Below are 109,225 nucleotides of genomic sequence, written 5' to 3'. Positions count from 1 at the left end.
CCTACCCCAGCTCTCCAGCCTCAACGGGGGCCATCATTTTCTTTCTGATGTCTGACTGGAGATGCTGTCGGGATACTTTCCCTGCGTGGGTTATGAGGTTTCGCAGCCCATGGCAGGCCGTGCCGGCAGCCCCTCGCTGCCTGGTCCAGGGCAGCCAAACCGCTGGGGTCTGTTGTCTGCCTCCCGCAGCCTCCCGCGCCCGCAGACGCTCCCGCCGCCGCGGAAGATTGTTTGGACCTACCCAAGGCAGGGCGGCAGTGCTCTCGGGAGGGTGCAGGACGCTGTTAGGGTGGGTGTGTGGAGAGCTGTGTGTGCTGGCCCCTTTAGGGTGGCAACCCCCGGCCGTGCTTGTGCCGTTTGCACGCAGAAAGTTAAACGCAAAACAATAATCGGGTGCTTCTATTTCCCCTGAGAAAGACTCGCCTTTCAGGTCGCTTTAATGGCTTGTGAGTGATCGCTTGAATTTATTAAAAGGCGAGTCTGGCATTCATAAGCCAAAGTTAGCTTCTTTAGAGCAGACACTGTTTGAAAGAGGGACACCCGCTCCGCGCTGGCCTCGCCTGGTTATTGCCCTTGTTTCAGCGGCGAGGAAGCAGCAGATACTGGACTTTGTACAGAACATCGGCATTTTTATTTGCTGCTTCTCTGGCCACGCTGGTGAACGGCGAAGACTTTGTAAGTTTTCCTACGTCCAGAGCGTTTGCTCCTCTTTCCAGCAACTTTTAAAGGGAGCGAGCGGCGAGCGGGGCCGGGGGGCCCGCAGAGAGCCCCGCAGCACGCCCGCGGCCTCAGGAGCCCCGGCGCGGCCGGCGTGGAGCCAGAGCCCCGCTGCAAAGCCCATTTCCAGCAGGCAGGACGCAGAAGGAGATCCCCTCTAGAAAGGGCAGAGTATGTCAAGTGACCTACCGCTAACAGAACCAGTGTGCATTTTGCCGTTGCAGCTCAGATGGAGAGAGGAATTCGTGAGCGATAAGCCCACGAAGGAGGCTGTACAGGTACCAGGCACACTATACATCACCATTATGAAGTTTCCATATGCTTTTGCACACAGACGCCCCGCGCTCACACGAGCCCGCACACGGGTGTTCCTGTCGGTGCGGGGAACGCGCCCGCCGCCCCGCGGGGCACCTTCAATGCGGGCTTGGTCCCCGCGGCTCAGGGCGGCGTTTCCGAGGCAGATCATCACGCTTTCCTCCAAAGGTGGCTATTCCCTCCTGAGCGGGGGTTTGCTGCCCGGAAGAGGCCGGAGAACGCTGAGAGGCCCGGCCGGGGCCCGGCGCGGCCGCGCAGCCCGGCCTGCGGTGCGGCTCCGCCGTCCCCGTCCAGCACGGCTCCGCGGGCACGGGGAGGTCCCGTGGAGGGCACCGGCACTACCTGTGCTGAGGATGTAACTCATAGGACACACGGTCACTGCTGCAGATGCGCACAAGCTCACCGGAATCACCATTCGCGTTGTTGGTTTTATTACTAATATGTCCGCATCTGTATATACACACCTCTGTCTACATTTGTGCATAAAGGAGCGGTGTTTCTAGAGAGACTCGTATTCATGTGTTTAAGTGGAAGTATATTTTCGAAGGCTCACAGAACCTCTATTATTTAATGCGAATGTTTCTGTACAATGGATCGCGTTTGTAACAAAATGGGTGTAATTTCCAAGTTCAACAAGAAACATTAATAATTGAGATTCGTATTTTGAACGATGGGCAGGACTGATTTCTTGAACTTGCTGAACGTAAGAAGGTGGGTTCCGTTTCACTGCAAAGATGCTGTGTTTTAGGGCGCATTGTTTATTAAAAATGGCCAAGCTTTTTATTTTGTACCAATTTTTTTCCCCTGCTGCGAACATCTATGGGTCAGATTTGGTTCATCTTCGATAACATGAAACACGATCCTGTGAAGCGAAGGGGCTATTTTTATCATGCAGCTGGAAGCTGTCATCAATTCATAACATTTATTTCGGCTTTAGAACGATAGTATAAAATAGCATGAAGTTTCCAGATGACGCCGGTACTGCAGACAGGATTTTTCAAGTATAATAAATCAAATTAATTACCTTTTAGATATATATGATCATACTACCTCTCTATGAAACTGCTATTAAAAAAATGCTCGATGTGTGCATCTGTGATTGTGCATGTGTTTACATCTGGGAACTCAAATAGAATTAGCTGTCTGGGGTAGCTGCATCCAGGCAGCGGGGCACACTCAAGCCCACGTCCACACATGCTTCTTTGCGAGACGTGGGCACCGTATTGCTTAGCAAAAAAAAAAAAAAAAACCCCCCCCCCCACACACACACACAAAAAAACCCACAAAAAACACACACACACACACAAAACCAACAAAACACAAAACCCCAAAAACTTGTGTTTTGGCACGGGTCAGGACTGCAAGATCCTTTTGGATCTTTCCCACTTCCAAAAATCCCGTGAAAAAATGTGGCCAAAGAGTGAAAAAACCCCCAACTGGAAAATACCCCCACATCAGCCAGCTTCTCCTCGCCGGGACACATGTGTTTTGTGCTTGATACTGCCCCTTTCAGATGGCTGGGGGGGTAGGGGGCAGCGGGGAGGTGCGGGGCTGTCCGTCTGGGGAAGGTTCCTAGAAATCACGCGGAAGTGCGCGGGGGAGGTGTGGGGGGTGTGAATGAACATGTGTGTCGTGTGTGTGAGCGAGTGAGTGGCGTGTGCCAGTGTTCTGTGTATGTGCGTGTGACCGGCCGTGTGTTCTGTGTGTGTGTGTTCTGAGATGTGTGTTCTGTGTGTGTGTGGTGTGTTCTGTGTGTGTTCTGTGTGCTCTGTGTGTTCTGTGTGTGTGTGATGTGTGTGTGTTCTGTGTGTGTGTGTCTGTGTGTTCTGTGTGTGTGATATGTGTGTGTTCTGTGTGTGTTCTGTGTGCTCTGTGTGTGTGTGATGTGTGTTCTCTGTGTGTGTGTGATGTCTGTGTGTTCTGTGTGCTCTGTGTGTGATGTGTGTGTGCTCTGTGTGTGTTCTGTGTGTGATATGTGTGCTCTGTGTGTGATGTGTGTGTGCTCTGTGTGTGTTCTGTGTGCTCTGTGTGTTCTCTGTGTGTGATGTGTGTGTACTCTGTGTGCTCTGTGTGTTCTCTGTGTGTGTGATGTGTGTACTCTGTGTGCTCTGTGTGTTCTCTGTGTGTGATGTGTGTGCTCTGTGTGTTCTCTGTGTGTGTGTGTGAGCGCCCGCCGTGCGCCCCGGTGGCGCATGCGCTCCCTCGGCCCGTGTTCCACGTGCTGTTGAATATTTATGCCGCGCCGCCGCCCGCGGTCGGTGCCGGTGTCGGTGTCGGTGTCGGTGCCGGTGTTCGTGCCGGTGCCGGTGCCGGTGTCGGTGTCGGTGCCGGTGCCGGTGCCGGTGTCGGTGTCGGTGCCGGTGTCGGTGCCGGTGTCGGTGTTCGGTGCCGGTGCCGGTGCCGGTGCCGGTGCCCGCGCCCGCCCCTGAGCAGCGCCCCGGGGCCGCCCGGCACGGCCCGGCCCGGTCGGGGTCGCTCCCGCCGCACCGTCCCCCGCGGCTGCCCATCAGTGCGCCCGGGCGGGCGCTTCCAGCCTTCCCCGGCTCGCTGGGCGAACGCCACCTTCCTCCTTTACCGGGCGCTTTAGCGAACCCCCGCCCCCCTCCTCGCCTGGCCGAGTGGTTTTTCGTGGGGTTATGTGGCAAAAAATGCGACGGGTGCAGTCGCCACAAAAGTACCATCTCCGGGGATGGGAGAAAGGTTCTTGTAATGGATTCCTTTCTGCCTCGCTCCTGTTAGGGAAAAACCTCATCATACTGTATGGCCCTTCATATTTTATTGCTGATATATCGACATGGCATGATAGATCCGAGGAAGAAACGCAGGCTCTTGGTGTTTATTCTGTTTGTAAGCTGCAGGGTTTGTTGTTATTTTGGTTTGTGTGTTGTTTTTTTTTTTTTTTTTTTAACAAACAGTAATAATTCCCAGTACTCATTGTTCAATGGCACAAAGTGATTTTAAAACCTTTTGTACGGTGGCAAAATAACATCCCATGGTATCATATGTATCATAAATGTGCTTCTGCATCTCGCTAATGAGATGGGTTTTTCTTTTCCCCCAGAGCCCGATGGGGAGCGGGTAGGAAGGAGCAAGGAACCCTTCGGAGCCCGTGCGGGCTCCCGGACACACCTGGGCACTTGCCCTGGCTCGGGCATGGCCGCGGCCCCACGGCCCGGCCCGGCATCCCCAAAGTTACCAGAAAGGCCCTTCCGGCTGGAGCCAGGCTGGCTGGAAGTCTCCCAGTGACAATTCTCTCTCGGCAACCTCTGCGTCCCTCTGCCCCTCCGCCATAGCCCACCTCTCTCATCGCCCCCTCTGCCCTCCCTGCCCGGCGCTGCAGACGGACGCGCGCCCATCGATGTGTTTGCCGGGGCTGCCTTGTGGAAGCCGCTCCAACACCTGGAGTTCCCGGGTCACCCTCCCCGCATGGCTGAGGCTCCCTGCACGCCCCAGCCGACTACAAGAGGCGACAATAAAGCCGGTGTCCATCATGTCGTCTGTTCATTTCAGAAAGGGCAGATCCTGACCTCGGTTCCCCAAGTGGAAGCTCGTCTTGTGCACACAACGTAGTCACCGTTTGCTCCAACATTTACACAGAAGTATATTCATACATATTTTTGCCCTCCTTTCCATCCAGCCTATTTTCTTTCTTCCATTTTCCCCTTTATCCGAAGGAGAAGCTCCCCAGTGATTGTAGGAGCACGGAGGGCGTTCAGGGGGACATTGGCACCCGGGCACACACCTGAGCCACATGCCCCTGCCTTCACGTGGGAACTCGCTCCCATCATTTAGCTCCCAAGAAAACTGTTGATCTCCAAGTGTGAGGCTGAACCTTTGCATTTAGTGCTCATGGCTGCATCGCCTCCTCTCTCCTCCCCAGCCCTTTCCCCCCCGGGTTCGTCTCTGTTGTGTTTCCAGAGATAACCAGGTCCCCCCGGTGGGCTGGGGCAGGCGCAGGGCTCGGGCTTCTGCGCTGGGACGGGACCGCGCAGCGCTCGCTGCGGGGGCAGAGGAGGTGGACGTGCCCTCCCTTCTCAGCCAACTGGACAAGAATGGGCTCTATTATTATTGTTGTTGCTGCTGTTGCTGTTATTAATATTATTATTGTTGTTATATTAATTTTAAAATTATCCCTTTGCAATTTGCAAAGCGCCTGTAAATTTACCTTAAACCTGCTTTCTTTTCTAGCCAATGGTGTCAAGGGCCGGCTAGCCTGTCCCTCCGGAGCATTAACCCTTGTCGCTAGCTGGAGTGAGTGAGGAGCTGAGGTTTGGCCCTAAGGAGCTGTGTGTGTAGATCTGGCACAGCTTTGCTCCCTTAACTCCTGGATCTTTGTTTTGGTGGCGACCAGGGAGAGCAGGGAGCGCTGTGCTCGCATTTCCCTCTGGCTTTTACACGCGCACACACACACACAAATCCCCCTGTCCAACTTTCTGCTTTTTGCGCTTCCCTTCCAGTTTTTTCACTTCTCAGACCTACTGGCAGCATTTGCCGAGATCTAGATCCCCGTCGTGGTAAGTGATGCTTTTCTCCATTGCAAAACTCGCTCAGCTCTCGGCTTGCTGTCCCAGGGATGGGTGTAGAAGTTGTATTTGTTTGGAACAGAATTGCCCAACCCCAGTGGTTTCACGTCAAGCAGCACAGAGTAAAACTATTGTCGTGTATTAACTCTGAATGGGAGCAAACAGACCAAATAATCACTGCTGGCTCCGACAGTAGCACGGCACTAATGTCATTCTCTTTAAGTTTGCAAAGCAACTTTTTTTTTTCTTTTCCTTTTTTTTTTTTTTTTTTTTGGTTGTTACTGGGAAAGTGAGCTTGTGTTTTGGGTAGGAACTTAGATATTTACATTACACACCAGACCATAACAAAGTATACAAAGAATGCAGCTTCCATATGTGCTTTGTGAACATACAATTATGATTGGGGGGGTCATGGATTCAGCTTAAATATTGCAGACACACTGATACCACTCCGTAAGGTTCGTGCACTACCTGAAAACTCACTCTATCTTTGGGGGGAGGGGCTGGAGAGACGTTGCATTTTTAAAACCTATTTTTAAAAAAATAAATCAACTTCAGTAAATGCCTCCTGGACGTTTATTTTTAATGTACAGTCTGCAGCTCTGACTGGATCAAATTCACGATTATTCAGATGAGGCTGAATTTGAATAACTTGCTGGTTTCTCTCCCCCGCCCTCCCCCATCCCACTCCCCCTCCTTCTTTTTTTTTTTTCCCTTTTTTTTTTTTTTTGTTTGTTTTAAAAATTAAGAAAATGAAGAAAACCGCTGAGTCCGGCTGACCTTTGGTTGACATAATTTAGCAGGAGACCGGTCGCAAATGAGGACTGGATAAATTAGGCGCTCTAGTTCTCCGGGTAGAACGATAGCGCCGGGAGCCGGGGCAGGGCTGCCCCGCGGCCCGGGAACCCCCGGGCGGCTGCGGGAGGACGGTCCCGGCGGAGCGGGGCGGGGGAGCCGCCGGGCCCCGCCAAGCTCAGGGCGCGCCGCTGAGCAGCGAGCCCGGTAATCGCACGGCAGTGGCCCCCGCACGGCAGTGGCCCCCGCCCGCGGGTCCCCGCGCAGAGGCCGCGGTGCGGGGTGGCTGCGGGGCCCGGCGCTCAGCGCTGCCGCCGCCCGCGGGCCCCGCCCGGCAGCGCCGCTGCCCTCGGGGCCGGCCCAGGGCCCGCGGCCCCGCTGCCTCCCCGCCGGCTCGCTCAGCCATCCGCGGAGGGCTCCGGGGACGCGGAGCGGCCGCCGGCCCCGGGACGCGGTGCCAACCCCCGCCCGGCCTGATTAGCTTGTCAGGGTTTATCTCGTTAAGTTGTGCAGGATGTTACTCCCGTGACAAGGCACGGGCAAACTCTGGAGAGGGATTAATCGCCCAGAAGTTCAGAAGTTGATGTCAAAAAAAAAAAAAAAAAAAAAGATTAAAAAAGAGAAGGAGCCCGCGTTTCGTATTTTAACCGATCATTTGTTGAGCATCTGCGGGTACTGCTGCTCTGCTCAGGCAGGCTGGCCAAGGAATCACTGTTTTAGAGACAACGGAACGGTCTCCTAGCGCAGACTGATGTCCTCCTGTCCCCGCGGGAAGAGGTGAGAGCCGCTCCCGCACTGCAGCGGGCGGCAGGGCACGGGTAGGGGCACGGGCACGGCAAGCTCCTCAAGCAAAACTTCCAGCTGAAGCGGGACCGAGCTCCTAGCCGACAGCAATTTCCCCCTCTCTAATGAGTCGCCTCTGCTAATAAATGGTGCCTTTGCTCAGGATCCTCAGTGGGTTGCAGCTGAGTCCGAGAGAATCTGATCCTTTATTCCAAGATGTGTTTTAATAAAACTGCTGTAACGCTGGCATTTTATTAGGAGCCTATTCTTTCCAAATTAATACCTTATCTATGAAAAACTCTATCCTACCAAACTACATTCACCTCTGTGCACGCCTTCCTTCATTTACATGCATTTTACAGCTAAGAACCTAGCTCTACATTTCCCTGAATTATCAGACCATTGATTTGGTGGGTAGCTAGCTGTTTCACCCAGATGGATATAATTCTGAATAAACTCAGAAGAAATGCAAAACCATGTGTTTTTCTGTCATATTCCTCTTCCCTCCCCCCCCTCTTTCCCCCCTTTCCTCTGTAGTCGGTTTGTGTTGAGCAACGCCTTCAGAAACTTCATTATCTAAAAGGCAGACCTAGAGGGCAGGGACTTTGGGAATAGTTCCTTTTTATTCTGAAACTGTCTAAACTTAGAGCAGGGTTGAACATGTCCTCAAATCTGCACCTTCCAGTCAGAAATGAATGATGTGCCAGACACTTCACTTGTAGTCAAAAAAATATAAACCAAATGCTGTGAGATTCAGAATTCTTTCTCAGGCCCATTTACTGTGCACATCTTACAGTCTGAATGTAAAATGGTCACCTCAGAAGTTGACAAAAAATCCTCTGCAGATGTTACTGTATATCTTTTCCCTCATTATATTTCAAGTAGATTTTACTAACAATTCATAGAAAAAAGTGGACAGCACATCTGACAGGATATCTTTGCAGGTTGCAGGCCAAGCAAGCTCAAACAGCTCACATTAGAAACAAACTTGGATTAGGTGCACTATTTCTGAAAGAACATTGCCTCTCTGCCCCCATGCAAACAGATTTTTTTTTTTTTCATTTAAAATTTCACCTTTCTTTGATTTTCTTGAAGGGTGGCAGTTTACACCTAGGTCAGCATGAAGCACTGTAACGGAGGGTGGTTTGCAGTGGAATTTTAGGTTTTAAGGTATTGTACATTAAAAAAAAAAAATACTAACAGAGCAAGTGTAGTTTCTGTTTGGCATCTAAAAGAACTATCATCTAGAAAATATCCTGAAAATACTCATCTGCTAAATAACACGCGTGCTGAATAGATGTGTATTTCCACTAGCTCATCAATACAAATCAATAAACATTGTAAACATAAAGATATAAATCAAGAATTTGTAAATGCAATGCCAGCATCACAGCATTCTAGATATTTTTTCTTATTTATAAAAAGAAGTGTTCAATTATTCAAGTTTGGATTTTCTTTGCCTTATCTCTATGCTTTATTGACACGTTTGGTTTAGGAAGTGGGGTTATAATACAGGCAGTTACATACCTAATGTGAGTATCTATATTTAAATCAAAATCATTATCTTTCACACAGGTGAGTGAAGCAGGTTATTTGCTTACAGCACTTTTAGTGTCAGTCATACTTTTGATCCGTTTAGATTTTGTTATTTATCTTTATTTATCACTACTGCTTGCAGCAGGACTTTCACTGAAATGGTGTACCTAATATGAGTATTTATAATTTAAAATACTCAGGATATTTTTGTAAAGCTAAAATAAAAATATATTCTTGGTCCTTGATTAGTTTTCTGCTGTGATATTTGCAGGAGTTCTCTAGCCTCTGTGTATGTCTGGTCAATACACAGCGAGGTCCATGCTTCCACAGACATTTTTAATCGTACAGCAAATTGTTGAATGCTCCTATTAGGAGCAATGGACAAAGGCTACCAGGAAGGGTGACTACATTAAACTGGTGAAACACATGAGGGCTGAAATAAGGGACTGACCAAACCACACTGAAATCAATGGGAGACTCCTATTGAGTTGGAACAGGCTTCAGACAGAGTATAAATTACTGTACAGGTACGGCACTTTTTGTCTCTTTTCAATTTTGCTTTGGTTTATAGCACATTATTTACTGGTAACATTCTTGAGCTAGATTAAAATTTATTGATTCATTTCTGACATAAAAATGTCTGTTTGGATGCAAGCACTGATAGGAAAGCTGGACTGATGTTGTAGAGCTGATGGAAATGACATGCAAGTCACCTTATCCAAGCAATGATTGCTTTCAGGATATTTCTTAAACTATTGTTCTTTTGCCCAAAGGTGTATTTTTGTATGAATTCAGCAACTACCCAAGAGACTTGGTCAGGTTCTTTCCAGTAAACTGTTTTTTTTCAGGCACATGGCTGACTAAAAGTTGAAAATTGACCAGATTACCAAATCCATACTCTTTGCCAAGGAATAACAGCAATGAGGGACCCCGACCCCCCCCCCTCGCTGTTCCCTCAACCTCAGCATGGCCCCACAAATAAAACTTAATAATTAATTCACTGCTAATATTGGAACTCGACTGTGAAAATGCTGCTTTCTGCTAGGAGAATTCAGATGCAGTAAACACTGCTACAGCAAATGGAGTGTTTCTGTTGGGATATGCTATAAATGGGGTTTAGTCAGTTCCCACTGGAGCCATAAGTTTAGGATCAGATCCTGCTTAATATCATATTTCTCCTTCTCATGATACTTATTGACTGAGGCAAAAAGTACAGCTATTTAAAAACCCCCACCCCTTAAAAATATATGGACTTGCTTATCCAGAAAATCTCGGTATCGCTGGAATTTTTAATTTTCTGCCCACATTTGTAAAGGACTTAGAGACTCCTTTACAAACTTAGTTTCATACTTAGATACTCTCTCCTTTTTAGTTCTATTGTGTACTGAAGAATAGGACATTTAATTAAAAAATCCTAGCAGCATAAAATTGTGGAGTGTTGTCAGTAGCTGCAGAGAAAGGGCCAAATTCTTCCTTTCTTACCGTGGCAAAATTCCCGTCAGTGCTAAGTTCTTTATGAAGCTTGAACATGTATTTTAAGACCCCACCAATAATAAAGAAATTGCTTTACTCTTGCTTAAGTGTTTTCCTGCTGGCTGACAACAGCAATCAGAAAGCTGCATGCTCCTAGTTTTTCTGGTCATAAAATAAGAAATATTAAGAGAAAATCCTAAATGTTTCAAAAAGCTGTAAACAACTCACTTCTGATATGAAAGCGGTTCAGGAACAATCTCTCCTCTTCCAAGCAGGACTTTGAGTTAGACTATAGGAAAAGTTCTTCAGCCTTTTAATTTTTCCCCAGCAAAAGCTGTCAAGAGTTAAAATATTTTTACCTGTAGAAGTACAATGAAAGGGATTTACAATCCAGATCTGTTTATACTCTGTAGGTCTAGTAAAGAAACAAAGTTTTTCCTCTGACATGCCCAAATAAACAATGACCCTCTTTCAAATTCTGCTCAAGGAGTGTGTTAAATGCATAAAGTATTTTGAGTAAATGCCATGCAGCTGTTTAGTGGCTTGCAATTGCTGTGGTATCTCATCTGCCTGCGTCCTGTGTACTGCTACAGATCCTGCCAGTGGACACTGCTATTTCTGACACATCGTGTCAGATTTTCTAGAAGTCTGCATGTTTTTTCCAAGTAGATGAAAATAGCGAAACATTATAAATATTAGATAGTCTTGCTCCAGTGTGTGGTGCTGTAAATCTCTGGAGATTTGCAAAGAGACAGTGATAACATGAACGCAATTACACACGATACTACTTTATGAGCTAATTCTATAAAGCAGCATCTCAGCTGTGCACTGACAATAATTTTTCACGGCAACTTTTGGAATGTCCCATGGAACCTTTTAATAGATTAATTATTTGCTCATCCCAAAATAAGTTTGCACATGGCTAGAATTAGACAAAATGCCCACCACTGTTTCAGGAGGAGTTTTGCCTGAGAAGGAACTCAGGGTAGAAGCTGTTGTTTTAGGGCTCAGATTAAAATGTTGAAATACAGTGATAATCTGCCAGGACACTCTGCTCTGGCTGTGCAACGCAACCATATGTGCCCTGTGAAACTTTTGAACTGTCCACTGGTCTGTAAAGGTTCTAGGCTGGTGAACATGAAATATTTCTTCTGTGTTAGTTCAACAGGTGACTTTGAAATGACCTAGGAATTCTTCCACTTTTGTCAAGCTGAGATCAATAGCTAGTGTGGTTCTAGGAAAATACATGTAGGTATTTTCTCAAGGCATGCTAATTTGAAAAATAAGATCTAGAAAAACACGTGTAGTGTTAGAGGATTCAAAGACTACTCAGAAAAAAAACAACTTTGGAATTGTTGTAGCAGCTGCTATAATCTATTATGTAAATCATCTGGGAATTAAAACAAAACATTTTGTAAGATAGTTTTTTGTCAAATAATAAATATGCTATCATTTAGACTTAATGTTTTCCCGTAGGTGTTATTGTTAACCGACGAAAGCGAAACCTCAGAGTACTCTTTATTTTGACTAACGAGGATTTAATATTTATTTTTAGCTGTGCCAATGATAACACCCGTATATCTGTTCAAGAGAACATACGTTTCTCAAAATTGGGTGTTGGAACTTACGCTGGTATCTGCACCGAGTTATATTGGTCTTCTAGGTGTCACCTAGATACTCTCACCAAATTTAATCAGAGATACTAAATTATAAAATATGTGGAAAGAAACCCCAAAAGGCATAAGCTCTTTGCTCAGGTTATTATTTACTTTAGTGTTCTTTTGTATCACCATAAACCTCTCTGCAGAAACTTGGTGGTTACTCTTCATTGCCTGAGTGTTGTAAACTGGCTTTTATAAAAACAAGAATCAGGCCCTTTAATTCATTTTGCCCTTCTATACAGGGCTGCTGGTGCAACATGTCAGATCATCAGCCTGTTGACTAAAGTACAGTATGATTTCACTAATGACTGGGATGCATACTGCAGATTACCACATTTTGCAAATTAGTGAGTAATCAAACAAACACCATAAAAATCAAGGATACTGCATAATGAAATATACTTTATTCATTTATTTTTACAACCATATATTAGCTTTAATTATTTGTGTTAGTAATTCACTGGATGCTAGCACATGGAGCTATGGAATGTGGGCTTTTATAAAAAAAAAGTATTTTAGTATCCAAAGCCCCCATTGTAGCACTCTGATATGCAATCCTTTGTGAGAAGGTGGGTGAGCACTTCTTCCTGGAGTGGGGAACCTTGTTTCAGAGATAATCCCTGTGAAGGCCCTAGAGCCCTCAGGGCCAGCCCGATCCATCCTGGTGGAGATCCATCCTGGGGAGCACTGGCTGTCACCTTGGGAAGGCTGCTGTTCACCTGTTTTTGCTTCCAAACAGCCAATGAAGACGGAAAAACTCACGTTGGGCAGGTTAGGGAAGGATCATGACTTGACTTGGCCACTCACTGGAAATCTCTCTTTCTTGCTCTTTTACTCCCCTCCTTCCTTCTCCTTTCCTGGTCCACACTCAAGCCTAGACCACGGATAACATGAAATTATATCTTTTACCCGCCTTGTTTCTGGTCGTGGGTCAGGGAGTGAAAGCTTTTCTACCAAGTGACTGTTGCCTGCAAGGAGGATTTGTCTCTGGGTTCCCCTCTGAGATGTCCACCTCCAGCACTGGCTGCTGCCCAGTTGGGCAGACATCATTCCTTTAAGTCTGTGGAATGAACTTCTGCATCTCCTGAGCTCAGTTTGGGCCTCTGATGTGGAGGAAAACATCCCTTCAGGGCCCTAATTTCTGCCCATTCCTTCAAGAAAAGTACTGATTTTTAAAAGCATAAAGGTAAATATTGTGTGTATGCATAAAACCTTTGTGCTATATGCACAGTCTTTGTTGTTTGTTTTTTTTTTTCTCACTGTACATTTAACTTTCTCTTCCATATACTAGCTTGTCATCTGGCATTTCCATAAACTCTCAGTTGTTAAAACCATTTCTCTTTTTTCCTTATATTTTTAGTTTGATCCATGAATGGCCTGTCAAGAGTTTAATATTATTGTAAGCTGAAGTTTGGATGGTAGCAGCGACAGGCCACTAACCATAATTGTGTTGCTGTTACCACTGTAACAAATTTGTGTCATTTAGCTATTTTGAAGCTTGGGAAGTACATAAAGGCAAATGTAGTACTGATGAATATTTATTATACTGCTGTGGGATCTTAGGTTTAACCATGTTTGCCTCTGTTCTGCAAAACTGTCCCTAAAGTTTAGCAGAGTGGATTATATCTCAAAATGGGGGACAACTGTGAAAAATCTTGCTGGAAAAATTATTTATGCCTGTGGAACTTACTTGTGACTGTGGACTTATTTATGACTGTGGAACTGTGGAATACTCATTTATATAATTTTAATAATAACAGTGTTAGGGATGGTTTTCTTGCAAAGCCTGGAGTAGGAGACAGATACTTGGCCTGACCTTAATTCAGCACATCAGTGTTTGACAAGATACAAAGTACCATGAGAGGTACACAGATTTTCCTCATTTGACAGTATTCAACTGAATGCAGGTTTATGCCCCAAATATCTATGTTTCTTGGTGACCTTTCCAGAGAAAAGAAAGTTTTAGCCCCCTTGTATTCTCAGCAGGAGCAAGCCTTTTCTTGTATCACAGTCAGGGCAAATGAAGGTTGTGTTCTTCACTGCTTCTGAGGCTCGTGGGGTATTATTAACCTACTTGAAACATGATTTTAATGTGTATAAAACATGCTAACAGTTTCAATTTATTGGCAGGTCATTGATTTTTTCCTTTTCCCTTTTCTTTTTTTTTTCAGATAGAAATGAATATAGGTAATAGAAAATTGATAGGTGTGAGTCATAATGTTTCCCTCCTTTATTTCATGAAATAGTCTTTTTGAAATAGTCACGATCCAGAAATAATTTTTTTTACTCCTTTTGATAATATAGTGTGCATTGGAGACTTGACATAATGAATTGTATTTTAGATAATTATAGTCTTCTTAGAAGCATAGCAGCCAGTATTTTTCACATATGGAGGACCTCTGTTAGAATGGATCTCGATTTTTTTTTTATTTTCAGGTTAGTGAGAACTGCAGTTATCTAACAGCTAGTGAGTCACTCCTAATGTCTGAGTGTGAACCATAAAGAAATTGTGAAGCATTGCAATAAAAAGAGCACTGTTTTCATGTGCTGAGTCTGACTGTCCATCGGTGTAGCTGTAACAAACTGGTGTGGGCAGCTTTAACCCTTCAGAATCAACGCACTCAGGTCCAGAATGACTAAAGCTGAGCCGTTTTGGAGGTTTAAGGAGAGGCTAACGAGACCCCAGATCATCTCATGACTCCTGCAAACAAACAACTGACTTTCACCCATTCAAACCTAGCTAATGGTTGTTCTCTTTTCCTTGGCCAGTGAGTGTGTGTAAAATATGGCTATTTCTGAATAAGAAAACCTCAGACATTTACATGAGAACATCTCTCAAGGTCATAAAGTATGTGTGCTAAAGACAAAAGGATATTAATTTGACCATAATTTGTGTGAGGGCTTTCAACAAGGCAGGGGAATGCATATTTTTAAGACTTTTTTCTCTAGTAATTTAATTTCTCAGGAAATGCTGCCATTAATATTTTATTTTGAGCACTGGGGCGCTGATGGTATTACCCGTGTTTCTCTTTACTCTTGACAGTACACTCAACACCAAACACTTGTTCCAGTAGCATATTTATCCCCTGGTATACATAAAGTCTTCTTTTTCTTTCTCTCTTTCTTTTTTTTTTTTTTTTTTTTTCCCTGTGTCCCTCACTTATAAAAAGCACCAATGTTTAGAAAGGCTGGAAAAATAACGAGTTGGGGGACATATGAAAAACTGTGATTTTTCCAAGTGAAATTAGAAACAGAGTCTCTTTAACATGGAAATTTGATTTCTCTACAATATGAGGACTCATTTCTGCAACTGTCACATATGTAAAATTTCCAGTGAAGTCAAAGAGGCCTTTGAATACAAAGAAACAGCACAATCAAGCTCTGAATATATATATATATTCCATATGCTTTTCTCTCTTCTATTGATATACATGTTATAATAATTTCATTCAGATAAAACTGCTATCATTTTAATTTATACAGTCCTTAAACTGTTAAAAAAATGAAATTAATAAAAACCATTTCAGAGGAGAAGGACTCATCTTTGTGAGAGCATTTAATTAGCATCTCCATTTTTTATTTTAAACTGTAATGGGAAATATTGCATTGTCAGGACATCCTCAAATGGTATCCTAGATTTTTGTTTGTTTGGAATGTCTTGAAATCATACAACTTTACTGAATTATAACCAGACAAATATATCTAAGCCTGAGGGCAGGAAGTCCTGGCAGCTGAGATGTAGGGAACATGCCGTTTGTCCATACTAGATTCTTCTGTTCCCTTTTACTAATAAATCCAGTAGAAAGCTTTGTTTTCACTCTCTGTATGATAAATAAAGTCTCTGTCTATGGTACCACACTTGTACTTGGTGCTGGTGCTTGTAATTCCACCTATTCTCATGGAGAGATGAGACCTCTGTGAACCAAACCTCATCAGGTCAGGTTTTGTTTGGGTTAGTGCCTGTTCCAAAGCAGGGAAAATATTGCATATTGCAAGTATTATGGGATTGATGAATCGCACTTTGGCTTCATAAGGTCATCTGCAACAGTCATTGGAGCTTCCAGACCACCCACCTCAATTTTTGGTTTTTACACAGTATCCAGTTTTGTTTTCTATTTACCCATTTTAAAAATCTGCTCTCCCCCCACTCCCACCCCAATCTCATTTGTAAAAATCAGTCGGGAGGAGACTGTAAAAAGTCAGGGTAGTACCCTGTGCATGTTCATACAACTCTGTTTGTCTGAGGCCTTTTGTAAACAATTTTTCTTGCATGATAGAGCATGTGCTGTGTGGCAGACATTTTTATGAAGTAGCCTAGGACAGGACTAATCACATCACCCTGTCTCAGGTTTTGACCTTATCACTGTTGTGCACTGAGCCTAAAAATTGGACACTGGCAACCACGTTGCAGGAAAATAAATGGGAGATGACATTTTAGTTAAAAAGAATAAGTAGATTTTATTTTATTGAAACAAAAGGTCATAGGACTTTTATTTATTGTTCTCCTATGAGTGTAATTAAATAGCTGCCATGTTGCCACGTCAGGCAAGTTAAAAAAAAAAAAAAGGGAGGGCGTCAATTTCACTTGCCAAGACCCAATTCCTGGTTCTGCAGCTGTTTTACATTCAGGCCTTTTAATGAAGCCAGTGGAAACTCTACCTGGAAAGCAATAAGGGAATAATATTCTTATGTGAAACATCATTTATAACATCTGTAATAAAGCGGGCTAAATCATACCTCTGCCATTTGAAATCATAAATAGTATGTTAGCTTTTAAAAGCAGCCTTTGTCCTCTTGAAATCTTTTGATGTCAGGCTGCTTTAAGAAAAGCCCAAGTAGATTCTTCTGTACAGTGGTTTGATTAAGAAAAAAATCATTACAGTCTTCAATGCCTTTCTAATGAAAGGTAGTATATAAATGTGAGCCTGGTAATTCACTATTGGTATCAGAAACAGAAGAATTTGTTGATACAACCATCCTTATTTATATATAATATAAATAAGGATATAATAAAATAAGCTATTCTAAATTGATTACTTGCATTTTTTCAACACATAGATATGTATGTGCATGCATGCAGATCGGTGACATAATCTTCAATAAACTGTGATTCAGAATTTAATTTTTCACAGATGCACTAAACCTCTTATTTCATAGATACATTGGCACTTTTTACAGTGATAACCTGACTGTACAAAATGAGAGACAAACTCTGGCAGTACTAGTAAGGATCTTAACACAAAGTAGAAATAGTTCCTGCAAATTCAGAAACAACAACAGGTATTGCTGCAAATTGGAAACCAACAGTTACTTGTAAAATGCCAGGCTGCAGAGAGTGATTTGGTTTGGAGGGCAAATTGGCTGCAGCTTCCAATACAAAACGATTTAAACCCAGTGTAATGCCAGGCAGCCAAACCTGAGCCACACGTGTGTGACCTGCAGTGCCCTGGGAATCCTGCACGCCACGGCCAGCTCAGCAGCGTCTCTGGGGTGCTGGTGCTGAGGTGCTGAGGCAGGACCTGGAAAAAAACCTCAGGTTCAGAAGAAATGCCTGCACTGTAGGGTGTTTCCTGAGTAAACTCTGACTCCAGTGAAAAATTCTCAACCCTTTCATATCCTTGTATTTTTTTCACACCACTCATTTCTGGCCCAGCGCTCCCCACAGCCCAGGCAGTTGGCACCCAGGCTCACCCAGGTGTGTTCTGCCCATCCTTGCTCCAGCAGTCACCTAGAGACCCACTGATGAGAAGGGGCTTGGAAGGGGAGCTCTGGATAAAGACAGGGCCTTTTTCTGGCTGGGAAAAATGAGCAGCAAAGGATTGTCCCGGCACCTGCCAATCAATCAGATTGAACACACAGACCAGTGAGCAGCCCTTGAAGCCCTTGACCATCATTTACACTAACACAGTTATCTTTCCCTGATGTTGTCTGAAAGAAGCAGGTCCCAGATGCTACCTGCTTAATAATTTTCCCATTTCCCAAGGACAAAGCTCCCCGCAGCTCCTGCACTGAGGGCTGGGCGGACACCTATGGAGGGTCCTCAGAGCTTCGCTGTGCCCCGACAGCTGACAGAGCACATTGAAAAGGCTGTGCCTCCTGTCCCCACCTCAAAGAAGGACAATTGTATTAAGGGTTGATCTTATTTTTTTTCCATTTTTTCATTAGAGGAAATAAAATAGGAAAGCCACCGTGCTCTAAACCAAGTATAAATGTAAATTTTGCTACCCTTCTTTTTTTGTTGTGCTGATGTCACCTGCCAAAAAGCAGAGATAAATTATTTGCTCTGACTTTGTATCCCATGAGACATGGAGATCTCGGAAGTTTGGTACAGAGCCTGCTGTGTCTGCTCTGTTGGTGTGTGATGAGTGTGGCTCATCAGGGCCATCAGTTGTCGTGATACAAGGATGCACATCATAACCTGGGGGCAATGTTAAGGTTTCCTCTTAGCTTTCAGTTTATTGTGTACAAGGTAGCAAAGGGATTGATGACTTCTAGAGCCTAATCCTCATCTCAAAAGTTAAAGTGGATATTAAATACACTGGAATTGACCTCTCATGATTTATAGCAGAGTAAGTGGGCTCAGATTCATTCTGAAGTGGGCAGGCTTATCCACAACTTCCAGATGTTGACAATGCAATTGGCCCCTACATGGAAAGAAAGAGAAGTGTTTCTTCAAACCCATTATAAATTTCCATGTTCCAATCCCTCTTTGTTTTAACTTTGCCCACATGCTGGTATGTCATGGTGGTAAATGGACATTTTGTTTTTTGAGTTACGTGGAGAATATGCACCCAACTCATTGACATATAGATGGACAAGGTGCTGTAAAAAGACGGTACCTCCATTAAGAGTGTTGTAAATAATTGGTCTTAAATAAAAATATACAGAGAAAACAAAAACACTGCTATTAAATAAAACTTTGCTGTCTGCAGTAGAATACAAGACAGATTTGCAACATTCATTATTTCCACCAGCTTTGAGCCTGAAATATGGATATGTCAGGTATTTAAATACCAATTGATTTAAAAAAAAGCTCTACTTTATTAAAATATCATTATGCATATTGGAAAGTTAAAAGTCAAAGCTATGTAGCTGCTGAGGTAAAATTCACATTTATTGTCCACTGAATGTGATGGAAATTGAATTTGTCAGGAAGCTGATTGATATCTAGAAGTGTTTTGTTTTCAGTGACTGGCACTGCCGAGTTACAACCATCTATCATCTAACAGGTAATTAGTCAGATTTCTCATCATGAGCCTTCAATCCTGCTGTTTTATTATTGAAATACCACAAACCAGTAGGCATCTGAATGCAGATAAAGTTCTCTGTCATGGTCTTAAGGACAAAGACAACATTTTGCAGCTCAGCTGTAGTAAGTTTGAATAAAAGTCGCTGAAATGTGAGGCATGATGTTAATATATATGGGAAAATGTGATCCTGAAAAACATCATCAGTGTTGACTTCTTTTTTTTTCTGCAAAACAACATTTAATGTAAAAAACTTTAGTCTTGCAATGCAGAAAAATATTTCCCAGTATAGAAGGAAATTGGTTGAGGCAAAAGACTTCTTGGACCTTGGGAGGATAAGGTGGAAATCAGGGTTTATGTCTCCAAAGTGACACATCCCTGTCCCTCCTTGCTGGCACAGACATCATCTTCTCCCATGCAGGAGCCCCAGGTTCTTCTTGGAGGTTCCCAGAGAAGTCACTCCTGCTCCTGGGTACATCTGTGGGAGCTCTCATTTGCCTCCAAGGAGAGCAGCGACACAAACTCACTCAGTTTGGCCCCATTTAAAAGTGGACAGGAGAAGAGTTTGGGACTCAGGCCACAGCTGACCCCAAAAGTTTATGTTTATACAAAAATAGCTTTGTTGGAGCGTTTTTATAAACTCTTCACATATGGTTGAGTGCATGCTTGAACCATTAGCAAACTTTATTAAAAAAGGATAAAATATAGAATTTGATAACACAGTTGTTACCCTCATGACTGTTACAAACCTGCTTTTTTCACATACTCGCTTTTTCTCCTCTCATCTCTTTGAAGTGTTCAGTGTAGATGATATAACAGCAGTTGAAAAAGGATTATTAGATAACCATATAAAAAAGTAAAAATAAACTTTTACTAGAGCTTCAGGAAAATAAGCACAATGAGCTGATTACAGTACTAAATGTATTGTACTCAGTGCCTACAATGAAACTGAAAACGTGTTCCTGTTCACCCTTAAAATATTGCTTTTGTAACAGAATGCAATTGTATGAACTAAGATTAGCAAAAGCTTATTTAATGTTTGGTTTGGGGACTAATGGATCTACTCCAGCTGCACAACTCACTCACAGCACTGGGTTGCCAGCAACCTCTGTGGCTTCAGTTAAATATTAATTTTTTTTAAGCTTAATTCTAACGTAAAAAAAAATTAATTATTGGTGGAAGTCCGTGTTCATAATATCCCAGCTCTCCATAATGTCAAGACACAACAGCCTTTAGTTCTTAATGAGTTATAAATGTTGTTATTTTCTAGAGAACTTCCATTATTGAATATTCAAATTTTGCATACTTCTGTAATCCTGAGCTAGAAATGATAATTCACCATAGCTGATAAAGTGTTCTTGGTTTATGCAACACCCCAGAAAACAATTGCTAAGCAAGTTAGCTAATCATGCTAAAAAATGTTTTGATCCAAAATGTCAAAACGTGTCTAGAATGAATAAACTGTCCACTGGGTTTCCTGTGTTTAATGATTCAAAGAATTTGACAGTAGCAGGATTGAAATCACAGTGTACATTATTGGATAACATATATGTAAATATTGTATTACAGTATTTAATTTGCAGTTGTTCTTTAAGATCATCTTGTGTTGCAGAGCCAAGTAATTTTGAATTATGAGTTTGTTGCATATGCTTGAGCTGACATTGTCACATGTGAGCAAGAGGCTGAGACATGATTAACAGTGAAAGACAAGAGCGTATATTAAAGAGACAGATGAAATGTGAAGGAAGGTAGCTCTTGTTCCACAGACTAAGTTTGTCATGGAGGAGGACCAAGACTTGAAAGTTCTGAATAACACCAGACTTTTTGGGGAGAGGAAAATGGAATTTACACTTTGTGGCTGAGACCCAACTTTCAAGTAAATGCTCCCTGCAGAGAGGATCAAATAACCCCTTGATGGAAAATGCAAATATAAACCTTACCATGAGCCACAGCTTTTCTGTACTCTCCTTCAGTACAAGAGGTCTGTTTTACATGAAATTTTGATAGCTTGTGTGCTTGGGCACACCAGCCCTGTCAAGCTGTTTGTAAACAAATCCGTTATTTTTTGTGCAGTTACTCTACAGTCCAGCCCTTACAATCCATCTGGCAACAAGGACGAGCTCCTATCTTGAGAGGATGCAGTGAAAAGAATGTGTAGATAAAGACAAGGAGTCACACATGAAATCAGTGTAATTGACAAAAAATCCAAACTGGCAGAACATAAGGTGACTGTCAAAGCAGGGTGGAACATATTAGCAGTAACAAATAACCCAGAAATCTCACTTTATGGAAGCAAACCAATGTAAACACTGAAGACAGCCAATGCTAAACACTAATTAGATATAATTGCATTTTCAAAACGATTTAATGGATTGGAGAACTGTTCCCTGGCACTGCCCTCTTGGACACCTGGGCAGAGGCAGTCAGCTCCCCCTCCCAGGTCCCCAGGCTTTGCAAAACACCAGCGAGGAACCAGGGGCCAGATCAGGGAAACTGGAAGAAAGAAAAACTCTTCTCAGGCGTGACCAGCCTTGGAGAATCACATCTGACTCCAAACGTTTTTCCTGTAGCTTCATTCTTGGCTCCCTTTCTTGCACAGAGCCAACAGAACTCATGGTCCATTCAACTATACCTGGAAAAGCTGGCTGCTCCTGGAACGTGTCAGGGGATGCTGGTCCTCAGAGCAATAGCAGAAGTTGGGATTTCTCTATGTTACTAGAGATTAATAAGGTTTTCACAGGAACATTTCTAAGTGATAGGTTACAGGATTGCTGAATATTTGCAGATGTGAGTTATAGTCCCTGTCAATGCAGTGAGCTAGTCACAAGGGATGGGAAGTCTTGTGCTTCAACACATACTTTGAAGTAGCTTGGACAAGTGGCTGATGTGTTTGCTGACTCTGGCATTGTATGTTATAATTTAAACTGATTGATTCTGGTTCTGGTTGTGCCTGTTCCTTTCATGAGCAGTTAGTGGTTTAAATTTAAGAAGATCCACTGTACTAGCATTTTGTTTCTTGCTTTACTTTTCTGCCTCCCATCAAGCAAGTACCTAGCTGAGGACAGGAGACCAGGGCTCGCCTCCAGTGAAATATCAAGATGTCATATTCTTAAGCAATCAGCTGTTACATGAACACAGCCTGGTCTCTCCTAATTGGCTGTTCACCATCATCTGCATCAATAGCAGCTCTACTGGTCTCTAAATGGAGCAGCCCTGGGCAGTCTAAAACCCCTGCTCTCTCCTCCCATCTCCTCTGTGTCTGTGGTCTGTCTCCAGGCACCAGGAGTGTTGGTTATTCCCACAGGGCCATCTTCTCTCTGAGCCCCATCGCTCAGGGGACTTTGGCCAGTTACTTTCCCATATCTCAGCCAGGCAGCCTGGTGTCGTTGGCACAGCATGGGCCATGGTGGAATGCAAAAAGAGGCTACCCTGACTTTCTGCCCTCCCTTCATAGTCTGCTGCCACAATCTGACACTGCAGTGGCCTCCAGACAAACCCCTGTATAGTCCTAATCTAATAGAATAAACCATAACAGCCAATACCCTCAAACCTCCTCCCTTCTGGTGCCTTGTGGCTTTTCTCTCTCAGTGTGGATGAATAACACTCAGCCTTATTTTGATGCAAGTGCAGAACAAATGGGAGTGTGAATAAAGTGCAGTGATCAAATGGGAGGTGACACATTGCAGAGGTCTGCTGGAACAAAAGTGGCAGTGGTGGAGAGTCACAGGAAAGGATTCTTCTCGTCTCTGAGTTTTACACTACATTTTGATAGAGGCAAGATCGATTTTGAAATGAAGTTTCAAAGCACCAAGTCTTTAGAAGGAATGCTCGGAACAGCTTATTTTCCTTTTGATGTTAGTAGATTAATTAAGCCGCGGAAATCTAAAGTGAAGGGTAAAGTCAAGCCTACCATCAGGAGTAAGCATGAGCTGGCAAGTATGTAATGTGTATTTCACCTTTCAGCTACAGTTTTGGTTTCCTGTTTAGAGTGATGATGTGCAGGCTACTGTTTCAGAAAATCCAGCAGCCACGTGCCGGTGCCAGAGCAGGACACATCTCCTAGTGCTTTGCCAGGTAAAAGCCCCATGAGTTCATCCTGCACCATCAGAGATGTGTCAAGGTGGTCAACCAGCATCACCTGCTGGTACAGCTCTCCTTCCCCTCACTGGGAGAAAAGAGTTTCCCCATTGCAAAGGGACATAAGGAGGCTCGAGGCACTGATTTTCTCTTCTGTGGGTTCAAGAAGCCCCCACTTCCATCCTTGCACATCCCCCACCTCCGGGCACCTGAACCAAATCCTGTAAAAAGGGCAAGGTTGCAAGGTGCTAAATAGCTGGGGCTTAGCTAATGCTCTTGGGGATAATGATAACTGACGTATTCACAGAAAGGAATTCTTTAAAGTTCAGTGGCTGTAAAGTGGATAATATATTAATGTTTCAGTATGTTTATTAAATACTTAACAATATAATTTTTTTGAAGACTATTCTAGCATTGCTATCTTTTTGCATGTGCTTAGTTACGATTTTAAACAACTACAAAACAGTGACATGTGGTACTGAAGATTTTCTAAGCATCCCAAAGCAATATATGTGTGTGATATATGACATCCTTCCATAAATCCTAAATTTACACAGTATGCTAATGCTTGATTCCATAATTTCTTTTAAAAATGATTATACCCTGCTGCTAAGAGCAAAGGCATACTAAAATCAGTTTTCTATGCTTTTCCAACAATGAAATGCAAGCCAGCACACCACATAACCAATACTTACCATATGTTAGAAGATAATCCAGTAGGCTTCAGACACTGACATGATTTGCTTAAATAAAAATCCCGTTTTTTAAGGCAGTAACAACAGCCTACCATTTTTATTATTCCTTTAGTGACCTACTATAGAAACACTAATATTAAATATAAATATTTTCCCTGTAAATCAGTCTAGTCTATTTTCATTGCCTTTAATGTGGGATGGCAGTGGCTTAGTCAATAGGCTAGAGGAGAAAGAGCTGCAATTAAATCATTGGGTTGTTCGAAGAAATTCTCAAAACCAGAAAATATTCATCAGATCAAAAGGAGCCTAAAGAGCAGCTTCAAGATTTCCCTGGTATACTGGAGATGAGATGAAACAGTTCAATTTCATATTAAAATAATTAAATCTAGTCTAGAAAAACAGCTATAAAATATTTTTGTAGAGCACTGATGTCTCTTAAGTGCAGTTCATTGCTTTCTCATTCTGTGCTAAATGAGACAATATTAAGCACATGCTTAAGTGTTTGAAAATTTGGGGTCTAAGGAAAGAAAGTGTGAAATGCAATTTTTTATAGTGAAAGGAATGAATGTGCCTGACAGGTTAAGATTAAGGCTCTATGCACTAATGTGGCATCTTTCATTGTTACAGAATGATAAGAAAATAGAAAAATTGCATGTAGAAAGTAGAAGGTAGCAAATACATGCATTCCTTTTTTTTTTTTTTTTTTTTTTCCAAACTCACCAGGGAAAACATACTTGATTTCAAGTACTACTTATAGGTGAAAAATAAAAAAAATTAAAGCTGAGATACTTCCAATTTTCCCCAAATCATTAGTACATCAGAGTCGCACTCTTGGCCCACTGAAGAGAGTGAGAGATGAAAGTACAGGTCTAAAAGAAATTTATAACTATTATCATCAGACCATTTCTCTCACATTGTACTTTTAAATACTGCTATCATTTCAAGTCATGTCATTACATGATCTGTAGTAAAATATATTTGTATCTGTGAGGCAGTGCTTTATATTTCCTTGTAATGCAAAAATTACGTAATAAATCTCAGCATACTAGATTTATTAACAGTCCAGTTTCTTCAGCTAGATGTGTCTGATTTCCTGGTGCCCTTTTTCTTGGACCAGATTATTCCAGCTGGAGTAGTGGCTAGTTTTATTCAGTAATGGGCTGAGCAAAACCAGTAGTTATGGGGATGCAAGGAGTAGTCCCGATGGGAGTATTTGGCAGTACATAGAAATATTTGTAATAGGAGGATCTGGCATGTTTCCAGCATCTGCAAAAAATGTAGACTCCTCCTTTACTCCCAAAATATGCAAAGGGTTTAGAGCCGAGAACAGAGAAATGTGGGAACTCCACAGCTTGACATGTTGATCTGATCCCAAATTGCCCACAACTGCTTTGGAATACCCTCTGCAAACCCCAGCATTTGGATTAAGTGTTCATTAGTTCTTTTTCTAATTAATAGCAGAGTGGATTATTTTGCTCATTATGTAGTTAGCTATTTATTGGGCCAGATCCTCAGCTGGGGTTAAGCATCATAACTATTGATCTTGATGGAACTTTACAAATTATATCAGTCACAGTTTTGGATATTTGATTTTATATCATTTTACAGTAACACAGAGGAAATTACAAATAGAAATATATGTTTAAATATTTATAGGTATGTATTTAAATTCCAAATTTTGATAAGTACAATAAATTATGCACACAAATCAATTTTGGACTAGATTTTGTAGGAAAAAAATATGATTCATTCTTTTAGCTGCTGAGGTAATTTTTTTGCAATCATACTTAAAATTACTGAAATGATTCTGTTATGGCATAATCTCATTGAAATTAATAGCTACATTATGCAACACTAGCTAGCCAACGAATTTTTTTTTTTTTTAACATTCAGAAAATATCACAGGTTATCTCAACCTTCTGTTCAGTCAAAGCTCACGTTCATTTTGTTGTAACCTACTTAAGAGATAAATCAAGCATATCCTTCTCCTTAGTACTGGAAATTAGATTGTACTAATTGTTCATAACCTCGGGTTATAAATGTACACCCTGGGAAAAAGGGCCAACAGAGGACACAGAAAATGATATGACTGTCCAGTGGTAGGATTATTACATTTAGACAAATACAATGGTGTCAGAATCTCAACAAAATTTATGATATGAAGACCTGGATGCCACTTTCAGAACATTCGAACATGTTTCAGTCAATCCCAAATCCTGCCCTGGCAAAATGTGGATGAACTCACACATGGTGATGTACTTGAATTCAGGGAGGATTTTAAAGTGTACTCAGATTCCTAACTCTCATACTAAACCAAACCACCTAAATACCTTTAAACATTGTCTGTTTGCACTGTTCACTGAAGGAGTTGTGCAATTGTAGCCCAAAACTTCACTTAGTTATCCAAAGATGTATGTATCTCTTAAACTTTGAAAGTGTTAGGAAATTCTTGCTTGACTAGTAATTTCCAATAATTGTTGTATTTCTTTTTGCTGTTGTTCATTCTCTGAGTGTAGGAAGAGCCTTGGGATGGTGCCGGGGGAGTACCCTCCACACACTGTGCAAAATAGGGTTGTAGTGTGGCTTCTAGGGGGCATCTGAGGTAGCATAGTTATATGCCAATGGGATAGTCTCACTTTCCAAAAAGGTGATTGATTTACAGCTTAATGAACCATAGTAAAATAAAAGCATGTTCCCCATAGTTACCTGTCTCCTGCTGTCACAGATGAGACTGATCAGTCACACAGACTGAGAGACATATTACTGGCGAACTCCTGTCCCTGCATTTCAGTCACATGAGGATTTACTCTCCCAGCTGCTTTTAATGAGAGTTGCATGGCTAAAGCCTAGTCTGCTCTCAAAGATCTTTGTGTGGAAACAAGAAGTATTCTAGCAATGAGAGAACTGGCTCAGAAAGTTGTAAATTAAAGGTGACCAGAAAAATACTGTGCATTTCCCAACCCATAGGCAAGATGTAGTACTCTAATATGGACAGTATAAAGTTGATTTTAAAGTACGATGTAGAGACAGTGGTGAAGAATATATAATTACAACAATAAGATGTCATAGGAGGTTTGAATAATCTTGCAAATGTTTCTTATGCCACATTCCTCTTATTTTCCTGTTTGTACCATGACATTTACACTTGTTTTACAAACAGATTATCACTGATTTACCTAGCAGTAGCTACAAAACACACTGTATAGATGCAGGCTCCTCCTGCTAGTTTTGGGCTGTGATCCTGCAGTTCATTGCATGGTCAGCTGCTGGAAAAGTGGCTCCTGGAGAATTTCAGCAAGCCTCTCTGTGTGCAAAAATGGCAACTTCTGAGATTTACTATGTACTTGGAAATAGATTATGGTTTGTACAGGGGCACCACCCAACCCAGAAATACAGTACTTTAGTATCAATGTGGAAACACCTTGTATTCACCTATGCATATGAGGCTTCTGTTCTGCTTCTTGATTTCTGGCTGTTCTATAAGGAAGTTGAAATACACTCACTGGATAGATCTTCAGTCATCAGTCCAAATGGAGAGTTCAGTTACACTCATTTTAATCTCTGGAAAGAAGTTGTATCCAGAGCAACTCCTGAGGAGCAACAGAAGTATCTACTCGCAGAAGAAATTCTTTTTTGCAGAAGACAGAAGTGTCTTGAGAATCAGCTCAAGGATTTGTCTGCCTGTACAATGTTTGTTGGCTTTATTAGCAGAACTTCCTCAAGTAGATTCACTGTATACTGGCAAAAAGAATTTTGTCAGCACAGTTTCTGTTAGTTCCCCAAGTGGAAAAACTATACTGGCAAATGGATATTTATTGACAGAATGAATTGTTGACCTTATAATATCACCAAAATTACAACTCTTGTCTGATAGAGATACAGCAACTAAAAAGTCAGCTTTTCTGTGAACTTCTACTGGAAGTACACAGCATCTCAGGAATTATCTTTCATTCCAAGAACAAGGTAATGCCACAGATAACCAGAAAAATAACTTTTCTGGCTGAGGTATCTGTGGTCAAACTGATACAGGTGTGCTTACATCTTAAGCACAGAGTCATCTAATTTCTTAAATTTATATTTTCTTAATACACCACTTAAAAGGTACGTGACCCTTGTAGGCTGGGGCTGTTACGCAGCAACCCTGGAACCATTTAGTTTAACAGCTCCTTATTCAATAACAAACTTACTTATAGAAGCAAACAGCTTGCTTTGTTTCCTCCAGAAAACCTTGGCCTCTCCTGTTTCTTAGTTTACCTGTCACTGCATGAAAGATCCATGTTCGCTGTAAGCTCTGACACAGCTTCCTCAGTGAGCACCACAGATGACTGTGCAGCCACGGAAAGGCTCTGTGCTGTATTTCACTCTACTGTCACATGAGAAACTAAACTGCTAAGTATGGTAGCCACACTTCAGTTGGCATACTTTGAACATGTGATTGCCATCATTTCACATAAAGCCAGGCAATCAGCAGGAGTTCTAATCATTACTACATAGTTTATTTTCACACTATTTTTCATATAGTACGTTATTTTGGAATTCGTATCGCTGAATGGGTTAGCAAAGATTAAATTAGACAATGTAATGATAATCAGGACATTGTGCTGACTGTAGAAGAAGTAATTTGATTCTTTGAGAATTTGACAAGGGGGAGGGAATAAGAACCAGAAGTTTAAAGTAACTCTGAGATTTGAGGAGGATGGAATTAAACAGCAGAAGCAGAAGACTGAAAGAGGTATAACTATCTGAGAAGGAATTAATTGAAAAATAAAAGAATGGTTTGAAAATTAAAATTGAAAATAGTGATTTTGTATTTTAAATTAAAAAGAAAATGTTACATTAGGCAGTCTTAATTACGTATGAAAACAGAGACAGTTTGGGTGGATTTAAAAGTATAGATAAAGGGTAAAACTGAAAGCAGCAAAAAGTAAAGAAACCCAAATAGAATTAATAAAATAGAAAGGGAAAAAGCCCTAGAGGAGGAATTAATACACCCCTGTTTCGGCATTAGCACTTTCAAGGAAGCTCTAGCTGCCTGTCAGAGCCCCACTGGAATCAATGGGTTACTGTATGGGTGTGGATATCAACCAGTTCTGTGCAGTTTGCAGGCTCTTGGCTAAGATGTGAAGCTATCATCACCTTAACCACTGTGCTTGTATGTTATATCACATTTCCCCATCTGGATTCTGTTTTTTTTGTCTCTTAAACCAGCAGCCTCCTTGGAGCAGGGACTGTCTCTTCTGAATATTCAGCACTTAGCACAATGAAACCTTAATCCTGACTGCAATTTAGAAGACTAATAACTATTTCTAATGATATTGGGCGTAAAGATTTTCAAAGCCAAGCAGAATTCAATTGCCAAAACCACTGAACTGGCCCAATATAGTTTGGGAGTTACTTTAATCATTCTGCTCCAATATTTAAAGTTTCTGCATATGTCTCTTAACACTTATGTGAAATCCAAATGTTTTGAAAATGGTATTGATGGTGTTTGAAAATACATATGAAAATTCTGATATAATTACTTACTAAGTATAGGTAACGGATCTCTTCCTCTTCAAAAGATTTTAGTCAGTTATGGGGTAGAGATGATGCTGTTTAAATTAGATCTCTTCTTACAGAAAGCTGGCAATGCATTGTAAGCCCTCCGTGTGCACTCATCCTACACACAAAACTGCTGTCACTGGTGCTTATGATGCAAAGAGTGAGTGTGTTTCAAAAAGTCAGAAATTGGTTACAACTGTGTCCCTTTTCCTAAGACTGCAAAGAGGGGTTGGTTTCAGGCTCCTGAAGTTCTGAGGTGACCAAGACAACATAAATTTGAAGAATTCGAGAACAGGCATCTTTTGAGCCCTCTCTGTTGGCACAAACCCACACACAAGTATTAGTCCCTTTTGAAAACTTTGGCCTAAGCTTACCACAGATGTTGACAGAATGTGACAGATATCCAGCTCATTGCAGGAATTTAGATACATCTGTAGAAACTTTTTTGTCTTATTGTGTAACCAATATATTTGATATTGAAAGCACCTTCTTATGCCTGGACAATGACATTGTTCTTTAACAGTGGAGGTTATCTATCAATGTATGTCAGAGAGTTAAGGTCCTTTTTGGAAACTAATGGAGATATTTAGTTAAGAGCCGTGATGGGTAAAAGAGAGAGCAGCCCTGTGACTTTTAAATATGGACCAGTGTGCTTATACAAGTCCTGAAAGGCATATTAATTTCACATTTATGACTACATCTTTTTCATTTGGAAGTCAACAAGAAAAGGTTGACTGAACTGAGGAAAAAAGTTAAATGTTGTCTCAAAGCTATCTGTGCTGCTTTTAAGGTTTTACTGAATCTGTAAATTTAAGTGCGGTTACAATATCCAGCAGTTCCTAAGAAAAAGGCCATGGAAACTCCATTCTGAATGTGCCTCCAAGCACATCTAAGACACCATGTGCTTCGAGGCATGCAGAGTAACCTGGCAGTAGCTGAGTCTAGGAGGTACAATTGTGGCTTTCTCTGCCCAGCAGCCTTGCTGTTTTGACATACAACTGTACTAATACTGCCATCTCCCTTCAGATCCCTACATCTGGAGAAAGGCATAAGCTAGATCTGCTTTGACTTAATGCATAAATATCAATTTTTAAGGTGCTTCATTCACATGGGCACAATACATAATGACTCAACAATGTAAAAATTATGAGATCATGATTTGTGTCATTCAAGACACGGTATACAGGTAATCCTAGAAAGCTGAAGACTGACAAAAAACATATGGGTAACTCTTAAAACTGTTTGTTATTAGCAATAGAAACATGGTAAGCCACTGGGGAGACCTGACTGAATTTACATTTTTGCAGAGTTGTTGAAGATGTGTATCTGGACATGCTGAAGCAAAACCTTACACATACAGCTAGTATATTCACATATGTTGACTAAAATTTTCAAGTGCCTAGGATTGAAATTTAGTCTTAAACTGCTATTAAGTTTCCTAATAATGCATGGCTATCTACCCCACCCTCAAAATTCCTTGCTGAAGTCAGAGCATCCAGTTGGGTACTGCCTGTGAATAATCAAGCAATTTTATTTAGAAACTTAAATTTGGATGTAATAGTCTTAATGCTGTAGACATGTATCACTGTGTTTGTTTTATTTGCATGTTTCTTTGTTTGAAATTTTAAGTGTTCTAATTTATGTCGCAATAAAATTGGTTTTGCATTTAAAAAGCTTTCTTATTTGGAGAGATCAGTATAAGTAATAGGTCTAGAAAAGGTGATCTGAAAGCTCTGGCCAACCTGGTGTCTTCTTACAGGCAGCTGTATTTTTTTCGGACTAGTTTTATATGAAATAATACAAGTGGTGATCTACAGTATATCCTGTACTTCAATTAGTAAAAAAAAAAAATTATCTGATTTGTTTAATGGCACAATAATAGGGACAAAATCTTAATGAGTCTGCCTACTGCTTTACACATTGAATTCACAAGGGATTTTCATGGTTAAGGCACAGGAGCTGTGGGCCACACAGGTCAAACTGTATCTCGTTGCATATGGGAACACAAAGCACCTCTCTTTATATTTTGCTGGAGTTGATTCAAATTCACTGTGGTCCACATATGAAGAGCAGAACTTGATAATAGCTGAGCTGTGACAGGAAACACCATCAGTTCTGTGAGTGCTAATAGGCACGAGGCAATGGGGCAGGCCAAAGCATCTGTGTCATCAGCTCTGTGGGAGCAGGCTGGCCCCCAGTGAGAGTCCCCAGCCACTCACTGCCTGCACAGTTACCAAACCACTGTGATCATTGCTGAGGGATCTTTGCACGTAGGGGATGCTGACAAATGAAGCCTTTTATATGTTGAAAAAACAAAGGACTGACACCAGGTTTATAGAAAGTTGTATTATCACTCTATTAGACAGAACATCAGGAAAAGCATGGACAGTTTGGTTCTTCTGCAGGAACTGTAGAAGTCTTTGTGCCTGGGACTCGTCTGCCTTAATCCACTGCTGTGTTGGGATGACAAAAAGGTAACTTTTGCCCCTATTCATCCTTGTTTGTATCATTTAACCATCATGCAAACCCAGAGTGCTGCTGCAGCATTGTAGAGCAGAAAGGTGGGTCACTGTCACATGGATGGCAAGGAGAAGGGCACAAATGGCTTCTGTGGACACCTGCATTTCTGGAATCAAGGATACCAGTCTCTGCCCAGAACAAGCTCTGCTTTCTCTGGGATTTACAGAGGTGCACAGGGATCTAAAAGGGTGAAAAGCAGTCATGACAGTGGCTTCAACTGATGTTGCTTAGTAGGAGACCTGACCTGTGCATTGCAGAGAGGAGCATGAGCCAAGGTTTGTCCAAATGTTGGAGAAGCCTTGTCCTCTCAGCAATCCATCACCTTCCCTCCTCTAGGTGTTTCAGCCAGAGTGAACATCTTTCAGGGTACAGAGTGCACTAATGTGAGTATTTTTTGTGTGAGAGAGCTGACAGGACTGTCCTACTTCTGAAAGATCTGAACCCATGATAAGAAAATAAATCCATTTCTTGCAAAACCTAATAGAGCCCTTATACTTTTTTATATTGGATTCTGATGAAGCTTCATAAAATGGAGTTCTAAATTTAATAGTCCAACCCTCCATATTAAGACACATCTTTTTGCCTAATATGCAAACATTCAGGTAGATTTATATTAGATCCATTGCAAAAAGTGGGGATAGGTAGTAAAGATTATACTGATGTACATAAGATAGAAGACAACAACACATGGAGAAAAGAGATATATGACTGGCTGCAAGCACTGCAAGCTATCACTTTGCTAACTTGCCACATGTGTACATCACATAAGCAGCTGAAAATATTTAATAGTGAAGGCTCACACATCTACAGTGCATTCAGTTTAGGGGGAAGTGTATGCAGCTGTTACAGATTTAAATAGTATTTTCTTTTCCTGTTGGTGACACTGAAGCAAAAGACTACCTATAACTGAAAGGTTATATATTAAAGACAGAATGAGATATGACATGGAAGTTAAAATGAGTATGAGGAAAACCACCACATTGTCTGAAAGTGCAGACATGGATTTTAACTGCAGATAAGCTTCTCCTTTCTTTCTCTCTATGACTTCCTTTATTTAAGGACTTGCTTTAAATGATTTTCTAAAATGAGCTACCTAACACAAAATTTAATTTACACTAACTATTACAAGAACACACAAATTACAGTTTGTGTATCAAAAATTTTAAATGTGCTATGTCTGTGTTAATTTATTTATTTTTAAAAATAATGATGATTAAAGAATAAATATTATTACTCATAATTCTTCCAGTGTCCTCCGAGCTTGCTTACTACAGCCTTTTTATTTCCCATACAATCAGAATCTAATTTATTGATATAAAAGCACCCTCCATAAAAAGTAGTACAAAATGCTTTACAGAGAGAGATAAAGACAAGAAGGAATGTTTTACACAGATTGCCACAACGACTTTCAAGGAGACAAAAATGGAAAACTACCTCTGAGGAGAGAGTACCATGTACATAAGAAAATTGGAAATAAAGCAGAAACAGCAGCAGAATTAATTTTGAAACATAGATCGAGTTTGAGAGCCAGAAAAGAAGGAAAAAGGGAAGGGAAAAGAATGGAAAGGAAATGAGTTGCGTAACAATGAAAAAAGAAAAGGAAATTGGAAAATTTTCAGATGAGAATTAAGAACAAAGACATTTCCGGGAGAGGGAGATAAGACAGAAGTACAAAAAAGGGGAAGAACATCCATGCGGTGTAGGAAATCACAAAGGAGAGAAGAGTGGCTTAATTTACAGTCAACCAACCAAGGATTTGGAAAACCTGGGTACAGCTGTCTGGGTGCTTTTTGTCTGTCTCGACTTTCCTACCTGTAAAATGGAACAAGGTTTAGCTGATGAAGCATGAGGGTCTGGATGCAAAAGACTTCTGGGAGAGAAGCCTTGAAGGGACTATGGAACAGTTCAATAGAGGTCAATAAAAGTAAGATATGCCGATTTTCCCTGGTGATTTACGAATGTGCTTGTGTCCTTTCTAGTCAATCGGTAAATTATTTGTAGCAAATCAACAAGTAGTAGGCAGGGCCTTCAACTAAGCCAACAGAGGACAGAGGGGAGGACAAACAGAACTGTGATATTTAGAGTAGATACAGCGATAACAAAGATAGAATTGACAATAAGAAGCCCTGGAGGGAGGATAGGGAACAACGAATTTTAATGAAGATGAAAACTTCCTTCAAGGGAGCTGGATAGATAACTTTTGTTGTAACAAAAGCATACTAGGAGGAAAAGCATACAGGAAACACTGAGCCAAATGTATCCTTGTGTTATGCCAGCTTTTATCATCTACCTCCTCAGTGTGTATTCTGAAGAGAAAGAAAATCCTCCCCTGGAGAAGCTTTGAGAGGGAGGTGCCCCACAGATCGGTCAGCAATGGATGAACTCGGAAGGGTAAAGATGTGGAAGCACCTATCTGAAACAGGCAAAAGTTTTGTTCCTCCTGTCAGGAGAAGTGAACGAGGAGGAACAAAACTGGAACAATGATTTGTCCTTTTGCAATTCTTCCTTGAGGTTATTTTCTCCTGCTCTGCCCCTGGACTGTCTCACAGGACCCTGCGAGCTGCCTCGGCTATAATGACATGTGATTTACCTTTGTGGTGTAATAAACAGTGATGTAATCTATACCATGTATTTAGTAAGATGAACCAAATGAAATGGCTTTCTGATGCAAGATCTTAAAATGTACTGAGAAGATATTGAAACTTGCCAGAAGAACAACTAGAGCAGAAGAGTTAAAGCAGGGTGAAGCTGTATGACTCAAGAAGTAAACTTCAACAACCATTCAGGGAAGTGAAGTCCACTTAAGATCACTCTTTAAGCTGTATTAGTACTGTGTCCATTTGGAATAAATGCCCAGATGCTATGAAGTACCATAAAATCTGCTGTGCTCAGATAACAGAATTCATAATAAGCATGGTGGATCTTTTCTGAGGACTTTTTACTCTACACTTTGTGAGCTTTTACACCCACCTTATTTCTCTTAAAATGTTTCTTTCCTCTTATCTTCTACTTTGTATTTTATTTTACCTGAAGACTTGAAGGGGATCACATTTAATGGTGGAGTCCATTAAACTGGTGATGAGAGAACGAGAAATGGGGCAGTTACCTCTCTGCCATACTCCTTGAATAAGTCTGCACAATGACACTTGAATGAAAGCCTAAGTAAATTCTAGTTGATAACTGCATGGAAAAAATGTGGAACAAAGAAGCTATGTTCTACTCTTTATATGTTGGAAGAATGAACTTGTTGCTGCTTGATCAATTCCTTGTCCTTCACTGGTCCTTGAGTTCTTCTCTTTGCTGAGAGAGTGTGCAACTTTGTAGTGCAGGGTTGTGTTATATTTCCTGACCTTTGTCACTTTTTTTTCCCAGAGGTTTAAATGAGTTAATATGGGAAGCAGTTTTTGTCTCACTTTGGCTTTTAAATAGCAGAGCCTATTTATTTCTCATTCAGTGAGCCTCAATTATTTGTTTGTAAAAAATCATTTGGTAACAGGATTAATTCATCCTTCATGTAACTACACTGGAAGACAATAATGTTACACAAGAGATGAATTTGACAAACATATAACTCTTGTAGGGACAAAAGGAATTCTTTCTAGAGCTGTGTGAAATGTTTATGATACTTGCCTGATTTAGTATATTGTTGCAAATCTGAATGTTAGAGCCTATTTGGCTTTCTTCAAAAGTATTTAATGTGTAACCAGGCCCAAGTGTTGAACCATCAAGCCTAATTTTAAGAAAAAGTCTTTTGATTATGCTTGTGCTGAGGTTGTATACAGCTTTCTTGCTCCTGGCAAGTACTTCTTTCAATATTTTCAATGTAACATGGAGTTGGGTAAATTCATGGAGCCAAGATGAGTACTCATGTGAAGCTGCCTGACTCTGTGGGTTCTCAAGGACTAGGTAAAGTGGTGGTACTGATGGGGAGGTGGAGACCAAGGCTGTCTGGCCTCTGTACCTGTTCTGATATTATGTCTGACAAGACAATCCCTTAATATGTTAAACAATGTCAGTCACATCTGTAGCATGCTGTTCTTTCTCTCCTCTTCCCCAGGAGTGAAGCACACATAAAGAAATGTCTTACTTTTGGGCAGGTTTTTGTTCATTTTAACTGTGTGCACCCATACACACCTATGATAATATATATACAATGTAGTGTCTCCCTAAATTCATGTCCTGTCCATAACCAACCCTTGCTGTGAATGTGGTATGTTTGTTTTGTGGGTGGAGGAGGTAATGTCACGCCCTGGAGAGAGCAATAACCTGTGATTCAGGACCCAGGATTCCTAATCCTGGCTGTGCTGCCAACCTGCTGCATGGACCTGGGCAAATCACTTGACCCAGATTCCCAAAGACAGATAAGCACCTAAGATCTTTAAATAGTGACGTCCAGGACAGATTTATTTGGAGTGCTGAATGCAACTTATAAGCAGTCCTGTGATGGGGTTGCAGCTGGGTGACTGGGTAGCTTTCTCTCCTACTTTTAAAGCTGGATCTGTTCTTCACCTACATTCACTATTTCAGCTCCATCCGAGATAATACATTTTGCAAAGGGCATCAACCTTTGCACTATTGTACCTATGGAAAAATATGGAAAAAATAATCTGTGATTGGTGGTCTGGAAGCCCTGAAGTGGGAGTTTTAAATTAGGTGCCCCACTGCCATGACAACCTGGGTCCGAGGATGTGGCTGTATTCAGAGTATGTGTAAGACATAGATCTAGGGAATGTGTGAGGAACCATCACAGAAGTGAGGGTTATCTGGGTCATTTGGTGGTTAGAGAGCCAGCCTGGGATGGTGAAAATGTAAGTTCAAGCCCATAATCCAAGCCAGGTGTGCGAGGAATGATTTGGTCACAGATACTGAGTGTCCAACCCAGTAAGCTACTAGACACTCTGTGAACTGCCATTTTATTTTTTGGGCAATTATAGGGAAGAAGGAAAATCAAGCATATTAACCAAGTCACAGATGAGTATTTATGGCCTAGAGTCCTTCTAGCTCCCAGGTTTTTGTTGTCTCATAAAGACAAGGACACTCTCCAAGGCCTTATTTGTATGTGTGGAGGTGACCCCAGACACAGCAGAGCACAGCCCAGGACCTCATTGCCAGAATGTCAGCAGCAGCTAAACCATTTGTATGGGAAGCTTCAGGAGAGGCATGGGCACAAGGGTGCCAAGCTCTTTGGAAAGTCACAGTGAGAGTTTATAGCTGATGTACAAAATAACCACTGGTGTCATTCAGCTCTGGCTGCATTCTGTGTAACTGTGTCAGAACAGTCAGGGGCCTCTGCTTCCCACGATGTTCACAGTGGTGGAACTATTCAGAACTCCTCCACGGCCTGGAGAAGCCTGGTACTGTGCAAGATGGAGTCCAGGTTAAAAAAATCCAGGTATTTTATGAGTAGGTCTGGAAGTGAAACAGCTGACTGCCTCTTTTAGCCAGGCTTTTATACATGGTCGTAGGGTATCTGGGAATCCATGAATCCACACTGACATCTGCACACTTAGAACCATGGTGCTGCAGGCCCTAAGTATATATTTAGACTGCATCTACAAACCTTGCAGAAAAACATTAAATCAGCAAAATGAAAAAAAAAAACCAAACAAAAATGAGACATAAAAATGAGCTGGCTACTCTAGAACACAGATACAGTAATTATTTCAGTCTTTTGCTTAGGGGTGTACCAACTGTTTACAATTTACTGTTTGGCAAGCTGGGTGTTCTCATTTCCCTCATGGTTCAGGAGTCAAAAACATATGCTACCTTTAGTAATGAACTCTTCTAAGATTTGAAACTATCCATATTCATGTCACAAGAAATGTTTACACAAGAGCAAAATGCTCCAACATCAAAATAAATCAGTAACATCTCAGAGTTTTTATTTCCATATGCTTCTTTGGCATAATAAAGCAGGGGAAAGGCTGCTGTTGTAAAATGCAGTTTAATTAAAAACAAAAGAAAAAAAACTTTATCAGAAATCATGGCCACCCAAAAATGATGCAGACTAATGCATGGTTTCAACATATTCTAAAGATTTATCATCTATCAATAGAAACAAGAAAATGCAATATAATCATATCCTCTACACACCTTGCATATTTTCCATATTCTGTGCATAAATTATGCATTCATTTTCATAATTATGGTAACATTCTAGTTTTCACATAAACCGCTATTACTCCTGGGTACCAGTAAGTTTACATCTACCAAGGCTACACGCTAATTACATTTTCTTTTTAGAATGTTATCTATTTATCAAATTTAGTTTCTTAATGGAAATTAATAGACTAGGTCTCTGCAGTAAAAAAAAAAATAATCAGAGCTAATGTAGTAGTTTGGGTATTTTTCAGCTTTTATTTTATTCAAGCTTAAAGGGCTTTGAGTGCTTGATTGGTGATTATGGTGTATGAAGTAAGTTATAAAACCAGTGTCCAGGAGGTGGTTGGTAAGGAGTTAATGATTTCCCTTTTGCTAGAGGAGGTCCACAGCTGCCTGAACTGAGTGCAGGGATTTTCAGGGTAGCCAGCTGTGGGGATTTAATTGATTCACCCACCAGTCTATAAAGGGGGGGTACCCCAGGGTGACTCTAAATCCTGCTGTGATTCAGGGAGGAGGAGGTAATTTGGGGTGGGTATTGTAGCCGTGAGAAGACAGAAACAGGAATGACTAGATGGGTAAACACTTAATGGTTTTTTCTCCTGTCAAGGGAGAAAAAGAGATGTGTTTTTTTTTTTTTCTTTTTTAATGTTTCTGTGAGAAAAAACATACTTTTTCTATTTTTCTAATGCTTTACTTTTCTAGCTTTTAATGGAGCTTTACAATGCTCTTGCTTGGTCTAAAGTCAACGCAACAAGAAGACTGGACTGAAGGGACATCAGTGGATGGAAGATGTGCCTCAGCCAATTGCAGCAGATGATGTGGTGTGGGCAGGAGACAAGAATAATCCCACAGTGTGTGGGATGCCAGAGGAAATCTCCTTGTCTATATATACACTAGGGTGAGATCTTAAGCAGCCTTGGCTTTCAGATCTGCAATGTACCTCTGTTTGCTTTTCAGTTGAGTGAGGTAGAAGGATTGTTTACTTTCCCTGGACACTGTTTTTAACAACAGGGTTTATCAATACCTGGCTTACCCTCTGGGTGGGTTTCTCTTCTCTTTCTCTACCTCTGAATAAGAGTATTGTTAGAAATCTGCAACTTCTTCCACAGGGACAGTAGTGGTATTACAGCACCTTCTCTAAGAACAAGCTTTGACTGCATTGATTAGATCTTTAACATGTTTTATTCCTTCCTCACCTGTAGTGGATTGGTTCCATCTGTCTCAAGGTTTTCCAGGTCTAAGCATGGCAATTTATCTGAGAAAACAGGATTTGCTCAGGCTGAGAAGTTCTACATAAATGTAAGACATTAACACCGAGCAGCACTTTGTTTTGAATATTACAGTGTGTTTAATTTTGATATATTCTATTTCTACTCTATTTTAGAAATGATCTGCATGTTTCAGCCACTATTTACATCCACTTGTTCCTCATCTGGCAGTAACTCTGCTATAGTTGAAATGTGAATCCAGAGAGAGAATATCACAGGCTTCATCAAGCAGTGTTTCTGTAAATATCATGTTGTGTCTGAAGAAGGATGGTTCACATTTATGTCTAGCACCTCATTCTAGCAGTTATACACTGCTTATATAAGTAATAAGGGTCTATGGGATGCTTTGCAGAGGTCTAGGAAAGAGGCATAAGCCTCACCTGTGTGTTCTGCAAGACATTCAGAGGTTGCTGCAATGTGTCATACTTGAACAGCTTCCAGTTAGCACCTCCTTTAACATGCTCCCAAAGCATACTCCAGGCAAGCTCCCCAAACTTAGTGAAGGCCTGGATGTGTTCATCTTCCCATGTGCAACATGCACACTTTAAGACTTTTTAAAGTATTGGTATATAAAAGTTGGCTTTTATTGGTATTTTGAAACCTTTTACAAGGAACTTTTGTAGATTCCTGCTTCTGCAGACACAATGTGTTGACTCAGGATATCGTCATGGTTGAAAGATTCTCAGACCATTCTTCCTCCCAAGATTTGAAAAGCTCACTTATCTTTTGCCCTCATTAAGGTCAGCTATTGCCTATGAAATACCCTATGCATTCAGAATGCTCAGCGAAGTGTTAATCATTGACACAGGAGATGTTCCAAGTGTCGTGAGTGCTGCATGTTAGCCAAAGTCTCATCAGCCCATGAAATCTGTTCCAGATTCTCTGGCTATAATTTATTGCTGGATTATTCTTTAGTAATCCCTGACAGGGTGCTCTGTTGATGTACACAACAAGAAAGGAGACGGTATTTGTTTACTTAAGTGGCAAACAGAACACTGAGAAGTGATGTGGCTGTTGATGGCAGCCTACGTTTGTTTATTGCCCCAGTGTTTTCTAAAAGTCTTTGGCAGCACCTTCTTACACTGCAGTCTCCTGGGAGGGTTTGATGACACAGGGGAAGCAGAGACTCAGAACCTCCCTCACAGCTCTTCAGCTTCCCCTCAAAGCCAAGGGATTGCTCACCTCCATTCAGTGTGTTTCTGAATGATCCCAGGCATAATCCATTATAAAACTGAGAGAGCGCCAGGCAGCCTTAAACTGTGTAAAGCCCAAACTGGATCTAACATACAGGAATGGTTTAGATAAGCAGTCTTGTACACGTGAGACTATTCTAAAATGACTTATATTCAGAGTTTGCCTCCTGCTATCAAACTCTTAGTCACTCTTGGATCATACCACAGCCTAATGAAGCATCACCCTCTTTCTTCTCTCCTTTTGTGACAAAACTTCTCCAAGCTGTAGCATTGTTCAGACACATAAGTGTGTCATGAGCATTTTTCTTATAATGTTTAGAAATAAGTTCATCAGAGCAACTGTAGTAGTTCAGGCGAGGGCTTGTCTAGCATTACTCTTTTTGCAGCAGTGGCCAAAATTGGATGTCAAGGGGAGATTATACAGTATGATCAAGGCAAACATGTAAAATCTGTCCACTGAGTATTTTTCTGGCTTCTAACTGTTCTGGCTCAGGGACTTTAGGAGCACTGTGGCTTGTCTGTTTACTAAACCTCTCCAGATCTCTTTTCAAGTACTTATTAAGCCTGCCCTTGAAGCCAGTAAAGTTTTGTTTCTGCCACATCGTTGGGCAAGGATTTACATAATTCTGCTACATATGAATGAAGAACTGCTTGTTTGTTTTGAGTTGGGATCAGCCAGCTTCCTTTGGCCACCGTGTCCTATGCTGAAAGAGGCAAGGAGCAACCTGTCTCTACCTCGTGGTTTTGTGGACCTCCATCCCTTTTGCCCTAAGTCATCTCTTTTCCAGGATGAGAAGCCTTAGTTGACTGAGTCACCCCTTGTATAGAAACTGTTCACCTTCATTGCCCTTCTCTGAGTATCTTCTAGCTCTAAGACATTTTTCCAGGTGAAGGGCTTATAATTAAACACAGTTTACAAAGTGTATGAGAAGCATGGATTTGTACAATGAAAGTAAAGATGCCTTTGTTTTTATTTTCTGTTCCATTCTTTATTAATTCTAAAATGTGAATGACCTTTCTAACTGTTACCAAGCACTTGCATGATATTCTCATGGCACTGTCACAACCCCAAGACATCATGTCTGAATGATAATGATTAGCTCAAAACAAATGATATCTTATATATATAGGAAGCATTTTTTGCCCTAACAAACATTATTTTACATTAATCTGCATATTAGTAATGCAGTACCCTCAATTATTGGTTACTTTTTCCTGAAATATTATCTTGACATTCAGTCTTTGGCTTTCATTTTCAGCATAGTTTATAAATCCAGTAGTTTTCATGATTGTTTTAAACTGTACATCAAACCCAATTTTCATAAACAGACAACCCCCCCCAATGCCGTTCTGCAGTATGCATTTAATCCTTTCTTATAAGCTTTGAAAAGAAATATTTTAGAGAAATAATTCAGTGGAAAAGAGTAGTCGATGCTCAAGAGCTGGAAGAGATTTTCTGTGTAAAAGTGGCAGCATTTAAGAAAAATCATGAGAGAAGGTTATGAAGAAACATTAGGAAGAGTGGTGTGAGAAGAGCACAGCCAGCAGGAGGTTTACTATGGGGAAAGGAGGGCTGACACACAGGAAGGACTGGTAGAGTGTGGTGCCTTGAAGTAAAGATGAAATACTAGAATGTGATACAAAAGGTGAAGGGGAAGCCATTGAAGGAACTTGAAAGGGAATTTATATGCTAAGAACTGGGGAAAGATGATGTCATACCTCTTGGTTTCATCAGGAAGGAAGTAGATTCAGGATAATTTTTTTAGGTATTTTCCAAGTGTTCCAAAACACAGATGAGTATAAAAATGCAGCACACTAAAATAGTGTTCATTGTGTGGGGTCCTTAAGAGGTACTGTGATGATATTACTGCTGAAAGGTCTGATGCTTAGGTTCAGCTGTGGAAATTTGAAGAGACCTTCAAAATGTCATCTACTAGAAAACACAGAGGTTTTAGAATGTCCTTCCAATGAGCTGGACATTATTGGAGAGGGCAGAAAAGATCTGTCTGTTTTTGAAGGAACTGTAGCAAGCTGTCATCTGTATTCCTCATGCTGAGGGTAGATCAGAACCAGTCTTCATCTTCATCACTCACAAAAAGAGTCCCATGGAAGATGCTCTCTCTTCCTGTCTTTGCATTCCCCAGGAGAGGCTTCCCTGACTCCAATCATTTTCTTTGTGATACTTGGCTCAAATCCTGTATACGTGGACATTGTCTTAGCACTCATTCTCATTTGATGATTCCTACTTATGCTTTTAGTTAGGAAAGTTACAGAGTATCTGAGCTCCCTAACCAGCGTACGCTGATGCAGACCTGCAAGCATGTCATCTTTAGCATATCCGCATCTTGGTTCCTCTGCTAGAGGAAGTGGGAATGATGGAACCACCTGTAAAACGCTTTGATGAAAAACGCTTGCAAGAAGTGAGTATTTTATTATTATGACAACTTTTTCCAGCTGATAATATCCATGAGCATTCCAGTATGTTCCACTTCACCTATTGAAACTGGGCAGAGATCTGGTGTATAAGGAAGGAAGAACCGATTTATTACTAAGTCTGGTCATTTTTCCTTAATAAGGATGTACAAAGGCCTGGACATTTTGACAGAGTATAACTGGAGAAAAGACATGTTTCCACCAGATGCACAGAACATAAACCAAGGTATTGTCGAGATACTCGTGAAAAGATAATTTGGGACACTAAGTGTATATTTAAGGCTCTTACTTCTTGTTTGAGGATTTTTTTTTCCCTAAGAGAAGATTAAAATATATGTAAAGTCATCTAAGTATTTTTAAAAGGATTTCAGAGTACTAAAACTCTATCTGAATTATCAAGTGTATACTACCAGAGGCCTAAATGTTATATGAGGTAGGTGGTGAGGTATGAGTTTATAGGAATATAATGTTCTCTATTCATATTTTGATAAGACTTTGGGAGAAGACATGTTTGTTAGGGAAGTGTGTTTGTTTGGGTTTTTTGTTTGATTGTTTTGTTGTTGTTTTTTGTTTTTGTTTTTTCTTCTTGAAAAGTACAAAAACTTTATTTTTTTTAAAACAATGTTGTGTTAGAGTTCTCACTAAAATAGATTGATTTTTATTGGCTATACAGTACTCCAAAATCAAAACACTTTATACTCATCTCTTGTAATGTTGCTTCTAGAAATGGCACAGAGGAATTACTGAAGCTTTACATTTAAAATAAAACATCAAACAGATAAAGTGCATGAATAATTGTGAATGTGACAAAAAGGGAATCAAGCTGAGGACAGGGAATATTTTATAAAATATTGCAAGCCTGCAACTCATGCATGCTGCATAAGCACAGTGGATGTGGTTATGTTTCTGTACTGACTGGGCAACACAGACCAAAGTGTTCATATATTTGGCTGCCTTTAGAAAGTATATGAGGCATTAGGTCTTAACCTTATCACAGTTATTTTAATGATGATGTTTTTATGTTTAATTTAACTGTAAATGATGTGAGTGGCATTTTGACTGCTATGTCAGAGAGCTTAAAAACTGAGCTGAAATTATTTCAAAAGCTAAGAATTTGTCTAGTCTGTGATGTTTAGTCAATATGATCCACTCAAGTGTGGAGCTGTCAGAAGGGACACCAGCGGATGGTGCTTAATCTGCTCAGTTTTGAAGGGAAGTTGGACTCTAAGTATGAAGTTAAATTTTTGATCTATCTTCGTTACTGTTAAATAGCCAATTTATGGATTTGTTAAGGGCATTAAGGGAGTCACAGTGGCCTACAAAACACTGTGCTGTGCCATAGTCCATTTTCTAGTCAGACATCCATGGAGTGTTTACTTTTATGTACGGGAAATTATTGTTTCAGTTTAGTTTACTCACTCTGGTGTCTCATACAGTGCTGGATAAATGCTTCAAAAACCACACTGGCAAATACTGGCTCAGATGAAGTCTGAACATCCATGTCAGCAATCATGAGGCTTTCTGTTTGCTTTCCTTTCCACAGGCATTCACACAGTTAGTTTCTGCATGGTCCAAGAAATGTAAATTCAGAATGACTCTGAAGTTTTTGCTTGAGCATTCTTGTAGATCTGAAGTCACCCTCTGCCTTCCTGTTCCTGCTGATGTGCTCCTGACCATGTGTAAAAGATCACTTCCTTCCTGATTCCCCAGAGAACTTAAGAAAAGAAAAAAATTCTTCCTTCCTGGGGAAGCCTGAAGAGTCAAGATGATGACCAGACTGAGGTGAACCTCTGGCCATGTTGTTTTCTCACTGTGCCCATCCATACACTTTCAAAAGGCAGGGTTTTCTTGCCTTATAGGTCATGAATATGCAAATCTGGGCACCAGGCTATGAAATAAGACCATGTGTAGGATTTTGATGGCATGTTTTCTGAGGAAAAACCCCGTTCAGATGATTTTGGATGTATTTTATGTTGGAAAGTTTCAGGTTTAAATCAAAGATTTTCCCTGACATACTCCTTCATACAATGTTCCAGGAGAAACTGAAACAAAGCCATCATGGTATCTTAAGTGAAAACAAGCAAAATACATTCCCTATCTTTTTGTAACAATTGTCTAAAAGGTATTGCATTTAAGAATAAATGAGTCAAGAAATGTAATGAGCCCAGGTTTGCTTTATTTTTTGTTTGTTCCCCCCCCCCAACATGCTTCAGGTAGAAGATTCAAATGATTTTTTTTCTTCAAAACTTAGTGCTTGCTGGAAGATTTGGTCTGGGAGATATTTTTACTGAGTTCAGGCAAACAGGATTTTCACCAGTGAAAGCCATCTGTTCACAGAGCATACAAGGATCTCTACTTATAGAAGGGATGTTGCAAAGGCCATAATGTTGGTTAGCCATCCAACTCACTATCACTTGTTAGAGATAATTAAACACGGGTGGATTTAATGGCAGTGGAGTGTGCATAAAAATGTAGTGTCTGAAATTCTTGCTTTTACAGCATTTTGACATAAAAGGATTTTTGCCTGAAACTATTGGAAATTAGACTCAATTAAATATTTGTTTTCATTTTGATTCATGGAGATAATTGTCAGATTTTTAAATGAATCTTGGAAGTTATCCTCTTTCCTGGCCCTGTAACATTCTCTTTCATTCTTATATTTTTATATTACATGACATTGTCTAGGAAAAAATTGCACATGATCTTAATCTCCAGGCATGTTTTTTTCCAGAGAGAAACCAGTAGAACATTTACAGTAATTAACATATTTTCTATCTTCTCATTTTGTTAATGATGTCTCTTTCAAGGCTCTGCAGTAATTACTGCCCACAGAGGTATGTACTCTGAAACAAATTAATGACCAATGACCAATAATGATTATAGATGTAATCATCCATTGTGAAATATAGGCTAAAATAGGTACTAGGAACAGTGCTGGAAGGGAAAATAAACTGCACCGATAAACTGTGCTGTTAAGCACTACTAACGTTATTTTAGAAATGGATCAGAAAAATATACAGGAAGTTATTTTCTGATTATATACTAGTTTTAGTAATTTTCCTTTTTTTATTTCTAAAATATTTCTTCTACAGACAGATACACTAATGAGTAAAAAACCTAACCCTACCCAAGGTATGATTTTTTTTTTTGGTGAAACCTACCTTAGAGATATGAGTCTTTTGCCAAATGCGCTTATTTTCCAGATGAGTTTTCAAACCAGAATTAGAACTTTAATTTCATGTAAATGTGAGTTTGAGAATCTCAACCTCAAACTTTTTTTGACAATTTCACTTGTTAAACAAAATACTGCAGATAAAAAAAAATCCTCTGTCTGTACCTGTACAATTTTGAACTGATATTTGCACACAGAATGTGAAAGTTTAAAGGTGGAGAGTCTCCAACAGGTTAATATGATCTTGCCATTCAAAGAAAGCATAAAGCATACACAAAGTTTTTCTAAAAATAATATTTAATAAAGTAAGACCTTGCATTTTGTTTAAGGCAGCAATTTGTTTTTAAAGTAGAGTTTAAAAAAAATCCAGTATTAATTTTTTAAAACACTGAGAGCATGATTCTTTTCCAAACAGTCTAGTTTTGAAGTCTTGTTGAAATCCAATAATTTGATTGTTCCCCAATAAGAAATAGACATCTTAAACATCTTAAATATTTGACCCCTTGGCCTTATAAAGCACATTTTCACTTTAGCAAACCTTGATATGCTCAGAATGGTTTGGATTAACATCTGTACCGTCCTTACCTGTCTTTAGGCATCTTGGTTTAAGAAAATACATCTTTGGAAAATAAGCTCACTTGGAGGAGTTCTGTACTTCACACTGGGCAATAACAGGCAGTGTAAGAGTGGCCCTTTTCTTAAATATTCAGTGTTTTCAGTAAAAGAAGAGGTGAATACACATTGAACTTCAACCTGAGACTTTTATGTTCTTAAATTTACCTGAATTGATGGATTTAGCTCTATTTGAGCTCTTGTTAAAGATATGCTATCTCACAGTGGGTTAGATTCTGATTTTTCTTTCCAAGTTAATGCCAGCATAAATAGAAAACATGCACTGCAAGTGAACAGTGTGGGAGAGGGAGACTCTATAAAATCCAAATGTGCGTATAAGCAGCCACAAGTCCATTATCTGAAGTGGTTATGTCATCTTACACCAGCAGAAAGCTCAGCCCCTCTACATTTGATTCCTAAATCTCACCTTACATCAGATGTTCAAAGGTTCAGATGAATAAGATATGTCTCTATACAGTGTGTTTTAAATTAAAAGCTAGTGAAAAGCATGTCTCTTGATTTCTGGATGACAGTCTTGGAAAATGTGTTTCAACTGGCAGCTGCCCTCTTCCTATTTGCGTGCACCCTCCCCAAGAAGCCGGAATGCAGCAGTGCCAGAGCTGAGACCCTCGACCAAACCAGGCACCTCGCCTTGCTTTTTCTTCCCTGGTTTGCTTTGGGTGCTGAGAGGTGGCTTTGAAAGGGCAGCATGTATAGGGCAGAAATATTTCTTGAGGGTACAGGAGGATGTTCTTTCATTTGAAGGAAATCAAGACTTCCAACTGATTTTAATTTTATTTTTAATGTTCATGGGAACCAGTCTTCCATGCCTGACTGAATTCAGAGTTTGGATTTTTGGCAGGTTTTTATTTGAGCCCAGCTTGGCTGTTTTTCAAAATGTCCAGATTGCTCACATTAAATCTGAATAAGCACTACCCACTAGTTTAATCAGAGTCATCTGGTACACCTCTAATTAGTGTTAGTTAAAGTTGAAATTCTTAATAATACAAAACGCTGCATTTTGGGGATGTATTTAGTAATCTCCTGAACTTAAATTGTAGGAGAGAAAGTATCTTTTGCAATATTATTCAAAAACTGGAATGCATGAGTTATGATGGCAATGACAAAATGGTAACAAAATAAAGCTAAGTTCCTGAAAAATGCCATTATCCATTTAGGCATGCATACACACATCCAGTATTTTTGATACAAATGCATTTATGAACTTTAGCTGTTGTTCCTGCTAATCTAATAATTGACTATAACAGTACATTGTGCACAAATCAGTAAAACATGTACACATCTGGAAGTATTTCAGCAATTATCAAATACGCATGTGACATTGTTGGTTTAGATATAAATTGTTTCCTAGTCTTAACCCATTGCAATAAATGGTATGTAAACAAAGAGTTATAAAAGTATCTTTGTTTTAATTCAGTCTAGGATTTGCCTGAGTCAGAAACAGGCCATTAGTGTGTCACTGCAGGCTGTCAAAAATGAAGCTTGAAAACTATTATACTTGTGCAGCTATTGGCTCTAAAGGATCAAGACCCCCTACAAATCTAATTTTTTGTATTATGATCCATACCTATGTGGTGCTTGTTTATCTTGAATTCTTTCCTGAATTCTTGCCTTTGAAGATGTTTTAACTTTTATTAAGTTGAGACACTGACCAATTAAAACAGCAAAGCCCTGCAGTTTAATGTTTTTATTAAAGTGTTCTCCAAATTAGGAATGCTAGATTTATGACTTTGATTTTTCAGGTGTTACTTCTAAATCCTAGAGAACTGGTGAACCATACTCTTATATTTTGCAGATGAGCTATTGTTTTTACATGTGTAATGTAACAATAGTACAAAAAGTATCTGCTTACTCAGATTTATGTCTTCAGATGTTCTTGTTTCTCAATCATGCTTCAACTGATACTCTGGACATAGAAATATCATTTATTTTTTTTTTTATTGGACACATTTCAGATTCACTGTTCAAGGATTCAATGGATTGTGATTACAGAGGTTTTTTTTTTTTTTCAAGGGCATCTGTTCTTAGCCACAGCTGAGGATGGGGCCCACTGAGCTGACTGGAAGTATCCACCTAGAATTTGTTGAATTAAGTCCTTGCACCTGGATATAATTGTCATGCTGCTGTGCTGGGGTTTTCTTAAGCTACTGGTAAAACAAATTAGCTCAATTTAAACTGGCATCCAGTAGGGAAGCAACAACTCACCTCATATAATGTTTTTCAAATAATTATTTTTCTATTGCCAGTTTTGCTTCATGAATATTTTCCTAAAGGCAGGATGAATTGTTAGATTTTTTTTTTTTAAAGTTAGACACAAGAAGCAACAAAAAGCAGTCTAGTCTGCTTATCTGCTGAGTTACAACCAGTAGCAGAGTACTATGAGATTATTGATTTTAAGTGACTATATCTTAGATATATATATAAATATGTATTAAAAAGAAGGTAACAGCAGATAAAGCAAATTTAAAAATGCAGCACCACAGCAAACACCCTTTGCCCTTCCAAAACCACCAAAGCAGTCTCGACACATACACTTTATGTATCTTTTGCCAGAGTTAGCACTATAATTGTGTAACCACTTTTACATTTGGAAAAGATTCATGCAAGTTTGTTTTTTGTTGAACAGTAGACAAAGGTAGTCGTTTATGTCTGACATGGGAATTTGTATAAATACCATGGGATCTCATTTCCTTCTGTATTTTAGAGCTGTTTGAACTTGGCAACAAAATTCACAAGCTTCCTGGAAGGTCCACAAAGGTTCATCGCCTCAGTTGGACTTGCAGTGGCAAGACTTTGCATGAATTCCTGGAATGTGTGCATCTGTGTTAGCTTCAGCTTTTCATAATATTCTCCAAATGTAGACTCTGGGGGAAAACAATGAAAAATAATCTCTTCAGCTGAATGTTTCAGGATGACTTCTAAAATGCAAGAAATATTATCTTTACTGGTGCTCTAAATATTACTGTTATTTTCTAGTAGATGACATGTTAATTTGGAGAAGAGAGGGGTGAATGGATGGTAGTTTTGGATGTGTCTCTAGTGCAGACCCAGCTTCAGCTGCTGACCAAAGATGCTGTTCTTGTGACTGTGGATACCAGTTTAAATTGCTAAGACACTGCTCAGTCGGCTAAAAGATAACCTGAACTGAAGTTACCTCTTGTTTTTTACATTTTAAATAAAATTTAAGAATATAAAGGGAGTCTTGGTCATCTTCCTGGATAGTGTGGCAGAAATATAGATGTACATAGTATCACAGACCATCCTCTTAGCCACTCTCTCTTTTATTGTTGGGTAGATTCGAATGCAACAGGAATGTGAATCAGGAAAGCAGTGCTTTTCTGAAGGGTGGTAGAATGTCCAAAGATCAAAAGTTAAATGCAGAAGCTCCTGTCAGTCCTTCAGCTGTGCAGTGAATTTCAAATTTTGGAGATTGGATGTGTACAGCAGCAGGGGCAAGCACAGACATTTCCGTGGCTCTCATGTGTGGCCCTGAGACCAGTGGAGAAGTGCTAAGTGCAGACTGTTCTGCAAGAAGGCAACTTTCAAACAGCAGCTGGTTCCTAACTCAGGGTAGTTTAAAGGTTTAAGGCAGTTGGTTGTTTTTAAATTTTCTCTGTTAATAAACGAATCTTTTTTTTAACTGCTGAATGTGATTCTTGCTTCCAGCACAGCCTGTTTTCTCCAGTCTAGCAGTGTAACAGGCGCTCCACTCTCCCTGGGCATAGATTTGCTATTGGTGCTGGAGGCTCTGTACAGGCCTGGGATGCAGAAAATTCACAGAGCAAAAGGGGCCAGCACATAAAATAACGTTGACTGAGTTATCAGTCTTCTGTAGAAGAGGAGGTCACGGGAGGGAGTTACTTTACTCATTGTACTGGTGCTCACCCAGAGCAAAGTCTTTCTTCCCAATTGAGATAGCCCTGAATCAATGCACATGAGAATGGGCAAACAGGTTGCTTTCATACAATATTCCTTTTCATAAGTTCATTTTCCATGAACTTCAGGGGAAAGAAAAAACCTTCAGTCTTCGCTCAGAGTTGTGTAACAGCTGTGGCTGGTGTAAAGGTCACCTTGACTCCTCTCCATGCTCCCTCTCCTGTCCTGGCTTCCAGGGAGCAGAAAGTAGGAAAAACCAGTAGCAAACTGAGTTTAATATTTTTTTCCTTATGTGATGATAATCCTAGGTCTACAGTTAGAAACTTCCAGTAGGAAATTAAGCTAAGCTGAAAAGCATAACAAAACCCAAATCATCTAGACTCAAGAATTCCTCCAGTGTTTTATTCTTTAATGCTTATTAATAGAGCCAATACTAAACCCAAAAGGAAGCTAGCAATATCCTGTTCTTTTTTTTTTTTTTTATTATAGTGTGGATTTTTGTTTAGCAAACTCCATGTCAGATTTTCTAATTTAATTATTGAACTCACAATGTGAATAAATGTACAGACATGACTAATAGCATTCTCTTACAATTTCATTACAGGGTAATAGACATGTGGTTTTAAAGCTGATTTTTTTTTCCTTTGGTTACAGAATGTTTATAATATAAATGAACTCTCATATCTTGCCTTCTTTTTCTCTTTAGACTCTTTTCATTTGTTTTGAGATTGAGTTCATAGAAAAATGTGAGTGGGTGCTGCTGATTTGGGTCATCTGCATGCAATTCAAAAGGAAAAGGTGATTACATTTTTTTTAAAAATTTTTTTTTCGTTGCCTGTCAAGTAAGCGGGAGAGTTGCAGGAAAAAGTGGATTTATGCATAAAATGCAAAACTCCAGGTGAAAGAATGAACCTCTGTTATCATTGCAGAAAAAATCCATCTTCAGTAATTAACAGACTATCTGCACACTATGTTTCTTCATGACATCTGAGAGCTGCTTCACTTCTTGAACCAATAGCTGCTATACAGCAACCAGCATCAATCCTGAATGAAAAAATTGTCCCAACTGCTGGTGAATGGCACTCAGTAGGTTTCCCACTGAACTGTGCTTCGAAACAATGATGCACATTGGTAAATCACCGTGAGTGCCTTTCACTTCTTATGCATATCCCATACTGGACAGCTTCCATTCACTCTGGCACCCACTGCAAACAAATGTAACTATGCATCAGAGATGAAAGTGAAAATGCATATGTTAAATCCCAAATGGAAGCAGAAGAGTGTAATATATACATAGTTGCTTAGCAACAAACATGTTTTGGCCACAGGAACGGTGACATCAGTCAGAGGAGCGAGAGGGAAGCTGCTCTGCCCTCCTTGTCTCTCTCCCTAGAAGCTTCAGAAAGGTCTTTCCTTATTTCTTTCAAAGCAGAAGAGTGAGGGCTATTGTAGACATTTGTTTAGGCTATTAATGCAACAGACTGTAGGACAATTGGACTTGGAGCAGGGAAATCTGCTTTCCCTCTGGGTGTCTGTTGCAATGGTGCATGCCCTCCCACACAGCCAGGTGCTTCCATCCTCGCTGCAGAGTCCCTCTTAACCAGAACACTCAAATAGGAGAAATGAAGTCTGAAAATACAAACCGCTGGAAATAAAAAACATCACTCTGGTTTTGACCCTATTATGCCTTTCATGCTCCTGTCATGGGTCCCTACCATGACCCTCTGGCATTTCATGTTCATCTGGCTCTGCATTTTTTCAGAGCTGCAAGCAATGTTTATTTCAGTGAATCATGCACTGTCTATGGCTAGTGGACAGGTATTTATTAATTCCTCTCATTTCAGATGGTTTGAATATCTCTTCTCTCTTTTTCCCCTTCTCTCCCCTTCCTGTGTGCTGTGGTGTGCACATTGTCCCGCCCTCTACACTAGGAGGCAGAGGAGAAAGCTGGCGAGTCCTGGTTCCAGTTCTTTGCACCCCTCCACACACAAATGTGAGCTCTGTGTGTGGCTGGCACGCAGTGCTCCTCATGCATTCAGCAGCCTCCTTGTTCCACTGGACCACAGTATCTTTCACATGCAGATAAATTGCACGTTTGGGGTCAAATCGATTTGCCAATCTGGATTGCTGCAGATACATCCCTCAAAACGTTGGTTTTGAGAGTTTCTTTTTAATTTAAGCTAGTGAATGTACTTTGGTGGATCCCCAGTGGGGAAAAAGAACCTTTCAGGCAAGCACTTTCTTGATAGTGTGAGAGACGTGTAGCAATTCAAGACATATTTAAGATCTCAAAAAGTCATGGATGAAAGCAGGGTTAAAGGACCATTATGGTAAAACAAGGCCTTTATTTTCATTCATGGAGCTATTATATAGACAGAGTTTTATTTGCTCTCATTTTCTATGAATTTATAGGGACCCTTTTTCACACACTACCATATATCAAATTGACAAGCTATAACCAATAATAAATACTTACTATCAGATAAGTTTTGGGAGAAACAATGTGTCATTCTGAAAATATGGAGAAACTTGAGACAAGGTATGGTGGTACCTCTGAGCAGAAAGGTTAATGAGGTCATTATGACAGGATAGACAAAACACAGGGAAAGACAAAAAGAGTATGATAAAAGGCTGGTAAACAGGGAAAATTGTGATATTGGTTCTTTATGAAGAGCAAGAATATTTTTCTTGAAATGCCTAGACAGAGGATCAGGAAGCGTATAGTTGATGTCCTCAGCAAAGAGCTGATTCTTGTCTTCGTTTTCTTCTGTGACTTAAAGCAATTCTCCTAGCATGGTTTTCAGCCTCAATAGGAGTAATAACATATGGATCTGAAGTTCATGGCTGGCTCCTCAGAAAGACCATAAGTGAAACTGGGTTCCCATATCTGAGGTTGGCAGCTTGAGCAATGAAGTGAAATTTGTTGGCTGGAGATCCCCCAAGAAATTCTCCTACCATGCTACTGCGCTTTTCACCCTGTATGTAAACTCTTCTTTTTTAATTTGTGAAATGAATGACTATATCAGCCAAGAAGATAATTAAACTAGCAACCAAAATAGATGTTTTAGAGGCCTGTTAGACTGCTGGTATTTTACATGCGAATAATAAAATTTTTTAATGGTAATTGCTGTCATTGAGTAAAACAAGATTTTTCAATTCACATTAATTACTGAACTCTAATTTATTTCCCAATGTATACATTTTAGTTTATATCTCTGTGACTCTACTCTTTAAACATAGGCTCAATTGCTTGTCAAGCAATTTCTGAGAAGTGTAATTTATAATTTTCCTAATGGAATTATTCTCTTCTTCTATAGTTAACCACATAGATGCACAGGTAGTTTCCTTTTAAAAAATATATACCTCAATGTTAATCAAAGGTAATGACTCTATCCACACTATTATTAGTTGTGTTGTGAAACCCTAATCAAGTGAAAAGTGTCTGTAAAAATACATAAAAGGTTATAAACAATTTCACATCCCTAAGAGTAAAGTTTGAGTTTTCAAGATTAATAATATGAGAAAAGCTGGAATGGAACCCTGCAGGTTCTGAGTGAGTCAGTTCTGCTGTATGATCTCTAGTTTTCTGTCCCTCCATCTTTTAGACAAGTGACATTTCTGCCCCACCTCATTGCATTTGCCTTCATGCCTGAATTGTGCCTTGTAGGGTCTGTACAGACTGTGCTTTCCTGTCACTTGGAGTCATGTTGACATTCTTAGCAGCTATCCTGGCCCAGTGACATGATGGGATAACTTGGCTTCATGAAAGACTTCTGAAACTGTTTCACTATGCAAGTGGGGCTCCTCAAGAGTTATTAAATGTCCTACAGGAAAAATTGTGAATAGCTCAAACCCCGTTTAACCTTTCCCTCTCTTGATAAGCTCATAAGAAAAGCTAAGGAAACATAATTTCGATGAAACCTGCCATAAGATGGGTATTTTCCCAGTTGGAAAACCGTGTTTGGAGATCAGTTCTCAATGAGATACTGTTCCAATGGAAATCTGCACCGAGTAGATGTGCTGTCTTCTGCTATCAGTGACTGGAGTCAGTAGTGTCCTGGGTGCAAGAACCAACTGTTCCTGTTATATCCACAGAGAACTTGAGCCTGGGAAAGCTAAGGTATGTTGGAGGGTGGAACTGGAAATCAGATTGGAGAAATGATTGGAAAAAACTGTTATGCGTTGTGGAGAGAAAATGAAAGGTCCTTGATGTATAGACAGTGGAAAAGTCAGCTGTAGAAATGCAGAATGGAGACTAAAATATTTGATTCTAAAGAAAATAATAGAGATGTTACAATGGTTTCAACTTGAATTTAAGCCTTTAATGATAAAATGTTGTAAAAAATAAAAATATATTACTGAGAATTTTTTTCATGAGTATAATCTGGAAGACAGATGTATGTGTTCTTCTAGCCTCCTCCGCATGGGCAAGCTTTGGGCATTACTTTCCAAAAATGATGTGGAGCAAAGGAGAGAATCCTGAGCCAAGTGGTCAGAACTGGGGAAATTGGATAAGGAAATTTGAAGGATGGAGGCTGTGTGCAGTGTACTGAAGGGTGCACAGCAATCTTCAAATACCTAAAAGGTTGATGAAAAGTGGAAAGAAATTAGCTAATGCTTTTTCCTTGAATTGGTAAGAAAATATAGACTTAGATTTCTCCAAGAAAAATTTAGATTAGGCATTATAAAAGTCATAATTGAAGAAAAGGTCAGATGGTATTGAGAAAATGTGTGCATTTCCATTGCTGAAGGACTTTAAAAAGAAGTTAAACATATGACTGTCAAAAATAGCATAGGTACAGTTGATTTTTGACCTCTTAAAAATCTTTTTCAGCTCCGCTTTCTATTATTTTCTCCAAGTGGATTCTGCCTCTTGTATGTCTGTTGGTAAAGCCAGCAATCACGACAATAATGTAGAAGCAGAGGCCTGTAAACACAGAGGATCTGGTACAGTTTCCAGTCATGTCATTCAGCCTCTAGCGGAAAGTGCCAAGATATGTGCTTTGGAAGACTCGTAGGGCACATAGCTGCATGTCAGCCTATTTCAATTAGTGTGTTGAAACGGCGGATTACACATCTCTATAAAAATTAAATTGCTCTCATCCCTGAAATTATAAAAAGCCTGAGGATCCAATGGAAAAATCAAATCTTGAGCCCCTCGATTTCAGGGGCCACTGAAATGCAGTGTACCACTGCTTCTATGGCACCCCACTGCTGTTGCTCGTCCCCCCTGGATGTCTCCTCTCCCACAGGGTGGGTCACAGACACAGGGAAGCGCTGATGGAGAGCAGTCCCTAACAGATGGCTTTCTGCACGGAGTGTGTTGGCTGCTGAGATCTTGGTGAGCCCTGGGAGCTTTAGCTCTGTAGTTTTCTGAAGACCGTCTTGCTCTCTTAAGTGCCTGTATTCAGACTATTTAAATGTGGAGTTTAGATGGATTTTGTGTGTGTTTAATGCTGCAATATCTGGCTTGTGGTACATTGTAACACAGCATCCATTCACTATCTAGTGCCCCAGCTAGGAGCTCAGCTGAGCTGATGGTTTGTAGTTTTCCTTGTGTGCTCAGCCACTTCCCTCTTTCAAGTCCTCTCCCTCCAATCCACCTGTATCCCGTGCCACCAGCCATCACATATGCCTCCCTCAAACCCTAAGGGGAGTTTTCATGAGTTCTATCTATCTGACACTCAAAAATTTCTCAGATCTTCTTATTTCTTCATGCCAGTTAGTGGGGGCTGACAATGTCTCCAAAGCTATTGGTCACCCCTGTGGTCCCTTCTACCTGCTGGGTGCTGCAGGTGGGTAGCAGCCCTGGGCAGAGGCAGAGACTCAGCCCTTTGTGTCTCTGTCTGAGAGGCAACCAAGGGGGGAGTGTCTTTTGTGATGGCCCCTCTGGTCCTGCTGAGCCTGCAGCACTGGGTGAGCTGGTCATGGACAGCACTGAGAGCCACAGAGCTACAGGCTGCTGTCCAGAGGGAGACTGAACTCTGACAGACCTTCCCACCCCACGCTGGGTGGTGAGGAACCCTGGGGGGAAAGCAAACGCAGAGAAAAGATTGGGCAGAGTTCACGCAGCTTCTCTGGGGAGCAAGCTTAGCTTTCCATGTGTGGATCCATGCTCTGTACATGAATGCAGTGTCATTTCTGTCTCTCCAACATTTCCTCCCAAAACTGTTCCAGGATGACTTGCTTGGCGGATGTGGGTGGATCCAGTATTGCATTTCTTGTGGACCAAGGCACAGAGTTCTTGGGAAATGGTCTCAGGAGTTCTTATTTCCATAACTCTCATCCTCCAGGGACTGGGGGATGAGGGGACAGGAAGAATTGTGAGGCTATTATAAAAAGGAAAAAAAATCCATCTTACTGTCTCTGATGCCACATGCTTGAGCTATAAAAGTACTGTCTTCTAGATGCCTATAAAAGTTAGTGACACTACCGTGTCACTGAATTTGTTGGTTCACCTTTTAATTCTTTTTGTTTGAGAAAGACACTGAAGGGTGGAGGGGGGACAACTCCAACAACTTCTACCAGCAGTCCTTAAGCCTGGCACACCAGCTCATCCCCTCATTCCACCTTCCCTCCTCCTCATCCTTCACAGACCCAGTGGACCACAGCAGCCATCACAGACAAGTATTTCTGCACAATGCCCAGGTGACTGCAGTGTATCAGGGAGGGCAGCCACACCACAAAGCTCTTCAGATGTGGTTTTAGGTGATGAGTGGGAATCACAAAAGCTGAGTGTGCAGGTTGGATTCTCTCTGCTTACCCCTGTGCTGCATTTTGATTGACAGACAAGAAATAAAATGTGGACAGATATTTTAGGAGGTGCAAAGGCATTTGTGGTAGCAGGCCTAAGGTTCGTGGGGTGGTTTCTGGACTACAGTGCTGCTGCAGCTCAGTTTTCAAGAGAGGAGCACTGGTGTGATGGCAACAGACCGAGTGCTGCCCAAAATTTGTCTTTGCATTTCTTTGCTTCTTTTTCAGCAGGTGGGAACATTTGGTGTGCGTGCTTCTAAAAGGAAAGACTTGGAGGCCCATCCTCTGGCCTGTGCCAAAATGATTTGTGTTTTTAAAAATTTCCTGATATATGAATTATTTAAGAAAACATCAATGTGCATGAAACAAAATTAATTTTAAATGGAGCACTTTTGAAACGAAAATGTTCTTTTCAGATAAGGCCAGAATAAAATGCTTTGAAACTTTTCTGCTCTGTTTGATTTTGAAAGTGCAATACAACTGAAACGGACCTATTCCTTGAGGAGTTTTTTTATTTTGAAAAAGCAACTTTTTCTACCTGAAAAGCACCACCCACTTCCAATTAGAAACCTGTCAGCACTGGTGTCTTGTGGTGGGGATTTTCTGAGGTGCATAAATAACTTGGGTAGTTATGAACATTTTATTCAGAACCAGATTTATCATATTTAATGTCTTAAATATTGGTTGAACAACCCATATTAAATCCTATGTACTATAATTTTTTCCTGATCAATTCCATATTTATCACATGAATCATTTCTCTGCAGTTAATTAAGAGAATTGATGACTCTTAGGCTTCCTTAAGCTGATTCTTTAAATAAGTATATCAAACAAGATCTCCAATACCCAAATCAGACTCCGTCACAATAGCTGTACAGAGGCCAAAGAGAGAGGAGTACAGATCCAGAGAGTATCCACAGGGATGTGACAAACAAAAAAGTGATATTTCAAGCTTGTGTCTCAGTGGAATGGGGAAATAATAGCACTCTAATCGAGGGAGTGTTTGTGTAGTCCTTATGGTTTAAAAACCTTTTGCCTCAGCCGCACTAATACTCTGAAACAAGGATGCTGATTATATGACCAATTGTTTGGCATGTGTTCCTAAACTGGTTTATAATTACCAAATTAATCTCTCTGAGGTATTAAAAGCCTATTTGCAACACAATCTTTGTAAAACTAAAAGGGAAGCGAAGCACTTTACCTGTGTTGATACAGAGCCCTGCAAATAGCAACTATTTGTTTTTGTAGCTGTTGTGGATCTGGGAACAAGTAAATATAAACAGCAGGAAACACAAATACAGAGGCAGTGCAATTGGAGGCTGTCAGGAAGCAGTATGGTGGCTTCAGGAGTTGAATTCGGCTTGAAATAAGCTTTGTCTCAGTATGCGTAAGAGGCTTTGGCACTGTATCAGACCTCTGGGGAAGCCACTCAGCAGGGTGGGGATTACTATAGTTTGTGCTTCCCAATTCACAGCAAACTTGCTTCTCTGTCATAGCCGTGCATTAACTCTCTGTGTCCCACCTCGGCGCTTTTTGTGGGGATTTGTTTGCTTTTGAGCACACAGCCTGACATCTGCTAGCGGAGAGCGCAGAGAACCCCAGCACACACGACTGAGCGGCTGCAGAGCGCGTCTCCTCTGAGCCAGGCAGGCAGGCACAAAGATGGCTAATTTTGCCGGGCTAGATAATTCTCCTCCGCGATGGATGTGCTGTAGTCGCTCTGACAATGCCATCTAAAATGCAAATGAATTATGCCTGCATGGAAGAGCTGGCGGTGGGTGTTGTGCAGACCTGCTGCTGGCATAAACTTCCTCCTAATGGCGATTTTTTTCTCTTTCTGTGAGCACATGGACTCCACTGTCTCTTCTGAGGTTTCGCAAGGGTTAATTTTCTCTTAGCTGTGGGAATATTTTTCGTTAGGAGCAACTCCATGGTTATTCCTAACACATGACTATCAAAGAGTCAGATTAGCTGAGGGGGAGGGGAAAGGCTCCTGAGTTTGCACTTCCTGTCTCTTAATAAAGCTGAGATTCCAGAAGTATTTAATATCATTGTGGTTTACATAGGAAATTGTCTGAACACTCTTAGTAAGTAACTGAATATATGGCTGCTATATTGAATACCATTTGTCCACGATCGTTTTTCTTTCAGTTATGTCAGATATCTGGAAAATGTTGTAAAAGCAGGATCTTGTTACGGTGCACAGCTAAATGAGGAACTATAAAATACAGTTTTAAAAATTTAAATATCTAAAATGTATTGAGAAATGTGAGGTGCACCAGTACTGAAGAAACAACAGCAATTGTTTTATATGCACTGCTAAGGCAATAAAATGTGGATTCCTTATGTAGGTCCAAATGTAGCAGCTGGATTTGGCTTTATGAACCATGAAAAATAGTTCCCATCTGGAAGTTGATGTTGAATAAAGATGCAACAGTAAGGCTGCATCTTACATGTAACATTTATACGTTTCCAACTCAATACAACACTAGTATTGGAGAGGAAAGAGAGAGAGGGAGATGGGAATATACAAATCAGAAGCCTCTGGCCAGCATTTTAATGTGTATTCTCTAATTTAGGAGCCTCAGGTTTTGGCTACTTGGTTGTTTTGTTTGTTTGTTTATTTTTTATTTTTGTTGGATAACCCTAACAACAGTCGACACTGTACAAGTAAAAAGCTTCTGAATGTCTTCTACCACATTCACTGCTTCAAAGATCACAGTCTTCATCTCCAAGTCAGACAAGTAAGAAAGATAATGTCACTATTTTGTGATATTCATTCCCCAAGAATCCCTACAGCCATCCCCCCAGTCAAACTGGCATTTAAAAGTGCATTCATGGGGCCTGAAAATCAAGAATTCTGTTTCAAAGTGGCTGCAAGCTGAAGCTGGCCCCTTGCTCTTCACCTGCACCCTGCCATGAGCAACGTTTGCAACATGCAAATCCCACATTTTCATATCCAGCTCTCCAGTCATGCGGTGCCCAGGAGATCCTACTTCCTCTCACACAAAAATATGAAAGTCCAGTTTAGAGAGTTTTTTTAAAAAATCTGACCCCTGAAAAAAGTCTAATAATTCTTAAAGGATTTTGTCAAATTCATGATGCCCCAAGGATTTTTAAAATTCAAATTACATAAAAGCATAGTCCATGCTAAAACCTTGCACTGTAATTAAGCTTGTAAATTCTTATTAATAACATAGGGCAAAAAAAAAGTCAATAAAGGAATGAAGTTTGAACATTTTATTGGCTCATTTTTCTTCCTTGAGCAAGAATTATTTCTAATGCAAGATGAAGTGTTAGGAGACGTGATGATCCCCTTTTTGCCTAGAAGATGTTGTGAGGTTTCTTTAACTGTGAGACTTTCATGGTGGCCCCAGTGCTGCAGTGCATCTGGCTGAAAAGATTTCCTGTACTTTTCTGAAAGGGCGCTGTTATTGTTCCTGCTGCCTTGGTTGTTTCCATGAGCCTTTAAAATGAAACCAGGTCCCACACCAGTGTTGTGAGGCAAACATTTTAAATGTTGGGAAAACTTTAAAAATCAAAGTTGAATGCTGCAGGTATTCACAGTCATCAGACCATGGGAATCTCGAAGCACCCTTAATCCACATTTAGCATGCATTTGAAATAACAACACACCCTGATGCTTGCAAACTGTATTCCTTTAACATAGGAAATAAGAACCACATATGTTTAATATACTAACATGTGCAACACTCACTTGTTACATGTGGGCCACTGATGTGATCATAGGCTTTCCTCAAGTTAGCTCTTCAAATCATAAAGCAGTATCACCCCTTTGCCTCTTGATATCCTGAGATCCCACCCCTACACTGCACCCTCCTGTGTGTTCAGACCCCCTGCTCAATATAGCACTAGGGCACCAGTACTGAGGAGGAAAGAGAGAGGGAGGGGACCTTCCCAGGAAGGTGTGTGGCTGTGTCCGTCCTTGTGCTGGCACAAGGGAGGCCACAACCCTCCTTGAGAGAAGTTGTGTGACAGCCTGAATCTCTGCCACAGCCCTTTTTGAGAAGTTCTGAAGATGAACTGAATGTCTTTGACTTTAGTAGCCTATTTCCATGGAAGGATCTCGGAGTTTCTGGCAGATACTCCTCATGCTGGAACCCAGGTGGCTCATCTGAGCACAGGAAAAGCATTCTCACCCCATCCTCAAAAAATGAGGAAAAGGCACCTTGTTTGGTTAAAAGCATCCCTAATGGTGAGTGTAGGTGCAAAATAGCGTCATGGACCTGTGTCAGAGGAGGCTCACGCTCGCAGGTTTGATGTCTCAACAGCAGCCCAGCCCCTGAAGGTGAGGGGGGTGTGGGCTGTGCCTGCCAAACTGAAGCAGGAGCACAAGGGTGGGCACTGGGCTGGCTTCTCCCAGCTCTGCACTGCGGCCCCTGCGTGCATCCTTGAGCACCTTGGGAGGATGAGCACAATCACGCTGCGAGGTGGGTGGGACACTTCTGCTCTGCCTGATAGTCAGCAGGCTGCAAGTCCTTGACTTCCCTCGACCTGGCAGGGAGAGGAAGAGAAAAAGTTGCATCCACAGGACTGGACTTCTCAGGGTCAGGGATCCAGTTCCTTTCTCCTCTGACCAGAGCAGAGCAGATGATCAACCATTGCCATCTTGGTCTTTGCCTTTAGCATGGTCTGGACTCAGCACAAAGACCACAAACACTCATTAACTTCCCCGTCCAGCCTCCATGAAAAAAAACCCAACAACTGGAATAAGCCAATAATCCTGGCTTTGGTTTATGGAGAGGTGGCTTCCTCTCTCCCTTGTATATTTACATTTATTATTCAAGTTAGTTTTGTAATTAAAATAGCATTAAAGAAATTAAATATCTAGGCTTTCAGGTCCCAGAACTATTTTTATCCTCAAACTTGCAAGGAAAAAAAGATTTTTGCATGGAGGATATTTCTATTCCCAGTTGCAGAATCTCCAGCCATTTCATTGTTTAATTCACGTGCATGCAAATGTAGGGATTGTGTAAGCCTTGGCAGAGGATGCTCTGGAAGTTGTACCCACTGTTGAACAATTTAAGTAACTAGGTTTCATGGAGCTTGGCAATCCCTTCCAACGCTGCTGAATCTAGGCCAGGATTTAGGCTAGACTTGTGTGGTTCTATTAGAAAGCATAGGTTGTGTGCAGTTAGCCTGGGAGCTGGAAAGCAGAGCTGCAGTCCTGCTTCTGTCCAGTGGCTTTAATAAAGAATCCCATTTATATTCATTACCGCAACCAAGTCCTGTCTCTAATCTATCGCAAGGGACACTACAGATATATTATTTCTTTGTAGTCTCAAAATGCTCAGATGGTTTTTAACCTTATTAAATCTAAACCCCTTAAATGTGCTTCTGAAGCAAAAGTTTTAGCAATAAGCCTTCCAAAAAGTGCAAGATTTACAAAACAGATTTACAGCTATGTAGTGAGTTAAATAACGTTTCTCTCAGCATACCATTTGCCAAAATTAGAGGAAATTCCCTTCTTCGACTGAAGAGGGAACATTAAAAATGTGTACTGTGCTGGTAGATCAGGTTGTTAGTGCTCTAAAAAGCAAGACAACAAAGTGTTAATCTACCTAGATGAAGTTCTAATGGTTGTTGCGTTTCAGGAAACAATAAAACTTTGTTTGAATTACAGAATGTTTCAAAGTCCTCAGGATTTCACATTTACTATATGGGAATAAAATAACCTCCCAGAGTCTGTATGTCTGTTTTTCAATAGAAGCAAAAAAACAATTTCTTTAAAAGGTTAAACCACAATCATATGTTCTATGTCTCCATGCAAGTGTGTGATTGTTCCTAAGTGTGCAGGTATTATCGTGGTGTTTACAGTGAAGGATCGGCCAGGGTGTTTTGGAGCCCCCGTGGTACATGGCTCGGTACACATGGCACTTTGCTTCACACAGAAAAAGGCACACAGGTGCTGCAATTATAATTATTGATGAATCTAAAACTAAAAGACAGATCCTCCTAGTCAGATTAGTATTTTTTTTTTTTTTTAGAAAATGATGTGAATAATCATTAGGAGAGTGAGAAAACTCAGTGTTACTAAAATAATACGCTGTCGGACTTTTGCTGTATTCTGTAATAACTAAGCAGGCTTTTTGGTTATAGAAAAAGAAAGCAGTGCATAGACTGGACTTTGATTTCAGCATTTGGTAAACAGTATGAAAATGCAGATGTTTGTTCATTTTTCATCTACATTTTGGAGCCATATGTTTTCAGTCAAGTTTTAGAGACTTATTTTCTGAGCTAAGTGTATTTTTTTAAACTATTATTTTAGACGGAGCCATCTGGAAACTAAGGGGGAACTGCCCAAGTCCACCTCTACACTTGCAGTACTTCATTTTAGAGTATTGGGATAAGAAAAATTCTATGAGAGAGTATAGAATTAGAAGACAATCAATGGAGGAAGAAAAACAGCCTTAGAAACACCAGTGTTAGAATCTCAGAGGCAGTGGTTCCTCTTTTTGTACGTAGGCAAAAAGAGTTCTAGAGTGGAGCCTTCTCCTAGCACCTGGACCTGGGATAGGACATGTATATTCTGGCAATTTGGCTGAATATGCCAGCTGAAAAATGAGCAGATCTACACTGTGAAATCCTGTAGCCAGACGCCACAGGAGAGCCAAATTGTCTGTCTCTAGGCAGAGTGCTACAAAACACAGTTGAGGGATATGTTTTCCCCAGACAGAGAAAGCAAAAGTTGGATGAGTGTTTTCTCCATCTGCCTGTTTTGGACAGTGGTGTTCAAGGTGACCAGGAAACACTTCAAAATAGTGTAGCTCTGCAGGCATTTCTATACATTTTAAGTGCATATTCTTAAATGGGTGGATACCGCTTTTATATCATGACATGTGTCCCCTAGCCATGCAATGCTACTGACAACAAATTCTGGATCTCATCGATGGTATTCTCCATATACCAGTGAATGGTAATTCCAGGGAGAAAGGGTTTCCCTGAGTCACAGTGATTTATAAAAAGAATCCATTCAAAGTATATTATATCTATAACTTTTATGTGAAGTAGAAATTTCTTAAATGCAGTGTGAACCAATGTTCAAATAGACTTATGATATGCATTTATATAAATATGAAGTGTCTACAAAAAGTAATTTACAGAAACTTTGTTGTTAGGTCTGTATTTCTTTGAGGTTCTTTTATGTGTTTTTAAAGCACTAGGTGTTAAAGTATCCACTTTTTAAATTGTATTCTGAGCTATAAGCTTTTAACTTGGAAGTAGACCTATCTGCAGTGAGGTCTGCATCGCTTGAGAGAGAATCTTGTTCTAAATATGTGTTGCCTTCAAAGCAATAGATATTGTCCTTGAAGTCTGGGTTTGTTGATACCTTCTCAAATACTTTGAAGGAGGGAGTCTCAGGGTGCATTTGCAAACTTGGCACTTGGCAGAAAAAGAATCGTGAAGGCACAAAGTAATGTAGTGTCAGGTTCTTGGTATCATTTCAGGTGATATCCCAAATGCAGACTTGCATAGCAAATTATCAGTGGAAAACCAAGGGCACTGATTCATGTGTGACTTGCACAAAATCTGTGGGCATATCCAGCTGCCTTCAAGCAGAAGTAATCTCTGGGGGGAAAGGCAGGGTGCATGTCTCTACTGGTCATACCCAGAGACAGATTTAGGCTGGTCCCAAGTCCCCCCTGTTGGGATCTGTGCTCCCCAGGAGGGCCTCGTTGCACCTCAGGCTAGAAACCCCCTAATGTGCAGGCTCTGCTATGGGGATTCCCTGTTGTAGGAGCCCTGCAGACACCAATCCCTGTCTTCTTGCTTGTATGGAAACTTAGTAAAGGGTTGAATTATTTCTAAGGGAATTCTGCCAGATATTCATGTATCTACATTTTTTGCTCACTCAAGGGGAGCAGTGGTAACCAACGTACTAAAAGTCTTCAAATGCTGACAAATACAATTTAGCTTTGAAGGCTGCCAGCAATTCTGTGGTAGTAAATCCCATTTGCAATCAAAGGGTGAGTCATTAGCCTTGACATTTGAGAAATGGAGATTACTATGAATTTATGAAAAAGGTTCCCTAAAATGTTTCCTTAGCAACTGCTGCTGAGGAACCTGGGGCATCTCTCAGGTCCCTAGGCTCCGAAAAGCCGGCAGCGGTGGAGCAGATGGTTTCCTATCCACTTGCTGTATGCAGTGCTGGGGCTTTGCTATCCGTTTCCACTCAAGTCTCATCTAAGTGAGGAAAAATGGTGTTTCCTTATTTTGAGTTATCTTTATTGAGCTGATTTAATGCAGCTGAAACTGTTGCAATGGGCATAGTTTATTATACAGTACAGGGGGTTGAACCGTGTCTTACGCCGGGCTAGAAGCAGTTTGGTCAATGCTAAACATGACCCCAAGAGAAGTAACATGACAGTTTGTTACCACCATATCAAACATAAAATTTTATTTTAAAAGGGTTTTGTTAAAAAAAAAGAATTAGAGAAAGCTATTTGTTTTCCAGTTGTCCTCTGCTTCTGAAATGCTCTAAAGTCCTCTACTCAACCTTTTCCTTACAGCCAGGAGTTTTTCTTTTAGGTGAAGAAAACAGAGTAATGAAGACCTTGCATCTATAGGGAAATGACAGAATATTTCTTGACCTGCTGCAAAATCACAACCATCAAGAATATTATATATTTTATAATTAAGTCTGTAATTTAAGTCTGCTAATTTACTTTGGTTAAGTTAGATAAAATTAGTCTTCTCATAGTTTAAATAGGAGTTTGTCTGGCTGCCACATCAGTGAAAAAAGGGTGAGAGACCTCGAGGGGAGCATGTGTGAAGGTGGGAATGGAGGAGAGGGAATGAGGGCACGTGGAGAGGCTTGGGTGCTCCTTAGAAAGGCAGAAGGGGTATTGGTTGCAGGTAGCAGGCACAGGTTACAGAGAAGGAGATTTCTCTTGACTACACTGTAACACCTGTGCCTTGCTTCAGTCAGGTAGGCTATAAACCCAGAGATAAATCCTAAGAGAAGCTGGATGATTGCAAAGCCATGAAGGCATACCCTTATCTCATGGCATCTGCACAGACTGGTGCAGAACACTTCTTCTGGACATGGGGATCAGCTCTTACAGAAGAAATGCGCAGCCATCTTGACTAGCACATACTGTGTGCTTTCTTTTTGTTGTATTAAATTTATTCCTTTACTAAAGTAAATGATGATTTTCTGTTTCCAGCAGCCAATATTCTATTTGCCCGATTTCCTGTAGTGACAACATCTCATGATTTTCATGCATATGTTTACATTTTTGTTTTTTTGTTTGTTTGTTTGTTTTCTTTCCCCCAGGATTTTCCAAATCTAAGTAAGAGCATTAAAACACCTAACAGCTTCTAAGGAAAAGATATCAGTACTGGAAAAACCCACGATACTAATATGGACACAAGTAATTTACACATTTCTTAGCAGTTCTACTACAGAATATTTGCAGGGGAGCAGTTTAATTTAATGATATTTTTTTTAAAAAAGTAGAATCTTATTTTTTTTCAAATGAAAAGAAGTCCTTCTTTCTTTTCTCCTCTATGAAACAAGACACTCCCCATCTTTCTATTGCTCCTATGCTGTATATCCGCTGAGAACGGCCTGTCATTCTACAAACCCTCATGTATTTTACAGAGTCAACATTGCTATTCACCTCATGCAACTGCAGCCAGTCTTGGCTGCCAGGTGAAACACGATGTTGAAACAGAGGAGCAGTCTCAAAGAAATAGAAGCTCTTAAACCTTGAATGGCTCTGTGGGTCAAAAGTGCCATTTTGAGTTACACCTGGCAATGAAGCAGAGCTGCAGCCCCCGGAGCGCGGGTGCAGCCGCGGAAGGAGGAGCGGTCCGGAGCGCACGGTCCCTCCTCGCCTGCTGGGTATTCTGCAGGTCGGCTCTGAGCGCATCGGTTATGATTGGGAGCAGCTGCGAGCGGAGCCCAGTGCAGCGCTCCCAATACGTTCCAGATGATGAATATGATGCAGACTTACTGGAAGAAAAATATATTTCTGGAGAGAAAAAACAATTACTTCTCAAAGCAAGACAATGAAGCTGAACCGATGCTACGTGGGCATAAAATAGAACAGAACTTTTGGGCAACGGCTTTAACTTCTAATAAATCACCCACCTGGAGATCCTTTTGCAGAGTGATTTTGGATGTATCAGAACCAAAATATTTTCAGAATTACATAAAGCTGAAAAATTATGCATTTCACCCTTTATTTCTCCTCAAAGGGACAGATACTTTTTTGTGTTATAAGCTCCAAATTCCACATTAGCAGAAAGGTGCCTTTGCCACTCCAAAGAACACATGGGCTGTTTCACAGAAGTTATGCAAAAAGGCTTGGAAACGTCACTTGATACAGTGGGTTTCACTGGCCGAGTCTTCAGAGCGGACTTGAACGAAATTTGGAAAAACATGTCAAAAGTTAAGTGGTGAAAATCAGCTTAAATGCCTAATTTTAATTTTGTTTGTGCTCTTTGTTGTTTCATTGTGGGGGGAGGGAAGAAGCTGTCTTTTTCTCCCTGTCCTTTCGATTTTTTTTTGGGAGAAAATGGATGTTGGTGAAAAGAAGAGAGCTCTGGCAGGAACTGGAAAGAGGTTGTTTATTCTGTTTTGTTTTCTTTAGAAAGGGGTAAGTCTCCTAAAACTCGTGATGATCCAGTTAAAGGGGGACTCGGGGGAGGCGAAGAGAAAAGAAAACTAATAATCAGCCTCTAAACGACAAGTTTTCTCTCGAACAAAAGAGCAACAGGAGGCAGTGCAGGCGGGGGGTCCGTGCCCAGGGGTAACGTTGCCAAAACAATGGCTGGAGAATGTGTGTAGCTTTTGCCTCTCCAGAAGCTGCTGCCCCAGTGCCTTCACTGATGGACTGGAAGGATCAAACCTGATCCAACGCTGGTCAATGTGTGGTGCCACTTCTGGAGTCCTCCAAAGAAGAGGCAGTGATTGACTGTGGGTAACACAAGCAAGAGTAGAAGGACTGCAAAAGAATCCCCCCCAGTTCTGAACGACAGGTATGGTTGAGCAGCCCTAGCCAATACAGCAGAGCCCCTGCCAGCAAAAGGGCTAAAGGTGGGGTTTAAAATGACTTCCATTAAAGATGGAGACTGCTTGGCAATGTCTGTGCTTCTCCTGCGTTTGGTTAACTGTCTGCTGGGTAAACTGAAGCGAGATGATTTTAAACTATTAAGAGTGTTCACACAGAAGTTCATTCTGGTTTAGACTAAATTGGTTTTAATTTAAATTCATGTAACTTCTGTGTGCATGAGGCCTATGGCTTGCCATTTCGCAGCAATGGTGAATTTATAGCATATGTGCTCCAAATGGACTATCATGCAAATTCTCTTGGTATTTGCTCCAAGTCCAGTTCCAGCTGTCGGTGGAGATGGAGGAGCAGAATAGGCGGCTCACATGGCCTCCCATGTAATGCAGATTGGATCTATTGTCAGTCAGATGGACTGGTGGTGTGGGAGCAGTGTGAAGCCAGTTTTTTCACTACATGGTGTGTAAAGCAATGAGGCAAACAAAAGATGGATTTAAACTGGGGAATATTTCTGCCAAATTTCATTCTCTGAAGCAGAGAAATAAAACATTTAATGTGTCTGGCAATGTTTATTCTGTGTACAATGTTCTAGCTGATCATAAAAGAAAAGCTGTATCTGAACATTACCTAGAAACTTCATCATATTCTGAGGAGATGAGAGAGCATGATTCTGTCATGATCTGAAAAAGTGTTACACTGAGAAAGCAGATGCATTTTGACAAGAAAACAAGATGACAAGAGAAAAAGGAAAAAAGTTTCTTTTCCATTAGGTAGGAATTACCACTTACAACCACAGCAAAATCTTATCTGCCACAAAGGCTCCATTTTGAAAGTCCTTGGTGTCCTCAGTGTCTTGCTCAATGGCCAGAGGCTTCCCACTTTGACTTTTTGCTGTGTATTCAAACGAAAGCAAGATCTGAATGGCTGGAAAATGTATGTGCTGCTCATGGACTAACTACATGTGCATGAAAATAATTTCTTGCCTGTGCACAGTGGGTATCTAAGTAGGTAATAACTCTCATTACATGTATATTTGCCCATTGAAAATTTGGCCCTGAATTCTACTGGTGAAGTTCTGCTTGTATTTTCCGTGACTTTTCCACTGTATCTTCTTAGAGGTTTATCCTGAATCATCTTGTCAGAAATAGAAGACAGTGTTAAAAATAATCGAAAGAAATAATACTAGGCCATTTTTAATTCCAAATGATTGAAAGAGCAAGTATTAGCTAATATGAATGAAAACCTAGTTGTGCAATCCAAGTAAGAGAATGTCAAGAATAACAACTTTGTAGCTAGATTTGGAAAAATAAACAATGCTTTCCTTTTTCTTTTTTTCATAATAAATATGGTGTGGATAGTCAAAAAGAACATTTTAAAAATTCTGTAACGTGTTTTTATTTCTACTGGATCAAAACAGCATTTGCTTTTTGAAATTAAATGGAATCTGACTGAGGTTCTGTCCTTTCAGAGATTTGTCTGATGTAAGGTAATGCATTGACTACCCTATTGATATTGTAATTTTTCTAATATACGTAGAAATTCTCATGTTGCAAGTTGCTAAGGCCCTTGATATGTCACAAATTTGGGATCACTAAGAATGTTTTCCATGTCAGAACTATACTAATTGTGACTGTGTTGATGACATTCACTATTCTACTTAAATTGAAAATTGCTGCTTACCAAAGAAGTTGGACTCTGAGCTTAAGTCCTTGGTGACTGATTTGATTAGTCCATTTGAGTGAGAATAGGGCAACACAGGGGCTATGTTAATGGAACTTAAACAATAGGCCATCACTAATCAGAGACCTCAAGGTTGAAGTGAGGTTAATTGTTATGCGGGTGGTATTTGAAAAGAAGTGTTGACTAGTGTAATGCACTATGGGACTGTAGCATTTGAACATGCAGCCCTAAGGCCAGAGGTTTTGTTTAGTTTCCCAATGAAATTTAAAGCTACATTATGTACGTCTCTAAACAACAGCCTATATGCTACTGCCTTTTGATACATCACAAGAGCAACTACTAATTGATAACTGAAATGAGCCCCCAGGCACGAAATTCAGATCCAAATCTGGTACTGGATTTAAATCCCTTTCTAAACTTGGTGAGGTGGGAATTGATTGAGTTTTGATTAAGCCCTTCATGTAATGCACATACAAGATTCAAATGACTGCTCCTGCCCCCTAAAGTGTAGAGAATTCTAAATTCAGTTTCAGTCTAGTTCTAGAGTGCACATTTGTTGGAAACACACGAGCCAACAAGTACCATGTCAATGCAAAAACATTTTGGCATAATTGAGAAGAACTGTTATTGATAATACTGTGCAGACATGGATTTATATCTCACCATGAATGGCAGACGTTTTAGCTGGTTTTGTGAGGAAATGCATCTTGTGTGATAATACTGGTTTTTTATCCATTCGGAAACTGTTAACCTGTGGAGACCGAAGTCTCAAACTTTGTGAAAATAACCCCAGAAAAGACAGAGCTTCTTAGGAATCCAGCTGAAAGGGAGGCTGCAGACTTGGCAGACTGTAGATGTAATATATACATTACATGAGCCTGCAATTCAGTGCAATAGAAACAGATCTTGTAAACTGGATTGATACGTGCTTAGGCTCCTTACAACTTCATTTCATGTGGTTCGTAGGACCTATTTTTAATTAAATAGAGTTTGGACCTCTGGGTTGAATGGCTCCACTGCACATGTGATGTAAAACTTTCTGTAAGGGATGTATTAGCTGTGCACTGGAAGACTGCCTGATGGTGCACTCCTCCTGGTTGTTTCTCAAGTACCACTTTGGTGGTGGAGCACATATATAGGCTTAGTTGTCTCCATTTTCTCTGAAAGAATCTGTTTTTCAACCACATACTAGTGGATGAAGCCCCTCTGGTGTGAATCCTTTCAAGGAAATGAATGAGACGAGAAAGAAAACCAGCCAAACTGTGCAGGGGAGGGAGGTGAGGGAAGGGGAACAACTCCAAAATCACTCAGGATTAAATATGACTATTGTTTCTCCCAAAATATGGAAAATAATGACAAAGACAAGGGGGCAAGAGGTGGTACAGATGGGAACAAGAGACTTTCCCCCTCTTTTCCTATCAATCAACCATTGTTTTTCAGAATGCAATTTTCTTTAGGAAGACAATTTTTCCATTTCTGTGGATGTAGAGTGGTGCAGGGGCAGGGAGAACGTGCCTGCACACATAAAAATCTAGTATGAGCATGGGAAACATAAGGACATTTTAACACAATCACATATGGAATTTACAAGGTCCTAAGTCATGAATAAGCGCCTTATTCACAGGAAGCCAATATTTTGATGTATTCCCACAGCAGAAACAAAATGATGGGTAAGAAATGGATAGACACACAATACACACTCCAGTTGTCCTTTGCAGTCAGTGCCTTCCCTTAAAAAGAATCCTTTCTCTATTTTCATTTCTTCTATCTAAATAATCAGTCCTCCCAAGCATACCCAATATTAGCAAAGTCTTTCCGACGTGATCAGAAGAGTCACTGGGTGCTGTAGATAGAGCAGCTGGGGGCCTTACTAAAACCAGTGATTCAAAGTATTTTAGCATAGTATCCCACACACCAAATGACTACTTAAATGAAAGTTTAATTGCAACTCCTAGGGAAAGATGGAGGAAGGGTCAAACTGTAAGACACATGTGCTTTGTTCTTTGGAACAAAAGCCTTTGAGTGTAAGTAAATGAACTCTGAAAAATAAAATGAAATAGTGTTTTGATGTTTGGGCTATCGACTATATGGGAGCAGGGGCACACAAAAGGAAACAAAGAGCAAGTTAAAAAAAAAGCAGCTTGTTATCTACTGCACCATGTATATTTCCTTTAAAAATATCAGCAGTGTTCAAACTACCTGCTTATATTGTACTCTGGGCAAATTCAGGGCTCAGGGTAAACATGGCAGGGAGATTTGTTCACTTGCCAGTTTATTAACACAACTATTGCAATGTTTTAAGAAAATCACGTGTTTTGGGTAGGTAGTGTCTAAAGCTCCACGCTCCCACTAGGATAGGATGTGCTCAGAGTTGTACAGATGCAGAAATAGAGTCCTGTTCTCAAAGAGTTGAATGTTCACAAAAGGAGCCGGCAGCCGACAGGTGGTTGCAGACTGGTTTTCTCAACGAGCATCCAGCCCAGCCAAGCGTGCCCTACTGAAGAGTTGTCCCATTGAAGTCAAATGAGAGCATTTTCGAGTTCAAATGAGCTTGAAAATTGTAAGGGACATTTGTCACTGTGTGGAGGCACCTTCTTTCTGGAAAAAAAAAAAAAAAAAAAGCAGAACTGAATCCTCTGCTTTCAGAAGACATGAAATCCTTCTCCCCTGTATAAGGCAGGTGGTAAGAGGAATGAGGAGGAAATGTGTGTGGCAGAACAGGTGGCTTGTTCTCATTGGGATTAAATCTTTCAGGTCCACCTTGTACTCTGGAAACCATCCTTGCTTTCTATTCACATAGCTTCAGGGTAAGTCTGTCTTCCTTCTCTCTGTTGTGCTGTGAATTATCGATTATTCTAAAAGTCTTTAGTGTTGGAGTTTCCTCCACACCTTTTCACTTTGCCCATCAGTCACTGAGCTGACTTACAAGTCACAGGGGCATTCAGGAAGACTTAGATGAACTTGGTTATCCAATCAAGTGCCACTAATTGAACAACTATGGAGATGAAAATTACATCTGTTTGGAAAATATTCTGAATTCCAGTCCCTCTATTTATGCAGTTCCACTCCTTTGGCTTTAAAGATGTATACAAACAAGTGTTATCCATGGCAACTAGTGGAATAAATAGACTTTTTCTGGAACTGGGAACTTTCTCAAGTTTATAACACACAACAGCTACAATGCCAAAGCTTAAATTCAGAAAGCTGGCTATAAATAAGAAATACTTATGGCTGCCCTCTCTAGGGCTCCCTTATTTTAAGTGAAAAATTTGGGTTCTAAGTTTCTGTTCCAGCAGTTTTACCACTTTTCCCCTGGCAATGAGTGAGGTGCAGCCATCTGCCATTGTTATGCACCATGGCTGTTTTTCACTACAACCCATGTCATTCCAGCCTTTAATCTCACTCAGCATTCAGGTCTGGGGATACCCATCTCTGCCAGGAAAGGTTCTTGGAGTTGTCAATTAACTATCTAGAGCCATCTCATTACACTGGGAACTCCAGCCTCAACCAAACCTCCCGTGGGATTCAGGGGGAGATCTGATAGTGCTGAAAACTGAAATGGCCGGGCTCATGTGCTAGTGCTGGAAAGGGTGACAAAAGAGCCATTACTTTTAACAGCCTTATATAGAAGAGGAACGCTGTAGTGTATATGAGCCATGCCAAAAGTTGTGGTCCCCTTTCTATACTGCTTTCTTTTGCAAAAAGCTTCAAAATGCAATAATTTAAATGTTACAGACATCAGAAGTTTATTTAAGGATTTACTATAATTTGGGGATAATCAAAACTTTCAGTAGTATTAAATCTTTTAAAAAACAACAGTAACTTAAGAAAGATCCTTCTGATTCACAGCTGAGCTCTAAGTTTCCTCAGCACACCACTCACCAGAGCTTTGATTCATTGTCCAATGTCAGTAAAAGCTTTCAGATGTTTAACTAACTAAATATAAAAATTATTCTCTCTGATCTAGATACCTTTTGTAAGGCTGGTTTCAGCTAAATCATCTTATTTTTATACCAAAATCAACACAAGCCCAGTAATGAAATAATTTTTATCTCCTGAACTGTATTTGTTGTTACTTTCTTCCGTCTCATTTGTCCATGTTTCCAGGTAGTACAAATCCTCTCACACTTCCCTAAGCAAACCAAGTTTAAAAATCCCCCCAAAACTACAGAGTGCATTCTGTATGATGATTTAGGGTTTTCAAATCAGCCTTCAAAGATACTGTTTATATCCCCACATTGCAATCTGCAAATTAAACAAATTTTCCCCGAGGTAAAGTAAACTCACACTGGACAGCAGACATTGCTAAACATGCCAGTGTGCCTGCTATATGGTCAAAGTGTTTATTCAACAGAAGCTTGGACGACAGCCACCACATCAATGTCACAGCCTCTCAGCACATGCGAAGAAAATACATGTGATACATAGCAAATTAGGTGTCCTGCTCTAGAAGGAGTGGAATGGGATTGATTTGCCACTTTTAGCAATGCTCTTTTACTGTCAGCTTGGCTTTGAGAAAAGCATTAAAGATTCTTGTCACAGATGTTTCTTTCATAAACTGTTGTGGGAGAATGACATTCTGCAAAAATGGTTTACTACTCTGCTTTCTTCTCCTGGGAAAACAAAGTGCGCTAGTCAGCCCAGCCAAATGGGCTCAAGGAACGCTCTTCAGTTACACCACAATAGCATTAAGGATCATGACATTTACAGAGCTGATCTTAGAAGCTCTCTTGGCAAATGTACAGTGCAGAGGTATTTATCCAAAGTGTGTGCCATTGAGGTTTTGGTTTTGGTTTATTTTTTTCTTCTTTGTTTTGTTTTGTTTTGTTTTGCATTAGTTCAGTGGGGTAAAATTGGCCGGTTGGGTGTTCAAAACAGAGAAGATAAAAAGGATTGAACTTACACACCATGTATTAAGTGAATGGTTCACACTGCATTTGAGTAATTAATCACCTTTAAAGAAAACAAAAAAAAAAAAAAAGAGGGAAAGGAAAAAAAGAGGGAAATCTACTATAGTAGTTTACATATGAAGCCTCATTTGTGTTTACTCAAAGTCACTGGATTGCATAAAATGTAGTTTTGAGGTGAAATCACTTTTTAGATCACAGGATAAGTCTTTGATCAAGAAAGCATAATTTTAATTGCTTACATCAAGCTGAGAGAGATGGGAAAAGGGAAAGACAATGAATCTATTATTTTTAGGCCATAAACTTTACTTGAAAACATTTTGAGAATGCAAATTTTCTTACTAAAAGTCAAAAGGTTTTGTATGAGCATTTGCCATGCTGTAAAGAAGAGTTACTATAGCAACAGCAACATCATATAGAATCTATGACTTGTAAAGCACATTCTGGAGAGAAGAAGTTATCCACATGTCACATTAATTTTCATACTTTATATAAAGGTAAATAAGCAAAAAATTCCTATAATGTCTAGGTTTTCTCATTTTGGAATGTATACTTAAAGCAATATTTTTTCTCTATGCAGGCCTATATTTGCAGAATAGTTTAAAATCTAAGATTTTGGTGTTTCAAATCGCTTGTTGTCCTCCATACAGCTCTCTGAGTTACTGAACTAATTCCTGCTAGAATAAAACACCACTAGGGAATACGAAAGAAATTCCAAGATTGCTGTGACTATGAGCAGGATAAGTATTTTGCAGAAAGGAGCATCTCTTTGTGTTTGAACACAACCTCGACATGTGATCCTGGGCTGCCCAGAAATGCAGCTGCTGGCCAGGGGATGTTGCTGGAGTGGGTGTGCAGGGGGGGAGGGAGCAGCTCCTCTGCTTCTCCTTTCCTGGAGCAGTGTTTAAATAACACCATCATTAATGGTGCCAAAGTGCACGAGGCTTGACATAGAAAGAAATGTTTTCTGAAATAAGAGTGTCATTTCAGCAACAGCAAAAGAAATCTATAGTAACTGCAGGCCTAGCTGCAAGGTGAATGCTTAGAGGTGGGGTGTTAGCAACATGTTGTAGAGGTTTAGTGCAGTGCTGTGCAAGTATGTAATGAGTTGATGAGACTTAGTTTTGCCAGTAAGACAGCTTAGCACACATCCCTCAAAAAAAAAAATGCTTAAGCAAAGGTGATTCAGAGTTTGCAGAAGTGAAAAATTATTGCATTTACCACCCCACCAGGTGGAAATCCCAGAAGGAACCTCACTGTACTCCAGCTTCCAGTGCTGTACAGGCCTCCATCACCAGCTCTCTCACAGAGTATCTTTCTTTCTGCGAGCTGATGTGGTTTGTCTTGTTTTTAAAGGTACTGTCCAGTGTCCTAGAAATAGGACAGTAAGAGAAGATTTTATTTAATTTGAAGCTGTGACCATGTGGTCCTGTCATTATGAACACAGTTATATTGAAAAATATATGTTTTAGTTTCTAAGCTGGCTTGATTCCCAGATTGTAATGTGGTAAGACTTTTGATTTGAGATATTAATCAAATGACAAGAATTTCATGCAAGATTTGCTTCTATAGAGAGCCTGTGTAATCTATATCTTTCTTTTCTACACCATTAATGTATTCAGGGGAACCTTTTTTTTTCTCCATCTAAATGTCAACAAGTCTGATTAAGTGTAAGCAAGAAATCAGTGTTCCTTCTTTAGTAGTATCTCAGTGCAGAGAGTACTTTCCAGAGAAGACAATGTCATCACTTTTAGACAGACTGTTCCCCAAAACCAGCATTTCTGGAATTCTGTGGCAGCTCAAGACCAACTCTCTGACCGGGAGAAGGATAATTCTCTGGCCATAGTCCACAAAACATACCCTTGGTGAAAGTATTCCCCAGCCAGAGAATCAGTCCATAACCACTTGTGAAATAGTTCCAGTGCACACTGACACAGCTCCTGGGGAGGAACAGCAAACAATAGCCTGTGTCCTCCCCGTGTCTGCACGGGGGGGACAGAGCAGAGCCAGCGTGTTCATTGCTCATGACACACACGCATGAGGTGGCAGCTGACAGGATCTGACAGGCTGCAGTCACCAGTACCCCCCAGCACATCGATCAGGTCCTGTGTGACTTTGCCACGTGAGGACAGACACCACCACTCCCCAGCTTGTGAGCTGGGGGCACCTGGTGTCTCACATGGCACAGGTGCCTACTTTTGGGCTTTACCCCATCACCTGAGCATGGGGCATGGGACCTTTAACAGAGAAACTCCCAGTGAAGTGCTGGTTAAAATATGTTCCATGTGTTACTGGAGAAGAAAAATAAAGTGAAAAGGATAAGACTAGAGGCTACTGAGCAGACCTGTCTGGTGACATGAAAGTGATTAAGCTGGATTTCTCCATGAACTTCAGGAGTAACACCAGGCTCTAAAAACCAAGCAACAAAATGCTAACATACTGCTATTGACAAACATGGAAGGAACTGGATCACAACTCAGAAGTCCTTTTCCATACCCCATTTTTTTTTATATATACAACACTATTTCCTCCAAAAAATGTGGGAGGAAAAATGTCTATCTTAAAATGTTCTTGAAAGGATTTTGTTAAATTTGTGATACAACACAGACACTGTCTGAAATTCCTTTCTTGGTGCTGCTATTTTGTCAGGTAACAAAAAGGGGAGAAAACAGCTATTTAAAGACTTTTGAATTATGTCACCACTGAAAATAGTGTGGGAGCATCTAAAATAATCTCAATAATAATATCTGTCTGGTTGCTTTGCTTTTATTAGTTTATTCCATATCACCATTTTGTCTTAAGATTTATATTTGGTTAACACTTAACATAACACATGATGTTGATAGAAAATTTTGATTCTTCATTTAGAAAAAATGGGGCCTAGATTTAAATAAAGCAAAATGAAATCTGCAAAAACATTGAAAATATCCACAGATGTTGTAAATTGTCTTTAATGAAGTTCATAAACTTGAATTAAAGTCCCAAGTGGCTGTGTAGTTTGACTACAGTCATCCCTCTTTCTGTCTCTAAATGCTTATTTAGGCAGGATTTTCCTGAAGGTAATATTCCGGAACAAATATTCTTTAGCTGAAGCCTAAATTCTCACCTATTGGCCTGAAGATCATGCCTCGTAACCAATTACTCAGTATTAGATGTTATTATTTATTCATTTTCACAACTTACCTTCTTGCAGTCTGCTGCACAAACAGCAGAATATGAATTTAAAAAAATGCATGATGAAACAGGTACAAATACCTGGTGGTTGAACTTTGAAAGCTATGCAGTTGTTTACATATTTACTGCTGAGTCAGTGAAGAAGAGACTAGGGGAAAAATCATCTGTGCATGAATTTTCTGTCAAAATGAAAAAACCCCACAAAACAGAAAGAAAAAAGGGATGAACACAGCTGATAAATTGTTCACAATGAATGATGTAATGTACATCTACCTCAATTTGTATTATCTTCATTGTTAGTGGAACCAGATTTCAGGTCCTTGTGTCAGTATGTGTGCCTTTTGCTTTCCATAAAGCACTGCATAGCTGTTGGGTCTAATGGAAGCTGGAAAACTAGCATAAACTCATAAATGATAGACATCTATATTGTAATGAAAAGGTCCAAGCAATTGATGAGTGGGCATAATGCCATTCAAGCAGATGGGTCTGAACAGCAGCAGCCAAAACATCAAGCAAAGTCCATCAAATGGAGATGTTGAGGCTGGGTACATTTCACAGCCAGGAACATCCAATGTTAAGGCTGTATAATTAGCAGAATATGACACTATTAAACCAGCTCTGGGCTAGATTAATTCTGAAAAATCTAATAAATACCTTCTACATTATGGAAGGGAGAGCCTGAAAAGATGCCCGCCTTTACTAGGATATGACAGATGGAAGTCAGTATTTCCAAGCTGGGAGTTTGAGGTTTCCCTTTCAAGCAGATTCATAGCACTGTGCTGTATTTAGGTATTTCCAAGGCTATAGAAGGGCAAACCCTTGCTTGCCTAAAATGAATGGCATGCTACTGCTATGGAAGAGGCTGCTTCCCACAGGAAGGTCCCACCTAACAAGAACAAAGCTCTTCCTCCTGCCTAGGACTTGCAGAGCAGCATAGTGTCTGAACACAGCTTTTAGTGATTAAAGGTTAATTTACTATACATCATAATTTAGTCATCCAATAAGAGAGTTAAAACAAGAAAATGTGACTTTAACTAAATGAATTGTGAAGATTATATCTGATAAATCCTACAGGAATTCAAATTATATTTCAATTCCATAAATTTGCTGCCCCAGAAACTGTGAATTACTCTGATTTTCTAACACAAAACATATTTTCTTTGAGATTAATGGGAAATGTGCATTGTTTATAATAACTCAGATTTCATAAATTAGCAGTGATCATATTCTGGTTTCCATTTGCATGCTTAGATTTTATGCCTCCCAGGGACACAGAGAAAACTGCTGCTCAGATACCAGCTAAAATTGCAAGGAGATGCACGGGATAGGACAGATGGAAGTCAGGATTTCCAAGCTGGGAGTTTGAGGGCAGTGAGAGTGCCATCATGATGGTAGCTGGGAAGAAGGATTTATGTCAGGCCTTGCTGCTGAATTTGGAAGACGTATGGTAGGTGTGATAACCCATGAAGGTGAGTGCATGGCACAAGGGTGTGGAAGTGCAGGTCAGAATCCAACATCTTCTACAAATCCAGGAGATCTTTGTGGTGCTACATGGAAAGCAAAGAGGTCTCAGACACTGTGAGACAAAGAGAAGACCTCCTTTTCCCTCTATGGCCACTTCCTTACAGAAAGTGGCCTCTGGCTGGAACGCAGCCAAAGCTAAAGGTGAGTCTTTAGGAGGCTCATTGCAATGGATGCTTGTTCTGGCTGCCCAGAGAAGTTGCCAAAGAGCGAGGTGCATGAGAACTATAAAGGTACCATCACAGAGAACAGCAGCAAAAAAAAAACCAAAAAAAAACAAAAAAAACCCAAAAAAGAAGTTTATACCTCTTTATGTTTTAATGCCTTCCTCCTCCACCCTGAACATTTATGTATAGCCTTAGTCATTTAATAGGCTTATAATGTCACCATGGGAAAGCAAGATGATACAGCCACAGTGCACATTAATAGACCACTAATCACTAAGCAGCAAGAGTTTGGTTGACCTGAGGATATTCCAGCAAATGTTGAATATTTACATTTTTCCTTATTTACATGGCATTATGTTCACATGTAATTTTCAGAAGCAAAAGCCAAATCCTGGTCTGGCCCTAGATGACCTGTTGAAAATGAATTACAATGGCTGCTCTCAAAGGTGGTTTACAATTTAAGGTGGGATGTGACAAAAACAAACCTAGCACAGCATGGTGCAGACTTTATGGATGATGGTATGTTAATATTAGTTTTTCTAGAAACTGGAAGCTTGAGAAACCATAGAAAATAGATTTTTTTTTTTTTAATTTACACTTTGCTTAATTTTACATTGCTTATTTTGAACTACCTTGTGGGTGGAGCTGAGGTGGTGAGGGTAAACCACTCTTAATTTTTTCATCCATTAAACCAATCTAAAACATCCTGACAAAAGCATAGTATCATTACTGTAACCATCTTGAAGGACATTTAACCTTTGTCTTTCTATTTCACAACCTACCCTAGGTGTAGTGATATTTTCATAGTATCATGTTACCCAAATTTATCTTCTTAAGAGCTGTAAAGCTTCAGCCCATCCATTGGAAGTTATGCTAATCAAGTGGCTTCTTCAAAAAATGTTTCAGCTGAGTTTTGTGAAGGAGATCAAATAAGGCAGAAGGTTAATTCAGAGAAATTTGGAGAAAAGGGAAAACTAAGACTAAAAAGGCTAAATATATAACATATTCAAGATTACTGTAGCAAGTGTACTTAGAACAGCTTTGGGTTTTGGCAGAGTGATATGTGTTTTCAACTGAAATGTTGCTAGGTCCAGATTTTATTTTGAATAATCAAGATGCAAGAGTAAACACCACAATTTCAGTCTTCTCAAGACCCGAAACACAGTTTACAAAAGGTGGCCTGAGGTCTTCTCTGTTGTACTGCCACATTTCTTTTGAAATCAGCAGTGGTGCTTCTACACAGACTGTTTAATACCTGGCTTGTGAAAAAGTAGCACTGCCCTTCATTTTTGTTCATTGAAAGAATACCTGGCTGCAGTATGCAAGTCTTGTTGTTTGCTGATCTTTGTGGGTTTGGGAGGATTACCTTAGCAGCTATAACCAGGGCACCTGGCTGTAGCCCTGGGGGCTGCCCCAGGGTAAAAACCACTGTGCTGCTTTGGTTTGCTGACCCCTGCCTTGGCCTCCCTCTGGCTCACCTGCCTTGCCCAAGTGTGCTCTTCTCATGACACAGCAACGTCTCCTCAAAGGCTGGCTTTTGTAAATGTTTAGCTACAAGCACACATAGCTGCTCTATCACTTCAGTCTTTAACACAGAAAGTGCCTGGTTTGTATTAATGGACCTACAACAAGCATGAAGCATTGTATGAGCAGAGAAACTGTTTTCTGTGTCTCCGTCTTATTATTTCATTTGTGCTAAATGAGAATAGGGCTAGCAGATGAGTTATTCATATGAAGGTTGGAAGAAACATCACTTTTAGTTCCAGAACCCCTGCAGATATTCAAGAATTTTACCAAAATATTTTTGTAGATTCCTATTGTTTTTTTACTTAAAAATATGGCAGAAGTGAATGAAATGGATAGGTCTCTTTCAAGAATAAAAAAAATTCAATTTCATTGCCCAGCATGTAACATTTTTCTCTGTGTTTCAAATATGCTGTAAAACTAGATCTCCATGTCTTTTTAATAGAGAAACTTAGCACTTTGAAAAATCACAATAAAATATGAGAAGGCTGTTGATGATTCAGCTTTCCATAGTTATACTATTATGATATTTTTCTACTTTGTTTGCATTGTTTTGTTTTCAGCAAGTTTTGCTTTAACTGCAGAGTAAATACAGGCTTTCCAGAATTAACTTGTGCTTTAAATCAAGTATGGAATAGAAGCCACATATACAAGGATGTAGGTATAGATGGCTGTTAAGCAGATAAATCCTTTCTGCCTTATGTGGTCCAGAGCTTCAGGCCAAGATGACTTTACATTTCCTGTAAAGGTTATTTAGGCTTACTAACACTTTTATCTGAGATCAGATATGTCTCCTTACAGGAAACAGCAACAAGCAGGGAGAAAAACTCCCGAAATTATTGATTTCCTTTGTTGGATACTCTGCTGTAGGAATACCCTGATAAGACCTTGTCTATCAAAATCTGCTGAGAGTTCACCAGTGGTCCATGTTAGAAGCTGCATTTGGACACTGTCCTAGGTCAGCTTGTTATGGCCTTTCTGTCTAAAGCTCACTTTATACAGTAGTCTGAGGAGTGGGAAAATGTGCCGTTCGTACCATGAAGCAGCAGCTGTTCTGTTAAGTTTGAATATACCTGGAATTAGCAATACCTTCAGGTCTAAGTCCATGTAATAATAATCTGGTATCTAGGGGAACTTAAGAGTAACCACATTTCTTTTTAAAATTTAAGCATTTTATTAAGTAAAAACAATTTTGCTAAAAACATTATGTTTTAACAACCATACTTAAAGTTGTTTTTCCCAATCCATGTTTTATTTAGTGGGAGACACCTATTATCTGCTGCATTTTGATCTAAAATTTAGCAAGTGGCATTAAAGAAAAAACATCTGCCTTCACACTTCTCAGGAAGTTTCTTTGAACATGAACTCTGTGCTTACAAGGGGTAAAGATGACATTCAGGGAATTTTCTATGCAAAGCAAAAAGACTCACTTCAAAACATATTTAGTTCTTCATAGAGCCATGTCCTGTTTAAAAATAAAATAAAACAAAACGAAAAATCTGTTTTAGGTTTGTGCTTTTAAAAGGGGTAGTTAAAGCAGTTGCCTGGATGCTGTAGTCCTTCCTTAACTGAGGCTGGGTAACAGTAAATACAAATCTCACCTCATTATCCTTGCAGCGTCTTCTGAGCTAACAAAATATTTTCCAGCAAAATGTGGGCAACCTCTAGACCCACTCTGTTCTTGTCTCAGCTGTCTCTGCCAAGGAGAAAGGCAGCTCTTGCCAGCAGTGGTATGAGAGGCCCTTTGGGAAATGATCTGACACCGCTGAACTTGTTTTTGTTTGGCTGTTCCAAACTTTACAACCATACCAAAACAGATTCTTAACTCGTCTGCTCTCTCGGTCCAACAGCGATGCTCTGTTTCTTGTTTTTTTTTTTTTTTGAGGTGAATCTTGTGGTGTGTGCTTAGTTAAGAGTTTGTTTTACCTGAAAAGCCGCTGATGCTTAGCTGGCTTTCTAGATATTTTTTTTATCAGTCTGCCCAAACGTTTACTCTAGGCTGTGTGTTTTCTCTTTGATGGGCTGTGGGATACCTGCCTGCCCAGGTGTTGGACAGTGTGGGTCTCTCCAGCCCTGGAAGTCTGAGCTGCCCCTCTTCTGTGAGCTGCCTGGTTGGCTTTGTTCTGCTTTGCATAGGAGTTGCTCTGACTGACCATCTGCTCCATTTCCCTCCATCAGCGGGTAATTTATTTCAATCTGAAGTAAGCCTTATTTTGCTTGTAGTTTCTCTTCCATTGTTTTCATCTCCTCTCATCCCCGCCCTAATTATTGCTAAGCATTGCACTAGCGATTGAGCAAATGGAAAGATGCTGCTCTTTCAGTGTCCAGTGAAAAGCAGAGGTTGGTTCCCACTGCTTTAAAGAAGAAGCACACAGGACATGTTTCTAGATAACATCAGACATCTTCCACTCCCCCAGCATCTCTGCTTGTTAGGGCGTAGTAGCTCTGAAAAGGACAGTTTGGATTAGATTCCTGTACCAGAATCCAATGCCAGTAGGGAAAGGTCAACAGCACAAAATAAGAAAAAAGGAGTCACACTCTAGATGGTGTTTCTGTGCAGTTAAAAAGTCTTCTGGTATCTCCTAAGGTGTAATATTCCATGGTGTATTTTACTGATTACCCTGGTGATTTTACAGAGAAAACCACAGCGCTGTGTAAACCTGATGAAGCAGTGAACCTGCTCTTGATTCAAAGCCCCAGTTTTTGAGCAGAGAGGTAATGACTCGGGGAGTATGTGTACACATCAGCCCTTGGTTTGCTCTGGAGCAAATGAAAACTCAGCAGCATGAATTTCAAAGTGACTGGATGCCAGTTCTCATATCTAGGACCAAAGATTTCCAGGATGGCAAACTCTGCCTTGGAAGGCAGTGACAATGAGAGACCTGAGGCCCAGAAAACCACCTCGCCCTGACATTCAGTGCCATGTACCACAGCCATGGCCTGAGGTGAATGGGTCAAACTAAATGACTGCAGTTCTCCTTTTTTTCTTAGGTTCTGTTAACTTGCTACTTGCAATGTTAATCTGTTATTGAAATCAAAGAACATTAAATGTTAGCAGCAATACATAGAGAGGGATCAGAACTGTGAAATGTGTTAGAAAGAAAAAAAGGACATTTTTCAAATTTTAATTGAGAGGTCTCTATAATGTGGGACCATATATCTTTCACTGTACAGATCAACTTCCTTCTCTTCTTGCAATAAATTTCCAACATCTTACAGATACAGAAAAGCCACACTGTGTACATATAAGGATTTTCTTCCTGGATACAGTGCTTTATTTTTTCTACCATTGATCAGATGGCCAAGATTATGTGAAGATCCACAAAGGTAACATGAATATATGAATGCCACATCTTAGACCTGAAATAGAGTACAGTCTTTTTTTCTTGTTAATTGTTTTCCTGTATTTTTATTTTCTCACAGGAAGCGGTTTCATTTGAAGTAGGTATTTTTTGTATGTCCTGATTTGAAAATTTGACTGCAGTGATAAATCAGGAGACAAAAGGAAGTTCTGAACAGAGGTGCTCAACGTTTTTGTTCATAGTTTGAACTATGCGTGAGTTCACAGACCTTCCCCTCATTTTAAATCAGATAATATTCTTGTACTGGGTGCAGCAACCACTTCTATTGCACTGCAATACAGTGTAAGGAAGCATCTGTATATATGTTTGTTTAGAGCTCCTAAATGCCATGCAATCTAAAGAAACAACCATGACAAGGAAGTCTTTTTGTGAACAGACAGTGGCCCCAGACTGCAAACAGAAGAAGCTTTTACAGTATACATTTAGTTTTGTGTGTAAACTTTTCAAGACCATTTCAGACTAATAGTCTGCGCTGCATTACCTCGGAGGGTATTGTCATTAACGCGCTTTGCTAATAAATTACAGTAAAAATAAAGTAGCAGCTTTTATGTCAAAGGATCCTGAAGTGCTTTACAAACTTTACAGTCCATACATGCATGAATCACTTCACCCACTATTGAAGTATGGCCAGGCCAGGGATGAATTGTGGCAGCTGTTTAACAGCACACAGCGGCGCGACACAATGGCTTTGGGAGAGCAAAGACAACATGCTCTCCCAGCGCCAGTCCAAGTAATTCAGAGGGACAGTGGAGAACACCTTGTGAGAGAAAGGGAGGGATTTGTCCCTCATGGACTAATGCAAGGCCTTGTTACTTCACTTTACTGTCTGGGGTTGTCTCTGTCATCTTGTACCAAACCTGTTGCCAGAATGTTGCTGATTCAAGCTAAAAAATCTGTAAACACACATGTAAGCATGTAGGCTCTTGAAATCATACAGGAAATTTGGGTAGGTAGAGTTTTACTAGCCAAACTGGAGTTAATCAGGATTTAATGCTGCCCCAGTATGGAAAATACTAAAAATGTGCAGTCCTTGTTTAGGCTGTTTTTGCAATTGGGACACTGAAGGAAAAATATCAGTTGTACTTACAGACCATATCTGTACATCTACTTGAACAGAACCCAGATCTTTAAAGAGTTAGATAGGAAATTAATTTAATTCCCAGTCCCTTTCTGGTTACCAGCTGTCTCCTAACATAAAGTGATGGTCCCCATAAAGGCCTTCTGAAGAAACAAGCAATTTCCTGAATAAATCAAGTTATCCTTTCCTCCTTCCCTTTTTTCTGCCTTTCAGTGACTGGTATCTTTGGTGATGATCCTGAGCAATCTTGTTACCAGCTGCTCTAATCCAGGATTTTTTGTCATTTCACCTTGATATTTCCTTCTTCGTTGTTTTGCCTAAGTGCAGAAAACAATGCCTATGAGTGCGGCGTGCAGGGCTCAGAGCAGAAAGAGAATTGTTTGCAGTGACACACATCAAACTAAGGCTGGCTTCTTCCACAGGAATGGATTTATTTGTTCCTTGGAAAAATACCTTTGAGCTTTTAACTTCTGCAAAAAAGTGTTACTTGAAGAATTTATTGTTTCGTTTTCCTTTTTCCATATAGATCTGTGGACACTAGTGAAAGCCGATGTGTGTGTGTGTGGGGTGAAAATAATAGTGACTGTTGACTTATACAGGGTTGTTTGGGTTAGGTACTTTAAAAAGTTGCTAATTCTTCCTGCTTAATAATGTAATATTTATGTGATTGGAGACCTCAAATGTATAGTGTTATGAATTTCTATCCGACAGTTCATTGCAGAAATAGTAATTTAGAGGCCTCTACCTTCCCTCTTAGTGCCTAAGTGCAAACCCTCCCCTTCCCCCAGGGAGGTTTCGAATGGGATTGCTCGGATGAGTTCATGCTACTCACAAGCACTGAGCCAGACCCTTGCAGTCCTGAAACACGCCACTATAAGTAAGAAGCAAATACTTGAGAGAAGAAAGTCCATAGATTTCTTTAAGCTGTGAATCAAGCCCACAAAGAGTTAAAAATAAATAGGCATCATAGACCACTATCCTACTTATTTTCTAAAGATTGCCACAATTAATTCTAAAACAGAATATGTAAATGAAATTTTACATATAAAATACTCTAGGTATTGGACCTAGTTTTTGTGCATCAACTCTGTGCTGAATAGAGTCTTTTGCTTGTAAATGCACTGAGCCTTAAAAGCAATTTCTGTCACATCACCCTTCATATTCCTATCTCTTTCATCACCATCCAAAAGGAAACAGTTTAACTTCAGGCAATAGGGAGCTTTTAATTCAGACGTAAGTTTATATGAGCTATCTTCATTACAGTGTAAAATGTAAAAAATGAGAAAATTTTAAATCATATTTAAAAATTTAATTAGATCATTTTGGTTGTTTTGCCTGTTTTAAAATATATAATAAAACTTCAATAAATTATATTCTGGGTCATATCAGCTTCTTCTCAAGAAAATGAAGTTAAATCTTTGTAGTAACCAGCAGCTTAATTTTCATTAGGCTAGCTATTCGATAATTAGTCATGCACCATAAATCAAGTCCCCAAGTCTTCTCCAGGTTTCTTAATTGAAAATTATTGTTTCTTGGCTCTGTGGCTAAATGTGCAGCAAGTCTGAGGAGTGATAGATGCTGAATCTAGCACAAACAGTTTGAAACAGTCAGAACTTGATAGATCATTGCCCTGAAGGGACTTGTAATGGTGGAGAGACTGTGAATTTCAAAATTAAAGGTTTGTTCTTAAAAATCACAAGTGTAAAAGCTATCTGTAATTTACCAAATATGTACTACCCTTCAGACACTTTTCCTTTCATTGTTAGCTGGATTTCAGTTGCTTTTCTAGTGACAATTGTAATGAGTTTGTGTGGATGTATTTGAAAAGTTAAAATGTTGGCTTGGAAAGACCCAGACTTAGATTATTTTTACTCTCTTTTGTTGGTGGTGTTCTTTTTCTGGTAAATCTCATTAACAAATATGGAAGTTGTTTCATTTTTGGCATTTTCAAACACTGAATGAAATGGTGGCAGTCCTCTCAGAGCCAATATGAGAGAACAGATGGGGCTGCTACGCATGCCCCAGGTCATAAAATAATTTCAGATATGATGCAATTGTGGCTAAGTAAAAGACTTTTGCAAAGTCAGAAATATATTACTTCACTGAAATAAGTGACTCCTTTGTAATTTTTCTTTTGACAGCCTAGCAGACTTTGCACAGAGCTCAGCTTGTATTTGCCATTCTGTAGATGAGGACAGCCACAGGGTTTTCTGCCATTCATGGCTTGCTTTCTCATGATCCGATGGCCAAGACCTGATGACTACCACAGTGGGAAACTGCAAAATGCTCCATAAATTTAAAAGTGGGATTCAGTTGATGCTAAAAAAGAAAGGAACCTAAGATTTTTAGCTGAGAATTTCCAAATTGTGTTGGTAAATTAATACCAAAAACCTTCTCACACTTTACCTGCACTGATGAACAAATGCAGACTTGGAGCTGATCAGGTCATCTACATGTTGACAGATACAGCGTGACTTGTGTTGCAGTTGTTATACCTCTGGAGCCCAGGACAAAACAAAGCAACAAACTGGCTTCATGAGCAGAGGCTGCAGCTCAAACTGTGCGTGTTGGTCCTGAGCAGTGGCTGCTCAGGGCTCTTCTCCTGGGACACACGGGTGGCAGTACGAGGTGCTGAGCTGGTGGGCACTCAGCAGATGCTCTCCATGGATGTCCTGTACGGATGCACTGCCATTCATTAACAGATAAATTTCTGCTGTCAAGGTTCATCTCCTTCCAAGATCAGCTTTGTACTGCCAGTTCCAGGAATTTCGTGTGTGCATAATAGCTTTTTAAATGTGTTACTCACATATGTCCTAGGAAAAATTCCTCAGAAAAGTCAGGGGTGTATGATGAATAATTAAACTCCAAGGAGTGAGGAATTTAAAAGGCCACACTGTCAACCGGAAGGGAGTTTATTAAATATATAATCAAATAATTATTGTATTTGTGGACCACGTTCTTTTTGGGGCCCTGAAATGACTGTGCATAATCTTATTTTTGTAGAGATTTATTCCTGGAAGGGAAAGTAATTTGCCTAAGGGATATATTGATTTCATTCAGCTGTCACCATCCCTTCGTAAGATGTTACAGACAGAAAGCCAAATTCAGGCTCAGATTTATTCAAGTTTGTTTTGCTTTTGCATTATACCAAATCTAAGTATGGTGCAGCGATTCCAAATGAGAATTGCTTTCCCATCGATTGTTCCAGTTTCACAGTGGACTGGATTGCAGCACCAGCTGGGTGAGGAGCAATAGAGGATGGGGTGACAGCAGAGGATGAGGGAGTGAGCTGAGTGCGCTTTTGAAGCCTCTCTCAAGGGAGGTAACTCCCTCCTGGTGGGCAGTGCTGGTGAGGGGCTTCACACAACCCTTGGGGGGGGAAATGCAGGGGAGCCAAAGCAGCGTAGACTGAGCTTTCCATGAGCAGCCCCTTCACTTCCAGGCAGAGCTGTGGTGCAGAGAGCAGGCTCTGCACTGGGCTGTGTTCTGGTGCACAGAGATGCCATCTGCAGCCTCTGGCAGTGCAGGGTTTGTGGTGTCGTGGACTACGAGCCCAGAAGAGACTGTGCAGTGCAACAGTTGTGTGAAACAGGCTGTGGTGCTTGCCTGGGTTAATGAGTGAGAGCTGCTGTGTCAGTGGGGACACACAGTCTCCACCACCACTCAGACATGTGGCTTCCTGCTTAGGATCTTTTAGGACTGGGGCCCTTTGTGCCCCTGTAGCCTGGCAGGAGCAACTGAGTGTTTAATCTGAGGGATGGACAGATCAGAATTTACTCTATGGATACCTGGGCTGAGCTGAAAGTGTGGAGATCAGGAACCTGATTCCTCTGAGATTTATGAGAGACCTGCAGATTGTTTTTATGCAGAATCATGGGCAGAGTTTGTGGCTGGATTCCTTGTGAAATAAAATCTGGCAAGCTGCTTTTATCAGATTTTGATATAAAATTGTAGAAATATCACATCATCAGTTCTTAACCTCTTTCTCATTTGCATTTATGATAAGAGTTTTCCTAGCTATGATGATTACACATGTTAAACATTAAAATACTAACATTTTAAGTTTTGTTCATCTTTTAGAACTGGCACAAATAGAGTCAAATTCAGAACTGAAATGCCCCCTATGCTCCCATCCTTCTTACACACACACACAAATAAAATGGAAAGACTGGTGTTTGAGACTGTATTTTAGTTAATTGTCAGTTGCTATGAACTTTATCTCCATGAGACTAAAACTTCAGACTCCCAATCATATTTTGTTAAGGCATGAAGTATGAACACACTGTATAATTCTTGTTGTAGGGTTTTATTTATTTTCAGGATGTAGAGTGTGTATATTCTATTTCACTAACATTTTACACCACTATATGTAGATTCAAATAAAATAAAAAATCTTTTTCTCCCTCATACTTCTTCCCACAGTCAGAATCTGAGCTTGCAAACCAGAAAGGCGTGTGACTGAAATGGTAGGCTTACACCATTAAAATGAAAAAGGTCGTAAAATAAAAATACTGTAGCTGTTTTTTCTCACAAGATGTGAGCTCATTGTCAATCTGTACATCTAGATAGGATTAGTGTAATATATATGATGTGAGCAGCAACTAGTGGATAGATGAATTTGAATGGGGCTGTGTTCTCCATGTACGGAAGAGGCAGTGCTTACTCAAATCTGTTAAAACTCCCTCATTTACAGCTCCTGGAGATGAAACATCCAGCAGATTGCCTGTAACCATAGCAATTGGCTCCGACATGAAAGATCTCCAGCACAGAGGTAGTGGTAATGGCAGAAGCAGCGTGGAAGATAAAGGTGTATGGATGGAGACAGTACCAGGTGGAAGTGAACTACTAAATAAGTGAAGGCGAGGTGCCCTAGATGGATCTGGGCAGATATGTGAGTTTTATGGGAAGGTTTGGGCTGGAGAGCTGTGCTGGGGGGAAGGCAGGGAAAGCTGAAGAGAAAGCTGAGATTTTGGTGCAAATCTGGTGTAGAGGATGAAATCAGAGTAGGGTAGGCACAGAGTACAAGGGAAGATTATGCTGCTGGGGGCTGCTGTCTCTCAGGTTCTTGCCTTTCAGCGAGGATTTAGCTGGATTTCAGGCATCTTCGTAAGTCAAAGTGTCCCACTCAACTCATGGAAGGAGGACACACAACTTGTTGACTCTTGATGATGGGTCATGGTGTGATTCCACTTGTCAAGGTGCCACAATCAGAAAGATGTATCTGTTCCATATCCCAAAGAAGTGCCAGAGTTGTGGGCCTTCACTTTTGAGATGTGGAAGGAAAATTCTGAAAGAAAAACCTGGCTTCTAAGAGGTGGGGAGTTCAATTGAGTTATGAGCACTGGCATAAATAAAAATATCTGAGATATTTACTTTAATATTTAATATTTTGCTTGGTTTCAATTTTTCGATTTTTTTGTAACCCATAGAATCATGCATGTAAATAGTTTTAATACAATACTAATAATAATAACAACAATAATAGAATTGGCTTATCAATCCCAGAGAAAAATAATCCATTTACAAGAAGCAAACCATATGAATGAACTAGGAACTGTAGATCAGGGCTCTTTAGCTTCATATATGCAATTTACATGTATCCAAAATGAATTTATGGAATCGCTACAAAACTGGGACCAAAACTCCTATTCAGGTCTTTGCTTTCATCATTTTGTCATAAAGTCTTGTTCAGTTTTAATTGCAAAAAAATCTCAGTAAAAAGTCTTCAGAATGTTAATGGTCTAAATCGATCTGATTAGGGATAACTTCACTTGAACAACTGGAATTACACTTGGGTAGGAGCATAGAATCTATCAGTGAGAGTCCCTGTTTGCAGCAATGTACTCCAGGGCTGAGCTGGCTTCCTGAGGAAGAGGCTCAGCTCCCACACCACAGCCTGTAAATCTACCACATTATGCAGAACATATAACCCTCTTGGCCTCCCTCACCCTGCCTTTTCACTACTTTTCCTTTTCAGCTTAAAGTTATTTTTGGTCAGCCAGGCACTTCTTTACAGAAGGCATAGTAAATATAAGATTTATACAGCTATGTGTCATGTTTAAACCCACTCAACTCCCCTGGTAAAAAAAGGATTACAGCAGTGAACATTTTCATAAACAAAATAAAGCAAAGACATTGAGCAAAAAAACTCAGAACGGATAGAAAAAAGATGTTACAGTCCAATGCATCCTATCTAGGCTGGAGAAATGAAGCTAAAGCTTGTATACATGTTCCCATTCTGGAATATTTTCTGCCAGTGTTTGGTCCCAAATTAGAGCTGTAGGTGATCAGCTCTAATTCGTTGTTTCACTCCTTTGATTTTGGAGCAATCAGAAACTCGTGAAGCCAGCTGACTTTGCAGGATTTGGAAGCTAAAATCTGATTAAACAAGGTTGCTGGATATTATCCACTGTCAAATCACTGGTTCATCTTTTCACTATGTCTTTAGGAACGTATGATTGCCCTATCTGCTGAGAGAGGGAGATTCTTTTATGTCTAAGAATTAGCTGGCACTGTTGTTGTCAGTATCTGGCAAAGTTTCACTTTCTGCTATGATTTGTGCTTCTAAATTAAGTTTGCTCTGGTGCTAGCAGCTTGGGATAAACACCAATTAAAAGTTCTGATAAAAAAAAAACAAACCAAAACAAAAAACAACTAGAAATCTAAAACACAGCCTGTACTACCAGCTAAATATTTATTCCAAAGTTTATGTACACACAAAATGTACCTCAGCCGTAGACAACACCTTTTTACATTGTCACTTTGCAAACCTAGATGGTCCTCAGATGCTTAAATTTTAACATCTGCTAAATAGGGTTAGCATCACTGTCAAATTGGACTGAGTCTTCAGTGAGTGGGTCCAAGTCTGCAATCATCAGCTGTCTAATTTGGTAATGGCAACTTCAGCAGAAGCAGAATCAAGACTGATAATTTCTTTCATATCAAATTTATGTATATTGTAATGTAATGAAAACATTCTCCAAGGAGTTTTCCTTTGCTGTGTATAGCACACAGTACCAGTTGAACCCTTTTCTTACTCCTTTTTGTGTTTTATCTACTGATACTACAGTGTCATTGGGAAATGCCCTGACTTATATAGGTGCAAGGTGCCTTGAAGGTCTTTTACTGCCTTGTAAATGTAAATATATGTTTAATCTTAGTTGTTGGAAATATTATACCAATCTTCCCCCTCCTCCCCCAGAAACTTTGCTATAAAAATACGTTCTATCTGGAACACTGTAAGCTAAAATAAAATTTTTCATTTAAATACCGTGAATCTGAAACGTTTTCAAATTCCTTTAAGGTGTTTAGGAAACCAGTATTTAGAGATTAGGCATCTGCTAGAAACTGCATCTCTCTGGTAGAACAGGTAACTTCCAATGGGGAAAAAAAATCCTAAGCTTTTCTGTAAGATATGGGTTACTTTTAAAATCTGTGGGGGCATCAATTTTCCACTCTCAGGTCAAACTGTAGTCAACACTGATGTCAGCCCACGCAAGCACATATCAATAATGACAGTATGGCTCAGCCAGCAGTGCTCTTACCTCTTGGCTAGAAGGTCACAAGTTTAAGTCTCCCACCAGGACTTGGGCTGATTCTTAATGCTGACAAGGCAGAGCAACACCAGGGAGGTGCTGAACTGTTTGAGGTGCCGTCCTTCATGAGACGAGTTGTTAATCCAAAATCCCTTTCTCCTGTCCCTGCTGCCTGTCTAGGCAATATTGCCACGGCACTTTAGTGAAAAGAGGCTGGCTAAGCCTCCTTCCCAGCCAAAATTCACTGTCACACGACGACAGGCTCGGCCATCCCAGGCAGTGCACAGGCCATTGTGTGGTTGCACCACCATTATTGTACTTAGTTAAATACAATGGAAACATTGTTAAGCATTTTAGGATACACAGGATATGAAGGGCCTAATGAAAAAGCCAAAATCTAATGCAGTTTTCTAAATTCTATTGTTTATCATGTCTCTGTACACAGGCACACAAACACATTATATGTATATTTAGAAAGTGGGGCTCTGTTAAAAATTACATTCAGCTTGCACCCATTCCATTTATATTATGTTGAGCAATTATACTCCTTCCCTCAAACTGATTTTTTACCATTTTGAAATAAGAACTCTGCATTTAATATTGCACATTTGTTATTAAAGAACCATATTGTTTAGCTTGTCATGATATAGAGTTGCCTTTCCATAAGTAAATTAAACATGGGTACTCAGGGGATATTTTCTTCAAGGCAAGTGGAAATTCTGGGAAGAAACGTGTTATAAAAACTGTCTATGGTTAAGAATGAGAAATAGTAGAAAGCTTGGATGTTCTCTGAGGAATAGGGTGCTATATGTAGCACTGTAGAAGTGTCATCTGAGGATTGTTATGAACTAAGAAGACTGCACGCTCCATTTTATTTTATTCAATTTCATTTTATCTTATTTTACTTTATTTCCCCTGACACATTAGCTAGAACTAGCATTAAATGCTCATTTTATTTACAGTACAATATTGATAAATGCATGTGTATGTGACCCAGACCTTAGGAATTACATATAAAGAATTAATATGGAAAAGATTATTAGGTAGCCCCAAGTTTGGTGCATATCACAATAATGTAAGAATTTTTCTCCCTCCTCAAATTAGAAGCTCTATGATCTTCTGAAATCAGAGTATCTATTTTTAAAAATAGTAGACTGGTAAGTAGAACTTCAAAATAAAGGAATCTCCCCCCCTCCTTTTTTTTTTAACCACTTTGCATAATATAAAGTCCTTAAACTCTTTTTGCAGCAGTCCTGCTGGCTTTCTCTTGCTTGATATTCTGACCATTTTTGGACCCTTGAACTCTGACAGAGAGGAGGGACTTGGAGAGGTTGTCATCTGATCTATGTAAGAAGGCAAAAGGAATAGCTTTCTCTTTAATAGCACTCTTTTCTGCTTAACAGTTGGTGGGAGATTAAAATGATCTAGGTGGATAAGGCAGGTTAAAGGTCAAGGGACACCACAACTCCTCCTCTCCCCCACATGTCAAAATACAGGCAGGTTGTTAGAAGTTAAAATTTTATGCCCCCTTCCCAAATATTTCAATCTATTTGTGCACTAATTTTTATCGTAAATTCCAATTCTTGAGGGGGAATGGACCCCTACTAGGCTACTGTCCAGCCTGTTCTAGCCGTCAGGTGCTGACATTCTGGGTTTCAGCCATATTAATTGCTGGATAAAGGCTATAATCCCCTCTCTTTGAAGCCCAAGACTGATTTTTAGGCAGTACTTCAAAAGCAGCACACAACTGAAGAGGCATATTTCCTACTAGCACTGAATCAACATGATTTACTCTGTTTGCATTCGTCTGCATACGCCTTGCATATTTGGCTGCACAACAAAAAGGTGTGAGTTGGCTGTAATACAGTCTAAGGAGAGGTTTTTACTTTCCTGGAGTTGATGTATGACCTCATCTGAGACAGACGGTTCCAGATCTTTGCTTTAAGCATCATTAGGAGAGTATAAACTCCTATATCATGCTTTTGTTACCAATGAAAAATCTTGCCTTGCATGCCAGCACTTTTTTTTTTCCCCGCAACATCATATTAAAACTATAATTTAGAGTGTGGCTGATTCTTAAGCCGCGAATAAATAAAGCCTGTGTTTTGTAAAAGCAAACCTTTTTCGAAACATGGATTTTAATATCTTAAATACTGCAGCTTCTTAATTAAATGAAGCTGTGATCCAGCAGCAAATATCCATTATTAAGAATAAATAAGCATATTGTTTAGCTTATTTTCTGGAAAAGGAAATGGGAGAAGAGGTCTTTGAATGGTAAATAGATTTCTAGCAGTTGCAGAGCTCATGGCTCAGTGTCGGTGTGTACATCTCTCCTGGCTGTGCCTCTTTTTGTGTCAGGGTGTGCTTGGCTTCTGGCTGGCTGTCCACAGAGCTGCACTATAGGGACTTTCTCATCCAGGATTTGCCAAGTATACTTAGTGTTATGTTTGAGAAAGATTAACAATATTTCAGATCAAAGGAGAATCCTGCTGCACAGTCTTACAAGATTGTCATTCACTTCCATTATGGCTCATTTGCACAAGATTTTCATGTAATATGAACCATTGTTTTGATGGCAGTGATTTGACATAAAGACAGGGCCAAAATGCATCTTGGAGCCCCACTCCCTCAGGCTGGGGGGTAGCTGGGGCGCAAAGAACTTGCCAATCATAAAACGCAACTTTGTCACAGTTATATTAAAGCCTTTTGCAGGTGGAAAACTTTTGAATGAGCATTGATTCAAGGAGAAAAACTAGCAATGACCATTTTTAATAGACTGTAGGCAATGTTTTAACCAGGTAAAGTTTTAGTTAATGTGAATGCAAGCCTCACATTTGGATCAATTTTGGTCAGCCACATATTCTGATGGCTTTGTTTGTTACTTTGAAATACAGAATTTGTATTAATATGTTTTACAAAAGTTGGAAATCACCATATCAGAAGCCACACATGATAAATTTATTTCTCCCAATATTTATTGTTTAACCTAGTAGCTTTATTTTAAGGATTAAATTTCCCATATGGGTGCTTTGCAGACACTTTAAAATGCAGATGCATTACAGTGCAGATGTAGTGCAAAACAGGAATCAATAAAATTTATTAGAGAACAAAAGTCACGTGTATCAAATAATTTTCTTCAATTCCTTTCTTTCAAGTAATAACTTTTTATATATTTTATGAGGAAATAAGTGTTGAACTTAATAAAGTTTCTGGAGAAGTTTTTTAGTTTGATTTAAAGCCACAAGTCAGAACTGGACAAAGCCTGTTGCTTTGGCTTTAATATACCCTGTTGGGCTTAGGTAGCACAGGAAACTCCATGCAGGAGTTGATCCAGGATGTGTGAGGCCTGATCCTGTAATTCTCACTGAGGTCGAACTTCCACTGACTTCAGACAAGGACTGCAGGATGAGCATTATTTCCTGTCCAGCTAAACACCTTAGGTACAATTATTCAAGTTAAACCCAAAATTTCAGCTGCAACTGTAAGTGTCCTGGGTTTCTGTGGGTCTAAATTGTCCTTAAGATTTTTGCCTGTGTCTTTTTCTCTCTGTTTTTAGGCATGGTAGTTCTTTTTCCATCAGTGGGGAGAAAAGAGAAAATTATTAATAATGTGAATGCATGAGAAGATGTAGTACTTTACATGGGGATTTGGAAAACAGTTTACTTCAAAGAACTAACAACGTGTTTAAAGCTTTACTTATGTGTGTGGAGGTATAATGCTAATAAATGCATACATACAGCTCAAAAGAAAAGTTGCTGTGTGGAAGTTTATTTGAGGATGTAAATGATTTATTCCTCTCTTTACTGTCTTTTTGTGGGTATAATTACTTAATAATTTCTTACGGGCAAAACACCTCAAATAATTAGTTATGAACTGTAAGAGTGTTTTAGAAAGAAAGAAATGTTGAAGAATACCACTGCAGTGATGCTTCAAATTGTTTTCACACTTTGTATTGCAAGTTACACTTAAATACATCTGGTGTGCTTTTAAAATGAAAATAACTAAAATATCCTTATATGAAAATGTGTGATGCAAGGAACCTTGTGGCTGGGTTATAAAATCCTGGTAAACGGACTGTAAAGCGGAAACACTGAAAAACATCTCATTTGGGTGACGATAGCTGGCATCTCCCTTCTAGACTGCCACGAAAAGGATTTATTTCAGGAAACTCACCACATACTGTGGAAGGTAACATCTATATGCCAGCAATTCCATTGATATTTTATGGAAAGCTTAAAAATATAAACATTAAACTATTGGATCAGTGTTGTTATCCCTGCTCAGGAAATGCTTGCAGAATACACGATCAACAGCGCCCTCTGCACCTGAAACCCCTCCGGTTATTAAACCCAGACGTTCCTACGTGCTGGAGGAGCCTTTTAATTTCAATTACTGCTTTTTTCAGCTGCTGGTAGGTATAGCTGGGCAGTGGGGGAAGGGTGAGAATATTCGGATACATTTTTAAGTGCTATGCAACTTTACCATATTACCTGATAGCTTCAGCACCCTTAGCTAAAAAATTTACAGTAATACATATTTTGAAGTAGAAAAAACCAAGCACAAAATAGCAGGAAAGCACTTTTGCATTCCCTACAGCATAATTTAGATCCCCAGAGCTGCAGTTTTGCGTTCCCTGCAGCATAATTTAGTTCCCCCGTGTGTCATTAACAGTGAAGCACATCACAGTCTGGAGTTTTGTTTTAGTACAGGTTGACTGTATTTTTAAAATAATTTTTACTCTTCAAATATTAGATACAAAATTGGAATTATCTGTTTCTTTTATTACTTCAAGATGTTTTCTGGGGAGTTTCCAAAAACCAGTAGTAAACCTAGAGACTGATGAATGACAGTATTTCAGGATTTGTTAGACATAATGATGCATTTAAAATTGGAGAACTGGGTATTTTTTCAAGGCTCAAAATAGAATTCTGCAAGAAAATAATTAGTATAAAAATGGGTTAATTTGAAATAAGTATTTTATGTTCCTACAATAATACATGTAAAAAAATGGTCCTGTTTGAAAAGTTCTTGCATAATATTTCTTGATGATCAAAAAGAACAAAAATTAATTTCTATGTGCTATTTATATAAGCAATTAGTACAGCTGAGATGCTAATTAAACCCATAATATACTTTGCTTATTCCTATAAAAGGCATTAGATGAGCTGTCCAAAAAACTCACAGCATAAACATTTCCCTTAAATTAAAGCGGCAATTTTAGATACTTTCCATTGAAATTTTTTTTTTAAACCAGAAATAGTGAAATATTAGAGCTATATATCCATGAAGTAGAGAAATGTACCTGAATACTTTGATTTTTTTAAAAAATAGATTCTCTTTTTTCAGTTCTTTCCGGGGATAATTTAATTCTTTACTATTTCTCATCCCTTCCTTAGTCAATAATTCCTTATCTTTAATATGAAAGTAGCTCCTAATAACAAGTTTTGTGTTTGAAATATGAGTTTTAGGAATGTTCAGGGTTATTTCTACATGGATTACAGTTTATGGTTTGAAATAAAAAAATGAGTGAATTGTGTGGAAACCTTCATAAAGTACTCATTGTATAAAATTAAAGTACTAAAATTAACATCAAAGAGTGGTACTCTCTTGCTTTAAGAGAATGGAAGTAGATCTACATTTACAACATAATATTAATGTGACTAAATATATATCTAAAATTTACTCATTTAAGAAAGGCAAACTGTCTTCATCACAGAAATTAAGAAGCAGAGAATTAGAAAGTCTAAAAATGTATCACTTCTGCACAAGAACCAAGTACTTTCTAAGCAAATTCAAAGACATATCTGACTGCTAGTGTAAGCTTAGATTATTGATGTGAAAGGGATTTAACAATCAGAAAACAATAGTTCTTTGTTAAATTTCTACTTTTAAGCAATTTAAGATGCTGCTTGGAAAGATACGAAGTCTCAAGAAATTTTCAAAAGCAAAGCCCTAATGGCTCTTAATATCACTGTGTTCATTTTAAGAGCAAATTAAAAGAGTGAAAGAACGGTGCAAATAATTGTTTCATATGTTCTTTGCTTGTGACTGCTGTAATCATCCAGGCTGATTTACAAATGTAGACTTGAAGGTTTCTCAGCTTCCTGCAGGGTAGAAGACTGTTACTTTGGCACTCACACTCATGCCCTTGTAATCACCACTCAAAACTGTGCCCTGGTACTTCCAATTCCCAGTGTCTTGATTGAACACCTCATTCTGTGCTAACAAGGTGTCCAAGGTATTTGAACAGGGGCTGCAGTCAGAAAATTGTTAATGGTTTCACTCATTAAGAGTTGCTGCACTAGTTTTGGTAATTTGGTAACTGTCTGAATTGCAAGTTGATTTTTTCCTTCATTTTAAATAATGATGCTAAAATTTGAGACCAGGAACAGTAACAGCTACAAAACCCCAGAAGGGTGCTTAAACCACTATATTTGTGTTAAAGCAAAGGATTTTCATAGCAGAAAGGGTATGATTTTATTTTTGAGGTTATGTTTTAAAACTATTGAGAAATACATAAACAAATATTAAATGGAAATCTAAGGACAGAAAATGCATAAAAAGGGAATAGCAAACTGTAAAACAGCCTGGAGACCCTAAAGAAATTATTTAGAAAGCAAAGCTAATATTAAAATTAAAACGAAAAAGTCAGAAAGAATTTGCCTTGGGCCTGGATGTACTTCTTTGGGGTAATTCGGATGAAATTTTTTAGAACAAAAGGATTTATAGCTGCAGGAAACTGTAGTATATGTATGTGAAAAAGGCCTTGGGAATCTTAAACATTTTTTTTCAGTATTGCAAGCTAAGCAGAAAGTAAGCCAAGATCAATGGACCCGATCCTGCAATTCATACTCAAATAAGAATATTTTGATTTTTCACTTGTCTGTCTCACTGAGTGCAGCATTTAGAAAGAAATGTATTCTTTGCAAAAATGTAACAAAGTATTATTAAAATTCATTAAAAAAAAATTATGTGAGAGGCATTTTCCTAGTTGTATCCACTCTGTCATCTGGGATCACTGAGTTACTTTCTTGAGCTATGAAATATTAAAGGAGGGAGTAGGTTCTATTTTCAAATGACACTTTGCACCTGAAGCAAATTTTCCCCATGGAAATTTAATTTTTGAAATGAAAAGAAAGACCTTTCCTAAAAAAAAAAAAAAAAAAGGAAAAGAATTGTTTGCAATGTTTTTTAAATCCACTAAAAGTTTAAGCCGCCGTAAAAACTTGCAATCGACTTGTTTAGAAAGGGGATTAAAATTCAGCGAGTCACTATATGTGGCATCTTTTGGCCAGGTTTTGTGGTTTTTCAATTACACATATCTATCTCTAAAAAGAATCTCTCTGTGGCTGTGAAAGATGCATGCACAAACGAAGGGAAATAGAGGAAATGCTGACAGCGGCCACACAGACAGCGCTGTCAAAAGCATACTATAAACAAACTGAGCAGAGATTTTTTTTCCCCCTGTTATTTTTCCTCCATTAATTTTAAATATTCTTTGTAACTTTAGAAAGCAAACTACTCTCCAGCACAAGTGTGGATAATATCCTTGTGGTAGGCGGTTTGAGTTTGTTCTTTACCGAACAAGCATACACTTGAATAAAAATCATACAGGAAAATGTAAAAATAAGATTGTAAATATGTTGCCAGATTTGAAATATGATATGATTTGGCTTTCACAAAAATATTCTAACCAGCAGGCAATATTCATCTGATTTTGTTTGAGCAGAATCTCTCATACAGATCCTTTAATGACTGTACTTTCATAAAGTTATGCTAGCCACATAATTTGTCTCTCAGCTGGCTGGGATATCTCTCCAAGGTACACAGATCTTGTTCTCGATGGAAAAAAGATTTCAAGCAAAAGAGCAAAATGAAAGCATTATTTACAATGCTGGTATAGTCTGCTTAGAAATATGCTCTGAGCAAACACGTAAATGTGAGCTGCTGAACTGAACATACTTTTTCAATGTTACAGAAGCACAGCACACCTCTGTGTTTTACATTAATTCCTATCTTTATTTAGATTCATGCTTTGAAATACTTTTTGTCGTTTCTATTTATTCAATAACGGAAATTATACTGATGTCTAAGAAACAAAGGGCCTATTAATATATCTGTGTATAAATTTCCTTCTGTGTGCCTCTGATTGCACTTGCACAGGGAGTGGATAAATAATTTTTAGAAGTATTTTGGAATTTGGATGTGTGGTCAGTGTATTTCTAAGCTAGACAGTGAAAGGTTTTTTTCCTTCTAGTAGTTAAGTCATTCCTCTGGAACTGATTGCGAAGATAAAACCCTATCTGTATAAATTGAAAACTTTTCTTTTTGAACTGGAAGTTGAACACAGACCATGACTTTTCCTTGGAAAAATTACAGCAATAACGGCCCCTGGCTGTGGAGGCATTTTTTGTTTTTTGTGAATCAGGCACAAAGTTATTTAAATTAATTCTGGTCTCAGCACCCTAATGGAATATCATTACTGATATTTATAAAAAATATCAGAAATCAGCAGTGTGTGGGTGCAATAGCAGTAGCGGTTTGACAAACTTCCCCAAACAATTTTTTCTTTATTGAAAAACAAGACTACTGATGACAATGTTCACTCATGATACACATGCTTCATGCATTTCACACATTATCTTTTTATGTTAATTGCATGGATCAAAAGTACTAACTATTGCTTCATGATCAATAGAGGCTAATTTATTTACTGTCTTTTGAAAACAGTCATTAAAGAAAAATTCAGAAGAAGAAACTCTATCAATATTTCCATGTAATTAAAAAATATATGACAAAAATAAAAATGTTACTACACAAACTCAGTCTACAGCAATGCCCAACCCAAAATGTTTTGCTCTTGTGATTGAATCCAATACGTAATTGTTGTTGAGGTATGTTTAAATAGACTGCAAGCAAACAGATTTAATTTCTCTGTGAGTGTGCTAACAGAATGCAGAATATCAGGTACCATAGCTACAGTATTTTAAGTGTTAATAGTTAATTAAATGTGGATATTTTAATAATAGTTCCCTTCCCCCTCCCCAACACTGTCACCTCTGTACTGACACTTCTGCATTTCACCAGTTCCTGTTTCGAACGTGTGGAATGTCTCTGAAATGAGGACCCTTCCCCTGGTTTTCTGGATTGGTCCCTTTGCCAAGGGAGGAGAAAGCCTGGGGTTGTGTGAACCCGTGGATCCACCCCAGATCTGGAGTTGCCTGTTTCTGCCTGCTCGTCACTGTGCATGGGCTTCCCACAAAGCTCCTCTCTGCCTTGATTAAGTGGGTGACAGACTTTGGTGGTCCCAGTGTATCCTGACCCAAACAAATGGTCTAAGGCAGAATCTGCACTTTAAAAATACTCCTGAAAGAAAAGCACTGCCAAAAGACAGCACATGCTTTCCCAAAGCTATCAATTCTACAGCAGTTTGTCACTGGAGCAGAAAGGGAACTGAGGTCTTCTTCAGAGGCTCCCCTCATCTGCTCATCCTACGCTCAGCACCACGCTCCTCCCATCCAGCTCTGCCAGCGATCAGGGTGCTGGGAAGGGAGCACGTTTCCCAGGCAGAGGCACAGTGAAGGAGCAGGGACAATGAGTGGTGATGAGAAAGCTTCTTGACACTAAGAGGAGGCACCTTTCAAAACTTCCCCATGCCTCCTGTGCAGCACAGGATAGAAAGGGCTGAGGAGGACAGTGAGAAGGAGAGCTCCAGTGGAGAATACGTGGTTCTAATGTGATGAAGTCCAATTCTTAATAAGGAAGTACAGTAAGCATTTGGGTTCAGCATTATCCTCATTGGTAGCTTCAACCCTCCCTTTATTCCAATATCAGATTTCTCTGCACTGCCTGACTTTCTTATCACTTTGTCTCTGATGGTTTGTACACAACACTCAGTGTATGCTTTGTAAAAATGGATTGCACAAGATGGTGTGGATTTAAATGGGTGCAGTGACTTTTTCAACCACTGATGGATTCTCCTTGACTGTGTTCAAAACCTCCATTTTCTGGCTGGAGTTAATGGTGGCATTGGAATTAACTACTGGGAAAATTCTTACATGATTACTTTTCAAAACTATCTGGTTTTCATTTTGATTGTTTATTTCTGACATGTTTTTTTCTCCCCCTTGTGATAGCAAAGATGTGGGCATGATCTTTCAGCACAGGAGCACCTAGTCCATCAAGAGTATTCATAAAAATCTTTACTGAAACTTGCTGAGCCATGGTAATTTCTTTGATCCCTACCACAGTGACTAAAAAATTCAACATAATATGTAAGCAATGAGTTATCCATGGGAAATTGGAGAAACACCAGTTGGATAGGATAGGAAATAGCTCAGCACTGTCATGGTCCATTTTTTTTTGCCCCCATGCAATTCTTAAGCTATGTACATTTTACACAAGCAATCCCTGATGAGTCCATCTTCAAACTGAGGTGAAAAAGAGCTGTGGGTCTTTTTGAAGCTTTTGGGGAGTCAGGACCACTTTGTCTTTACTGACAGGTTTCTCTGGCTGTCAGGGGGATGAGTGTCAGTGTAATGATTTGCTATAACCAGAGGAAATGGTGTTCTGAGTGATGTGGGCAGTGGTGTCATTCATGAGGTCTCTGAAGTGGCTCAGGGATCCACATCCCTGTTGATCTACCCCAGATCCCTACTCAGATCAGAGGTGCACCATTGTCTGTCTGAAGAATGTCTACCAGAAGGACTTAGTGCTACTGTTCTGGAGGGAGTAGGGAGTGGTAAAGGATATCTTTGGTATTGATGAATGTGCTGACTGAAAATATTAGAAGTTTTACTGAATTTTCTGGATGTTTCTAAAGGCATCTCTATAGTACCTCAGGTTTTGTCTCTGTGTTTGTAGCATTACTCTGTTCTAGTTTTAATCAGTATCTAGTTTGGGTAAAAAATGTGCCTCACTGTCCCCTGAGGTAGTAAACCAGATCTTGAGTACTAACTGGAGCTGCCTGCTTGCTCTTGGTTTTCCCAAAGTGCACCCAAAAAACCCCAAGATCACTGTTTGTACCTTCATGACGCTGTGTGCATGCCATAGGCCTTTGGACTTCCACCAGCTTGGGACTGGTTCTGGGCAAAGAAGCAGTTGTGCTGGGTACTGCTGCAGGGAACAAAAGAAGGGCTGTGATGCTGGGGCACACAGTGATGACAGTGTGGAGATCCAGCTCTGGGAATGACATAGGATAGTTTCTGCCTCTGTTTTAGCTGCCTTGGCATCAGCAGGTACAAGAAGTCCATGCCTTCCCTCATTCCTCTCTCTCTCTGCTTTTGAAACATTTCCTCTTCTTGGATCGAGCCCTTGTTTGCTAAACTGCCATGAACTGAACCTGCCTGTGCTCCTGATTGAGTGTGGACTAAACATCTTCAGTAACCCTGAAATCTTCCTGCTAGAATGATGTATCATTTGCTTTGAATACAAGTCTGGTTTGCCACTGCACAGGCAGCAGTGGGGTGAAAGAAGTGCACGGCACTGGACACAATTCTCCCCTTTTCAGTCGCACCCAGCCCAGTTTTTCAGGATCACTGCCACCCCTCCCTGGGGCTCTGCCTTCAGGGTCTGGATGAGCCCTAAGTGCTGGAGTTCATTCCTGATGCAGGACATGAAAGCTGCAGGGTTGCAGGTCTCTAACCAAACATCAGTTGCTTCTAACATTGCTACAGTGCTCCACATGTACAGCACAGAGTATGGAATCACCACTATTTTTACTTTCACACTTTAGAAGATCTCAGTGTAACAATTTTTTCTCTTGATGCTCTCTCTATTTTCTTCTTTACTAAGTTTTATACCGTCATTGCTCTGACTCTCCTTAATGTATAAACCCTTCAAATCATTCCCCTACTTGCTAGTCCATCTGTGGCCTACATGTACCTAAAATTTTTTTAAAGGAAGTTTTCTCACTATTGTGAAATAGAGTATCAGAAAACTTCCATGAAATGATTTCTTTCTATCTGAAATCAATGATAGAGCTTCCAGTTGTAGTTAGTTAAGATTTTTTGTTGATCTCCTCTTCTGGTAGTATGAGAGATGTGTTTTTTCATCAGCACATTCTTTTTTAATGAGAATGAGTTTATATGCCATATCTGAAAGGAATAAAAGGAAAGACAATATAATTTCAAAAAAGTGTGGTGATGTGGGTACGGAAAAATGTTTGCATTTTTGCAATCTTGAGAAGAAATAAACCTGAAACATATTTATTGATGCATCCCAGATAAGCAATTTCTATTGTGATGTGTTCTCTCAGAGACTGTACTATGGAAAATTGAGAATAATGGGCCATGTCATGCCTTCAGTCCCTGTGCAGAACTCACACTGATGTCAATAGGAGCTCCCTTCACAAACCAAGGCCTGTCTATGACCCACAGAGTCACTAGTAGATCTTTCCCATACATAACTACAAAATTAATGGAGCATTGTAATCCATTTTGAGATCTAATGAAAATACACCATGATTTAAATTGCAATTAAACAGAGAGATGTCAATAGGCATTGATGAGTTTCCACATGAAGACAGCAACATTCCTACTGCAAACTTACAGCTTTTGAGGGGTAATGGCTCATAGACTCTAAAAACACATTTACTCAGAGAATTATTGATTAAACATCTCAGGAGCCTTAAACATCTGAATTATATCTTTATTGTAAGACATAATTTGTACACCCAAGACTTGATCCGTTCTGGAAAGATCACAGAATCCCATGTGATGAAATTCAGAATTCTTAATTGCCTTACATTTAAAAATAGAAAATCATAACATTAAGTTATGCTTTCTAGCAGGGGGACATTGGAAGGTTGTAGAGTTCGGTGCTTCACAAAGGTGTCATTTAAAGTTCATACACGTGATGGTGTTTCATGTGTCCATGACTTTTTAAGTTATTTAATGTGATAAACTATTCAGGGGTTGTGTTTGTGCGAGAAATGTCATGAAATAATTAGGGCCTGTGTACTTCACATCATAGAGAGAACAAATTTATTACAGCAGTGTTTAGACTCTACACCAGAACTTTTGAATCCCACAGTAATATTAATCTTCCAGTGATCTGAAATATTTCATTCCCTGCTTCCTACCCTCATAAAAATACACACAAAGCTGTGGCTTATCTTTGAAATTACCCATTGACATAAAATATGAGGCCTATTATTTTCCTGTGTTTCAAGGAAGTGTTTCTCAGTATGCTTACCAAGCAGAACAGTCCTGGGCTTTAGGCAGGAGCTCCTGTTATCCTGCCCAAAGTCGACCTCCCTGCTCGCCCTCACCCCACGGCCTCCTGCTCACCAGGGGCTTGTTCCTCTGCCAACACCTGGCTACCGGGGACTGACTGGTTTATTTCTCCAAACAGTAGTTCAGCCTCCTATTTTGCATACTTCTGCAAAATAATGAGCAAGTCATTATCTGTTGTAATGTAATTATCTCTTACTTGAACATGACAAGTCCTGGTCAGAATGTTAAAGACTTGAGCCTTCAGCAGATGCACAGCGTCCTGAAGAGATGCAATTTCCCAGTGAAGGAAGAGCAGAGTATGCTGGACTTCAGATGAAGTAAATGAAGAATCCATTCCCCTAATACTGTCTGCAAACTCTGTCAGGACCCAAAATTTCCCTTGGCTTTTATAGGTTTTTTTGGGTGTAATTATATGGACTGGGCATTATACATGTTCCTTTTATAAATAAAGTAGAATATATTAGAGTGATATGACTAAAAGTGGAGCCATGAAATACATTTCTCATTACAGGACCACAGCAGTTATTTAAAAAAGAAATCACATAGAAAAGTCCAAGAGAATTTAATATTGTTAATGATGAAATAGAATTTTTGAGGAATTTTGAGATTGACAAAGTAATTTTGCATTGATTTTTTTTTTATTTGTTTGGGTTTCTGTTTTGTTTTGGTTTGGTTTTGACATCTGCTGGATGGTTTCTGTTTGGGGGGTTTGGTGGTGTTTTGTTTTTCTTTTCTTTTTTTTTTTTTTTTTTTTTTTCATGTGATACTGCAACTTCTCTAGCATTTATCTTGCCAGAAGTCTTATCTATGAGAAGGCTGGGCAGCTATTTTTTGATATTCTCACAAAGCAGCGAGGCACTGGCACTGAGTGAAAAACACACAAGTCTCTTTTACTCCACAGCAACACCCCCATTTAATATCCCACTTTAGCAGGGAGATGGGTACTTTGCAACTGTATCACTCTGTGCTGAAGTTTATCTCCGGACAACAGATAAACATGATCCCTGGAAACTATTTAAGCCAGGAGCACATCTAAAAGCTGTTTTTTCTTATTGTTTCCTGACTTTCTGGACACTAACCAAGACCAGCAAATTCTTAAATCCTACAAATGATTTCAGCCATCTGTAAGTTATAAAAGAACTCTGTTCAACCTCAAATACCTGAGCTGATTTCTGTTCCTATTGCAGGGTGCTCCACTGTTGAGCCCTCTTTGGTCTGAAATAGGCTTTGTGGCTTTTTTTTCTTCTTCCTTTGTCTGCTTTTTCAGCTTACGCCTTCTCTATGAGAATGGTCTGAGATGACAAGAAAAGGTGTCTGAGCTCACAACCCCACGCACTGCATTTGGAGGAGTGGTGTATGAAACCTGGCCAGCACAGTCTGGGCACTGACGTCCCATAAAGCCTACAGGGAAAAAGAACCAGGAGCTCAGGTTTACTGCTTACATTTTCTTTTCTGACCCTTTCCTCCTGCCCCCTGAACAGTCAGGTGATCTTTCATCTTACCTTTCTCCTTTGATCAAGGTGCAGTCGTCTGCATAATAGGACAAAATTTTGGTCTAGTAAACTGTGAAGCTCTTTGGAAGATCTGCTGATTCTAATAAATGAAGCAACACTTCTTCCTCGCCACAATCAACAGATTTTTTTTCCACAGTCAAGCCTGCTAAGAACATTTTAAATAATGTTCTTCTGGACCGAAACTCAGTTCCCAGACTCTTCTTCTTTTTACTCCTGTGAACACAGTGCTGTACTGTATGTCAATTTGGTCTTGTTTGTGGGTTCATTTTCCCCTCCATTAGAACAGCATTTCTCTCTTTTTTTTTCCTTCTTGTGATATTGTTCAAAGGCTTCTTGTGATGCCTTGAAAAAAGTTATTGATTGTTAGATCATTTCTCTCATTCATTCAGATGTTTTCTGGTCCCCAGATGGAAACATCACAGCTGCTGCTCTGGATTTCACTATCGACTTTTGTCTCTGGATTATCAGAGCCCTTAGCAAAAGGGCCTAAATCCAGGCACCCCTTTTCCCTCTGTTGAGACTCAACACTGTTATCCTTCCAGCTCAAAGGAAGTCCCAGTGCCTGTATATGGCCAGAGTCTGGAGCAGAAAGGTCCTGTGATTGCTTTTTTTGAGCTATTTTTCTAGTGCTCCTTTTTTTAGTTTCTGTACAATTTTTCAGCTCTTCTGTAGGAGCACCAGATCTCAGAGGCCAGTCTGCTTTCCTACCTCCCTCTGCTGTTTTTATATCTACACTGCTCATTTGTTACAGGTTTGAGGGCCAGAATCAACCTGACAAATTAGTATTTTTCAAATTCAGCATTTTCTGACCGGCAGCCATCTGCTCTGACAAAGAAGAAAGTGGGAAGCATTGCCGTGGTTTAAATGCTTTTCACCCAATCCCTCAAGGAAAACCTCTTTTTTAAATTCAAAGAGTTGTTATGATTCAAAGAAAATGCTTATTCTACAGACTGTTTCCTTTCCATTAAAGTTTATTTATACCGCCCTCCTTGTCTGAGGGTATAATTATGAATGATCTAAGCTTGTACTGAAAATCCTAAATTAAAAAATACATCTGTTGCAAGGATTCTCTCACCAGAAACCTTGAAAATGTTATCCTGTCTGTGCATCCATATATCTGTCTGTCTCTCTCTAGGTTTATGGCTATCCTTTATATGTTCCAGAAGTAAATGGGATTAT

General features: G+C 39.9%; 1 long non-coding RNA gene across 1 annotated transcript; it reads left to right on the top strand.

The window, feature by feature from the left end:
* The first annotated feature begins 5,075 nt into the window (after positions 1 to 5,075).
* LOC126636328 (uncharacterized) lies at positions 5,076 to 108,987 on the top strand. Its single transcript, XR_007627948.1, has 3 exons — positions 5,076 to 5,546; positions 66,612 to 68,320; positions 107,800 to 108,987. It is a non-coding gene; the product is annotated as an uncharacterized LOC126636328 (long non-coding RNA).
* The last annotated feature ends 238 nt before the right edge of the window (positions 108,988 to 109,225 follow it).

The sequence above is a fragment of the Myiozetetes cayanensis genome, unplaced genomic scaffold, assembly GCF_022539395.1.
Source record: "Myiozetetes cayanensis isolate MyiCay16 unplaced genomic scaffold, myiCay2020 scf13, whole genome shotgun sequence".
In the NCBI taxonomy this organism is placed as follows: Eukaryota; Metazoa; Chordata; class Aves; order Passeriformes; family Tyrannidae; genus Myiozetetes; species Myiozetetes cayanensis.
This window is presented reverse-complemented; position numbering and strand designations above follow the sequence as displayed.